This window comes from Podarcis vaucheri (genome assembly GCF_965113315.1).
Source record: "Podarcis vaucheri genome assembly, chromosome: 4".
In the NCBI taxonomy this organism is placed as follows: Eukaryota; Metazoa; Chordata; class Lepidosauria; order Squamata; family Lacertidae; genus Podarcis; species Podarcis vaucheri.
Genome location: NC_138762.1, coordinates 24,849,150 through 24,993,328, shown reverse-complemented (window position 1 = coordinate 24,993,328; position 144,179 = coordinate 24,849,150). Strand labels below are relative to the sequence as shown.

Here is a 144,179-nt window from a genome sequence, read left to right as displayed (position 1 = left end):
TCTTAATTTTACTTAAGATTTCTGACCTGACCTACTATCACCAAATAGGTCAGGTACAAAATTCTATTTTGTACTAAAAGGACAAAAGGTTATTTTAAATTAAGCATGGTGGTATCCCCTATAAAATTATTTAGCATTGTGTGACATGATTTATTATGATGCCACATTCAATATTATGATGCCATTTTCAATTCTTGTCAAATATCCCCATTCCCTCTCCCCACTTCAGAAGACAGTCACAAGCTGTTCTCAGGAACAAGGATGCATGGCATGAGACATAATCAAGAATGAAAGAGTGACCTTGTTTATCTGCAAAATTCAGTCAAGTATGTGCTAATTTTATGGTTAGTTAACGTCACAATTTTTACAAAGCTTAAAACAACAGTGTTTAAAGATGATGAATTTCTACACACAAACACACCAAGGTCTTTTTGCTTTGTATGTGGAATTCTATCTACAGCAAGATCAGAGCTGACTTGAAATTCATGCATTGTCCCCCTCCGTACTCCCTAAAAGAAGTAGACAACTGATATAGGAATATCCTATGTTTATCTGAACATTTATTCATTTTTTAAAAGTATACCCTGCTTTTCACCTCATCTGGGTCTCAAAGTAGCTTATCAAAAATAAAAAAATATGCAAAATTTAAAACATAAATTAAAACACTGAAGAATAAAACATCAGCACATAAATCAAAGTACAAAGCCCCCCCAAAATAAAATCATTTTCTCCTGATGTCTATACTTGGCAGGGACAGTGCCTGCCTGACTTCTAATGGGAGTGAGTCCATAGTGTTAAGTCCACTACACTGAAGGCACGAGTCCTCATTGACCTGAGTTGTGCTTTTGTGCTCCCATATATGATCTCAGTAATCAACCTGGGACACATAGGATTAGGTAGTCCTTAAGGTATCCTGGGTCTATGTTGCTCAGGGCTTTATACATTAGCACAAGAAATCGGAACCTGGCCCAGTAGCAGATGGGAAGCCAGTGCAGGTCTTTTAACACTAGTGTCATGTGCTGAGGATACTGTAGTTTGTTCCCACCGCCAGTCTAGTTGCAACATTTTGCACTAGCTGAAGCTACTGGATCAAATCCAGGGGCAGCCTCACATAGAATGCATTGCAGTAATCCAGTCTTGCAGTTACCAATGCATGGACCATAGTGGTGACTGTCTCTGTTTTGCAACAGCTAGCATACCAGTCAAAACTGACAAAAAGAACTCCTAGCCACTGAGGCTACTTGTGCCTCAGGTAACAAATATGGTTCCATGGGATGCTTCCATGAGATCAAGCAGGAACTTGGACAGCTCCATGAGATACTGTGACAGCATTTGGCTCTGGAAGCCCAGAGATGCTCAAACAGGGGTGGTTTCAAGGGTCTGAGTATATATATTTTTTGCGTATACACAGAACCTTTGGAATCAACCCCCCCCCCCCACACACATAATATGTGATTGTAAAGGTAAAGGGACCCCTGACCATTAGGTCCAGTCGTGGCCAACTCTGGGGTTGTGGTGCTCAACTCCCTTTATTGGCCGAGGGAGCCGGTGTACAGCTTCCAAGTCATGTGGCCAGCATGACTAAGCCGCTTCTGCAATTCAAAGATGTATAAAAGCAAAACTGTGGTGCCACAAGTCAAATCCATGTTATGGGGAAATACTACTGTAGTACACACTACAGCACATATTGTACTGTACATACACAACAGCATCTCTTGCACTTTTGTCTCTAACCTACAAGACCTGAGGAGCAATCAGTAGCATAACATGACAAGGGACATGTGATAGGGCACTGTCATAGCTCACAAGCCTATCATGTTGGAGAATCTCTTTCTAGCCTCACCTTTCACCATCTCTGGAGTCTCTCTTTCAAAAGCATCTTCTTCTGTAACCCTGCCAACTGTGCCAAAATTGTAATATGGTTTGGAAAGGAAGCAGGCAGCAAAGCAGGAGAGAAGACCACCCTTCAAAAGGACATGCAAAAATTTTAACATGCCTGGAGAAGCAGAACTATGACATACCATTTACCTTAAGCCCACACCATCCCAGGTACAGTGTGCAACTGTCCTTGTCCTGCATAGAATCTTAAGTTCAGACAAGTGTCTTGGTCAACTGTAAATATATTACACAAGGGGTTGATTATAGTCAGATTTCTTGTAGAAGATTATGCCAGCCTATCTTCCATCACCAAATGGTGGTTAAAGAAGGGATTTGCCTCTCCCAAATGTGTCCTCTAGACTGCACTGTATGTACCAGTCTAGGCTTGAAGGGCAGTGAGAGATAGCCTACATGTGAAGAGATGTAAAAACTGTAAAAGAGTGTGTGAAAGTAAGATACTTGCTTACGTATATCAAGAATGCGTCAAGGATGTTTGTGCAGGAAAAGCTCAGCCTTGAGCTGGTTTGATAGGAAGTAGGGACCCTGAACTTCTTGCTGAATCAGGCATCCAGTTCACAATGAAAGCATGCTATTCCTCTGAGAAATTGACTTAATTTCTATGCTTGTGTAAAGCTAAGGCAAGGGATTGACTCTATATAAGCCTATATAATTTGCTAAAGTTGCCTTAAACGTCACTACTGTGTGCTTATTGAAGAAATCCCATACACAGTGATTTGATCTCACTGACTATGTACCCTGTCCAAACAGTCATCCAGATTTGAGTGTTTGTACCTGTAATAGAAGGGACGCGGGTGGCACTGTGGGTTAAACCACAGAGCCTAGGACTTGCTAATCAGAAGGTTGGTGGTTTGAATCCCCGCGACGGGGTGAGCTCCCGTTACTCGGTCCCTGCTCCTGCCAACCTAGCAGTTCGAAAGCATGTCAAAGTACAAGTAGATAGGTACCGCTCCGGTGGGAAGGTAAATGGCGTTTTCATGCACTGCTCTGGCTCGCGAGAAGCGGCTTAGTCATGCTGGCCACATGACCTGGAAGCTGTACGCCGGCTCCCTCGGCCAATAAAGCGAGATGAGGGCCGCAACCCCAGAGTCGGTCATGACTGGGCCTAATGGTCAGGGGTCCCTTTACCTTTAAATATTCTGTTGGGAGCCCCCCAGAGTGGCTGGGGCAACCCAGACAAATGGTCAGAGTAAAAATAATAAAATTATTATTATTAAATTGACAGTGTGTGAGAGAAGCAGAGTGTGTGTGTTAAGAATGGGGGGGGGGAGGTGAGAGAGCATGAGAGACAGAGAGTGTGCAAGACTTTGCGCTTGGAAAAGCTCAGCTGATAATGCCAAGGTTTCAGGTTCAATGGGGACAGCTGCCTATTTCTGCATTGCGGGGTGTTGGCCTAGAATAAATGATCCTCAGGGTTCCTTCCAACTTTATACAGTAGTACCTCTGGTTGCAAACGGGATCCGTTCCGGAGGCCCGTTTGCAACCTGAACAGAACGCAACCAGCATCTGCGCGTGCGTGGGTCGCAATTCGCCACTGCTGCACATGCATGTGACATCATTTTATGTGTCTGCGGCAAAACCCGGAAGTAACCCGTTCCATTACTTTCGGGTCGCCGCCGGACACAACCTGAAGCAAACATAACATGAGGTATGACTGTATAGTGATATTATAGTCAACAGTCATATGGGATATGGATGTTTCATGGTGGCCTATACTCCCATCATCCCTGAGCTCTGGCCTTGCTAGCTAGGGGTGATGGGAGTTGTAGTCCAACAACATCTGGAGACCCACAGGTTCAGAAAGGCTGTCCTATAGAGACAGAGAGAGGGGGCTCTGTGTGTGTGTGTGAGAGAGAGTCCCCACTCCCAGGCCCCCCTCACGAGAGGCAGCCTCCCCTCCGCTCTTGAACCGAGAGGCTGAAGCCGAGCGACCCTCTCAGAAACTCCGTGAGGGGGGGAAAGAGCGGGAGAGGCAGCAGCAGAAGAGAGGCCGCGAGGAAACGCGCCGCGAAAGGCGGCCAAGCACAGGCTTCCCGCTTACCTGAGCGGCGCCCGGGCCGAGGCGTGGAACAGCCGCGACGGGCCCAGGCTGGCAGCGGCAGCCCAGCCGCCTCTGACCCCGCGGGAGGCCGAGAGAAGCCGGCAGCCGGAGGAGGCCGCAGCCCGGAGGAGAGCGGTGGTCCTGGTAGCGGCCATCACGCAGCGGCGGCAGCGGCGGTAATCGAGGAAGGGACTCTCCGTCAGTCTCTGCAGCAGCGGAAGAGGCTGGAGCTGCGGCTTCCTTTCACTTTCCCCTCAGGACGACTAAAGTCCGAAGGCCGGGCCCTCCCCCTTACGCAACCGGCACCAGCTGCGGCTATTCTCGTAAGCGTTTAGTATGCGCCGCTCGGCTGCTGGCTTAGAACGACGCCCCGCAAGGCGGGCGCTTTCCTTAGCGTAGGCGGAGCGCTCCCAAGTTGCGCAAAAGGCGCCTTCAGCTTCACAGAGTTTGGTTTTGAAGGGCGGCTCTTTCTTTCCCAATTCTCCGCCTCCGCCAAGGCCGTCCTGCTGCTCGTGTCAGGGGAGCGCGAAAAAAATACTAAGCCTTGCAAGTTTGCAACCCGACACTTGAAGGCCGTTCTGCATGTTTTATGCCTTCTGGCTGCCCCCATGACCATATGTAGTTGTGTTCTGTGTTATAACTTAAGCACCGCTATATGGTTTTGGTTTTTTGTTTCCCAATGTATTTCTTATCAATAAGAAATTGGGTGTAAATGTTAAGTCTCAATTTCGGGCACACCAAAATCTCACCCTGCCTGCCTTTTCCTTTTGCAAATTTTGTCACCCATTCCTTCAGGTCAAGTGCTGTTCAAATGATTTAGTTGCCAGGCCAACTAGTCTCATTTTGCAGCAACATTGTTGCAAGAGAGTGTTTTTAATACTGTATAAGTTTGAGCTTTGAGAATCTCTGTTCACTGCTGGCCACTGAGAGTGGAAGTGTGAGAAGAATCCTTGGAGCAACAGAAACACCAGGCACGTTATTCAGAAGTTTTTGTTGCATTATGAGGAGAAGTGCTCATTGTGGTGGCATGGCAAATTCAGTGCCAAAATGCTGAAGTCAGAGGCAGGCCTATGTTCTGGAGCCTGCTGTAATTTATTTGTGTTGTGTATATTGCGTCCATTACAGTGAAATATGCAATAAGCTGAAAGTTTATGTTCTGAAAGTTCCTCCTGTTTCTGTTGACCTAAAGATAACCTAACTTCAAAGCAAATGGTTGGAATTTAGCTATCTTGCAGCTTCCAGTACTTAACTGTTAAATACTGAAACCACAAGACAATGGTTCCTGGGTAAAGTAACTGGATAGTCCAGGCCTGCCAGAGCACACCCTGAATTTCATCATTGAGCCTCACAGTTCTTTATCCAATTACCCCAAGTAACTGAAAGAGAACAAACACCTCCTTGCCACTCTTCTTCCACCTGGACTGCTTCCCAAGTGGTAAACTGAATCAACTGGTGTCAAGCCCTGTGGCACGAAGGCAAGGATTTGGTGAAGAGCCAAGCAAAACATTATGCAACTTATTTCTGCCTCTTCTTAGCTGGTACACACACACACGCATTCACTGACTCCAAAATGTAGCCTGCCTGCAAACAGGCGTTCTCTTTGCTGGAACAGGTGTGTGGTGAATAGCGTGTGCTCCTCTGTAGAATTCCAGCCAACCTCCTGAGACCATTTTAAATTCTTTTGCTCTTAACTTGTTTTTAGTACTAATTTCTTCCAGCATGCCCTTGTTTGTATGCAATGTTGCATAACATACACATTTTTGCAAAGCAGTTTCCCCTAATATAACACATTTTTGTATGCTGTTTTGTATGACTTTACCCTAGGATTGCTGTGTCTCAGAGACTGCAAATAAGATGTGTTCTCCTGTAAATGTGAACTGAATTGAATTTCTCCCCCCATCCCTAGTGACAAAAAGGGGGAAATGGAAGCAATGGAATAGCAGAGTTGGGTTGTGGTGACCCCCACCCACCTATGGCTCCAGCCCTGCCCAATGAAGCAGTCTAGGTCCCACAGATTACCCCAAAGGCTATCTGTGGTCTCAGAAGAAGAAAAAAGGTTGCCTATCCTGGTCTGATGCCTCCTAATGGATTTTTATTCTTCTGTCTCAGCTCATATATTCAATTAATTACTCACCATAACTCCAAGCTCTCTTTGGCTCCATCTGCTCTGTACATTTGAAGCAATGCCACACCACTTTAAACCATCTTTGCTTCCATCTTTTGCTTCCCCCTCAAGAATCCTGGGAACTGTAGGTTTGCCTGTTTTTTTAAAAAAAACATGTTTATTAATATTCGGAATGTGCAAATCAATCAAATAAAAAAACAACAACCATAACTGTAGCCATGACCGTGACTGAGGGAAGTAGAGAGATAGTTTAGACTTTAGATCACCTTCTTCATATTCAACAGTAAAAAATAAATATGGCGCAATGGATTGTGCATTGTTAGGGGATCCCTCTATTCCCCTCACAGACTTACGATTCCCAGAGTTCCCTGGGAAGAGTGGTTGTTAAACCATTCTGAGAACTGTAGTTGTGTGTGGGGAATAGGGGTCTCCTAACAACTCTCAGTCCCCTTAGCAAACTACAGTTCCCAGGATTCTTGACTATTTAAAGTGGTGTAGCATTACTTTAAACATGTAGCGCAAATGAGGCCTGAGTTTAACATTCATTGCACAATTGCCTGGTAATATTAGCACAAGATGTAGTAAGATCCTGTGCCATGAGGGGGCAGAGCAAACCAAGAAAGGACAATATGTGGTGAGGGAGGCCGCACACTGTTTTGTGTACAGTACAATAGGAATCCTTCAACCGTTTGTTGTATTAGAAATTGGTACGCCTGGTGTACATTGAGAGAGGTGCCCCTTACAGCAGGCTAGCAAACAAGTGGCATAAGCAAAGGAGCCTTTCAATAATTTTTGAAATCATAACATGACCATAAAACAATTATAATAAAATTGACATGAACCTACACTTTAAGTACCATAGGAAGCATAGGCAGCCATTGCTGGTCTGTTGGTGAGGTGACGAAATCACAGCAGGGCAATGCCTTCACTGGGACCAACTTAAATGCTAACAGATAGTGAGCAGTCTTTTATGTCAGTGACTCTCAAAGGACACACTGGTGTGGCAGGAGAGGATGGCAAGTGTGGCGTGAAGATTCAAGGACAATCAATATATATATTGAAGAAGAAGAAGAGTTTGGATTTGATATCCCGCCTTTCACTCCCTTTAAGGAGTTTCAAAGCGGCTAACATTCTCCTTTCCCTTCCTCCCCCACAACAAACACTCTGTGAGGTGAGTGGGGCTGAGAGACTTCAAAGAAGTGTGACTGGCCCAAGGTCACCCAGCAGCTGCAGGTGGAGGAGCGGAGACGCGAACCTGGTTCCCCAGATTACGAGACTACCGCTCTTAACCACTACACCACACTGGCTCACTCCATTGGGAATGATTCATGTTCTTATATAGCTGCATTGTTTTATACTTTCTGGATGTCCCACAATCATATTATAAAGGGGTTGTGCTCTATGTTATAAATAAAGCGCTGCTAGGAGTTTCATTTTCTTTTCTTTTCCAATGTGTTTCTTAGCAATAAAAAAAATCAGTGTGGTGCAAGCACATTTTTATTCTGGAAATGTGGCCCAGATAAAAAAAGTTTGAAAACCTCTATTTTATGTTCCTACTTCTTATAATAATGGCCAGTGTTTTTTTCTATAAAAATATGTTAAGGGATACTCTCATTTCCCTACTGATATTGAAATACTGCTCCTCAATGAGGTCAAACATAGATTCACAAAATTTTTAGAGGTATGTGTACGCCTGCGTCCCCCCAGAAAACAAGCATTGATGATGATGATGATGATGATGATGATGATGATGATGATTTATTTGTACCCGGCCCATCTGGGTGGGTTTCCCCAGCCACTCTGGGCAGCTTCCAACAAAGATTAAAAATACATTAATGACCCATACCTAGGGGTCATCATGGCCCTTGCCAGGCTAATTCAACAATGTGACCCTTCATTAGATTTTAACACTTGCTGGATCCAGGAATTAGAAGGAATTCATGTTGAAGTAAGAGTAGCGAAATCGCAGCTAAGAAGCTTAAATCTTATATATGACTGACACCAGTGCTTTTTTTCTGTCAGTACTCAAGGATACGCAGTACCGGCACCATTTTTTCTAGAAGGAAAGCACTGACTGACACCCTTCTTTGGAAATTAAACCCATGTCCAGACTAGTGGTTGCTCTGCTCTCTGTCAAGCCCTAATTGGAACATACAGGTTCTGAGCAGGGATATGTGTGTAAGAACAAATGATAATTTTTACATTAGCACTTATTTCAGCCTAGGTAAGGCAATACATTTATTTGGACCAACAAAAATGTCTCAAATATTGTGCAAGCTTTTGAGTTGGAGTAGCTCAGTGACAGAGTGAGTGTTTCACATGGAAAAGGTTCCAGATTTAATCCCTGGCATCTGAGGTAGGCAGGACTCATCTGCATTATACATTTAAAATTATATCGCAAAACAGTGAATCCTGGGAGCTGTAATTAGTTAATGGTGGCGCTGAGAACTGTTAGCAGAACCCTATTCCCTACACAAGGCTACAATTCCCAGAGTTCCCTGAGAAGAGAAATTGATGGTTAAACCACTATGGAAACTAGCTCTGAGAGGAAAAGAGGGTTTGATTGAAACTTCCTGTATATTTGCTTTGGCTCTGTATGTAGATCGACCTGCTGACCTGAGTGTGTCCTTTGTCTTTGTGGCTTTCTTGTTGACTTTGGGCATTTACAATAAAAAATCCTTGATACAAATTCAAATAAAGAGCTTCATTTAATCTGTCATTGATAAACATGTTGTGTTTAGTTAGCCACATGTTAAGTTTGTTTGCACAAGGAAAGCCCATTCAGTAGCTAGCTTATATTTCTTATCAACTAGGTCTGGCATCATATACTCTAATATGTGCACTGCCAATTATAAACATTACAGGTTTCTCCTGCAAGAACCACACCTTCCTGCAATCTAGATATGGCCTCAGTTGGTTTGCCCACATCCAGTTAGCAGTGCCAAGACTGCAGGACTGAGGTAAGGTAAAAATAAAATCCTTTACTTTGATACAACACCATTCAGTAGTCCCATTTACACATCAAACAGGAGAGGATCTTCCTCACAGGCGGGCCTGATCCACCCATGAAGCAAGGTGAGGCAACGACCTCAGGCAGCAGGATCCACTGGGGCAGCAGATTTACATGTCAAACCTTATTCTCCCCTTATTCCCAATGTAGATCTCCCCTCATCCATTCTTCCCTGGCAGGGAGGGGAGCACCATTTTGAGGTCTGGCTTGGGTGCCAACATGGCTTGGACCGGCCCAAGAATAAGCATAAGGTGACCATATATATTACTTACAGCATTTTTACCACACTTTTTACCCACAAAAGCTGTCGGAGCGGCTTACAAGGATCCATAGTTAATCTTGTTTCTGGGGGTTTTTTTAGATTGTATAAGCTCCTTGGTGTAACCTGTTCTTTTAAAGGCATCATATACAGATGGCAGTATATAAGTAATGAAGCCCTAAATGGCCTGGGTCTAGAATGCCTTGAGGACCTACCTGGCTCCTGAGGCTAACTGGAGGCTGCACTCTTAGTTCAGTTATGTGGGGCTGGGCGTGCAAGCATGAAAGAGAAGGGGTAGGATCCACCCCCTTGAAAAAGGAACTAATTCTGTTCCAGTTCAATTCAGAATTCATTCATGCGGTCCATTCTGCTTATGCAGCAATAAGTTTGGGAAATAACCCTGGGTCTTTTCAGTGGTTGTGCTGTGGCTTTGGAATGACTGTCCAACCAGTGGATGCTGGACCATTAGGATGAATGAAGCCAAAGTCAATCTGCCCTCAGCCAGCCCCCACCTGCCTCCTTTATTCCTTGCATCCAGTCTTGGAGGTGACACTGGCTGCCAGTTTTCTCCTCCTTGCTCTCAGTATTGCCCTTGTACTTCCAGGAAGGTTAGGGGCAAAACTAGAATAGTTTGGCTCCAATTGTCATTGTCTCTGGCTTCAGTTACACTTGGGCTCCCGGCTTTTATTGTATTTCGTTATTGAGCTTGTGTATTTCTCTTTGTTATGTATGTGGCTCTGGGTGCAACTGCAGAAGAGGAGAATATAAATAAAATGTTAGGAATGGCTTTTATGACATTTGTGGGACATTCCGATACCATGCCAAATAATGGTTAGTGTGAAACACAACCGACCAATAAATTCTTCTGCGGCAGTGGCATGGAAATGAACAAAAGCTGAGCGAGACCACTATGAAGTTTTGTTTGGAGGGGAAAAAATCAGCCAAACAAGACAGAAAGGCAGCAGGTTGGAATTTACTTCCTTTCAAGTCTCCAGACCTCACCCTTGCCAACATTGGCATCCGTGACTATCAATGCTGCTCCAAGCATTAACATGGCTTTCGCTGAAGGATTTACAGCAGATATTTTCACACACCCAGTTGCCACATGGGTCAGATAAGCCTGAACCGTGACTGGGAACAGATTGCGAGTCTCAGCAAGTTAAGGACCTGAGTTGGCTGAAGCATCAGGGGCAGATATTTAGAGACAGCACCTTTTGCAAGCCAAACACTTGGGGCCAGGTTATAGAAGGAACTGGACTGCCTTACCTATATCCCTGCCCTGCCCAGTACAGAAACTGGGCATTTAGGTGTTGCTTCAGCTTCAGCTTTTTCAAATCAGTCATCAGTCAAAATTAAGCAGGCACCTCATATAACGATATGAAGATGCCTGCTGAATATTTTTGTTTGTTTAAGAGGGCTATCTAGAAGTGTGGTCCAGTCACTTATGGAACAATTATGTATCGGATGAAATTGCTTTAATGTTTTTAGAGTTTGCCGAACTCATTTCGTCGTTTTTAGAACTTGTGTTTTCATGGCTTATTCTGTTTTTAATCTTGTTTTTATCTTGTACACAGCTTTAATGGCTTTATGCTATGAAGCGGTCTGTACATTGGTTAACAACAATTAATAATGTAACAACAACAACAACATCTGGAACTGGGTAAGCAGCCCTGTTGGGGCAACAATTGTTACAGAGAACGAAAAACAAGCCGTACGATATGGTCTGTGACCCTGGTTTGTGGGCAAATAATAGTTTCCTGCATTCAGATAAAATTGCAGACTGTGATTTGCAGCAAACATAGACAAGATGTTCTTTGCACATAAGGGGGAGAGGGCAGATAGGAGGAAGCACATAAACCCAAGGCTTGCCCTTGCTCATTATCTAAACCATTTCCACACTATCATAATACTAGAAGCCAGGGTCATCCAGTGAAGTTGAATGGTGAAATAATGTAATTCATGGAAGATGTTGCATCGAACAAGTTGTGATGGTCACTAGCCTTGATCGCTTTAAAAGGGAATTATACATACTAAAGGGAGGATAAGACCTTGGGTCCCTATAATGTAGTTTGACTACAATTCCCACCATCTCCAGCCAGCTTTGACAATGGTCAGAGCTGATGAGTTTTGAAGTTCAGCAACATCCAGGGACCAAAGCTTGAAGGATACTGGTATAAATCAAGAGTTCCCAAACTGTGGTCTGCAGATCACCAGTGGTCCACAAGCTTAATTAATGTGACCGATAGCTGACTCAGTATGCTCCAAAATACTTTTCTGTCTGACCCCTGGGCAAAACTGTTTTGAGGAGCTTTCCCACCCTCCCACCCCCACCAATCAAGAGGTTATATGAATTGTTTGAAATAAATAAACGCTAACACCTTCTGCCAAATGTGCATTTAGACACCCCTCAACAGGGTGACATTATTTTAGTAGGGCTCTTGAAGTAGCAAATCCGTAAATCATAACTTAATTATGAAATTAAAAGCTAACATCAGTTCTGCAGAGAAATTCTCAGATGGCCAACGGATGGCTTAGTTGCATTTAAAGGTGAAACATTGATTTAGAGGGTGCTTAAAACTTTAAGAAACCCCACCTGTTTCTAACCAATATTAATTGGTTTCCAACCAAGCTTCTCATTATGCAGTAGATAACAGGAACAGAGCTTAGAAGCTATATTTAACAGGCTTATTGGCTTGTAATTTTTTGGGATTTCTTTTTTTAAAAGACCACACTACACAACCTGCCTAGGGTTAAAATAGCTGTCAAATAATTAAAATGGGTAAATAATTTAGCAAGGATGGGGGAAGCGTTATTTAGGAATGGTTATAAATAACTCAGGAATAGCATATCATCACTTTACACTTTCAGCAAGTATGTTGTTTTGAATGTTTATCAAATATATGTGTAACCAGCAAAAAGACACACAGTATCTGCACTCAATGACTCAGAACTCCACCCGCTGAAGCTTGCAAATCGGCATATTTCGGTCCTGCTATATGCCGATGAACCCCCATTGGACTCAAAAGAGCACTAAGAAAGCTTGCAACATACTGTGAACCTGAATGTCTCAAAATCAACTATCAAAAGACCAAGATACTTGCTTTTGGGGAAAAACCAAAGCTTAGAAGCTGGGAACTCCAAGGTCATAAATTAGAACAAGTCACAAACTACAAGTATCTAGGAATGGCCTCAGGAACCAACAAACTACACAGAAACTCCATCGGGAGTTCAGCGGAAAAACCCGCAAATTGTATCCTCAACTTCTTCAGAGCACAAGGGGGCATCTTCGTCCCCGCAGCTCTAAAATTATACAAGGCCAAAACTTTGGCACAACTCCTCTATGGTTCCTTTATGGGCCCGCCTTCCTCTGCTTTCTCCCCACTTGAGAGAGTTCAATCTAGATTTATTGGAGCTCTCCTCCAAGTCCCCAGATGTGTCTCAAACACATGGGAAGTGACTCATAAATGCAAATAAATAATGCCCTGTCCTTATCAGGAAGAATCTCCCTTGCTTCTCACCCCCAGGTTTTTTTCTGAAAACCTTGGGATTCTCCCAAATCTGTTGATATCTTCCTCTTTTGATGGGTGGTACTGGTTTGGCTATGTAAGTATTGGCATTTGGAGAATGAGTTTATAAGTACATATGACTCAGACTATAGTTTTGTACAAAACTTTCCCTTCCTTTGATCTGAGTTATAACAGATGGCTCTAGCTCAAAGCTCTGTTAAACTGCCTTGGTAGTTCCTTATGAATCTTAAGTACAGAGATGGACTGTTGGGGTGAGTCATATTTCCAAGGTCTTCAAGACAGATTCTTCAGCTAGCTCTGAAACATAAGACAGAATGGGCTCCTGCCCGGCATAGCATAGCTTTCCTAGGCAACAAAGCCAAAGGCCCAAAGACCTTGGGTCAAACAACTTATTTCCGTGTCTTCTCATTGGCCTGAACAGGATTGCTCCTATGTAAGCCAAAATGTTTTGTTCTCAGGATTTCTGACTTGAGTCTAGGAATGTTCTCACACTGGGGCATATCGGCAGTCTAGTCTGTGAACACACCATATATTTAAAACACATTCTCACCCTCTGAAAAAAGAATCCTAAGAGCTGTAGTTTGTTAAGGGTGATGGGAATTGTAGCTCTTGTGAGGGGTAAACTGCAGTTCCCAGGAGCATGAGTGCTTAAAAATGCTATGTCAGTGTGCTTAAAAATATCCTTTATTTCAGATTGACTATTATCAAAAGTGTTCAGATCCACAGTTTGAGAAAGTAGATTGCAGAGAACAAAGTTTATCTGTGCCTTGTTAGAACAGTTTCTATGGCATTGTCTTGCCCCTTTTTAGAAATGTACCTTTTCAGCACTGAGCATCAAAACCTACAGTACATAGGCAAAGGCAGTTCACAAAGAGAATAATGTGGCATGCCCACAGCAAGCAGCTACGTTCGTGTCATTAACTTTCTTACCTGGCACGATTCCAGAACATTTATTGACTCTAGATCGTTTTATTATGTTTATTATGTTTCACAGCCTTGTGAAAGGGAAGGAGGGGGGAATCAAAGGCAGATAAAGCAGCTCATTCTTTATTTACATTATCTACTTTTAACACAACTCTAAACATGTTTTATTGACTCAGGAGATTAGATCAGCCTGTGACTGCAAACATTAAAAAAAAGGCAGCACAGTATTAAAAATGATTGGCAGTGTTTGGTATCTTCTGCTGCTTCTTAAAACCAGTCGAAAAATGCTGACCTATTACAAACAGAAGGCTTACTTTCCATTCACATTAAAATTTCAGCTTTTAAAAGTCATACCTGCATTTCAAACCCGGAATTTATTTTATTTTTGGACTTGGTCCAGAACTGTTGCTTCTCAACATTTAAATGAAAAGTCAAATGTCTACTAATGAGGAAGCTACTTGGTATGTGGAAATATGGGAGTATTTTAATACTCCAGTGCCTTTCTAACAGTATAATTCTGATCCAATTATGTGAGCATGGAGTCTTTATTACAAGAGCATAATAAATCCTAAGTATTTGGTTCAGTAGAGATAAGGTGGATCCTGCTCCCTTCTTTTAGCTTTTCCTCCCAAACAGCTGATGGGTGGATTAACCTTTCTGAAAGGGCTCTGTAATACATACCCTGCCTGGTTGATTAGAGAGGTATGTGCATACAGGACCCATTTCTGCATGTAGTTCCCAGCTGGACTGTATGTGTTTTAAGGTACATTTGTAAGTAATTCACATACCATGATTTTTCGATCAGGCTTGCATATTGAGTCGCTACAGTTCCCAGTGTGATTTAACAACCCATCTCTTTTTCCAGTGGACTCTGGGAATTGTAGCCCTGTGTGCGGAAGGTGGTCTCCTAAGAACTCCCAGCACCTTTAACAAACTGCAGCCCCTAGAATTCTTTGGCATAAACCATGAGCATTTAAAGGGGTATCATAGTGTTTAAAATGTATGGTGTAAGGGGGTTGTGCAGGGCCAATTTAGAAAAATTGAGTTCCCAGAAGGATCATTCCTGTACTTGCTGCATTTACAGCCCAGTTAATTTGGTTTTGGAACTTGCACCACCCCTAGGAAAAAGCCTATCTAAAAATATCCAACAATATTAAAATATTAATCTATACAAACCCATGCAACCTCCAAGTTAGATTTGGTATGTGGCTTCCTGCATTGTCCTTGCTACTGCAGTCTTGCTTCAGTGACCCTACCTCCCTGTCCACATTCTTCTCCCCGACTTTTCATTTTCTGCATAAGGTCATTTGTGAATTGTGCCAATTAGGGTTGGACGGATCTGTCCCGTTTGATTTCCTTGTTTTTCCAATCTCTTGTTCTCCACATTTCTGCATCAGTTTATTTATTTATTTTGAAAAGGTCCTCTCAATTTCATGAATAAGGAAGCCCTAAATATATGGTTTAAAGTCCTTTACCACGGGAGTTTAGTTCCCTTTTATTAGAGAAATGAAAAAGACTCATTAAAATGTCTAATATATACTTGCTCTCTCCACCCCTTTTGAGCATGCAAGCATCTTCATAGCCATAGCCACATATCTGTCAGTGATTTGCCCTGACTAATTTTAAATGACTTTAATTATGGAGACTGTGCAGTTTCCCTAGGGACATTATTTCCATAACCGTATGCTTCCTCACAATGAGATGTTATCCCCCCCTCTGCCCCAATCACAGATCTTTTTCTTCTTGCTGCTTCTTTTAATTGGAAATTCTTCTCTGTTCTTCCCTCAGCCTTTAGAGGACTGCCAGGGGCAAGTTATATTAATAGCTCCTGCGTGTTTCAGAATGGGTAACTCAATTGGCTCACTCCTCCCTTCGTACTGAACTGTCTCTCTCCTGCTTGACTGTGACTTGAACTGTACTTTCATCCCAAACCAAAAGGAAACAAAAGGAAAAACTTGGCTTCCCCCTGTAGTACGCTGCATCTGTGTGGTTGCTACCCCTGGGAAGAAAAAACAATACACAAAGGACAACATTCAACACTGGTTGTGTACAGAGTTTTAATTTTTCTGGTTCACGGGAAGTTTAGGTGACAGGGGAAATGAAGGGTGAAGCCTGCAACAACTCTTGTTTTATCTCTGTCCTGAGCAACAAGGAAAGGAGGGGAGTAAGAAAATTTCAGTAGCTATGTTGCATGGTCTGTACGGCATGCCTAGCCATACCACAATAAGTGGTGGCTACAAACACTATCTTCAGTTCTTGCACTCACAGGGGGTTGTACTGCATGACCTTTAAAGTTTCTATTAACTCTACAATTTATTTTGATTATTATGTATTGGATTTCTTAGCATATATCCAATTTCTTCACCATAATGTCCCAGGCCAGGTTACAACAAGCTTGTTCCCTCTTCCACGTGACAGGCCTTGAGATATTCATATCATATCTCCTCTCAGTCTCCACTTTTCCAAGCCAAACATATCCAGCTCCTTCAACTGTTCCTCATCAGGCTTGGTTTCCAGACCCTTGATCACCTTGCCTCTGCACGCATTCCAGTTTGTCAACATCCTTCCTAAATTGTGGTGCCCAGAATTGGACACAGTATTCCAGGTGCGATCTGACCAAGGCAGAATAAAGAAGGACTATTGTTTCCTTGAACTGAACACTATACTTCTGTTGATGCAGCCTAGAAAAGCATTAGCTTTTTTTTTTTTTTTGCTGCTGCATCACACTGTTGACTCATGTTAAGCTTGGGGTCCATCAAGATCCCTAGATCTTTTTCACATGTACTGCTAGTAAGCCAGGTGTTCCCCATATTTTATTTGTGCATCTGGTTCGTCCTCCCTAAGTGCAGAACCTTACTTTTGTCCCTATTGAAGCACTTTCAATTATAAAAATGCTGTTCTGGCTGTTTGTGTGCCAGTATTGGCACTATCCTTAATGTGTCTGGGCTAATAGCTTTTTCTGATCCAGTTCTGTTAGCTCCACACGTTAAAGCTCTGCTAGTCAACACAATCCCATACTTTCAATCCTTTGTTATTGTATGTAGAGCTGTATTTATTGGTGGCTTTACCTAAGATAACCTTGTTCATGTAGAGAGTGATTGTTTTGATAATGGTTACTTGCCAGTGTTTCTTAATTTTGCTAGGACAAAATTATGTGCATCTAGCAGAATATTTCCTGACAGTTGGGGATCAAATGATTTGCAAATCAAACATTTACATACTTGGCCATCTTTAATCACACAGATGTAAGACTGCTCACAAGGCAGCAATGTTCATCATGTGGAAATGGCTACAGGATTTGTACCCTTCTGATTTTATTTGTGTATAAATTTAAAAGACCCCTTTCTACAGCATATTTGAGGCAGCATACAAATACAGTAGTACCTCTGGATGCGAACGGGATCCATTCCGGAGCCCCGTTCGCATCCTGAAACGAACGCAACCCACATCTGTGCGTTGCGATTCGCCGCTTCTACGCATGCGCATGACATCATTTTGAGCATCTGCGCATGAGCAAGCAGCAAAATCCAGAAGTAACGCATTCCATTACTTCCAGGTCGCCCCGGAGCGTAACCTGAAAACGCACAACCTGAAGTGACTTCAACCCGAGGTATGACTGTAAACATACCCAACAGGAATAAAAATAATAAAACAATTAAGATGACAATTAAAAATGGGGGAAATCCATTGTGTCCAATGGACAGCAGAGTTCAGACATGATGGTAACCCATGATTAATCAAAAACAAATGAATTTTGTGTGCACGCCATCATCTAGCCTTTCTGCAGCAGCTAAGTCAAACTTTTAAAAGCACATCCAACTCACATATGAAGCACATGGCTTTCCCACAAAGAATGCTGGGAACTGTAGTTATGGAACATGGGAATTGTTGCCTTGTGAGGAAGCTACACACCCCATAATTTTTTGATGGAAAGTCATGTGCTTTCAACCCATGTCAGATGTGCTTTAAATATTTCTTATTAAGATTTGATGGTGCTACACTCCTAGAAGGAAAGGGGTATGCATGTGTCTGCAGAGGGACACGGGTGGCGCTGTGGGTTAAACCAGAGCCTAGAACTTGCCGATCAGAAGGTCGGCGGTTCAAATCCCTGTGACGGGGTGAGCTCCCGTTGCTCGGTCCCTGCTCCTGCCAACCTAGCAGTTCGAAAGCATGTCAAAGTGCAAGTAGATAAATAGGTACCGCTCTGGCAGGAAGGTAAACGGCGTTTCCGTGCGCTGCTCTGGTTCGCCAGAAGCGGCTTAGTCATGCTGGCCACATGACCTGGAAGCTGTATGCCGGCTCCCTCGGCCAGTAAAGTGAGATGAGCGCCGCAACCCCAGAGTCGGCCACGACTGGACCTAATGGTCCCTTTACCTTTTATGCATGTGTCCCTTAATGAAACATACAAGCTTTGCTTCTTGACTCTCCACAATTTTAGCCAAATCTTAGCACCCTCTAGCTTCCTGGAGCAGCAGGTTAAGGAAGGCCAGGGCCCCCCTCCTCAGCTCCAGCAATTCAAGCACCGAGTTCTTTCCAACTTATCCACCGGTTACTTGGAAGCAATTCCCATTGAACCACGTGGGACTTAGCTCCTGAGTAAACATGCACAGGATCCGGGATGTATTGGTGTGTAGGTGGCTGCACACCCAAGACCCGCTCCCACGTGACCCTGAGCAACGGTCCTTCTCGCGCGCCGACCTTTACCGCCAGCCGTTACTCACACCATCCCTCCCCCCGTCGCGCGCGCGTCTCCTCTTCTCCCAAATTCAGCTCAGGGAAAAGCAGCGGCTTCACCCTCGCGGAAGGCGCATGCTCCCCCCGCTTCCGTCCGCGCATGCCCGGTAGGGAAGCGGAGGCGCCAAGAACTCTGATAGGGTGGGGAGGGGGGAGGGAAAAGGAAAATTCTAAACCGACGGCCGCCGCCATATTGCGGAGCTGTCAGCGGCCACTTTCTGGCGCGTCTCCGGCAGCGAAGCTGTAGCAGCACCAGCGAGGCCCTGACGGAGAGGAGGAGGAGGGACGGGTGCGGGAGCGCGCACGAGTGCGCGCACCTCATCCACGCTCGGAGCGGCCCTGCAGCGCCTCCTGGCCGGCTGCGGAGGGGGCTGCGCGGGCGCCGTCGTGGTGGTGCGTGTGTGGCTCCCCGTCTCCCACCTCCGGCCCCGCCGCCGCCGCTTGGGACCCAGTCCTCTTTCCTGCAAGCAGAGAGGGAGAGGAAAGCGAAGAGTTCGCCGCCCCCCGGGCTACCTCAGCCTCCGCAGCCGCCAGGTGAGGGAGAACAGCGGGCTACTTTTCGGCCGACCCCGGCGGTGCTGCTTTGCCAGGCCTCGCCCTTTCCCTCTCGCGCTCCCTCGCTTCATCTTCACGCCTCACACCTGGGGGGCAGAAGCTGAGGGAAGACCCCCCCCCGGCGCGCACTACCGGCTCCTGCGCAAGCTTAACGGGGATGTGGGCGGTGGGAATCGTAGTTCCGAAATACTGTTTATGTATGTATCTGAGGGAGAGAGAAACTCTTCGCTTCCCTTCGCCCCCCTCAGCAGCGATTATTCCTCGTCTCTCTCTCGCCCCCCCCCCACCCGACAGCGAACCAACTCACTCCCCGCCCCCCCCAAAAGGTATTTCCTTCCGCGGGGACTCCCGACTCCTTCTCCGCTTCTCCGCCTTTTTCTTCTCCACCCGCCCACTCCCCTCAGCCCCTGAGGAAGGAAGGAAGGGCTGGCGTGAGAGGGTCACTGGTCCGGGAAGGCGTAATTGTTCCATATAAGTGTGTGTATATGTGTATGCATGTATATGTCTTTATATGCATATATATGCGTGTGTGTGCGCGCGTATATATGTGTGTGTGTACATACACAAACGCAGGAGGTTAGTGTCATATGCTGCAGGCTGCCTCTAATGTTTACATTTCCAACTAACGGCATTTTACAAGACCACCTTCGCTGCTGCTGATTTATTTCCTTTGTTCGCAAAAAAAGGGAAAGGGCAGGCAGAGCAGCCCGGAGCGTGTTTACTCTGTAGTAACCTCCCGCTCCCACAAACGCACGCAATCTCAATAGGGTTTACGATCCCTGCCTGCTTAGCGCTGCTTGAGGGTTGCAGCTGAACAACCTGAACTTGAGCACGTTTGCGTGGAATTAATTTCTGTTGGATATGCTTGGTTTAAGGGCAGACTGTACAATCCGGAGCTGGGGAGAAAGTTGCATCTCGGAAGTCAGTTGTGGGATCGGGCTGCAAGTCTTTTAACACCCCAGGCTTAATGCACATCTGCTTGTAAAGGAAGCTCTGTTGGAATTATTTGCGGGGCTTATTTCCCAGTTAAGCTTGTTTAGCAAATTGCTGTACGAGAATAATCGAGTGTCGTCGTCGTCTCCGTCGCCCCCCCCCCCGACCGCATGTGTAGTAATAGTGGTCGGTATTATTGGGGAGAGAATAGAAGAGATGGGGCGGAAATGGGGATTGAACTTGAAGCTTCTTCTGTCATGCGGCTCAGCTACTTGTTGCGAACGGGGACGAGTACATTTTTAACACGTTCCTCATGTCGGCAGCTGCCAAACTTCTACCCAACCCCTTGCCTGTCACCGTTTCAGGAGGAGGGGTAAAGTCCATAGAAGCATGCAGCAGCTGAAGGAAATGCTCCAACTGCTGGAGCGCTGCAGAGTCAGAAATGATCACCAGTCTCCATATGCCCCCCCTTTGCCCCCCTTATTCTTCCCATTCTTCCCGGTACAGGTTGAAATTTGGATCCTAGAATCAGACCTCAGCTAGCTGCCAGTAGACCAAGAATCTGGAGAATTTGAAAGTATTCCAGATTGAAGTGGGGATGATGAAGCATTTTAAAAGTAATTAAATGCAAAAGTTCTGCAAAATCCAACACAAACAGAATTTTAGCCACAGTATAGCTCACCCATGCGCCAATCATGTGTTCATGATAAAAAGCACCCATAATAGACAAATAAAGAATGACATCATATGAAACTGATCCAAAGACTGATGCTGTCCATTGTTGAAAACAAATCTACTTTTTCGTGTTTTTTGGCTTTTTAATGTATTGATTTACATAACGAGCACAATAATTGTATTGTGAGTTATTTGGGTCAGTGTTTTATGCAAATCTCCTTTATGGTGGTAAGCTTATGAACAAAGTAATTAAAGTTAAAAGTTAAGGCTTGAGAACTTTGGCTGTAATTCTCCACATAGGCTGCCTAAGTCCCTTTGACTTCAGTGCTTGCAGTGCTGCAGAGCTTTAAGACTGCAATTCCCTTATTAAGAACAAGTGAGCATCAGTACTGGATCAGATCATGGGCCAAAGTAGATGATATGGTGGCGCTGTGGGTTCAACCAGAGCCTAGGACTTGCCGATCAGAAGGTCGGCGGTTCGAATCCCCGCGACGGGGTGAGCTCCCGTTGCTCGGTCCCTGTTCCTGCCAACCTAGCAGTCCGAAACCACATCAAAGTGCAAGTAGATAAATCATAGAATCATAGAGTTGGAATAGACCACAAGGGCCATCGAGTCCAACCCCCTGTCAAGCAGGAAACACCATCAGAGCACTGCAGTCCGTGATCTAAGAATCCAAACCGTTCCTGTTTACACCATTTGTGAAGCCAGCTGTTCACTTCCACTATTTTTCCCTCTCTCCCTGGGCCACGTCGTTCAACTGGGAGGACAGATGAGATGACAGTTTGTGCATTTAATTGCTTCAATTTCCTGCCCAGAGCCTCGTAGTCTCTTTTGATCTTCTGGAGGCTATTGCTTGCAGTGTCATTGGTTCCCACATGAACCAAGAGGAAGGGGTATTTGTCAGTGGGTTTTATGATTCCTTGCAGTCGTTCAGTTACATCTTGGATCTTAGCCCCAGGGAGACAGCACACTTCCCGAGACATCTTGTCAGGCCCACAGATCACTGCTTCTGTTCCCCTCAGTAGGGAATCCCCTATCACCACTACACGCCTCCTCTTAGGTTTGGTCGGGGTTCTTCCATGAGCTGTCCGTTCCAAGGTCGCCTGCACATTCCCTGAGGACTGACTTTGCTGCTCGTCTTCATATACTTTGCTGCTTGTCTTCATATACCTGATCGACTGTAATGAGGGAGAGATCCTCAAATGGAGTCTGTTCTTCGTCTTCCTTGCTAAGGGAGAGGACTTCAAAGCGATTGTGTATTTCTAAACAATCAGAGCGAACCCTGGGCCTCCTACTTCTTTGAGTCACGTTTCTCCATATATCTGGCATCTGTGTTGGTGAACTAGCCTCCTTCTCAGGGGTGTCCCCTGTCTCCTCCTTGGTGGAGACGGTGTGCTCTGTTGCTTCCAAGAAGAGCTCCAGCTCCTCCCACAGCTAATCACCTGACTCAACAGAAACCCTGCCCCCTCTGACCTTTGCACAGGGAGAGCAGCTAATCAGCCACAAAGAACCTAGGATACCGCTCTGGCGGGAAGGTAAACGGCATTTCCGTGCGCTGCTCTGGTTTGCCAGAAGCAGCTTAGTCATGCTGTCCCCATGACCCGGAAGCTGTACGCGGCAATAAAGCGAGATGAGCACTGCAACCCCAGAGTCAGCCACGACTGGACCTAATGGTCAGGGGTCCCTTTACCTTTACTATATAGTGTGCCTGCTTTTGTTATTTAAATAGCAGTTGGGAGGAGTGTAAGGATTGGTAAGTAAGCATGGAGTTTAAACCCTTTCCTCCTGTATCATGCCCCCCATCAGCCCCTTCAACTGCTGTTGATACTTACATTGATTTATTTGTGAAGACTCCAGTTTAGATCCCATTAGTATTTATGTGTTTAGTGTATTTTGCCTCAGTACACCTCACTTTACAAATTGATTTGCTATTTTGTTGCCCATTCACCCAGCTTGAAGAGATTGTTTTGGAGTTCCTCACTGACTGCTTGGTCTTCACTGTCCTGAGTTATTTGTTTTCACCTATAAATCTCTGTTTTCAAATAGCTTATGAATGTGTTAAATAGCACCAGTTCCAGTGCTTCTTGGGAGACCCCAGTGCTTGGGAGACTCCATTATCTGATTTTTCCTGCCTTTGCTCTGAAGTTTACAAAGGCATCTTTGGTGAGGAACTTCAAAGCTTTGTAGAAGTCTTATAGTCTTGTTTACAAGACTACTCCTGGTCCGATGTTATTTATTATACTTCTTGCCTGCCCTTCACTGTGAGGTCCCAGGGCAAGTTACAGCAATTTAACAACAGGATATTAAAAACAGCTAAAACAAATAACAGAAGAACAGTAAAAATAATAAGGGTGGATCTTAAAATAGATATATTGGATTTCAAAGGCCCAGGTAGACATACTAAAAGTATTCTAAAAGTCTGTCAGGCATGATTTTGTTTGCAGAAAGCTGATCCTTGTCAGTGTAATAAAGGTTTCTTCAGGGCACTTTGCATGTGGTGCCTCTGTAGAAGGTCTTAACAATTTTTGTTCTACATACCGTATTTACTCAAATCTAATGCTCACCTTTTTTTTGGTCAAATTATGTTGCAAAAATTAAGGTGTGCATTAGATTTGATGGCACATTTACTTTTGCCAACAAATACGGTACTTTTTGGGGTTTCAAAGTTCAGAAAATTTAGGTAAAATTGGGAATATAAAATATTTTTCTTATTCTGGTTAAGAAAACATAGTTTGTAGGAGTCAAGAGTAAGGAATTGAAGAAAATGAGCTACCAGCACTAATTTGCTGAGTAGCCAAGTGATGCAGTCTTAATATGCTTAACCTTCTTCATTCATAAACAGAACCTGGTTTATAATTTTATATTATGTAACAGATTTTAATGAGCCTTTTGTGAAGTACTTTATCAATCTGAAGTTGGTTTGGAGAACCTTTTTCAACCTGAGAGCTGCTTTGAGGAGGACATGGGAGGGGAGGGGGGAGCTGCATTCCTGTGGTAGGTTTAGCCAGAGAGGTGAAAGTGGATGCAGCAATGGATGTGAGTCTGACCTTTGTACAGAGACCATCCTACAGGCAGGCATTGGCCAGAGGTTTATACACACCCACCCTTATGACAAAAGGGGGGGGGAATTGCGGACAAGGGTTCCCTTCCTGTGTACCTGGCCATTCTGAAGTTTGATTTTGTGTATCTGATGGCATATTTGGTATGAAGGCAGGAGTGTAAGTAGAATAAATACTAAAATAGAGAAGAAAACCATTTTGGTCTAGTTCTTGGTTCTGATCCTGCCCATTTGTGACAGTGAGTGAGATTTACTGGATGTGTGTTGTCTGCTTTTTGAACCCAAGTCTGTAGCATGAGACAGAGCATCTTTCTTGTCCTTCCTGGAGGCAAGTTAGCAAAGTTTGCTGATGACACCAAGTTGTTTGGGGTAGTTGCAATCCTTCAAATACCACAAATTGCAAAAAGAACCAAATAAATTCTCTACATAAAGTTGTTCTCAAGTTTTTAAAATACAGGTTTTGGCAAACTACCCTCTCTGATTGAGTAAAAGAGGTTTGATTCCCCCCCCCTTTTGCTAGAATGAAACTGCAGTCACATCTCTTCTAGACTGTTTTTCCAGTTTATCTTCAGCTAGATCCCCCATCTTGTGTGTGTTTTTTAAAAAAACACCTATAATAGTAATAATAATGTTATTATTATTAATAATGTTCCCCAACCACATTGGGTGGCTCCTAACAGAATATTAAAAACACGATAAAACATAGACATATTGTGGTGACCATAACAAAAAGGCGCCATTTGGTTTCTAGCTTTTATATTTCAGTTTCTAACATTGATTGTCGTTTTTATGGCAGGCAGTGCAACATCCATTCTTTAATGTTGTGTTTATTGTAGGTATGTGTTTGTTTTTTGCTTAAGATATTGTATGTCGCTTTGAGTTGCCATGACAAAAAAGTGATTAATAACTTTAATAAATAATAATACTAAAACAATTTATTAGCCTTCCCATGCTCACGAATATTTAAGATAAAAAAAGATTCAACAGACATAAAATGGTTGTCTTTTATAAATAATAGGCTTTTGGCAAACATTATTTGGAAATGTCTATTAAAAATAGCATTTTCTGTAGTTTGTAAAATGACAGCTGATGAAGAGTCCAAGGGCAGAGGAATGGATTTTCTGCCTTGATTATAAGATGCTGCATCCTTACATCCACAATGTGTAGTGGATTGAATACATATAATGTAGGTCAATCTTCCCCCAACCTGCTGCCCTCCTGATGTGTTGGTCTACAGTGACCATCAGCACCCCCATCAGCATGGCCATTGGGTAGGAATAATGGGAGTTGTAGATCAAAGCATCTTGCAGACATTAGGTTGTGGAAGGCTATGGTAGAGCAAGGCACATTGTACAAGCTGGATATAGACACTTGAATATGATGATGCACTAACTCAACAGTTTATTCCCATCACTTGTAAGACAGCACTGGGGTTGGGATGGGTGTGGTGGGGGAAGAAATCTGCTTCTATAGCCTGTCTGGCGTAGTGGCTGTATTGGATTTGTTTAGTTTTTATTAACATTAATTTGGAAGCTCCCTGTGTGATTTTCAAAACTGAAAGATGGCATATAAATGTTCTAAATATCTGCTATTATACTTAAGTAATAAGTAGATAGTGTAGATTTCCGGAAATACCATAGAATTCTTCCAGCAGCCTTTGCGTTTAATCTTTACGTGGATCTGTCCAGCTTCAAACAAAGAAATAATAATTTGTTTTGGTGCTCACAAGCAAAATGTTAGAAGAAGAAGAAGAGTTTGGATTTGATATCCCGCCTTTCACTCCCTTTAAGGAGTCTCAAAGCGGCTAACATTCTCCTTTCCCTTCCTCCCCCACAACAAACACTCTGTGAGGTGAGTGGGGCTGAGAGACTTCACAGAAGTGTGACTGGCCCAAGGTCACCCAGCAGCTGCAGGTGGAGGAGCGGAGACGCGAACCCGGTTTCCCAGATTACGTGACTACCGCTCTTAACCACTACACCACACTAGGACCAAGTGCCAACTGTAAAGACTAGAATTTTCTCTTTGTACATGTCTAATTAAGCACAGTCTTCTGAAATTTTCATGCACCAATTAGTTCCTCTCCTTCCATGTAAAATCAATGTAGCTATGCAAAGCAGATGCATATTAACAGCATATTGAACATTTATAGTATCAATAGGCCAGTTATCTTATTAGTGAAATGTGAACTGCATGTAGTTATAAATAATTACTTTGTTTCAACAGAAAAGTACAAGGATTGTGGTACAGCAGATGATTTAACTGAACCAGAAACACAGAAAAGGGGGGAAAATGCCGAAACCAGTAAGTAATCTATTTCTTGTACTTGATTGGCTTTCAGCTCAGTGTGTTGTCTGCTACTCGTAGCAGATGTTTTTGTAAGGTAATAATCAGTGGTATTTTTCTAGAAAAAGAGGTGTCGGAACTCACAATGAACGCCTCCCTTATACAGTGGTACCTCTGGTTGCGAACGGGATCCATTCCGGAGGTCTGTTCACAATGTGAAAAGCCCGCAACCTGAAGTGCCGTATCTGCGCAGGTGCGCGGCGCAATTTGGCTCTTTCGCGATTTAGCGCTACTGCGCATGCCCGAGCGACGAAACCCAGAAGTAACCCTTTCCCTTACTTCCAGGTTGCCGCGGCATGCAACCTGAAAAAAACATAACGTGAAGCTAACATAACATGAGGTATGACTGTAATGGCCATGGCACCCACCTGATTAGTGCCAGAACTCAGCTCCAGTGAGTTCCGGGTGAAAAAAAGCCCTGCTAATAATTACTGCTGCTGCTATCTTTTCTCTCAGTTGATACATAGAAACATCATAGGAGACTTCCAAAGGGAGGCTGTAATCATAGAATTGTAAGGTACCCTGAAGGTCTCCAGTCCAACCCCCTGCAATGCAGGAATCTCAGCTAGATCATACATGACAGATGGCTGCCCAACCTCTACTTAAAAAGCTCCACGTAAGGAGAGTCCACTACCTCTTGTGGGAATCTGTTCCATGGTCAAACAGCTCTTACTGTCAGAAAGTTATTCTTGATGTTTAGTCGGAATCTCCTTTCTTGAAACTGGAATCCATTGGTTCAGGTCCTAGCTTCTGGAGCAGGAGAAAACAAGCTTGCTCCATCTTCCATGTGACAACCCTATAGATATAGGAGAAGAGCTATCATAGCTCCTCTCAGTCTCCTCTTTTCCATGCTAAACATGCAGTCACAAACCAGATGACTATGGGAAGCCTGCGAGAAGGCACTGAACTTAATGATGCATGGATCTGTGTATGTTTTGTTTGGTTTTCTAAATGATTAGCTCTTGGTCAAGATTTGTGTTTGTGTGAGGGGGAAAATTATTATTTATTGAGACATAATTTTCTGTAGCTATGGGGTGGTGGTCAATTAAATCTTACTTAGGTCCATTAATTTCAATAGGTATACAGTACTAACTTAGTCACACTTATTTACTTTAATATGTCTGCCCCGTGTAAAACTTATTTTAATACCACACTATGTAATCTGATGAAAAACTACCGTACTACTTGGTATTTTGCAACTACTTCCTATGAGCGCTGCTTCTTGGCATTATTTCTGATACCTATTTTTTGTTTCTACGTTTGCTTACGTGCAAGTCTGGTTTGATAATATTCTTCCATGCCTATGGCCTTGAATAACCCATTCTGACTGCAGCTTCATTTTCTATATATTTAAAAGGCAGTTGAACAATATTATTGTCTGGGTGCCATAAAGGCACTTTTGTTCTAATCTGTAGCTATAAAGGAGTCTTGCTGTTGTGTAGAGTACAGTCTTGTTTTGTTTTCCTTATTTAAGCGTATATCCAAATATAGTGAGCTAGTTTAGAAAGACTTGTATTCAACCTGATGAACTGTAGTGATGATGCATGGATCTCTGATGACGATTGCTGCAGAAAATGCGTAGCTTAGAGAGTAACACTAGTAGCACTGCCAGGGTGCAATGAAGTGTGCAGCTTTCATGAGTATGGTGGGTTGTAGCAGCTGCACATTTGATAATCTTTTACAGTTTGTGTGTGCCTGCATAAGATACAATCTTTTCCTGATCGGCTTTCCTACCTAGCATCATTTAGAGCTGGGGTGGGGGATATCTTTTGGTCTGAGCGCTGTATTCCCTTGTGGTCAACCATTCAGGGAGGGGACCCATTCCAGTGGTAGGTGGGACAAGAAGCAAGAGCAGGTTAACTTTGTACTGTAGGCAGTGGTGATTGGTAACATTCTGACTTGGTAGGGCTGCAGTTTTTAACCTTGCTGTTTTCATCACAATGATTTTCAGACAAGAGTAACTCCAGGCCTCTTGTTTAAAAATTAAGCCATACCACATAACATCAGTTTTTTGATTCATGTATTGATTACACCTACACATCCATTGTAAAAAACAGTAAGACCTAAACACACAAATATGTTAAAAATGCAAGGAGCGCTTGCTTTCAGTTGCATTCGGTTTCCTCCCAGTCAATTTAAGTTTTTATAATCTAAAACAATTTTTCTCTAGATTAAAATAACACCTCTTCTCTAAATTAAAAGATCAAAGTATTAAATCAATAGACAAAAATGATGTGTTTCATTTGAGCCAGTGTACATAAGAATGTACCCTGTAATGCATGGCTCAGTTTCGAAAATATGAAGTAATAATCTCTGTTCAAGTGCCGAGTACATCACACCAGAGTAATCATAATCAGCTTCTTATATCTGACATTAGGGAGAATATCTTCCAGGTTTAGGAAATGAAGTGAAATCAGTGTGATATCCAGAGAGGCATAGAGCCCAAACCTTTCATTTTAGAAATACAGTGGTACCTTGGGTTACATACGCTTCAGGTTACATATGCTTCAGGTTACAGACTCCGCTAACCCAGAAATATTACCTCGGGTTAAGAACTTTGCTTCAGGATGAGAACAGAAATTGTGCTCCGGCGGCGCGGCAGTAGTGGGAGGCCCCATTAGCTAAAGTGGTGCTTCAGGTTAAGAACAGTTTCAGGTTAAGAAAGAACCTCCGGAATGAATTAAGTACTTAACCCGAGGTACCACTGTACACTGACAAACCCACAAAAAGCAAGCAAGAAATAATAGCAGTAGCATTTTCTTTCATTCTACATTCAAGCACATTTGTAATTATTGACAAATAATGTTTCTATTGCTATTAAAGGAGTATTAGGATCGAGGCTTGAAGGGCTCAATCTTACCTGGCACTATAAGTTAAATAAGTACTTCTGCATTTTTCAAAGGCTTGTACTATTCAGTATATAACTTTTCTGTACTAATTCAAAGCAGAATGTTCAGAATCTAAATGTCCTACCACGTGTCTGCATTTTGTGTTTTGTCTGGTATGTTAATCATTTCCGTTTGAGTCTCAACCATACACAAAAAGAATATTTAAAGCGCACAGTGCCTTCTGGAATGCATGCATTTAAAATGAATTCGCATGCTCCTTAAATACATGCTAATTAAGTCAAACAACCCAGTTATTAAAATTAAAAATCCTTTTCAGCTTTAGCAGTGCATCTGTTTCCAAATACTATGTTACTTGTGCACATTAGATAAGTGTTTATATCAAAAAGCATTGCAATTAATGTAAGCCAACAATTAAATGCATCAGTTAATCTAGGATTTCTTATGAATCCTGAAGGCAAAATATCACTCTTTGATAAAATGAATTGTACTAGAAAGCAATAGTGCCAAATATGAAAGATTATTTCGTGTTATAAATATTAGCACACAAGTGTTCAAGGGAGAATCATTGGCCTGATTAACACATAACTATGGTTTATTAAGCAATGAGTAAGAGTTATGTCTCAGGCTAGCAGTTTAACTATGGTTTATTAACTATGATTAAAGGACATTCATTAATCAAGGTTTGTAATTGTGTTATAAACCTTAGTTAAATTTAACAGTAACTTATTGTTATGTTTGAATACATCCCACCTCTTAACTATGGTTAAGGAGTCATCAGCGTTCCAAAGCTACAGAGCTGCAAGTGAAGGGTGACAAAGAATTCAAACCACTCTCAAGGTTCAGCTGCTCTTGTTGTTGCTTTTAACTTTTCTGTGTCACAATGAACCAAGGTTTAAGTGATCATCTGTCAGAACCTGCAGTTGTCAATCTTTTTGTATCAGTGGGCACATTTTGAATTTTGAGAGCATGCTGTTGGCACTAGTCACAGAATGACTGGCCCAGAGGCATGTGATAACACAAAATAGCTGTCATGGTGGGCATGACATAAAACAAAATTAGAGAGTATAGTCATTGGGAAGTTTTCGGCTTAACTATTTCATGCTAGAAAGGGCTTTCCTTTTTGAATTTCTTACTTCACTTACAGAAGGGAGCAGCTAGCCTACCTCATTTAATATACAGATAGGTAGCCGTGTTGGTCTGCCATAGTCAAAATAAAATTTTTTTCCTTCCAGTAGCACCTTAAAGACCAACTAAGTTAGTTCTTGGTATGAGCTTTCCTGTGTATCTGAAGAAGTGTGCATGCACACGAAAGCTCATACCAAGAACTAACTTAGTTGGTCTTTAAGGTGCTACTAGAAGGAAATTTTTTTTCATTTAATATAGATTACTTATAAGGATATGTGCACATTCTGTTTCGTAACCTTCTTTTTAGGAGGTCTAGATACTTATTATTATTATTTTAAAATGAAAGCTCTGTGTCTGGGGGCCCCCTGCCCAGGGTTGCCAAGGGAGATCAACACAAGCCATGGTGCTTGTGGGTACTGCATTGGTGACCCTTGGTGTATATTAACTACAGGCAGTGACTATTTTAAGTGTGTCCAATTGACACATGATCTCTGACATGTGGGTCCTTTTAGACACGGAAGAGGGCAGAATGGGGGTGTAATGGGGCATAACAGAGGCGGGGCTCAGTGGGGTGAGTGAAGTGCTAAGAGAGATCCACAGCCACTCACTGTCTTAATTTGCACAGAGGCAGTTGCTCAATTTTAGTAGGTTGCAGGTGCAGTGTACTGGGCCCAGAAAATACTGTTGACACTTCATAGCTGTAAGCCCTGATTGACAGTTTTATTTCCACCCCCCTCTGAACATTTGCCTAAATTTGAATCTGTATATGTATATTAGCTTAGCACATGAAAAAGTTTTTGTCATAGGTCTATGCTCCAAATGTGTTAGAAACAGCAATGCTTTTGTAAAGAGTTCAGAATGGGAGAGCACAGTAGGGCTTTTCTGTGCCCTTCCACTGACTTTTGAATACAGCCTATGGCCTCTGATACATACAGCAAGAGGGTTGTAGTTAAAACCATGAAGGCTCTGAGGTATGCACAATAAAAGGTGTCTTTGGGTCCTGATAGCAATACTGCTGGGTATTATAAGGTCAGCAAAAAATTTCTATGCTCCTGTCAGAATAGAACAAAATATTTATATCCTCATGACTGTTGTGAGACATTCTGTCGGGAAATACAGTCAGCTTACAAAGCTTATGCTAGTCTGCCAAATTAAGTATGACATTTCTGTGGTTGTCACTGAAGGAAACCTATTCCGATAACAACAACTGAGAACCATATTGGAGGCTGGGCTTAAAAACTCCCAACATGTTGCCATAGTTCAAAGAGACAATGTACATACAGTGCATACATGCACCCTGCTAGATCATTAGAGACAAAGGCATCTAATTTACACTGGGGGCAGAACCTTGACGCTCTTTGTACAACACAAATGATCTGTTTAAGGCAAGCTTCTTTGACTTCTGCTCCTAGAAAGCAAGTCATCATTCTCAGCTAACTCTGAGGCAAGCTAATCCTGGAGTGCAGCGAACGTGGACTGTGCCACTTCTCTCTAGTCATTTACCACTCCATTATCCTTACTATTTTATCTCATTCACTGAATTGCCATTTTAACTAAAATGCATGGCTTGTGTATTTGCCTGTTTTTCAAGGCATAGAATGTCCTTTTTTAAAGTTATCTTTAAAATCTAAGCATCTTTTTCCAGATACTTTCTTGGGCTGCCATCTATCTCTTCAGAGATTAAAATTGGCTGTAAATCAGTCCCTCAGAACGCAAAACAGAGATATTATTCACAATTTTTAAACTCCTCCAAGCATAAGATTTTGTGTTCAGTGCTTGTTGGAGTACCAGGGTTAATATCCCAAATGATATTATGATACAGCAATCTAGTTTATTGTCTACAATTAAAGCTTCTTTCAAGCTTAATTTCAGTGGTGGGAGGGGTGAGCAACCTGCAGGTAGCAAGAGTTAGTGACTGAGTTAGTGACTCATGCCACAGAGGATGTCCATTACAAATCTGAAAGAGTTGGGGCTATCCTTTAGAATGAGTTTGGATAGATCAAACAGATACAGTAAGTTTCCTGGTGACAATGGAATTTAATTGTTGCATATCAGGTTGCAATTTTTAACTCCTGGCAAAGGTCACAAAACTCTGTGTTGTTTTTAAAAAACTTTTCATTCTTACCAGTTCTTAGTTTGGTTGTTTGACTTTTTGTTTAGTTACATGGAATGTGTAAGATGTTGTGTCAGTTTATAATTTGGCACAGTAATGCTGATCAAAGCATGAAATTCTATTTAGACTTAATACCTTCTTGTTCTATGCAGATTAATGTAAGAGTCACCACAATGGATGCAGAGCTGGAGTTTGCTATCCAGCCCAACACAACAGGAAAACAGCTTTTTGATCAGGTAATCGTCTTACTATGGGCTGATTCAAACATGACATAGCAAACTGTGACTTACACTTATTGTACAGCTAGTCATGGATCCTTGGCTGATAATGCTGCACCTGTAGGTACTAGTGTCCTGGTTTAGACATGGCAGGCTTTTACAATGGGAAGTTGGGAGTCACATTTTAACCAGCACTTGCTGTTGCTATCTGCAACAAAATGGCTTACTGCTGTGGTCATTCTTGCCCTTTAAGAACCATATTGCTGTGAAGTTGGCCAGCCATTTGCTTATTTAGCTGTGGCAGAGCTTACTACCACTCCCCCCCCCCTCGTTGAAGGGTTAATCATGCAGCTTTATGTGACTAGTATTGATGTCATTCTTCTTTTTTAAGGTTGTAAAAACAGTTGGCCTACGGGAAGTTTGGTTTTTTGGACTACAGTATGTAGACAGCAAAGGATACTCAACTTGGTTGAAGTTGAACAAAAAGGTAATGTATAATTTGTTTTATTTAAAATAATTCAATGTGCAATGAAGGAATGGTAGGTGGTGTTAAAAAAGTATTCTAGTTTAGATTTCACTTTCATTTAGAATAAAGATGCATGTACGTCCTGTGATGTTAGTTGACCAATTTGACATCTTCAGTTTAGATTTATTTTTTCTATTTTTTCTTCAGTAGAATAAGGATTTTTAGTGATTGAACTGATGTACTCTGTTAAGACCATCTTACAAGTCAAGATAATCATATCAAGATTAGAGTGGTGCCTCGCAAGACGAAATTAACCCGTTCCGCGAGTCTCTTCCGCGAGCACGGCTATTAGCGGCTTAGCGGCTATTAATGGCTTAGAGGCTATTAACGGCTTAGCGGCTTTAAGAAAAAGGAAACAAACTCGCAAGACGTTCCGTCTTGCAAAGCAAGCCCATAGAGAAATTCGTCTTGCGGAACGACTCAAAAAATGGAAAACTCTTTTGTCTTGCACGTTTTTCGTCTTGCGAGGCATTTGTCTTGCGAGGTACCACTGTAGCTTGACTTGTAAAATGGCCTTCACAGAGTACACCAGTTCAATCACTAAAAATCCTTATTCTACTGAAGAAAAAATTGAAAGTCAGATGCCCATTTTCTTTTCTTTCTTTTTATGGTGGCCAGCTATAAACTATAAAGAAGCCCTGCTCTGAACGATTACATTTCTAAACTGATTGATCCATTTTTTTCTGTTTATATGGAGAATTTAGTTCATACTTGAAATCTTAAGAGGTTTCTGGATTTGTTTCCCATAGGGTGGTATTAATATTTGTAATGATGCACAACAGGGAATCAGTGTTAGAAACTGAGATATGAAAGCTTAGAGCTAAATGGCACCTGAAACCTAGGTTATGGACACAACAACGGAATGTCTAGGCACACTTTTTATAACAAGAATACAAAGCTGAAAATGAATGAACTGCAGGTAAAATATTACATTCATTTTTCACATGGTCTAGTCCTTCCCCTGCTCACCCCGCTAATAATATTCTTAAGAGGGTCTCTTCACCAGTCTTCAGAGAGTAGCTGGAAGTGGGGAGGCAGAAAAAGATCCTCCTTTCCTTCTACTCTGCAGTTTTAATTTGAAATCTTAGGTGCAGTACTGTGCCCACAGCTCAGAAACAGCTTGTGCTAATGAAATTCCCTGTCACAAAATGTGCCTAGAACAATGGGAGTTTTGAACACTGCATGGAATACATTGGAAGTGGATAAGTTATAGAACCTACTTTCTCTGTCTCCTGTAGAAATGTTTTCATTCAGATCTTAGTCTTGCTGAGACTGACCCTGGGAATTTATCAGAGAGGGTACAGCTTCACATCTGCCTGATGTGTCTCTCTGCAATCTGGAAGGGCTATGTTCTAATAAGTGTGGGATCAGTTCAATCAAATATTTCTCCCTGCAGCAAGAGGAGCTGAGGGTGGAAACAGAGTTTGGACAGGGATCTCCTGTGGGTGTGTTTGAAGCCAGGTAGAATAACGTCTGTTCAGGTTCTCTGAGTTCTTTCTACTTTGCTCTAAGGCAGTAATTCTAGTTGTTTTTGTCTTTCAACTCATTAGTTCTTTTGAGGCACTTGAGATGGGGTGCAGCAAAAATGGTAAGAGAAGGGTTGGACATTCTTCTCTCATACGTTACAAATTATTCTAATGCAAACATCACTGGTTAGTGCTGACAGGATTGCGGCCCTGTGCAGGGGCTTCTGCAGGATTTTTTTTATAGAGGGAGGGGCAAACTGGCTGGTTTCTCACAGAAAATAAGAAGAATAGCTCCAGTACATTTTATCACATGCCAGGTTCAAGTTGCTCTTTTTAAATGAAAGCAGAGAAACGTGAGGTGATAGCTCATTAGGTGTGGGGGGGACATTCCCCCTTGCTCCCCTCTAAAGATGAGCACTCTACTGAGAAAAACAGGATGGGAGGCATCCACTAGTTTGGAAGAACCCCAAAGTTTGCCATGGTTTTTTTTAAAGGAAAAGTTTGAACCGAGAACCCATTGATTGTCTTTTTTTTGGGGGGGGGGTTAGTGGAATGGGAAATCCTGATGTGCTATTTATGAAAAAGCAGACCACTTGAATATATACTGCAACTATTATTCCTTTTCTTGCATTGTTATCAAACATTAGGATTTAAAAAATCTTTTTGTGCAGTTCTTGGTAAACCTCTCAGATACACACACACACACACCGAAGCTTGCCAGATATCAATTAGTGCACTTTACTTGAGAAATCTGGTGTACATGATGCTCATTAGCTCATCAATATCTGGCAATCCTGTGCAAGAGACTTTTTGCGGATAAACTTTTAAAACCACTGCTATGTTGTGTACATCTTTGAATGCAAGGTTGATTTTCCTAAATTAGCCTGCTGTGTAGGTCTTCAGAACTGAATTTGTATAATGAAAATTGGAGTAACACAGGGATACAATAAGGACTTTAAATGGCTTTATGTAGCCTCTGAAAGCTGTCATGTTTTCCTAATTCACAATTAATTATTTAGATGTCTGTGTGAATCACAAGTCCTTCAATGTTGTGCTTCCTAGAGTTGAATTACAGTATGTAACAACTGGTGACTAGATTGCTTTCCCAATACTCTCATATTCTCTTTACCCTTCTGCAAACTCCTTTTCAGGTAACACAGCAAGATGTAAGGAAAGAAAATCCTCTTCAGTTCAAATTCAGGGCAAAGTTTTTTCCTGAGGATGTGTCTGAAGAGTTGATTCAAGAAATAACCCAGAGACTGTTTTTTCTGCAAGTAAAAGAAGCCATCTTAAATGATGAAATCTATTGTCCTCCTGAAACTGCTGTTCTGCTAGCTTCTTATGCTGTTCAAGCCAAGTATGGAGATTACAATAAAGAGATACATAAGCTAGGATATTTGGCCAATGACAGACTTCTTCCCCAGCGGTAAGAAACTTATATGGTGCATCAAAAGTCTGGCAAATTCTATGGGTACAGCGTATAACTTTAATATGAAAGCTTGTCTGGTGGCCTACACCATTGGTCTTCAATTTGGAAATTTAAAAATATGCATCTCCATCCCAGAAACTGTGGGCAGTATCCAACTAAAGACTTCTGCTACTGCAAGGAATGTTGGCTGAGCCGTGGATGTTCCCCTTCTTCTCATCTCCCTGTGTGGCCTCTAAATATGTTCCTGGGGTTCTTATGACAATCCCGAGCAGATTTATGGGGTGTATAGGGAGAGGAGAGAGCAGGGAAATTCCATTGCACAGCTGAAACTCCTCACAATAGTGGAACTTGTTGCACTAGTTAGATACTACCTGATTTTCTTAACTAGCTTGACTAGTAGCATAAGTCAAAGTCCTGCCAAGCCAGTTGTCAGATGGGCAAGCCCCATTCTAGCATTCACACCTTAAGTACAGAGTTTATGATTTCTTTTGTTGTTGAAATTTGTTGGCATTTTTTAAGGAGTTGAATACAATTGGTGCTGCACACATTGTTCTTGTTTACTGTTGCTGTTTATAATTAGTTTTGTTTCATTGTGGTCTTCAGTTTAGTATTTTAATTTACTTAACTGTTTTTTAATAGTTGTAAGCTTCCCTGCAGGCTGTGAATACAGGGAAAGGGCAGAGTATTGCAACATATTCGAATTTACTTCTTGTAAACCGCGTAGAGGTTTTGCTACAATCAAGTGGTGTATAAATTTTGTTAAATAAAAATAAATTTAAATCTAGAAAGGTGCCGCTGATTGTAACTTTTGTGTAAAAATAAAATAAATAGTAGGGTACTCTTTTCATGATTATTCTTTATTTTGACAGCGTTTTGGAACAGCATAAATTGACAAAAGAGCAGTGGGAAGAAAGAATACAAAACTGGCATGAAGAGCACAGAGGGATGTTAAGGTAAGTTCCCCGGTATAGTTAGCCCATCTCTTTTGAATTTAGCTTGCTTTTAATTAATTAACATAGCCTACAGACAGAAGAAGTGCTGGTAACTGAAACATATTACTCCAAAGAGCTGTTTTAGCTTACTTCTGTACATAACTAGCTTAACTTTTTGCTACTTTTCCCTGCTTCTGTTTTAAATCTATCATAAAAATATAAATAAAAGCACAGTGGGTCCAATCTATTATGTAGTAATCGGCCTCTGTTAGGGCTACAGTTCTTTCTGCATATACTTAGGGGTATGTCCCATTGAAATTGGTGGGACATCCAAATTATAATGTATAGAATTGGGCTGTAAATCCGATTGGAATCAATGGATGAAAGTGCACAGTTAACCCACTTCAGACTTAGTTGAGGATACAATTGGTAAGATTGGGCGCAGGATCCTTACTACTTCTGCCTATACAGTGACTATAGAAGTTTGCATTTTTTCTGGTTATCAATTATGTTCTTTTCATTGATCAGGGAGGATTCTATGATGGAGTACCTCAAAATTGCACAAGATTTGGAAATGTATGGAGTCAACTATTTTGAAATAAAGAACAAAAAGGGAACTGAATTATGGCTTGGTGTCGATGCTTTGGGTTTAAATATTTATGAACATGATGATAAGTAAGTAATATTAAAACTGTTTCAGTATTCCTGAAGAACTGTTCATGGATCATCCTCCTTAATAGAGTTCGATGTACATTGTTTTTAATTGTGTGCTCTTCGGAAACTGAGCCTTAGATGTTATTGTGGGTAGAGAAAAACCTGTTAAATGAGTGGTCCTGCCTGTTGGACAGAGGTAGATAAAATTGCACACTGTCCTTTCACCCTATAACTTAAGTTTGTTTTACTGTGGCTGTTCACAAAGTGTGTGTGACTAAGGATTCTTTTGTGTTTGCTAAAGGTTGACTCCCAAGATCGGCTTTCCTTGGAGTGAAATCAGAAATATTTCATTTAATGACAAAAAGTTTGTGATAAAACCCATCGACAAAAAGGCCCCTGTGAGTAAATATTTTTAATTCCTTTTTTAGACCTGAACTATCAATATAGGACACATGTGTAACCCCTTCCTCTCTAGCTCTTAACTCTCCAAAGTTTGGAGAGTAGTTTCTTGCTTAACTAATGTAATTTTTGCTAATATTTGTGTTGAAATTTCTCACTTACATTGTTTAATTGTTCGCTGTAGGGTTGGAGCTAATCCATGCCTGGAATTTTCTTTTCCCTGCCTCCAAAGTACATAACTTTCAAAATCCTGTTTGAGTTTCCTCTGCCAGCCTGTTACAGTCACCAAGTTCAAAGAACCTTTTAGAGTTTTTCCCTCTTTCGTTGGGATTTAATCATTCTTAATGCTTTGGTGTCAGTTCTTTCACTGATCACACCTAATTCCAAGTCATTTATTGATCGGTTCTGGAACAGCTAATGACTAGTCCCAAAGATTGCTTCATTGGAAGTGAAAGCTATCTATTTAAGAAGTTAGAATCTCATTAAGAAGAAGCTAAGAGTGTCCATATTCCTAACAAGCATGTGTTCCTAGAACATAAATGGGATTTCAATAACTTAATTTTTTTATTAGGATTTTGTGTTTTATGCACCACGTCTGAGAATTAATAAGCGGATATTGGCACTGTGTATGGGAAATCATGAGCTGTACATGAGGAGGAGAAAGCCAGATACAATTGAAGTTCAACAGATGAAGGCCCAGGCTAGGGAAGAAAAACACCAAAAACAGATGGAGAGGTATGATCTTGACAACTGGGTATGAACAGTAGTTGGAATTCTTTTGTCATTCATAACTTCAGACAGACAAACAAAAACACTCTAGTACATGTGACCTAGAGGCAGACTTGAGGAGGAAAAAGTATTAAGTTCTATTTTTGCCCTCATGGACAGAATTCTCTAAAAACAGATATTACTCCTATTAAATCAGTGCCAGTGGTGGAAACTGTTGTTGTCTTGGTATCGTACTTTACACATGGATGCACACCAGTTCTAAGCAATGACAAATTGGTTTCATGAATTATATATAGAGAAAGAAAGGGTGTTTGTCAAAACCCCTGGTTTTCTTTAGCCCTGGGTAGTGTCTAGGAAAGCTCATGTCCTTATCCAGCTTTGTGTCACAATTGGATTTGTCCTCCAGCAAAGTTCACTGACAGCAGGCTGCCTGCTTAATTGGACTCTGCTAGAGTACTGATGCTTTGGGGAAAAACAAGCGGCATGTACCGGCATGTTTACCGCATGTTTCCACAGTGATTTCAGAAGATTTGCACTAAGTAAACTAAATAGTAACACTGCAGCTGCTGTTAGTGAATGCAGACAAATATGTAATTGCCACTTAGATGTTACCATGAGTTAGCTACTATATACTGCCAGTGTGCAAAGAGTCTAGGTAGAGGTGAGGAGCAGATACTTAAGCGTCACAGTTTTGGGTCAGTTTGTTTGTTGTCTTTTAAATTGTTTTGTGAAGTACCTAATATTGTGTTATCCTATGGGTTACTACCTGATAGATTGAAGTTTTGTAGGTACTTGATTGATGTGTAGGACATAAGCACCCTGGTGGATCAGACCAATGACTACTCTAGTCCAGCATTATGTACTCACAGTGGCCAACCAGAGGCTCATGAGAAGCCTGCAGTTTAGAAGCACCATCTTCCCCTACTTGATGCTGATCTTTAGTTAGATTGTTTGCCTATTTTGTTTCATTCCAGCTTTCACCTTGTTGTTTTTTAGACACTTAGGATACAACTTTGAGATCATCTGCCAGAACAAACCTTTTATTTTTATTATTGCTGCAGGGCTTCCACCTAGCATATCATGTTGTGACTTGTATTGTGAGAATAAATTTGGCATGTTTGGGTAAATGGATTTTGATGGAGGCACTGTAAACTCAGAATGAAAATCACTTGCTCCTCTGCTATGTTGATGTTGGCATTTATTTAATTTAGGGCACAACTAGAAAATGAGAAAAGGAAAAGGGAAATAGCAGAAAAAGAGAAGGAAAGAATAGAGCGTGAAAAGGAAGAGTTGATGGAACGGCTAAGACAAATTGAAGAACAGACGATGAAGGCCCAAAAAGGTGAGCATGTTCATCACATCTATTTCCTTCAATAAATATTAAGTTTGTGTGTCTGTTAGGTTTATTATGTTACATTGCTTATTACATCATGTAAGGAAGTTAGCAGCTAGCTTAACAATACACTAATTTAACTTGCATCATATTTTAAACTAGAGGCAACTCTCAAAATACGTGATTTTATGAAGCCAAAACCATGTATAGTCAAGACACATTGGGTTCAGTGGCGGGTGAGATTGCCAAAGTCTTTTTTTCCCTGAATGTCTGCCCCCCCCCAAAAAAAACCATTGGCAAGCACATAACTGAATGCATGCAACTTAAGTGAACGTAAGTTGTGAGTTACCTGTACATTGTTGTGTCCCTTTTTCCTCTGGTTCTTTTTTGCTTGAGTGCAGTTTATGGACAGTGGCACACAGACCTTATGTGACATTGTGAAGAGTACAAATTTGCAGTGTCTAAACCTTATTGCGGACCGTCACTTTATAAGAAATACCAGCTTAGATTAAAATCAAATTCAGTTATGTAGTGGTAAATCATTTATATTCTGCCACTAGGTGTGCAGTAAGCTTTAGTTTCAGAACTAGCTGTTGGCTCTGTCAGGAAAAAACAGATAAAGGAAATGAAGGGAAGAAGCATGCAAAAAATGTAATAGATATAAACCCACTTCCATAGTGAGGTGTTCTATTTTACAGTCTGCTAGAAAAGTACGGTTAAATTGGATTTACTTCAGACGTGTTTCTGCTCTTTAAGGTTAAAGTCTTTATATCATTAAACATAATAGCTTTTGCAGGATTTTGCATAGATTTCTCTAGCGCAGCCAATTACTCTTTTTGTGCTTCACTTTCTGAATCATAGCACAGCTATTGAATGGAGTGACTTCTTGCAGTTCCTAACATTTTAATGTTCTTTCATCTCTTTTAATAGTTTGCATTAAGACACTGAAGGCAGTAATTCCCACACTGGGTGCTCTGTGAGAACTGCAGTGTGCTGCAACAAATAAATGATGTAGTGAATGCACCTGGGAACCCAAAGAACTCACCCACAAAAGCCAAATGCATACTATGGATGTTCCCAAACGATGCCAGGGAGGGGATCTGAGTGCCTAAGGCTTATACTTTGCACAGTGCAAGTCAGAATACTTGGGAAGATTACAAAAACCTAAGTCTCCCCCAAAAATGTAAATGAGAAAAACGCCAAATATCTTAAAGCTTTTTTCCAGAAGCATGTGCAAATCTAGGGCCTTTAAAATTAGACACAGACGCCTGAGAATGGGAACTTTTTTCACGCCAGACTAACTGTTCATTTAGCCTAGTACTGCGTATTTTGACTGATAATGGCACGCCAACATCCCAGAAAGAGGGCTTATCATCGGCTTCATTTGCCTGGGATTGACCCAGGGGCCTTCTTGTGTGCAAAGCATGTTCTCTGAGCTTTCATCCTTACTGCTATGATTTGTGTGCCTACTGAGCTATCACGGCTGCCATGTATTTGGGAAACTGGCTTGCATTTGAGCTTTATTTGGCTTTTATACCTGATGCTTTTATAATTCCTCCTGAGAAAAATGTGAACAGTTTTGATGGTTAGTGGATTTGTATGAGAGCCAGTTCTTTTTGCAGTCTGGACAGTAAAGTATTGCTCTGTTCTCTTGAATATCTATAAAAGAAATTAAGTGAAATGCATCCTTTTGCATCCTTTCACAGGAGTAAGTTTCTGCCAACATGGTCAAGTGGAGAAAGCATTGGAATATTCCATTACAGTGGTACCTCCAGTTGCGGACAGGATCCGTTCTGGAGCTCCGGTCGGGTCCCGAGGTTTCTGCAACCGGAGATGCCGCTTCTGCACATACTCACAGTGTGTAGAGCACTTCTGCCCATGTGCGCGCAGTGAAACCTGGAAAAATACTTCCGGGTTTGCCGTGTACGTATCCTGAAGGATACGTAACCGGAAGTAGAGGTACCACTGTACAATGTAAAATTGACATTAGATTATAATCTCATGTGTTGGATGGCCATCTTACATGCATGTTTTAGTTGAGATTCCTGCATTGCAGGGGGTTGGGTACCTTCCAACTTTACAATTCGATGATTCTATAATTCTGTGTATGAGTTGCAGTGTAAAACAAGTTGGAAGACATGTAATCCTAGGTCTGTTGAACTTGGCATAAATCAGGATTGAACTCCCCTCTCCATTGGTTTATGGCTGGGAAATTCATTCCTGCTTGGTTACTACCACCACCAAACTCTGCTGCGAACTGCCTCAGAGCTGATCCATGGGGTTCAAGATGAAGATCTGCCCACTGGGTCAAAAAGGTTTCCCACCCTAGTCCTAGGCAATCTCCATTGAAAGCAATTGAGACCTTCTGTTCTTGTTCTTAGAAAAATAACAGAGAACTCTTTAATATTCAGTGTTGGAAATATTTAGTTTTATTGACTTGGTGTAACACAGTCTGGCTGCCTTTTATTTATCTGATCTTTTCTAAACTTCTGCATAGAATTGGAAGAACAGACGAGAAGAGCCCTAGAGCTGGATCAGGAGAGGAAGAAAGCAAAAGAGGAAGCAGAGCGCCTGGAAAAGGATCGGAGAGCTGCAGAAGAGGCAAAAGCTGCTCTGGCGAAACAGGCAGCTGACCAAATGAAAAATCAGGAGCAGCTGGTAAGACGTTGCATGTGCCTGATTATGTTAGGATGTATTGTTTTCAAGGAGTTTGTTAAAATTCTGGCATCCAAAGAGGAAACGGTATTAAGAAAACCATGCAGGTTCATAATTGCATGATGTCATCTAAGTACAAAAAAGGTAGATGCATGTACTTTCTCTCCCCGTATAGCTATGTACTGTGCTGTGGTGAGAGAAAGGTGTATGTTGCATTTTGAGTCAACAATCCACTAGGTTGCATCCAAACCAAAGCACACATAACAGGGCAGGTAGAAGCTGACTTCTCTCCACTCACCAAGGTTGCCTCTCTCATTTTGGGGATCCCCTCAACCCTTCTTGCTATAGCCCACCACTTTTGGCAAAGTACCCCGACCTTAGGGGAATCTCTCCAACCAGGTTGTGGGGGAGACTGAGGAAGTCTGTTTCCACCAACTCCATTACATGTCTCTGGATCCATTCTACCATCTTGTTAATATTAAGTTCAGATATTCCTTAAACCACCACCATTCAAATGGTGGCACTATCCTTATGAAATACTTTCTCCAAAGGTTGCCCTCATGACTATTTTTTTCCCAAGTTTTGGAGTCACATGATAACCAGGCTCATTTTTTAAAATTTATTTTTATTATATTGCTCTTGGTGAATTAACTGGTCAGTATTAAGGGAATATTAAGTGGCTTGGTTAATAAGAAAATAACCAAACCACCAAAGTGGTTTGGTTATTTTCTTATTTGTCTAGCTATTTTAGTTTTGAACGGTTGCCTGTTCATTATACAAAGCTTATGAAAAGGTGACTAAGATTTCTTTATAGCTTCATCTTTAATGCAGACCAATACATGATGTTGCCTTAGAGCTAATAACTTTTTCTTCTTACTTCCTAGGCGGCAGAACTTGCGGAATTCACTGCTAAGATTGCACTTTTGGAGGAGGCCAAGAAGAAGAAAGAAGAAGAAGCTTCAGAATGGCAGCACAAAGTAATTATTTTTAATGTACTAAAGCTGGGATTTGTGAATGGGCAAAGCATTCTGAACTGCATGCCAGAGCTGAGAACAAGGCATTTCCCAGCATCGGGTGCCAAATTCTCTGCTGCAAAATGCTTTTTAAAATCTTCTGCATGCTTACAATACTCCTTGCCCCAGTGTGAGATGAGAGCAATACTTGGACTCGCATATGTCCTGTGCTTTCTACTTATCTCTGGCTAGAAGGCAGATTGACTTGATGGAATATAGATTCATCCAACCCCAGGAGGTAAACAAATGTCTTCATGAGCTTATCTGTACCTACTTCTTATGCTTTTCTGAAATCTCATCCTAAATAGGTATCCTACTTTTCTCCTAGAGACAGGGAAAGCTGTTAAGAGTCTTCTGAAAATGCTGTTTGGGCTAATCATTTTAATGAGTACTTGGGGTCTAGGGATGTACCACAGTTCCTTTATATTAGTTGACTGCAGCTGACTTGGTATTCAGAAAGGTGTGCGGAGCTGCTTGAGTTGACTTCTGGTCTTCTCTTGAGACTTTCAAAGTAATTTTAAGCATATATTCTGTGGCCCGTAAACATGTTAAAGGAATGACAGGCTAAGTTGGTTCAATCTCATTGACACCAATCTCATTAAAGTATAAGGCTGGGAGATTTTGGTTGTTTGCGGAGCGTGTTGACTAATCCTCATGACTACCTTTTAGGCCTTTGCAGCCCAAGAAGATCTGGAGAAGACCAAAGAAGAGCTGAAGACTGTGATGTCTGCTCCTCCGCCACCTCCTCCGCCTCCCCCTGTAATTCCTCCCACGGAAAATGAACATGATGAACAGGATGAGAATAATGCAGAGGCCAGTGCTGAATTGGCTTCTGATGGCGTTGTGAATCACAGGAGTGAGGAAGAGCGTGTAACAGAAACGCAGAAGAACGAACGTGTAAAGAAACAGCTCCAGGTAATGAAGAATTACAGAGGCCACAAACCAAAAAGCTCTCTGCTGGTTTGAGCATGCTCAGTCTTGCTTTGCACTGTAGTCCCCTGCAAAGCTTTTGAAATGACTCCTATCAATCCCATCTTGGTGTGGGTGTGAGGGGACGTTCCTGCTCAACTTGCAGAGGAAGTCATTTGGTTCAGTGGGCCCTGGGCACAGTACATACTGCTTTGCAAAAATTCATAATATATCCCTCCACACATCTAGACATTTTCCTTCCGATTAAAAGAAACATATTTTTGTGATGTGGCCTGTATTTTGGAAAATGCAGTTGGGAGAACAGTGTCGTTCAGTTTGTCTCTTGTGCTGCTTTACAAATTTTGTTTTGGAACTAGGTACTGCAGCCTCATGTGAAAATAACAAAATGCTTATAATGCCCAACACAAGCAAGTTCCTTTATATGCAAATTCATACCACAGAGCGCAAATGTTGCTTTTATTCTCTTTGGATTTTGAGCATTAAGCTAGTTAACACAGCATTTTGAAAGCTAAGATCAGATTCCATCTTAATTGAAGCTCTTGGAGGGGGCCATTCTGCTGAGCTTTAGGCCCCTTTAATAATGCATGAAGAGACCATTTACTTTGGAAGGCAATCAGAACCAGTAAGTGAGTTTCCTGGCAATGCTGTTGTACAGATCATCATTCTGAAGGATAAATCCATACAATACAGAAGCAGATGATTCCTTCATCTGATAGGTAAATAAGTTAGTTTAGTAGAGCATGATGGGTAGTCAACTAAGGTGTCCCATCAGAGCAAGAATTTCTACTTCTGTAACAAGACTCCCCCCCCCCCTTTGCAGTCTCCCTTCCCAAATTTGTGCCAGAGGATATGGGGAACTTCTAGAACAGATTTTGGGACACACAGGAGGATGGGGGGGGGGGTGCTTTGTTGTGCAAATAGAAATCTTTGCACTAACAGAATGTTCACTAAACCCAATGTAATTTAAAAAAATAAAAAAAGCTTAACCTGCCTATGTTTTGCTGTATCATAGGTTGGCCTGAGCAGTGAATCTGGCAAACAGTGAACACAAAAGTTAATACAATATGTCTGCTTCTCTGTACCACGTTATGTCCCCTTCTGTTGCAATTCTTTCTAAGAATATGTGATTGAGGAGAGGAGCTATACACGAGAGACTGATAACTGTTCTCCAGAAAAAAATATTCCAAACCTTGTTTTAAGTTGAATTTACTGAAAATAGTCCACTAAAGGAATAAGAATATATCATCTCCCATTTTGCACATGTATACCCCTTTGTTTTATGTATGTATACATTCTGGCTGTTTGGTTGGAAGATTAATCCTGTACCGCAAATGAAATGTTGAACTTGACAGAACTGGCAGCGTCTAAACTGGCAATCCTTTTGTTCCACAGGCCCTGAGTTCCGAGCTGGCCCAAGCCAGAGACGACACCAAGAAGACCCAGAACGATGTCCTTCATGCGGAGAACGTTAAAGCCGGCCGCGATAAATACAAGACTCTTCGACAGATCCGGCAAGGCAATACGAAGCAGCGCATTGATGAATTTGAAGCAATGTGAGAGCTGTTACTTTGCATATATGTTCTTCATTAAGCTTGAACCACCAGCAGAGAAATGCAGGCCTTTCTGAAAGGAACACACCCCACCTTGCCAAAGCATTTATACCAGTTTGTGGTTAAAACTCATTTCATGAAAGCCGTTCAACAATAAGGCAGCCTGTCCGCTCTGGCTCTCTGGGAGAGGTGGTGGTCACATCTCCATGATCTCTTATCACGTGGTGTTTTTTTTTAATTCTTTGTCCTCTGGAGGAGTAGCACCATCTTATTCTGACAAAGCTGTTAACCTAAACAGGAATGATTTGAAAGAACACTAGCTTTTACCTTATAACTGGCCACAGTTTTTGGCATGGGTGCACTTTGGATTTTTCTTTTCTTTTTTCATTTTAGTGAATTTGCAAGAACTTGCTTAATTTATCAGGGGTTACGGGGTGTTGTTTTTCTTCTGTTAGGTGGAGTTCTTTGGTGTTTCACGTCCTGTCATCATTGATGGTTTTCTTTGCCTGCCTGTTCAGAAAGGTCTAGATGGCAGGTAGCTGTTCCAGCATACCTTTTTTCCCCCTTTAAAAAAAAAAAGTGGAACATTAAGTCTTTTGCTTATAGGTCTGTTTTGCTGAAGTCTTCAGTTTTTCAGATAAAAGTAGGAAAATTGAGACACTCTTTAAGACAGGGATAGGTAACCTTTGGCCCTCCAGATGAACTGCAACTCTCATCAGCCCCAGCAAGCATGGCTAGGAAAGATGGGAGCTGCTTAGTTCAATAGCATCTGGAGGGCTCAGGTCCCCCACCCCTGCTCTGGGTTCTCCTTGCATTTTGTAAGCTGTCATATGAATTGCAATGTGGGAAACCTGGACCTTTCTGGCAAGGGAGCATATGAAAACATCAGTCCCATGGAGGGGACACTAGCCTACCTCACTCCGATATGCATGATGACTGGTCTTTCAAACACCATATAGAAACGCAAACTGCATTATGCTAGGTTTCTGCATAGCTAAACACTACACAAATCTAGGAGCCTTCACTCTTTAAATCTTTTGTTCTATTGCAGCATAGATTTGTAGTATTCAAACAGTGTTCAGCTGCCTTTTTGTTGAGTAAAATTCTGCACCATGTATCTTCCATTTTTTTTTTTAAAGTAACCTGGAACTGGTATATGATCCACTGAGAGGGTGTGAAACATTTGAGCATGTTTTCTGGGTCTTGGGTTCCTTTGTACTAAATTAACGTTGCTCTGAGGCTCATTTCTTAATGAAGTCTGCATAAAACAATGCTGCCTTGTACTTGCTTTGAGGGCCCACTTACACATCAAGGTTGTTCCTTCCATGATAACTGAAGATGCAAGGGAATTGCGCATATATATATATATATATATGCAGGTTTTGGTGTCTTCGGGTGTCTTCCCGTGTAAGAGTCGGGGTGTCTGTGCGACGTTTCGACGAGGTCTCACTCGTCATCTTCAGGCTGGTGCTTTCGGCTTCTTGTTACTGGAACAGAGCAGAGTCTGGTGTTTGAGTTCCTATAAATACTGTTGAGGGGTGTGGTGTATAGCCTCCAACGTTCTGGGCAGAGAGGAAGTTCCTAGATTAGTGTGCCTTTTCTTCTTTTGTTCCTTAATTACTTGAGGGATATCTTGGGTGATTTCATGAGTGATATTCTGAATATCACTGGGTGGGTCATTAAGTGTAGATTAGTTGCTAAAGCTTTCGTGTCTTGACCTCTTGAGCTTGTGAAGAGTTTTTCTGAGAAGATGGCTGTGCTGCATTTAGTTGTGCTCTGGCTTGGCTTCGTGTATAGGGGCGAGCTATGGTTTTGTGCCTTGTGCCAGCCAGATCTGTGTAGGGATTGCAGGGGGGTGCAGCATCCGGAGGTGCCACTATAGTTTGGCTACTGGATGGAGTCTGTAATATGTCTGTGGAGAGGGTCTGGGTTTGGGTCTGGTGTGGTTGATTGGTGACGGCGTTCTGTGTGCCTCTGGTTCTGGTGTCGGTTTTTGTGGGGAGGGCTAATTTCCAGATGTCTGGCAGGCGGGACGTGTCGTCACGCTTGTTCATGTTGTGAGGGTGTTTCTCTATCTCGATGGCTTCCATGATTATTCTCTTGTGGTGATGTTCCATGTTAAAGAGCAATTTGGAATCTGCAAAATTAATTTCGTGTCCTGTTTCTTTCATGTGTTGGAAAAGAGAGGAAGTTTTTTCTTCTTTTTTGACGGCATTCTTGTGTTCTGCGATACGTGCATTTATTCGTCTGTTTGTTTGTCCAATGTACGTGGCTGGGCAGACTTTGCAGGGTATTTCATAGACCCCTTGGTTTTCCAGCTGGATTTTGTCTTTTGGGTTTCTGAGGATATTGGCTATTTTTTGGTTGGTGCAGAAGGCTGTTTTGATATTGTGTTTATGGAGGATTTTGCTGATTTTGTCTGTAGTGCCCTTGATATAAGGAAGGAGGGCCATGCCATTGTTTTCTTCTGTGTCTTGGTTTTTGGGGGGTGTTTCTTTTTGGATTAGCTTCGTAACCCTGTTTTTCTGGTATCCATTGGCGATTAACACATTTGAGAGATTCTGTAACTCAGTTGTCAAGTGGTCTTTGTCAGCCAGGCGTTTGGTTCTGGAGATGAGAGTCTTGGCTACGGAGTTTATTTGTGCAGGGTGGTGGTGTGATTGTGCATGTAAGTAGCGGTTGGTGTGTGTTTTTTTCCGGTAGAAAAAAACCACAAGAGAATAATCATGGAAGCCATCGAGATAGAGAAACACCCTCACAACATGAACAAGCGTGACGACACGTCCCGCCTGCCAGACATCTGGAAATTAGCCCTCCCCACAAAAACCGACACCAGAACCAGAGGCACACAGAACGCCGTCACCAATCAACCACACCAGACCCAAACCCAGACCCTCTCCACAGACATATTACAGACTCCATCCAGTAGCCAAACTATAGTGGCACCTCCGGATGCTGCACCCCCCTGCAATCCCTACACAGATCTGGCTGGCACAAGGCACAAAACCATAGCTCGCCCCTATACACGAAGCCAAGCCAGAGCACAACTAAATGCAGCACAGCCATCTTCTCAGAAAAACTCTTCACAAGCTCAAGAGGTCAAGACACGAAAGCTTTAGCAACTAATCTACACTTAATGACCCACCCATTGATATTCAGAATATCACTCATGAAATCACCCAAGATATCCCTCAAGTAATTAAGGAACAAAAGAAGAAAAGGCACACTAATCTAGGAACTTCCTCTCTGCCCAGAACGTTGGAGGCTATACACCACACCCCTCAACAGTATTTATAGGAACTCAAACACCAGACTCTGCTCTGTTCCAGTAACAAGAAGCCGAAAGCACCAGCCTGAAGATGACGAGTGAGACCTCGTCGAAACGTCGCACAGACACCCCGACTCTTACACGGGAAGACACCCGAAGACACCAAAACCTGCATTCCTGTACCCGTGAAAATCTACGAAAGCATATATATATATATATATATATATATGCGCTTTTCAGGGAGTCCAGTCATAGGAATTGTGGCAGAACAGGGGCAAATGAGTTGTATGAACAAACATTTAGGCTGAAGTTCAGCATACAGTCAGGGAATATTGAATGTATGTTTAGAACCATTGCTGAATCACCCTTATCTAATGCTCTTTGGGATGATTAGTTGGCATGTTGACTTTTGAGGACCATGTTTATGAATGAAATTACGCACCATTTTTATAACTCTTTAATTAGTAGTTGGGAGAAAGCCCTGCTTTCCCTGAGGATGGTTCAGCTAACCTTTTGGTATTATGCACTCAAAATTTACACTTCCCTATTAAAATTGCCATTTTATTAAATATCCTTTAATAAGGATTCCTTATTGAACCTTCTTGAGGGTTGTCCCCTACCCTACCCTTAAATTTAAGGGAGATCTTGGAGAGAGGACATCATGAAAGGAACACAGAGACACTGGTAGCTGATTTTCCTTGCACGGGTGTGCAAAAGCTGTGCACATGCTCAAATGTTTGCCCTGGGCACTTTTGCTTGCAGTCAGAGAAATTGGGCAGATGCCTTGCACATTTTCATGCAGCAAATCATGAGACCTATATGTCCAAAGTGTTCAAAATATTTTGCCATAGCAAATGGAATGCAGTGTATGGCTCTTCCCTGAAATGTGTGTTCGTGCATTGACAATGCCAGACTATCAGTGTAAGGGGGGGAAATACGAGTTAGATTTGCTGTTCATAATATACAATGTATAGATTAGAGTTTAAAATGGATCTAATCCATATATAAAACTGTGTGACTTTTTTCTAAGCAACCAGGAATTAACATCTGTAATGAGGTTTTTCACTGTGAACAAAGTGATGGTGATGGTTGTCACCAACTGTTGAGGAAACACATATTGATGCAGAGGCATTAAGAAAATAACTTGGTGAAGGAATTTTCAACATGCTTCCCCTCTTCTTCCCCTCCCCTTCTTAGCATCTTTTGTGTTGTAAAATTAAGCTACAGTTAATAACACCTATTATTTTGGATAACATTCATTGGCTAACAATAAAGAGACTACAGTTCATTCTTCTGAGATCCATTGTTGTTATTTAATCTCATCTTTCCAGAGCAAAATTGTTTGGTTTTGCTGAAAAAAAACAAATCACAATTTGCTTAAGACTAGTGAATGGATGTCTGGAACACAGATGACAAATCTTATAATGGAAATTATTTAAAATGTAAGCAGAAATGACACTCCTATGGAGAGAGGGGGCACTAACTGCTCACTACAGATTGAAGGAAAAGGGGTGATTGCAGGTTCAAAAAAGAGGAATCACTGGCACAGAATTGCTGTTGAGGACAAAGAGCTTATTTAGGCAACAGGTGCTCATATGACATATGTTTTTTTCCTAGATGTATGCTCCAGCTTTGTGACATGGAGTTGCATGAGTAGCGTAAGATCTCACAGCTAGCATCACACACAGATTTGAGAGGGAGCTCATTTGAATATCATTGACTTAATGTTGCATATAAAATGGGACTTCACTTGTTCGTTGTTTTTTTCAGCCGTGTAATTTGAGAAATCAAGAATGCCCAAAATATTTTTTCCTTTTCATATATGCAAGCCGGTCTGGAACATAGGAAGTTGCCTTGTACTTACTCTGACCATTGGTCCATCCTGCTCAGTATTTTCTACACTGGCTTTGCAGAGCACTGTCCTAGTTGGAGATTGAACTTGGAACCTTCTGCATGCAAAGCAGATGCTCTATCACTGATCTGTGTCCCGTCTCATGCTCGTCTGTTTTGTAATACATCAACAATTCTCAAGTCCTTGCAATCAGAGTGCACAAATTAAAGCTGTTCACCATAGTTGTGACTTAATTCTGTTCCCCAGGTAGTGTGCAGGAGGACTCCAAAATAGGATTTTCCCACTGCCTAGGAGATGCAGGGGGAGCACAGGATGTAAAGCTGAATACTAGGAAGTTCCCTAAGGCTGCTCCAGTCCTGTCCTCCCCCCTGCTTGTCTGCAGAACAAGCAGTCCATTTGGCTGTCCTGCACTGATCACTGAGCTAGCCAAGGCATTGGCTTTTATAGCTGAGACTCATCTTGGATTCTTTGTAGTTCACTGCCAGGGCCCCGGCTGGTGGCCAGCAGTAGCAAGGCAACTATTTGGCTCAGTCATTGGACAAGAGAGAAGAAATAAATGAGGCTGAAGATAATGATGATGATGGAGGTTGTAGCACTAGACTAGGTTTTCCACAGGCCGTCTTCAAACAGAAAATCACGACACATACAAAACAGGCATGCATACATTTCTATGGCCCTTTGTGCAATGTTGTATTTGTTGTTTATCATTGTGGACTGTTGTGTGTAGGTTTTCGTTGTTCAGATCCTGGCTCGTCAATCATACACTGCATTTCACACACGTTTTCCACCTAATGGGATAAGATGCATGTTCTCTGCCCCCCTTTCCTCGCCGAAATAGAATCAAGGTAAGGCTGAAGAAATGTCCAATGTATATTTTATGTTCTGAGTTTCAGAAGCCCTTTATTTGGGCGGAATAAATATTCTGAATCCACTAGGCTCTTTCCTACTGTTTATATTTTGAGGTGGAAAAGTCACATTAAGATGACTTCTCCCACTATTCGCAGGGGGAAGCAAAAAAAGAGGGCGGGCGATGTCAATTCATTACCAGGAAAAGACAAGAGGTGAAAAAAAATGATTTATTCATAAAACAATGCTGATTTTCTGTTTTGCCTGGTGTGTGCAGTTGGTTACTCGTAGTTGCTTTGCTGGACAGGGATATGCAAAATAACCTGTGGGCAAAGCATACACCCCACTCCATTTTCAGTCCCGCTGGCTCTGTGTTGGACCTCTGCTCTGTTTTCCCTTAGGGGCCATTTCTTGCAGTGTGGCTGTGCTTTCACAAAGCCCCTTGCCTTATTGAAAGCAGCAGGGCTTGGCTTTGTCTGCAGTGCACCCCTTCTATTTCCATAATGATGCCCACCCCATGCATCATTTGTCTTCTTTTCTTTTCTTTTTTGGCCATCGTACAGAGACGCACCTGCTTTTCAGTCCACAGGATGCCTTGTTGTAACACTCGGCATCCATTACATCAGTTTTAAGCCCTCAACATATAGTAGGTCTTTTGGGAGAGAGACATTAAAGTGAAGCAGCAATATGCAGCTCTCTATGCGTAATATAAATATAACCATGCTTTCCACCTATTAAAGTATGCACAGTCTACCTTTTGTGCTAGCAGTGTTTCCATACAGCTGCTACAGTGTTTAAGAGGAAACGCAGCAAACGATAACCAGCAGATATTCAGCCCCACCACTAAGGAGGAAAAATCCTTTTCACATTCAGGTGGTCTCCAATGTGTTGCTTCCATGTGCCAGGATACTAGTGTTAAGAGACTGTGGCTCTTCAAAATGCCGTTTTAAAATCACTTTTCATGGGGCCTTTAGGAAAGCAGACGTGTTCTTATAGAGCTGTGTCCAAGAGATGTTGTGCAGGCAAAATGGAGCTCTGGACAGGGCATAGCGATCAGTACATTGGTATGACTGATAGGGTGCTGATGTCATGAACTAGCACCAGAAGCTGCTATATCTTGGTGCCCCTTTACCAGCCAATTGCTGCCATCAACAGAAACAGCAGAGCTTTTGAGAAACGGGGCAGAGTCAACAGTGATCTGATTGTCAAACTGAACTTTTTTTACCCTGAATAACCACTGTCAGCATACCAAACTGCTAGCTAACCTTCAAGGCACTTTAAATATTTGGCAAGGACAGTCAACTGTTGGTTTGTGTGCTAGTATAGCACCCTATTCAGGTTTTCCAAAAACTTTTGGAGGGGGTCCAGGGCTGTAAGTGCCCACCCCACCCCCAAATCCCCACTGGCTCTGCTGCCAACTGTTGCACATTGAGGTCAAAGTGGGTTGGTCTTTGAGCGTGTTTAGACTCCTCTGCAACAGAGTTTTCTGCACCACTGGGGCCCTGATCTCCGGGAAGCTTCTAAGGGCATTTTCCTGAATGCTTGAAGAATCCCCTTTGAGACCTTTGGATTCAACTCACAAAGGTTAGAGGTGAAGCTGGTGCATCCTTTGAACATGTGAGTAGGGCTTATGGTAGCTCCTTGCGCTCACTAGGCTAGTCAAAGCATAGGAGAGCCTTCCAAAAGTCACACTTTTATTGTTAGTAGTATTGCTGATGTTTGGCTGCATGCCAAGTCAATGCACATTTTAGCTGGAATGCAGTGTCAATTTGTGAGCTCTGACACCCTCTTGATTTCAACGGGACGCCCAAGTGCATGCAGAGTTGCCACTGCTGCCAGATAGGCCTCACAGTCTAAACTTCTTCACTCTTCTTCTGAAAAGCAAAATTTGAATTTCTTTTGGAAACAACCCCTCTCTTTTCATTCTAGGCGCTTCTGCAGCTATAAATGTGGTGGGTGTGGCTCTTTTCTGTTTCCTTATTAAATCGGCTTGGTTTTTCTTCTGTGTCTTTGTGCAGGTTACAAAAGTACGATCTCTTGCAACCCTTAGGATAGAAACTTATTCAGGAACAGCTGAAGAACCGGAGGTCTATCCAGGCCTGCCTCTGTTATTTGGGAAAGTTTACAATCCTTTAAACACACAAGAGGTGCAAAGTATATGTCAACTTTCTTGACTGAGAGCAACTCATGCTTTGGAGATCTCTTGGTTCAGTTCTCGTAACTGGTTTTTTTCCTAAGCGTTGGATCGGGGGCTTGTTTCCCCCGCCCCCTAAAATATGGCTGTGACTATTTCCTCAAAGGCCGAAGAATCAGAACCTTTGTTTACTATGCAGCTATAATGGAAATCAATATAGCAGACGGCAAACTGTTCTTTAAAAGTGGGATCTTTTAAATATTCTCTGCATGAACCCTGGCAGAATCAGAAATGTAAAAGTAACTGCTGTTTCTCTTGCCTTTACATTATTCATTTTTACACATTTTATATTAAGCCTTGATGGCATATAAAAACCTAAATCAACATAATTTGTCACAGGCAAAGGAATTTTTTCAGAGTTTTCCTCTTAAGGTGCTACAGCCGATTGATTCCCTTCCTCACTATCGCTCAAATGGGCATTATATGCATATATTGCAAATTGTCTCTACCTATGTACTTGAATAAATGCATCTTTGATGCTTGTGTGCCTGCTTGGTGACTTTAATTCTTCCTTATCTGTAGCTATTGTGCCAGGAGTGGGAAACCTACAGCCCTTCAGATGTTGTACCCCAACTCCCACCAGTCCTAGCCAGGGATGTGGGGTTCGTTCATCAACATTGAGAGGGCCCCACGTGACCCATTCCTGTTACGCAGTTGCTGGAAACCTTGCTGTGTATAATTGTCCAAACCTCAGCAAGCGACAAGAGGCAAGGAGATGACTCAGCCTGTAACATTCACTTTCGGCCTCTGCTTGTGAATGGTCTGCCCCTACGCGAAGGAGTACAATTACATGAGAGCCAGAGCGGTGCAGCAGCGTACAGATTGAAATGGCTTTTTGAGCAGAAATCTCTGGCCTGCCAATCTCTCCAGGGAGTGAATCATTTGTCTTCAGCTTTGTTTCCTCCAATATGAATACCTCGGCATCCTTCAGGCAAGCCAGAGGCACAACCACAGTGCTAGAATATATTCCAGCCACACAAAAACATTGGTATGTGTGTGTGTGTTAAGGAGCAAGGCTGCAGAGGATGTAGGGACAATCCTGAGGCCACTGGGCCTTAGATTCCTCACCCCTGCTGAAGAAAAAGCATAGCTTGCTCCAAGGTCACACAATGAGTCCATGATATAGTGCACTTCATATATGTCAGCAGCACACAAGAATGAAAAAGTGATCTCTCTAGCCTAAGGTGCTCATATAGGATCTCCTACTGCATAGTTCACCTCACATTTGAAATGCCAGGATATACTTTTTGCTACTAAAGAAGGGGTGGGGAGAGGCTGAGTGAAAGTGTCAAAGAATTTGACCTTAAAATGATCCAACTTTCTACTAATATCATGTAAAGTGTTCAAAATCCTTTTAACTCTGTGGAATTTCTCTGAGACAACTCAAGCAAATAGTTCTTACGATTTCATGCTGTTCTGGAGAGAGCATCAGTATGAAATAAGGAGAGTCTAACCATGAAGGGAGGGGGAAGCTAATTTTTAAAATATTTTTGTAGAATCCATATACATGCTTTGCAATTTTTTTAATTTTTGTCCAAGAATAGAATCCATGTACATGCTTTGTTTATTTTTGTAATGCCCATGTACTGCTTTATTTGATGTGAATAGCCACAGTTTAAGAACAGCCAGTGAAGAGTACACAATTGCTGCACCAAACTTTTCATAGACATGTTGATCCTCTTTTTTACAGATATGACTTTCCAAATAGACAAGATCCCACCAGTTCAAATTGAAGGGAATATGCAGGGACGACAATGACGATGAACCCCCCCAACCCCCCCTTAAGAACACTTGTAACTAAGACATCTCATCATCACCAGAAGCAATTCCTTACATTTAGCTCCAGGATAATTGCAAAATGCCCATCCAACTAGGAATACAAGTAGATGGAAAGAAAATTCAAACTACTGCTATACCACATAGTTAAGTATTTTAAAGCTGTACAAATACAAAACTTCAGTAAGTGCGAAGGCTATTATTTTGTAATCTTGGGGAACTTTGTTGGGCTTTCTTCTAAACATTATCTCCCCCCCCCCCCGGCACACAACATGTACATTCCTAAGGTCACAAAATGTTCTCCCATAAGCGTATGCTATAGCCAATGCCCCAAATGTGAATACTGTTGATAATCGTGAAGGAATTCTGATAAATATCACATGCCTCTGAAAGTCCAGTAAATGTTGGTAAACATCCAAAGGTCTCGAGTTATCAACACCTCAGTAGTGCAATTCCATAATTCTGAACGACGATGTTTCAAGTCTAATTAAAGCTCTATTATCAAGCAAAGTTTCATTTAGAACTGATGAATGCAGATCAATCTGCACTCAGAATACCTAGGGGTGTGCGTGCGTGCGATATCGTGAACATTTCTGTCATTTACAAAGCATGAAAAATGCAAATCACTTTTTGGATTTTAACCCTTTTAAGATGTATGGCCAAAAAGGTTTGTTTTAAAACCGTCTATTAAAATATGTACTTCCTTTCTGCTCTTCCCCCAGTTTTAAAACAGAAGACCAAGTTCTACCATTATTCTCCCTCAAAATGTTAGGATCAATAAATTTCCCAGATACACAATATATCAAAATAAATATTCCCAAAAGCTATTTTTAAAATACAGATGAACAATCCGATTAACATACTGGATAGTTACCATTCCAATACTACTAAGAAATATCCACTCAGATTTATCCAGATAGTTTCAAAAACTTAAACTGTATCTTCTCTAGGAAGGTGTGGGGTTCAGAGGCCACAGCAGTGGTTGGCAGCAAATACTCTATTTGAGACGCAAAGGGGCCAGAAAGATCTCCCAAGAGAGGATGGATATGGGCAAAAAGAAAGTCAAATCCTTATGGGAAGCAGGCACGAAGAGGCAGGAAAAAAGAATGTGGAAAGACTGAAAAGGAAAACAGAGGAATGAAAAGTCTGAGAGTAATAAAAACAGCAAAAGCCATAAAGACAGAGAAACAGCAGGAGGTGAAAGAAATGGTAGGAAGGGGGGAATTTAAATAAAAGGCAGAATAAAGGCACACAAGGAATGAGTCCTTAATCACGTTCCATTTTAATTTACACTTAAAATGCAATATAACACATACAACCTTTGTGTTGTCTCTCAGAAGAGACTTGGGAAGGATTTAAACTTGCTAACCCACCAGAAGGTGTAATCATGGATGCTGCAGAAATTGCCACAGTCTCCAAAGATACCACAAACCCCCTTATTTTGAAAATTCACATAGTGTATATTCTCATTTCTTCTGAAAAGAAAAGAAAAACTACTGTCTTTTAGATTGGGAGAAGACAGCAGGACTGGAAAACGAAGAGCTCCACTTTCAGAAATGAAGCCCATGGACCTATTCATAGTGTCAGAATTTGCTAAACACGCACACGCAAAACCAAAAGGAGTTAAACTCTCGTAACTTTGGAGTCATATTAGAAGGTAAAAATAAAATAAAATAGCCAGACGTTCCAAACATGTTAATGAGATGCATGCACAAAATGGCAAGGAGTTTAACCTTGCCATCATAGGTAGATCTAAAAGGGGTTTCTATGTGGTTGAGCATGATATAAGTACACTGTATAATTGCATTCATGCACACATATGATTTTGCCCATAAATCCAAAACCCTGAAATGTTTCCAGGTAAATTTTCCATCCCTTCTGTTAAGTACTTCCAAACAATAGTGATGATAACAATGGCATAAAACTCAGCTCAAATTTCAAAGTTGGACTGAGCGAACCAATGTCTGTATGTTGCAATAAATTAAAACAAAGCAGGTATTTGACCTCCTAAGATCATATATCACATATTTTAACTTCACAGTTATAACACCCTCTGCACATGGGTGCTCTGCTTGCTTTCCAGTTCCATCACCATCCCCTGAAGACGCCTTCCCCAAAGAGCAAAATGCCTCTGCCAGTGTTGTCCCTTCCCCCATATACGAGTAGACATGCTTTTTCACTTACACTTGGTGTGCAAATTTGGATCCAACCCAAAAGTTACATCAATAAATCGGCATAAAACAGACCTGACATCTTCCTAGCATTTCCCTTTTCCATGTTGTCCTACAGTTGCTGCAAACTATTACCATATATATTCTACAGAAAGCCATCCCAGGAGGGGGAGGGTGGCTGCGGGTCCCGAGTTTTGGAACGTCAAAGGAGAAAGAGAGCAACTTAGAAGAGCCAAGGTTCACAGGAGGTGGTGTGCATAAAGCAACGTGGTTAAAATGCGAAGCAGCCGTGCTGCTGCCTGCATGTAAGAGCTGCCCAATGACTCCAGTTCTTTTGGTGTGTGCAAAACAACATGCTGCTCCCTGGAGAAGCAGATAAGCAGTTTCTGAATCCAGAAAGGCTTGCTACCGGTCATAGTCAAATCGATGGAGACAAGTTAAGTATCCGCTTCAGAGATGGCACAGCTGTGGATATACCTGGCCAACTATTTGCTTTCAGGGAAAGGACATACGGAGGACAGGAGCTTTGAGTCCTTCAAAGCCTGGGAGCTCCTTGTAAGGTAAAAAAGCACACATGCAAAGTTCTTGCAGCAGAAAACAGTGCGTTTTTGTTTTTTACATCAGCTTTTAATGGAGCCCAAGGAAGGCCACAATAACAAAAGACCAGATATCAACACTGAAGGAAGATGCTGAAACAGAGCTTCCAGGAGTTCTGGGATCTTCAGCCCAGCAAAAGTCACAAGCTGCACCACACATTCACGGAGGACGCTCACTTCACATTGTAGTATACAGTGCAGGATCAGGCTCCACGCCGCAGTCAGACATAAACATGTAAAATACGGTAAGCCGGCCAACAATAAATACGAAATGGTGCCATTCCAGAAGACAGGAGTTCTGCATTCTGCAGACACTGGGTCAGGAAGCCACCGATACTTCAGAAGGAATATAGAAAGTCAATACAAGTTCAAGGTTACAGTATAAGCTATAAACAACACACAAATTGCATGTGGAAACTGTCCACCGGAAGCCCACCGCGATGAACGAGACCTGCTTTGATGCAAACCACATTCGTTTAATGGAGGGCTTACGCAGGAAGAAGTATGCAGCGTACAACCCTCTCCATTTAAAACACATTCCGTATAGACAAGAAACAGTGAAAGAAAACAGACAGGGCAAGAAGTTCTCCCCAAGGGGAGACGGAGGGAGTGTTAAGACAGTACCCAGAGGAGGGCAGCTGAATTGACAGAACTGAGATCCTGTCTCACTAGTCAACAGTGAAAGCTGTGTAGAAGAACAGTTCCTGAATTAAAGTAGCTGAACATGGTTCAGATTATTGGATACATCTATAAGCACAATGCTTTGCAGGAGCATTTACTGTATACCAAAATCCTACTTCTCGCAACACACGGTGTTGCACGAGTAGTGAAAAATGTTTTCCTATTCAAAAGGTGCTTGGATATTCTTTTCAGGCAGCATTTTATCATTATTTTTTTATATATGATCTCATTCAATGTGGTTTAAGAGGAGGAGGAGGAGGAGAAGAAGACGAAGAAGAAGAAGAAGACGAAGAAGAAGAAGAAGAAGAAGAAGAAGAAGAAGAAGAAGAAGACGAAGAAGAAGAAGAAGAAGAGGTATATTTAAATAGGTGGGTGGGGAAGAGAGAATATTGTTTACAATAAGAACCCAACTAATTGCCTATATGACTGTTTAGGATTTGAAATCTACAGGGGTTTTTCCCCCTCTCATTTAAATAAGGAATAAAATGTTGCCCAAAGTCTAAAATTATCTTTACACATTTGTGCGTGGTTTTTCCTTTTCCTTTTTTTTTAAAGTTAGATCTATAAATCAAAATAATTATCATAGTTAAAGATACAATTTGTATCAACAGTAAAAGGTAACTTTCTGGTTCTACAGGGTCTTCAAGTTGCAGCTGTGCGCCTGGTTTATCAGCAATAAGATGATAAACTAGAGCAGCCTTTGCAAAGATGGTGCCTTGCAGATGTTTTGGACGTGCTGGCTGGGGCTGGAAGTACAAAACATCTGGAAGGGGCCAGGTTGCTGAAGGCTAAAGTAGGGAAACATCACATTAGGTCACTCTGCAGGGAATCCTAGTGTGTAAGATTACGCTCACTATGTATAAGTTACTGCCTGCAAGATCTAGTACTATTCTATCTATGCAAGATTACATTTTAGAAGAGCTAGCAGAACCCACGACTTAAAAACCAGAAATCTCCCTTACTAATACTAGAAGAGACGGTTCTGTCTGCTTCTAAATCTATGTTATTTGCAGAAAGAGCCATGCCTGCACAATACAGCAGGCCAGACAAACTAACTTTGAGAACATCTACAGTATTTTACAAAAAGGATGGACTGTTCTCAGTTACAATGCTATATTATACTATAGTGCAGTTTATAAAAAAAATGTTGCATATCGTCAACACAACATAAAACCTTCTCAGGCCAGCCTTGATAAATAGCATGAAAAATACACAGTATCTTATATACAAAAAAATTTGCATTGAGAACAATTAGTTTCATTTAAAAACAGGTATGAAAAAAACCAACACATTTTGTCCAGTATACCTGCGCATTAATCAGAAGAGCAAGAGACACGACAAAAACAAATCTCAGTTTCTGACTCATGAAAGTGTGGATAAGTTGCCTAAACTGATATATTGGTAGGCTAATTCTAGACAGTGTGAGTTGGATGAGCGCAACATCTTCAAAATCTGCATCTAAGGCTTTTGCCTTCTACATAATAAATTAATCATGGCAGATTTCTCCATCAGTGATTGCTTTTGCGTGCACCAAAAATTAACAGTGATAAACAAATAATGTCACTTAAAACCAAAAACCAACAAAAAAGTGCCATACTATAAAGTACTAATAATAATACACTGTTACCCTTTTCAACATTAAAACTGGTAACTCAAAACATTGTTTAAAAAAATAGTCAGTGCTGTAAAAGACCTTTGTTTTCTATAAATAAAATGATTATAGCAAAAAGATCACACAATAAAATAACTTAATTGCAATTTTTAAAAAGTTCATAATAAGCTTAGCTTGGGGAAAAAACCATTTGCTGGGTGCATAAAATCCTCTTTAGTTTTCTGCAGCTTTTTTTTTTTAAGAAAACTTTTTTTGCACTCTGAAGGACAAAAACACCCATTAATTTAATAAACACGTAACGACGTTATAAAAAGTGCTGCATATAAAACCCCCCGATGCACCAAAGAAACCTATTAAGAGACCACAGATATAATAATATATTAAACTGGAAGGATTCTTATCCAGTCATGAAATATTCTTCAAAAATAAAAAATAAAATCCAAGTGAGAATTTAAATTAAAACCTGTCCTTTCCAACACACGGGGTTGCACATACAGATTCCATGGCACAGTTATTTCACATAAATGGATTACTATATAACCTCCTTGCTGAGAAGGAGATCACACGTGCTATTGTAGCAAACCTCCCTCAGCGTTACAGCTGAAACGGAACTATTAAGACACCGCAAAGATGCATCTTCCTCATGTCCTCAATAACCGAGCTGAGATTTCTCCACCAAAATGGCGGCAGCGAGTTGCTGAGCGTCCGTCATGTGAGGGTTCCTCTTCATGACGATCCTCACAAGGTCGGGAGGGAAAATGTTGCACAGGTTGATGTAGACCTTCTCTCGGTTGTCCTGGTACCGCGGCGGGTCCGGGGGGATCCCGCAGTAAGGGATCCGCCAAGGCTGATCCTGCTGCTCAGGCAAGCTTTGGAAGGCAAACTGCTCATAACACGGCTGGCTGGGGTTGGTGGGCAAGGAGTAAGTTTGGCGGTAGCCGTACGCGTCAACCCCGTAGCCTTGCCTGTCCCAGCTGCCGAGTCCCTCTTGGCTGGAGTACGTTTTCCGTTGCCTCAGCGGGGAATTATCGTACAGACGCGAGTCCGAGATGCTGTCTACTCGGGTGGACACGAGGGCTCTCCCCAGGTGCCTGCCCTTGGAGCGGGGCGAGCTCTGGGGAGCCGGGTAATCGCCGGGGCAGCTGGACCGAGCGCCGACGGCGGGATGCTGGAGGTGGACCGCCATGTAGGGAAGCGGAGATTTGTGGTGGTGCTTTGGTTCTTCGTGACTGTAGCTCTGCACCCTGGTCAGCGTCTCGTGGTAGCCCTGCAGGAAGGGCTGCGAGCTCAGGTGGCCGTGGGGGTGCATGTGCTGGCACTTCAAGTTCTCTTCCAGCTGGGGGTCGGGAGAGCTCATGTAGGACCGGTCGCTGTAGCCCATGTAGGAATCACTACTGCCGCAGCTGGTGCTCCCTTCGCTGCTGCAGTCGGAAGCTACCGAGCTAATCCTGTAATCGGTGTCCAAAGAGAAACGCCTTTCGGGACTTCGCGGGCCAGAGATGCTTAGATTGGAGTATGCGTTCAGCATGGAGTAGTAGCCGGCGTCCACAGGGGAGTCACATTTGGGATACTGCTCATAAGGCATTGGCGTTCCATGGTTTTTGGTTGCCATCAACACTGGAGGATACGGCCCCTGCGCTCTTTGATCCTGAGGTGAGAAATGAACTCCGGAGGGAAGGCCGTTGCTCAAAGGTGCAAGACTTTGGGGTTTTGCAGCAGCAGAGTTCGGTATACTAACTAGGGAAGGTACAGACCTGGTTTCCAACTTGTTTTTGGTGGGAAGCTTTTCCTCCAAGTCTTGGTAGACCTGAGTCCTTATGCTAGGATCCGATTGCCTCTTTGGAGTGGCTCGCTTGAGATCCGAAGTGCTATCTATCTTAGTGCTGCAAGGGACGCTGTTGCTCTTCACCAGACCTCCTTCGCTAGCAGCTTTGGCAGCTGTGCTCCTGGACATGGCGCGAAGCTCGTCCGCTACTGACCTCTGAGGCTGATTTCCTCTTTCCGGGTGGTAGTATTTGCATTTGTGTCCATAAGTGCATTTCTTCCCTGCAAATTTGACGTTTGGAGATTTAAGTGAGCGAGTGGGGGGGGGGGGAGAAAGAGATAATGTGATTCTACACCAGCATGAAGACAGAAGGGACTGAAAATAACACTGAATCACAGGTCAAGGATGCTTTCAGAATAGTTAAACGTTCTGCAGTTAGATAAGATGTGTCATCAATAATACCAGCTGAACACAGAGTGTGTGTGTGTTTATACACACATGTACACAATTTCGCAGCAGCACCATAAAGCATATGCTAGTCTGTTTGCGGTTTATTATTCTGATTTCTAACTATGTAGCCACTATATTGCAGGCTACTATTATTCTCCCATTTTCAAAATGAGGAACTCATGTTGTCTTGATCAGGCAGGGATTTAAATTTAGGTCTGGGGAATATTATACGCTCATGATCACAATGGTTTTGTGAACCACAGTTCCAGAAATATGCATTCCAACTCTGGGAATGTCTTTCAGCAAAGCCAACAGGACAAGAACCTATTATTGAAAGGAAGTTGTAACAAAATTCTGCAGCAACGTTTTACAAAGACACGTTTTACACAGACCCAAACAAGCAATCGGGCCTTGTTTCTTAGAATATAATTAATGTTTAGTAAGGGGAAAAAAGTTACCATATGGACATGGTTGCTTCTTATGTTCTGGTACAATAGGTTTCTTCCTCAGAAAATTATCCAGGCTTGGGCCATGGCGGCCAAGGGGGTCATCAGGAGGCATAAATCTATCAAGATATATACATATTTAATAATTAAATGAACAAGGCATTCAGTAACCCACATTCTCGGTCTTAACATCTGAAAAGAATACCACTTTCTATTTCTAAATAGGATATTAAGTATTCCCAGATTATTTCAGATGCATTCCATATATTGTTCTGGAAAACAAAACAGCCTTGTAAACTAAAGCTGCAATCCTAACTCAATTTACCCGGGAGTAAGCCACACTGAACTCAATAGGACTTATTTCTGGGTAGACATGATTAAGACTATGTTTTAAGACTGAAACTCTAGCCTCACTCAATTAATTCACAAAGCCAGGCTACTCTAGCTGCTAGCGTCATAGCATTACATATTTCCCCCTTAAACTCAGCTCCAGCTTGTGGATCTCTACGCAGAAGACTTTTCAAACCAAATGTCAAGGTTAGCAGTTTACTTAAAAAACCTAACCAGTCAGCACTATTTAGAAATCTTTAAAACAGAAGAAGCAGTACTTGAGTCGAATGTCATAGCAACCTACATTCATGAAGCCTCAGAAGGAGAAAAGGTCTCATCAGTTCGAGAAATTGTTTTCCAGGACAGCCTTTGCTAACTTGGGGCAGTCCACATTTTTTGGTCTGGAGGGCGAGGCTGGCAAAGGGTGTTCTAAGACATTGATCCTATCTTTGTTTTTAGAAGCAGCCATGAACATAGAGTCATAAAACTAACATTTACACTGTAGACCCATTGAAATCAATGGACCTAGTGTAGTTACGTTCATTAATTTCAACGGGTCTGTTCTGAGCAGGTAATCGTTGAATAAAAGTAAAGGGTAAAGGGACATCTGACCATTAGGTCCAGTCGTGGCTGACTCTGGGGTTGCGGCGCTCATCTCGCTTTACTGGCCAAGGGAGCCGGTGTACAGCTTCCGGGTCATGTGGCCAGCATGACTAAGCCGCTTCTGGCGAACCAGAGCAGCGCACGGAAACGCTGTTTGCCTTCCCACCGGAGCAGTACCTATTTATCTACTTGCACTTTGACGTGCTTTCAAACTGCTAGGTTGGCAGGAGCAGGGACCGAGCAATGGGAACTTACCCCATCGTGTTGATTCGAATCGCCGACCTTCTGATTGGCAAGTCCTAGGCTCTGTGGTTGAACCCACAGTGCCACCTGTGTCCCTTGTTGAATACATGAATGCAACTATTTGCCAGGGGAAAAAGGGCTGCTTTGGTTCATGTACCAAAAGACCACTTGCTCATACCACAGTAAAGAAGTGATTTGGCTTGGAATAGGTGAAGAAAGATTAGAGCTGCAACTCTATATGTAGCTACAGGAATTTTCAGTGGGGCAGGGGTCTCATCAATGCTCTGCATGAAAGGAGAGCAGGCTGCATTTTTATTATTGCAAAAAGCTGACCACCACCAAAGTACAAGATCCATTAAGCTTATTGCATGTGCAGAAATGTTACCAGGTGTGCATGTATGCCTATAAAATCCAGTATATGCTCCAAGTCCTGAGGCCAATTATTTTCCAGCAAGATTTTTTTTAATAAAAAAAACTACAACTTACTTGTCATTGACAAATGAATACATCAGCAGCCGTTCATCAATGAACTTCTTCCATTCTGGCTTTTCATTTGCAAGATCCCTGTAGTTATCGTTTGACACAATTATGCCATCCGACTCAAAGGCCAACTTCACTATGAACCGGTCATCATAGCACACCACCCTTCTCCCCTGAACACGGCGGGATGGGGTGAACACCAAAATTTTCTCTTTCTCTAATTTACGCAGGATTTCTTGGTCTAGTTATAGTAAAGGGGGGAAAGCAGAGCACTGAGGTCAATGCTTTATTTGGCCTACAACTGAGCTCTGTTACAAGAGAGCAGATGTTCAGAGAAGAATGACTTAACAAAAGCACTTCTGAGTCTGCTGGAAGAAGATGACTAATATTCAGCAACACATTAAAAATATATAAACATAAATTACATTTGCCAGGATCTACAGTCATGCTTACACTTAGGAGCAAGGAATACTGAAGTTAATTCTAGTAACACATATTAAACAGGGGTTCTTGATTTCAAAGATACTTAACAGAAGAACAGAAAAAAGTTTCCCATTTAAAATATAATTAAGCACAAGCTATGTTTTTAAAACATATAATTAAGCACAAGCTATGTTTTTAAACCAAATGTTTATCAAAATCAGGATTTCAGGATCTTCCCTCTCCCAATGATACAATCTTCCCAGAAAAATGCATGCTAAAGAAGCTTTGCTCACCTTGTGTATACTGAGTGTTAAAGAGAGGAGTCTAAAATTTATTGGCATTATGTGCATACCCTTTTCCAAGGATTTATGATTCATAATCATGATTTAATGAAACTCAAATACAAGAAACAGAATAGAATCCTGGGACTAGAATATAAGGCTTTTCATTAAAACTTTGGAAGCAAACTGAAAATAAGATGGCCCAACTCTGAAAAATGTTCAAAAGGACTTGGACACGGTTTCAGTGCAAGGGCCTTACATAATTAACAAGCAGCTTTTGAGAGGCTCTACAACCCTGCACAGACTCATTCATATGAATTTTTCTCTGTACAAGCAATATGTTACAACCATAAGGAGAATGAATTATTGGCCACTTTACATGTTTATTTATTAGTCTCGCAGTACTTTAGCGGGGAGGCAAATCGCAGGATCAGAAGCAAGGTAGTGATATTATTTCATATGGTGTCTGGATTATAACTCACAGCTCTATGGCAAAATGTATGAGGCCAGCCTGATGTGTATTCCATGCAAAATACTGTGCACTCTGGAGTCCCACAGCGTTGCACTCAACTTTTACTCAGAGCAGACTCACTGAAATTAATGGATAGTCTACTCTGAGTAAAAGTTGGTTGACCAGCAACCCTTTTCAAATCAAGCTGTTGAAGGCAGAGCAAAGTATACCTGTGATGAGAGCATCCGGTCGGGACTGTTCCTTCCTCCATGCTGGCACAAACACCGTGACATCTTTGTGGCCTCTTTCCAAAAACCAGTCCACCGCCAGTTTGATCCCCCGACAAGAGAATACTTCTTTGTTTCCATGGCTGAAATAAACATCCCCAAAATCACCGTCCTCCTGTATTACAACCTTCACTTTTTCCATATGAATATGAATGGAATATACCAAATACATTGGATTATTATGTTTGTTTTATTAATTTACGAATTGCCTTTTGCTTAAGTCCCAAGGGGATTTGCAATCATACAATAACACCAGCTAAAAATAGGTTTAAGAACTGTATAAATAATCAGCCAAGACATAGAACGTCCAGATGGAAAAGCCTGATGAAACAAAAATGTTTCCAGTTGCTTCTGGAAACTATAAACAGTGGCTGCATTTTGTATCTGTTGGAAGAAAGCAGGGGCAGCCACAATGCAGTTCCTGCTCCAAGATGCTGTGGAGGACTCTCCTGCCAAAAGCAGTGACCTCTTGGATACTTAAAGGATAAGGTGGGTCTCTCAAGTAACCCAGCCACAAGCTGTATCGAACCTGTACAAGACAGCTGAATGGCTTGTAAACAATAAGCAGTGTACATACTGCACAGCCAATAATATTAACCCGTAACAACTGGCCTTTTCATTTCAAAGTACCTGGAAAATGTGTCTCCCCCAAAAGCAGCTCAATTATCTAATAAAGACTATGCTGCTTACACAACAGATACTAAAGCTCTGAATGTCAGCGTATGCAGAGCCCAAGTCACCTTGACTAGCCACAGATATCTGAAAATGGGACACATTTACCTCTCATGTTAAACCAGAAACATGAAGCCTATTTCACACCAGCTGGTAACAACTCAGAAAGAGAGCAAACCAAGCCACAAACGTGCGAGTTCCTCTCACACACAGCTGCACCAACTTGGAATTAAAACAGAAAGCAGGGAGTCCGGCGGTGGTCAGGAACATGCATATGCTTGCAGAACAAACTATATTTATTAGAATCCAATAAATTTTATTTTGATCTTATGTCCTCAATATTCAAATCTGAAAAGATGACATCTAAGTGTTGCACAAAGTTACATTTACCTCACGGTACAGCCATAGCTTTTGTGAACTGCAGCCACGACCTGCAATTACCAAGGTGACGTGGTCGGTGGCAACTCTCACAGAAAGGGCAGAAATGCTGTGTAGCTGCAAACCCCTGCAACAGTTTTATCAGGACATTCCTCTATGATCACATATTTCAATATGGCTAAAATCTGGTTTGGATACTTCCAAGCGACTATGCAAGTTTGTCCTAATAAAACCTGGGGTACAGCTATATTGGAGCCATTTATAAGTGGGTTATGGGTTGCCCGGTTGAAAACTTGGGAGAATACTGTGCCCTTGGGGGGGGGAAATGTCTTGCTAGTACGAAAGAGAGCCAGGGCGGTGTAGTGGTTAGAGTGTTGGACTAGGACTTGCCAAACCAGGGTTTGAATCCTCACTTGGCCACCAAGTTCACAGAGTGACCTTGGGCCAGTCACTGCCTCTCAGCTTAACCTAACTCATAGGGCTGGTGCAAGGATAAAAACAGGGAGGAGAACAAGGTGTATCGCCTTGAGCTCCTTGGAGGAAAGATGGGGTAGAAATGTGATTAATAGTAAATAAATGAATACTAACATCTTGGTGGTCTTTTTTCCAGAGCCAGCTCATTGGCAGTTCATATCCCAACAGGATAATTCCTCATTTCCAGGGACGAAATATTTACAAGTCTTTCCGTGACCCTTCACCTCCCTCAAGGAAGAGTGTGGCTTTCCCCTCAGCACCAGAAGTCAAGGAGCAGGCAGTTAAGAGAAAGGGCTGCAGCTCACTGGTACAGAAAACACATTGAATGAGGAAAGGCCCAGGTCCAGTGGCTTCAGACAGGGCTTGGAGACTGAAATATACTTGGAGTCGAGAGTTGAATCCTATTGTTCTAGGACCAATCAGACTGCTGCATTTCGGATCCTATTCAACTCAGTACATAACAGAGTCTCTTGTCTGAAATCCTGCAGAACCATTGCCAGCCAATATTGAGCTAGATGCAGAAATAGTCCCTGTGTTACCACAAAAATAGTAAAGGTGGCATTTTCAAGAGTTGCTTATATGTCTTTGGAGAGCTCAAAGAGCAAATAATGGAATATATACTATCTGTGCATGTTTCTGAGAGAAGACTCGCATACCTCAGAACAGCTCCTCTTTGAAGCAGGTGTGCACTTCACAACTCCAATATTTCATATACTTCTTCAGAAACAGCCATGCTTACCAGAAGCACACTTCTATCCTTGGAAAGTGAATGTGAGGAGCATCCTTGCAAACAGCGGTTCTTACGGATTTGGGCGTTTTGGAAAAAATAGCAGGATGTAATACACAGAATTCCTTGTTAAGACAACATTCAGCCAGAATATGCTAATAACTGCTAGCAGGATATCTCGAATGTTATTCATGCTACCCTGGCTCTTCAAAAGGAAACTTCCCATTAAAATTATGGGATCAGAAAAAAGCTGGGATGTGCTAACTTTAAAGCACCCATCCAAAGTAGTTAGAAAGGTACAGCTGAAAATCCTAAAAGATCTGTTCTGAAATGCAGTCTATGATCATCCCAATATGTACTAATATATGTCTACTTTATATTGACCATAAAGTTCTTATTTGGGAGGAGTTCAAGCAATATCAACTATGCAAGACTTCAGCAAACGCCAAAGAATAAGGGACCAAGGTTGCTTTTTTATCATTTGAAGGGGAAGTTTTATTTTCAAGGAATCATCAGATAGTTCTGTGCTAGAATACATGAAGCAACTATATCATCTGCACACCAGAGAAGCCTACCAATTACTCCATTCCCATTGGCAAACACCAATACAGTGGTACCCCGCAAGATGAATGCCTCGCAAGACGGAAAACCCGCAAGGCGAAAGGGTTTTCTGTTTTGGAGGCGCTTCGCAAGACGAATTTCCCTATGGGCTTGCTTCGCCATAGGGAAATCTCCGGGGACCTGTTTTAAATTGCTGGTGGTCGGGAGCAAAGACTTTCGCCCACAGCCGGCCTTCAGAAGAGGTCCTGGACCTCTTCTGAAGGCCGGCGGGGGGCAAAAGTCTTTGCTCCCCCCCGCCTGACTTCCCGGGACAGCGGAGACTTCTCCGCTGCCCCGGGCGATCTTAAAATGCTGGCGGGCGGGAGCGAAGCGTTCGCTGCCGACCCCCAGCATTTTAAAATCTCCCCGGGACAGCGGAGGCTTCGCTCCCGCCCGCCAGCATTTTAAAATCGCCCCGGGACAGCAGGGGCTTTTAAAATGCTGGCGGTCGGCAGCAAAGCCCTCCTGTCCCCGGAGCTTGCAGGGCGGGAGGTGGGAAGAAGGGCTTTTCTTCTCACCGCCAGCCGTCAGAACAGCCTTCTGAAGGCTGGCATTGGGAAGAAAAGCCCTTGTTCCCCCCCCCCAGCCTTCAGAAGAGGTCGGGGGACAGACTGTCCCCGGACCTGGTCTGAAGGCGGTTTCCCTAGGAACGCATTAATTGATTTTCAATGCATTCCTATGGGAAACCGTGCTTCGCAAGACGAAAAACTCGCAAGAAGAAAAAACTTGCGGAATGAATTAATTTCGTCTTGCGAGGCACCACTGTAATTTATTACAAAAAAACTTTATTCAGATCCACTATTTTTTGGATTTTCACTTTGCTGTGCATTTTCTTTTGGGTTTTATAGTTGCTTCAGGTTTAAAGGTGCTGATTTGATTTATATGGTAATTATAAAGGGTGTTATTCCACTTTACTCAGGGTACACCCACTGAATTTAATGGACCTAACTTAGTTACGTTCATTAATTTCAATGGGTTTACTCTTGAGTAAAATTTAGTTGACTACCACCTGAATTAATTCTAAACCCTTCTTAAAAATGCTTCATTGTAACACCTATGGAACCAAAACCATTCCTTCAGAAAACATAGGGCATAACCCAAAACAAAGTCCACATACTTTGAAAGGAATGCACTATTCCTGTAAAGGCTGCATAGTGAGTTTTGGTCCTACGTTTCCTTTTTAAAACCCACTACTTAGTTCTAGCTTTCATAAAGTACAAAACCTAATCTGATCGATACATTATTATGACTGTAAAACAGTGGTTGTCTAAGGACATGGGGAGCCACACCGGTGTGGCAGGAAGATTCATGGACAACCAAAGAAACGTTTGAACATTTCAGTGTAGTAAAGGTAAAGGGACCCCTGACCATTAGGTCCAGTCGTGGCCGACTCTGGGGTTGCGGCACTCATCTCACTTTATTGGCCGAGGGAGCCGGCGTACAGCTTCCGGGTCATGTGGCCAGCATGGCTAAGCCGCTTCTGGCAAACCAGAGCAGTGCACGGAAACTCCATTTACCTTCCCGCCAGAGCAGTACAGTGGTGCCTCGCAAGACGAAATTAATTCGTTCCGCGAGTTTTTTCGTCTAGCGAATTTTTCGTCTTGCTAAGCACGGTGTCGGGAAAGTTTTGGAAAAGCTTCAAAAATCACCAAAGTCTTCAAAAACCTCAAAAAGGCTACCACACCGCGTTCTATGAGTTGCTCCTCGAAGTCAAGTCGCAACTGTATTAAGGGTGTTAAGAAAAAGGAAACAAACTTGCAAAAAACACAAGACGTTTTCATCTTGAGAAGCAAGCCCATAGGGAAATTCGTTTTGCAAAGCAGCTCAAAAACCGCAAAACCCTTTCGTCTAGTGAGTTTTTCGTCTTGCGAGGCATTCGTCTTGCGGGGCACCACTGTACCTATTTATCTACTTGCACTTTGATGTGCTTTCGAACTGCTAGGTTGGCAGGAGCAGGGACCAAGCAATGGGAGCTCACCCCGTCACGGGGAGTCGAACCACCGACCTTCTGATTGGCAAGTCCTAGGCTCCGTGGTTTAACCCACAGCGCCACCCGCGTCCCTATTTCAGTGTAGTACTGTATTACCATGTATTACCAACATGTTTTTTTTTATTATTATTTGCAGACTTTTCAAAATGAGAGCAAAAGCATCAAGCGATATTGAGGACAATCCTAGCTGTGATCCAGAATAGTCTTTCAACAGAGTGCTGGAGAATATCTTGACTATTCTTCTACAGTTCTCCATGCCATGTTGTTGTGAACAAGGATTTTCAACTCTTGACAAATATGAAAGATCAGAAAAGAGAAAGGCTCCTTTGTGTTGATGAGGTGAATTTGTTTGTTTCAAATTAGGCCTAATATAAATGAGATTACCTGGCAAAAGCAAGCTCACGCCTCTCATTTGAGTTTGTGTGCATACTTAAGGGACACAAGAGGCTTGTTTATAATTTTATTTTTGGAATGAATATTGTAGCTGCATTGTTTTATACTTTCTAGATCACATTATAAAGCAGTTGTGTTCTATCTTACCAATCAAGCACTGCAAGGAATTGTTTCTTTTTTGTTTTCCAGTGTATTTCTTATCAATAAGAAATTTGGTGTGGGGCGAGCATATTGTTATTCTGAAAGCGCGGCTCGGAGGGAGAAGTTTGAGAATCACTGCTGAAAAGCCTTGCTGGCTTAGAGCTGGAACTAAAGTCAAGGCTCTTGCAAAAATCACATCAGTGATGAGTCACCCTCGTTCTTTGTATCCAGCAAAATGCACAATTACTTTGAATTCATGCAATTAAGTGTCAGTCATCTGCAGCTGTAAAGAGAAAGTATACCTGAACGGCGAGCAGCTTAGCTCTGAAATATATTGCCACTGATTTTATAACTGTGTTTCCCCCATGACTTGTACCTATGAGATGTTATGGCAAAGTCACGATTATTTGGGCGGGGGGCGGGGAGCTATTCTTTTGGCAGCAATGGGAACAAAAGGCCCTTCTTTGTACCCTGAGCTAGGAAAACAAATGTCATGGGGATGTAAAAGTCGATTACTTTAGCCACCAGCAGCTTCTTGGAAATGGGAACATGTCACTTGACATAATTGGATGTACTTTTAAAAACAAGCTTAGCGTGGTTCAGTACTCCGAAGGCAGCTATAAGGTCAGCTCAACGAAAGCCTGATTCCATTAAAGGCAGTGGGGAGTCTGCAATTACCTTCACTAGGATCTTAAGATCAGTTCTTTATCCTTACTACAGGGCTTACTAAAAAAATAATTTGGTTGTATCAGCTTCAGCATTCCGGCTAAATGTCAACTATATAATTACATTCAATTCACATAAAATTGTCCTTTTAGCAGATAAAAGATATTGGGTTATATTCAGGAGTGGTTCTGCATGTTGGAGTACCCAATTTATGCCAATTCTCCTCAACTAGTTAAGCCCCCCTTCCCAAGGCTGTTTCGGGGGTGGGGGTAGAATGCCAAACAGCTTTTCCCAACATGCTGCCCTCAGATGTTTTAGCTTACAGCTTCCATCAGTCTTGGCTCCAGTATGGCTGATCATCAGATACGGGAGATTGTAATCCAGGCATCTGAAAAGGACCAAGTTGGAAAAGGATACTCCAGAACATAGCAGGAGGGTCACAGTGGAGAGTTACAGCAGGTAGGTGAGAGCGGTGAAAACTGGGTGCCCCAACTTGCCAAAGCACTTTCCATCTGGGCAAATCCACCAGTGGATGCCATCCAATATTTCATTAGTGGTTCTTTGAGTCGTTCCAATAAAATAAGAGGCAGGCTAGATCAATTTGGTGGTGGTGGTGGGGAGTGAAGTTTTCTAGTTATATATAGTACGTAGCTTTTCAGAAAGAGTGTCAATTAACATTCTGCTTCATCTACCAGATCCTGGAAATTCCTTAGGGAACTGTGCATAGTCAAGGTTGCCATGCTACAGGGTGAAGAAACCTGAATTAAGCACCGCAGGTGCTGGGGGGGGGGGAACGACATATATGAAACCAGGAGTTGGTGTCTGAACATTTGGATTCTAAAACACAATACACTTCTGCATAATGTCTATATCTACCAGTGTATTATGGGACAAAATTACTATGAGAAGAGCTGTAGGCCAATATACCTGCTTGGGAAGGGTAGATGGAGATAAATCTCCAAGTTTCCTAAGCTGTCCTCCTTTCCTAACCTCTTGATGTTCCTTCAGTGTGAGACTTGCAGCTGCTGACCTGACCTCACTGCCTCTTTTCCTTCGTGCCTCCCTCAAGACAGAAGACACTCTCAAATCTCTCTTCATCTGAGCTGCAAGAGCAAGCATAGCTCAAGCCATCTCCACCTTAGTTACAAGGAACTGGGGATGTTTCCTATCAACCACATATTTGCCAGTAATAAATGTAGCTTTCCCATTTTACCAAGTCAGAATCTCAATTTGATTGTCAAGCATGCTCTTCCTGCAGGAGGTCTGCACCAAACTCATCTCTGCTGAGCTTTTAAACGCCAAATAAAATCCAAGAAGAATATGGAAACAGTCACAAGTGATTAGTTCAGTACAGTCTAATATAATACTTTGAATACATTATATGTCATAAAAACAGACTGGGGACACTTTTGTGATGTATAAATTGGATCTGCTATATTCATCTATCATCCTATCATCGTATTTCCTGACATTTCACATTCTGTTTTGCACATCCCAATAGTGGTATAAGGAGCTTTGTTAAGCCAACATGGTTAGCTCAATATTTATACGTGCGCACGTACATTTCCCCTTCTGTATTCGCCCTTGCAGTACTGTTAAAAAGGTAAACGGACCCCTGACCATTAGGTCCAGTCGTGGCCGACTCGGGGATTGTGGTGCTCATCTCACTTTATTGGCCGAGGGAGCCGGCGTACAGCTTCCGGGTCACGTGGCCAGCATGACTAAGCCACTTCTGGCGAACCAGAGCAGCGCACGGAAACGCCATTTACCTTCCCACTGGAGTGGTACCTATTTATCTACTTGCACTTTGACGTGCTGCCGAACTGCTAGGTTGGCAGGAGCAGGGACCGAGCAACAGGAGCTCACCCCATCGTGGGGATTCGAACCGCCGACCTTCTGATCGGCAAGTCCAAGGCTCTGTGGTTTAACCCACAGTGCCACCCGCGTCCCTACTGAATATCTGCCTTTACTTTGGATAATCTTGTGCATGCAAAGAATCTTAGTTCGGTTTTCATTCTATTAAATTTCTGCTCTCCCTGTTAAAATACAGAAAACCCCACAGGGAACGTGAGACAAGTCTGCTGAATCAAGCAAATGGCCCATTTTGCTCAGCCTCCTGTTCTCAGAGGGGCCAACCAGCTGCCTGTGGGAAGTCTGCAAAGCTGGACATGAGTGAAAGGGCCCTACACCCAACTGCAATTTCCAAACTTGTATTAAGAGACATATTGCCTCAGACGGTGGAGGCAGAACATAGCCATTGTGGCTAGTAAATGTTGATAGCGGGTAGCACTGCCCTCTTTGAATTTGCCTACTCCTCTTTTAAAGCATTTGAGTTGAGAGCAAGTTCAATTTTATCTGCCTTAAGTTGTCCAACAGTCAGCTTCATTGAATGCCCAAGAGTTCTAAGGTTGAAACCAAGGGAATCTCTTCCTCAGTTCTGAGTACACTTTTGCATGGAAAGGCAAAGAAAGCTCTCATGTACGGCTTTCCAACACAAGGGGGATTCAAAATAACCATCTCCGAGAGAATGCCTACTCTCTATAGTGAAATATAGCTTTCCTTATGCTTCCTCAAGCGATATATATCTCCAGCCATTAACCATTCAGGCATTTTTCACAGTGCAACTCTATACATGTCCACCCAGAAGTAAGTTGCACTGAATTAAATGGGGCCTGCTCCCAGGTAAGTGAGAAAAGGATTGCAGTCTAAGTCTCGTGAATGTTTTAGAAGCCCTTGGTAGTTTAGGAGGTAGGTTCCCCCCCTAAATGTGTATAGGATTGAGTTTTATTGCTACTTTTGTGTTTTTGGACTAATCTTGTGTGATAACAGTAATAAAATTTTTATTTTTCCCTTCTACAGAACGTGTGTATGGTCTAAATGAGGATGCCTCCTGTGCACTGCTAATAGTATGCTTTACACCAAGCTTTTGTTTGCTATTGTGACACTGAAGTTGATGAAGGACTCAATAACCTCTCATATTTTTCAGCAAGTTTTATCGTTGGAATTTTAAACTCTTTTTAACAGGTTGTAGCTCAAGTTCATGAAGTAATGGTGCATATTGCGATTTAGCAATGTAAATGTTTGCTTACTATTCTGTTTGTTTCTTACTTGATGGGGGAACTATTTTGAGTAGATTATACTCTACCTATAGATAAAAGTAAAAAAGGCAAAGGACCCCTGGACGGTTAAGTTCAATCAAAGGCGACTATGGGGTGTGGTGCTCATCTCGCTTTCAGGCTGAGGGAGCCGGTATTTGTCCACAGACAGCTTTCTGGGTCATGTGGCGAGCATGACTCAACCGCTTCTGGAAGCCAGAGCGCATGGAAACATCATTTACCTTCCCACCACAGTGGTACCTATTTATCTACTTGCACTAGTGTGCTTTCAAACTGCTAGGCTGGCAGTCTACCTATATGCAGGGGTAGCCAAAGCAGTGCAGATGTTGGAATCAGAGCTGGAAGAAGGGATCCGCGTTTGTCAGAGCACCAACTCCCATCAATCCCGGTTAGCATGGCTGATCGTCTGGGATGAGGGGAACTGTAATCCAACACCATTTGGAAAGCACCACATTGATTATCCCTGATCATGTAACGTCACGAGTAACAGAAGGGCAGTAATATGCTCACCTGTTACAACTCAAACCCCAAAAGACAACGGCTATCATTCCACTGTAACATACCTCATTGCCACATTGCTGCCATCAATAACTATAGGTCTGAGGTTATCACCATCCACTGGCACATCTTCCGGAAGCGGGGAGTCAGATCTCTGAGACTCAACAGAAGATGCTTCTCGCATTATGCTAGCGTTAATGTTACTTACACTCTGATCTGTCTCAGTTTTATTTCCAAGTTTGACAAGTTCTCCCAATATATCATTGATTAAAGCATCAGTACCAAGCTTATTCAGGACAAGTTGAACCTGTTCCTCAGAATAACCTAACTTAAGTGCAAACTCCAGTTTGGTTTGATACTCTTTCACCACGTCAGGAGGTTTCTTCAGTTCTTTAGACCCTATCTGAGCTTCCTCCAGCTTAAGGTCTTGCAAGATTTCATTGCGCTTTAATATATGCGGTTCTAAACAAGGAGACCTGCACAGTGGTCTGTGAGTCTTAGGTAAGAAGCATGATTCTGGTCCAATTATAGCTGGTCGTTCCAATTCATTATCGGAATTTGTGCTCTCCTCAGAATCACAACTGGAGCTTCCAGTTTCTTCAGAAGTCTCCTTGTTAGTATCCTCCTTCCTAGAGTTAACTTTATCCATGGTTGGTTTCTCTACCATTGACCAAGGTGCAATGGCACTTATTTGAGTCTCAGTGCTGTCCTCATAGAGGTGGCCTAGGTCATGCCTCAAGTGATCCTTCAAGCCCATGAAGCTGCTGCATGTACTTGACTCCACTTTGTTGGTTTTCCTGTATTCCGGGATATAAAGTATCCTGTATTCCTAAAGAAGAAATAATAACGTTAGAACTAGGGATTTTCTTTCCATTTGGAACTTGTCTTAAGATTTAGATTTTTGCCTTCCTAAAGGGAGATTCAAATCACTCTCTTTTAATCACCTCCTGGTGAGATCTATTTGGAACTCAGCTCTGTGAAAGGTCCAATACATACTTGTATCACAGGCAAATATTAAATTGTCAAGGTTCCAAAATGAGTTTGGCCAAACTAGTGCTGGCCTTTGACCCTTGTAAAGGTTTTCAAGCAGATGTCAAGGCCCCAAGTCAATAAAGCTCTTTTGTTTCAACAATGAGACAGCTCAATCATACTGTACTTTAAATCAAGAGGACTCAAAATCCTTACGACATATTACCAGTGAGACAGAATTTACTAAACATTTAGATTATTATAGTGCAGCATAAATGTCCAAATACATATTTATCGGCAAATATGAATTTTCAGTGCTTGTCTGAGTTATTATCAAGTCATATCCATTCCCGTCACACAGTTTTAACTGCCATTACAGGACTGCAAATATGTGACATTCAATGTTTACCACCATTCAGGTTAGGAACTCTGGCACACTATATCACTCTCATCTATAAATAAGCTGGGAGTCTACCTCACCCATTTTTTCCTATTTAGCATTTTCTATAAACCTTCTGATATGGATGTGAATTATACCAATTTCCAGTGTCCGGCCAAGATTCTTAGGAGCAAAACCCAGGATGTTCATCAATTGTCTGCTCTTAGTTTTTATGGAGAGTTGAAGTTATTTCGAGCATTCATGCTATATTAACTGACAAGATCTAGACTATGGTGCAGGAGAAAACAAGAGGCACAAGAGTAGAGCAGGCAAAAACTACAGGTGGAATATCAAGGATGCCAAGTGTTCACAAAATTCCAGAAGTCTGACGCCACAAAGCAAGGAAACAAGACATTTTACCTGTATTTTTTTTTTAAAAAAATTGGTTTGTTTGTTTTTAAGTAAGAATTCTAATACAAAAGCAGGACAATTACCACTGTCAGAAAAATACTGCCTCCCGCAGTAAGTCAACATTTGATGATTTAAACACACCAGGAAGTCTAAACCTACAGCACTTCAAGCAGGGAATATTTGGGAATAAAGCTAAACCAGTGGTTAAGAAGGCTGCAATTCCAAGAGCTGCTGTGAAATCTTCATTTATTTTAGCAAGTAGTCAACAAAGGGCTTCAACTCTGTACACAAGATGGAACAGGACTGCAGACATCAAGACACCGTGTGCCCATCCCACCTGATACAACGGGTGGGATGTTTGAATACACAATCACCTATAGCCTCAACTATAGGCTAAGGTATAGCCTCAACTAGAGCCAGGGCTTTTTCGGCTGTGGCTCCGATCTGGTGGAACGCTCTGTCACAAAAGACTAGGGCCCTGTGGGACTTGACATCTTTCTGCAGGGCCTGCAAGACAGAGCTGTTCCACCAGGCCTTTGGCCAGGGCACAGCCTGACTCCCTCCCTCGGCAATCTTCGCAGAGCTCTGGCCCAATGGTTGCCATTAATCTGACTGGAATTAATTTTATAATGAATGATTTTAGAGTGTTGTTTATGCTATACTTTTATACTGTTTTATTGTTGTTAGCCGCCCTGAGCCCGGCTTCGGCTGGGGAGGGCGGGATATAAATAAAAATTTATTATTATTTATTATTATGCACACTGATTGCTTTAAAATGGACCCTGTTTAAACGTATAATGCCATTTATGTGGCTGAACATTTAGATAAAAGAAATGCTTTAAAGACATCTGTCTCAATCCAGAAATGGCAATAAGTGCAAAGAAGTTTGGAATTGGTGAATACTCTTCCAGATGAAGTCCCATGTTTTGTGCTGTGTGGAGAAAATCCTTGTAACCAGAGCTATTGGATATGTGCAATATATATTAGTGTGTGTGTGTGTGTGTGTGTGTGTGTGTGTGTGTGTGTGTATATATATATATATATATATATATATATATATATATATATGCTTTCGTAGATTTTCACGGGTACAGGAATGCAGGTTTTGGTGTCTTCGGGTGTCTTCCCGTGTAAGAGTCGGGGTGTCTGTGCGACGTTTCGACGAGGTCTCACTCGTCATCTTCAGGCTGGTGCTTTCGGCTTCTTGTTACTGGAACAGAGCAGAATCTGGTGTTTGAGTTCCTATAAATACTGTTGAGGGGTGTGGTGTATAGCCTCCAACGTTCTGGGCAGAGAGGAAGTTCCTAGATTAGTGTGCCTTTTCTTCTTTTGTTCCTTAATTACTTGAGGGATATCTTGAGTGATTTCATGAGTGATATTCTGAATACCACTGGGTGGGTCATTAAGTGTAGATTAGTTGCTAAAGCTTTCGTGTCTTGACCTCTTGAGCTTGTGAAGAGTTTTTCTGAGAAGATGGCTGTGCTGCATTTAGTTGTGTTCTGGCTTGGCTTCGTGTATAGGGGCGAGCTGTGGTTTTGTGCTTTGTGCCAGCCAGATCTGTGTAGGGATTGCAGGGGGGTGCAGCATCCGGAGGTGCCACTATAGTTTGGCTACTGGATGGAGTCTGTAATATGTCTGTGGAGAGGGTCTGGGTTTGGGTCTGGTGTGGTTGATTGGTGACGGCGTTCTGTGTGCCTCTGGTTCTGGTGTCGGTTTTTGTGGGGAGGGCTAATTTCCAGATGTCTGGCAGGCGGGACGTGTCGTCACGCTTGTTCATGTTGTGAGGGTGTTTCTCTATCTCGATGGCTTCCATGATTATTCTCTTGTGGTGATGTTCCATGTTAAAGAGCAATTTGGAATCTGCAAAATTAATTTCGTGTCCTGTTTCTTTCATGTGTTGGAAAAGAGAGGAAGTTTTTTCTTCTTTTTTGACGGCATTCTTGTGTTCTGCGATACGTGCATTTATTCGTCTGTTTGTTTGTCCAATGTACGTGGCTGGGCAGACTTTGCAGGGTATTTCATAGACCCCTTGGTTTTCCAGCTGGATTTTGTCTTTTGGGTTTCTGAGGATATTGGCTATTTTTTGGTTGGTGCAGAAGGCTGTTTTGATATTGTGTTTATGGAGGATTTTGCTGATTTTGTCTGTAGTGCCCTTGATATAAGGAAGGAGGGCCATGCCATTGTTTTCTTCTGTGTCTTGGTTTTTGGGGGGTGTTTCTTTTTGGATTAGCTTCGTAACCCTGTTTTTCTGGTATCCATTGGCGATTAACACATTTGAGAGATTCTGTAACTCAGTTGTCAAGTGGTCTTTGTCAGCCAGGCGTTTGGTTCTGGAGATGAGAGTCTTGGCTACGGAGTTTATTTGTGCAGGGTGGTGGTGTGATTGTGCATGTAAGTAGCGGTTGGTGTGTGTTTTTTTCCGGTAGATAGTGTGTCCTAGGGAGCCATCAGGTTTTTTGTAGATTAGGACGTCAAGAAAGGGGAGTTGGTTGTTGTCTTCTATTTCCATAGTGAATTGTATTTTGGGGTGTAGGCTGTTGAGATGTGTGAGGAAGCTATCTAGTTTTTCTTTCCCGTGTGGCCAAATTACAAAGGTGTCGTCAACATATCTGAGCCAAAGTTTGGGTTTGTGTTCTGACTTGTCTAAAGCATTCCTCTCTTTTCCAACACATGAAAGAAACAGGACACGAAATTAATTTTGCAGATTCCAAATTGCTCTTTAACATGGAACATCACCACAAGAGAATAATCATGGAAGCCATCGAGATAGAGAAACACCCTCACAACATGAACAAGCGTGACGACACGTCCCGCCTGCCAGACATCTGGAAATTAGCCCTCCCCACAAAAACCGACACCAGAACCAGAGGCACACAGAACGCCGTCACCAATCAACCACACCAGACCCAAACCCAGACCCTCTCCACAGACATATTACAGACTCCATCCAGTAGCCAAACTATAGTGGCACCTCCGGATGCTGCACCCCCCTGCAATCCCTACACAGATCTGGCTGGCACAAAGCACAAAACCACAGCTCGCCCCTATACACGAAGCCAAGCCAGAACACAACTAAATGCAGCACAGCCATCTTCTCAGAAAAACTCTTCACAAGCTCAAGAGGTCAAGACACGAAAGCTTTAGCAACTAATCTACACTTAATGACCCACCCAGTGGTATTCAGAATATCACTCATGAAATCACTCAAGATATCCCTCAAGTAATTAAGGAACAAAAGAAGAAAAGGCACACTAATCTAGGAACTTCCTCTCTGCCCAGAACGTTGGAGGCTATACACCACACCCCTCAACAGTATTTATAGGAACTCAAACACCAGATTCTGCTCTGTTCCAGTAACAAGAAGCCGAAAGCACCAGCCTGAAGATGACGAGTGAGACCTCGTCGAAACGTCGCACAGACACCCCGACTCTTACACGGGAAGACACCCGAAGACACCAAAAACTGCATATATATATATATATATATATATATAGTGTGACTGAGTGAGAGAGCAAGGGCAACAGTACTTATTCCAGGAACTCCCTCTCTCCTCAACAGGTGACTAACACTTCCTTGCTTGATAGTACCTACCATCTGTTTGGCACAGGAAATCTTCACATACAACAGCCTGTGGATTGAGGCCAATAATAGAGAAGAAATATATTTTTATTATCATAACACAAAGTTAGGAAATTGCTGTCTAAAAATGAGTTCCAAAGGATGACATATTTTTAAAGGTATAGCCCATCTTCTGAAAACTCAGGATGGGTAACAGTAATTTTTAAACCACCATACATTTCTGTCCCCAAAGGACTCACAATCTATGTAATTTAGAGGATTTTTTAAAGGGGGGATCCAAACAGTTATAATTAAAATATTGATTTGGTTAAAGTTAACAAGATGCACAATTTGTTCTCATTTCAGAATTCATTTTTACCCCCAATATTTCTTTGTCCCCTCTCCTCTCAAAATCATAGGTGCTTCTCACTAGCTTTTAAAAATTAGTTCTAAAAGCTGCATCATGGTGGTTAATAAAGCAAAGTTTTCCATCCTAAATATACAGTTTCTCATTTAAAAAGACAAAAGCATTTTTACTGTCCAATCTGTTTTAATCTTACAAAAATAACTTTTTTCCATTTTCTTGGAATTCTTAATTTTGTTTAATGGATGCACAACTGCAGTAATACCTGTTAAGAAGATACAGTATCAATGTTAGTAAGCCCTAACAGGCTTGATTTTATAAAAATAACGATCTCCATGTTCATTCAGACAGTGCTGCAGTACAAATACATGGTGAATTCAGGAAGCCGAGCTGAACAACGTTGTGATTTACTAACTGCTGCAATTCACTCGTAGCCCCATCGCCACTAACAAATCACAACAGTATCCTAATGAAAGAATACAGTTCAAAACCCACACTTTGGCGGCCTTCATAAAACTACCACCAAAAAGTATCTTAAACAAGAAAAACCTATGGAAAGCTATGTTGCTAAGCAACCAGCCTTTCGTTGCTAGGATGCACTCCTTTAACAAGCCATCATGAATGCTAGCAGAGTGCAAGAATAATTTGGTATGAACAAAGCCTACAAAAAAAAGACGGGGACTTAAGTGCGTCTGGTATACCCTCGGAGAACAATGCAGCTGCCAAACCAATCTGGAAGCTCCGACATCATTGTTCCATAAACCCTGCAATCTGCTCTGACTGGAGGAAGTATATTTAATGGGCAACACTTTTAAGATTGGCTGGAAAAAAGTTTAGGTTGGCTCATGTATCGCAATAGTAATACACTGAGATAATGGCTCACTCGCCAAACCCATGCGCTGCAAAATGCTTCCTGGGCACTGAAAAAAACATTACCTGGAAGCAACTACCATTGGTTTCCATTGCAACCCATTTAAGGTGTAAGCATTTTTCATCTGATCCAGAGTAAAGTCAGTTAAGAGATGCGGACCAGAAAAGGAAGCCTATTTTAGAAATAAACTTTCACTGGAATTTTCAGCATTCGGAAACTTTCTAAGACAATGTGAAATGGCTACTAAATGAGGAAAGAGCATGGCATTTTCAAATTCAGCCATTGCATACAAGTCATATATCTCCACCCAGGCATTACAAAGAGGGCTTTTTATAATTAATGTGCAACTGTACGCTTAATATACCTCAAAGTCATACTAGTAACACATTTGACAACAGAACTTAAGGAAATATAATGGACAACATGCTTGTACTCAGACACTTCGGAACATTTTTTTGAGGAGATAAGTTCTGATTAACAGCTAACAAACCAACACAAATAGAAAAGCATAGCACTTTATTCAGACATTAATAACCCCTTTTTGTGCAGCAGAAGCCTGCACATGTTTACTCAGAAGTATGCTCCACTGATTTCAATGGGATTTACTAGCAAGTGCTAAGTATTATAGCCTTAAGGTAGTTATCTATTGAGAGTCCACTGCAAATAAAACTTAATGATGCCATGGCTTCTATTTCCCAAACAGCAATCCCACTGGTACATCTCTATTCCACAGCTGTGTATTTTATCTCTTCCAAGAAATCTGCAGCTGTAACTTTACACCAGAAATTTGCAGCTGCACATCCATAAGATGTTAGTCTTTGGAAACAATTTCTGATGCATTCTGTGATATATATGTATGTACATTGCCTTAAGTCACAAATGAATGCAGTGGGGTCAATTGCCCATATACTGAAAAGAGGGGGAGCACTTGTCCAGTCATGTCTTGAAAGTGGCCTTATTGGGATAAACTGAAATCCTGACTTGAATTCACAGGGATGTGCACTAAAATGATTACTTAAAATTTAAGCCCAGTTACCAGGTTTTATTTACATTTTTGCCTCTTGAGTCAAGAAAGGCAAGTGCTAATCAGTATGTTGGAAAGTAACAACATCAAGTAAGTTCATGGATATATGTGCCATAACAGCCTGGCTTGTCTATTGCTTTTCAGTAGTAAATGTTCCCACTAATCAACAACGCTAAGAATATTAGTATACTTTAAATGACATGTTTTGCTGGGGAAAGGAGGGATCGCTCAGGTTATGCATTATTAAAATAGCCAAGACATTGTAACAATGCAAATCAAAATAATAAATATGTAATAAATATCTGCTGCAGGACTTTATGTATTTAATTACCATTGTATTTCAGAGAGTGATGCAGACAACAGCCCTCACTCTAACAAAGGAAGGATGTCCCGTTGAACAGATTGGTTAATGCTCTAGGGCAACAGATGTCTACTGGAACTGCAGGAGACCAGCAACTGGTGGCCTGCCCATCTTCTGAAAACTTTCAATAGACTTATGCATATGTTCACACAATAGGGCATTTGGTAGAAATGCAAACTCTTTTTAACCCTTTCAGGTGTCCCCTCCCAGAAAGATATCTCTCCCCCCCCCCCCCGAGGAACTCTGGCATTGGCTCAAAGATTAAAGTGTTAAAAGTGTTCTTCAGCCTAGTATCTGAGCCCAAAATATAAAACAGGCTGAACAGCAAATCAAAACCACCAGAAAAAAATCAACACACACACACACACTATATATATATATGACACTTACACATACTCTACATCCTCCCTGCACCTTCATGAAGCTGGACTAAATTCTTTGACCATAAAATAATTTACGTTGTCACATGAAGGTTAATTTATCACAAAACCATCCTTTCAACACAGTTAACTGGTGTTCTTCCAGCTGCTCATTTTTACTAAGGATAACGTTTATCAAGTCAGCAAAATGCTACCAAAAAAATAATCAAATTCACTTCTAATGAATTTTTTTTATTGTCCATTAGCTATGTACAAGCTTCTGGTAGTGTCACTCTTATTTCTCTTACATTTCTTCACTTGAATGAATGAGATTTAAAATAACACATTTTTAAATGCCAATTTTTTTGAAGGGGGGGATTGCAGCTTTTACAGCTCCCCCCCCCCAAAAAAAATCCCTTACACATATTATGCTTCTTTTATTTAGGAACATACTGATGGGTCAAAAGGAGTAAAAGCGTTTAATCCCTGGCAAAGACAAGTCCAAATACTTACGTTAACTGGAAAGTACAGAGATATTGAGGCGGGCAATTATTATTATTTTGCAGCAGGTCCAGAAGCAACTCCTTAACACGATTTCAGCTGCAAACTTCCAGGCAGGCAAGCAGAACAATGAATGGTTGACCAGATGGAATAGCAATGTCGTTGCTTAACCTATTACCGAGCAGAACAGGAACCAATCGGAGGCCAGGAAAGGCTGACAATTAGTTGGCCAGGCAGATGCAAGGAAAAGCCTCCCCACCCTGCGTCAGGTTTGTAGGTTTCTAAGAGAAGCAAGTTGATGTCATTCTCAGGGTCTGCCCCGGGCAGCATGTGTATTAACGAGGGGTGTGCAGCAACAATAGGCCATACAAAAGAGACTAGCAGGCAGCTGCTGAATGAGAGGCAGAGTCATTAGGGAGCAGGCTGCCAACAAGAAACACCTGGCCTGGGCAGACTTCAGCTTTTCCTCATTGTTTCTAATTCACGAAACAAAGAAAGGGAATTATTTTTTATATAGTAAAAGTTGCAAGGTTCGACTAGAAGAGCTCAAAACAAAAAACACAGCCCACGCCGATCATAAAGGACATTTCGCTTCTATTATTGGGGGCAGGGGAAGGGGGAGCGCAACAGTACCCAGAACAGCGGCACAATTATACCTGCATTCTTCTCCGGCTTAAAAAAGAAAAAGTAAAAAAGTAAAAGTAAACTCAAACAGGCAGTGGGAAAAGCACTCAGAGTATTTATGTGCGGAATTAGTGTTCGATTTCCTGAAGCATTTGTTTCTGTGGTTTCTTGAAAAACCTACATAACTGCAACGCACAAGGGGCTAGGTGCATCTGAGTAGCAATGGAACCAGGAGCTGACAAACATGAAAAGCAAGCGCCACTTTTTGCAGTCTCTATGTTGGGAAATTTCTAACAGCATGTGGAAATAAAGAAATATTCGAGGAGGGGGAGATAATACTACAGTGAGTTTGCTTAGTGGGCTTCATAACATTTAATGGGTTTTATCCAACAGTGTCTCCTCCAATTTGATCCAGTGGAGGTTTCAGACAGTGGAAGGAGGAAAGAGGCAATTTTTTGCTTATTCCCTCTTCCCCTCACCACCTCCCATGGGTCCCCAAACCTTATGGAAAAGATGGAGGGCTTGCACAGGGGGCTGCGAGGAGAAGTGGGAATTTGCAAAAATTACCCCCGCCTTTGATGACAGAAGTACCGTTCGTAAATGGAAGGGCACAGTTGGTTAAAATCCTCTCTGCCTGTAAGAGAAATAACAGTCAAAATTCAACATGCTGTTTTGATGTGACCGTCTACTCATTTTTGACATTCAGAACGTGTGAATGACAAGGGCAATGACAAGTACAGCAACTCCTTCAAGGGGAGTTTTGTTCTAAAGAACCTTGTAGTTTACCCTCCTGCATAGGATTTAAGAAGACACTATGCTACAGAGATATGAATTCTGAAAATTGTAAATAACCTTTTGCTTATTCCTGCAGGCATAGGAGATCAACAGAAAAATAATGATTGGTGCTTAACTGAAAGATAAAATGATATTTTTTTTACTGTGAGGTCCGGTTCATTAAAATCAGTTAAATGTTAAATCATAAAAAATTCAAAATAAAAATATGAATTATTGCATATACAATGCAATGTAATATATGCAACTCTTCCATTTCTTCACAGTTATAGATCTTAAACTTCAGAATCCATTCTATAGGCACTGCTGTATGTACTCTCTCTGGTAGCAGTGGTGGCAGTGAACAAATTCACAACTAACTAACTAACCAACCAATATATTTTAAATGATCCAGGAAAAGAAAATTGCCCAGATCCTGAGACTGTCATTCACTATTTTGAGGTTTTCAATCAGGAGCAGGAGTCCCCCTCTCTAATTTCTGCCACTATGGATACAAAGAATAAGAGAATACTACCTCAAACCACAGCAGGAAGCCTGGTCGCCAGCACTGGATTAAGCTTCTTTGCAAACAGCAAATAAAGGCAGTGATCTGAAAAAGCTAATCAGTCCCTGCTGTGGTATTTAGACTACCTCAGTTACTGGTATTGGATAATGTTAAGCGTATTAAAAACATCTGTAGGTGAAATGAGGGATCCCAGTCTGTTTTACCTAGCTGCAAAAACTTTGTCCTAGCAGAATCACTGTTCTGGTGTAGCTGTTTCTAGTTGCTTTTCATAGGGCTGCGCACCTCTCCATGTGTGCAGCATGTGAACAACAGAACAGTTCAACAGTGCTCTTAGAAACTAAAGGAAATGTGTTTTGCACCTGAGAAAATGCAGCATATCCAGTTATTGGGAGGAATTCAATATCATGGTCTTTTGCTGGTTCCATTACTGCAAGCAATTCTGCTTCTTAGGGTATCACAGGGTTCTTTCCCGGGCTCATTGTTGTTCAACATCTTTACAAAAGACTTGGATGCAGGAATTGAGGGGATGCTCATCAAATTTGCAGATGACACCAAACAGGGAGGGGTAGCCAATGCCACAGAAGACTGAATCAGGATCCAATATATCCTTAAGAGATTGGGCCAAAACTAACAAAATTTATTTCAGTGGGTACAAATGTAAGGTTCTACACTAAGGAAGGAAGAACCAGATGCACAAATATAAGATGGGGGCCACCTGGATTGCCAATGGTACATGTGAAAAGGATCTAGGGGCCTTAGTAGACAACAAGCTTAACATGATTCAACAGTGTGGTGCAGCAGTAAAAGAAGCTAATGCTATTCTAGGCTGCATTCTATCTGCATTGTGTCCAGATAAAGGGAAGTAATAGTACCACTCTATTCTGCCTTGGTCAGACCACACCTTGAATACTGTGTCCAGTTCTGGGCACCACAATTTAAGAAGGATATTGACAAGCTGGAATGAGTGCAGAGGAGGGCAACCAAGATGATCAAGGGTCTGGAAACCAAGCCTCAAGAGGAACAGATGAAGGAGCTGGGTATGTTTAGCCTGGAAAAGAGAAGAATCATAGAATCATAGAGTTGGAAGAGACCACAAGGGCCATCGAGTCCAACCCCCTGAAGACTGAGGAAAGAGATGATAGTCATCTCCCTAAACTGAAGGGCTGTCACACTGAGGATGAAGCAAACTTGTTTTCTCTTGGACTTGAACCAACGGATTCAAGTTACAAGAAATCAGATCCCGACTAAACATCAGGAAGAACTTTCTGACAGTAAGAGCTGTTCAACTGTGGAACAGTCTCTTTTGGGAGGTTGTGGACTCTGCTTTCTTGGGAGTTTTTAAGCAGAGGTTGGGTGGCCATCTGTCATGCATGATCTAGCTGAGATCCCTGTATTGCAGAGGGTTGGACTAGATGACTTCCAGGGTCCCTTCCAATTCTATGAATTTGAGGGAGCTGTGGGTGCTTGGCGGGGGCTGCGTGGGGGAAGCCCTACTGTGCTAGCAGAAGCTCTTACACTGCCCTCTGCTAGTGCGCTGGGTCAGTTGAATCTGGGCCATTGTTATTCTGGTGCCTATATTTTGTGGTGTTTAAATTTTTGAAAACCACCCTGGGAATTATATTCAAGGGGAGCGAGGGAAGAAGTACCGTACTTAAAACAACATAAAATTGATGAACTGCTTACTTTGGAGTGGTGGAAAGGCTGACAGACAAGCATAGTGGTTAGAATGTCAAACTAGGACCTGCGAGAGCGGGTTCGAATCCTTGCTCAGCTCTGAATCACACTGGTGACCTTGGGCCCCTCACCATCTTCCAGGGTTGAAGATAAAATGGGGAGGGGGGAGAACCATCTTGAGCTCCTCGAAGAAAAGGCTTGACAGAAATATAATGAATAAATCTTGTCAACTGCAAAGACATCTGGGAGCATACTTTTAAAAATAAAATAAAATTAGATTGCATTTATATATATATATATACACACTACCTCTGGGAGTATACTTAAAGACTCAATGAAATATATTTACACACATTCATCCCTGTTCCGGAGACTAGGCTAACAGTATTGTATAGATTGAATACAAAGTTAATCATGCACAGAAATCATTCCTTTTACTATTATTCCACACGTGTGCATATCTGATTCACTGCATCTTACAGATTGGGCTCTAGACCACTGCATCTTAATGTGACAATAAATATATGCATCTTTAAGATGCCACAGGACTTTTGTAAACAGCATTTTGCAGAGATTATGTACCTTTTACAAAAATAAAATAAAATATAGCTTTATTTATTTATGCTTGATTTAAGTTACTGGAAATGTTTGTCATGCAACTCTAATAACTACTGGAGTGGTGGTGGCTCTAAAAGCACTTCAGTTACAGGATTCCAAATGCTTCATTCTAAAAAAATCTATCCCTGAATATCCATAGTTCACAAGATTATTCTAGTGATGAGCTCCCCTTGATTTACCTTCTAATTAGCATTACTTTCCAAACAAACAAACAGCAACTCAGGGTCTGTTTAGGGCTCTTTAAAAGCCCAGAGAGACAAAGGCCCAGGAGATTTCACCCTCTGCCTTCCTGCCCATCCTACCCCAAGCAAATTTACTTTATGAGAGGCAGAAATGACTGGATAGTAACAGTAGCTTTGCAGACCAATTTTCTGCCTGGAACAGTAAACTTCTAACTTTTCAGACCCAGAACCCACTCTTAACCCAAACATGACTTTGGAGACCCACCTTGGATCAAGGCTGAAGACCAGTGACCTAACCCACTGTTGCCATACAGTGACTCTCATTAGTGTCTTTTGTGCCACAGGCTAATCAATGACCTTTTTAACTAAAGATGGTGGGGACTGAATCTGGGACCGTATGCCTGCGAAGTATGCACCCTACCACTAAGCTATGGTCCCTCTCCAATTCCCTGAACACAAGGCTGCACTGGAAACTGTATTTCCCATTCAGCAATGGACATGCTTGATCCTGCTCTGGTGACTGCTGGCCTTGATTGGTGAGGCTTATAAGATCTCAGTCATGCCTCCAATTGCTTGTTCCACTCCCTTTGTCAATTAACTAAATGGTTGGATGGTATAAGCCCATTACAAGATGAGCCCAAACTTCCAAACGGGATTTCAGTCCCAGCTCTTCAAGATCCCAGGAATTGCAAATTGAGGAAATCAGAAGGAAAGAAGCAGTTCATAGTTCAAAATGTTTATTGCCTTTGGGTATGTAATGCCATGCTGGATCAAATTCGGAACGTTTCAGCCAGTGGCTCATTTTGTGCAAAGCAATATAAAATCTTGCAACTATAGGCTGGAGATTACAGATATTGTCAGGGGTTCAGGAGCAGAGGCGAGGGCAAGGGAGGAAACAGAGAGCGAGGGGGAGGAGGCAGAAGAAAGGATGAGTGACGACGACGACCCGAGATCTCCGAGTCTGTCCAGTGAATCAGAAGATTCACAAAGAGGAGCACCAGTGGCAAGGGCAAGGGGGGAGACTAGGGGGACACCCCAGGAAGAAAGAGCCAGAGGGGACTCAGAGGGGAGCAGTTGGAGATCGGGACCTACGTCACCGCCAGAGAGTAGGGAAGAGGAAGAGCGCCTGGGAACTAGCGCTGGCAGCTCACAACAGGAGGGAGGGTACGAGTCAGGAGTGGCCACACCTTCATCGGGGAGCGAAGTGACGGTTAGACGGAAAGTGGAAGGTTGGGCGCGCGCGCCAAGTTCAAATGCACAGGAAGGTGGCGCAGTAGGCAGCCCGGAAAGAGAGCCAGGTCCTAAAGCCCGGCGCAAGGAGACAGGGGAGTCAGGGGGGTCAGCGTCAGAAGAATCCCGGAAGGGAGAGACCCAGGGGGGCAGAGGGACCCAGAGGAGAACTGTCAGGCGGAAAAGGTGGAGCAGGGCTAGGATATTAAGTTGGTGCGCAAGGGGCGGAGACTCAGAAGGAGCTTCGCCGACCTAAGCATAAGGCGTAGGGTTGCACGCAGCAGCTCAAGAATGGAGACTGTAACTCAATAAAGACTTTTAATCAACAACCGCTGGCTAGCGTGATCCTCTGTGAGCTAGGATCTGGAAGTAACCCTGACAGTAAGCTCCTTCTCTTCAAATTGTGGACATCCACGACCTCGCGGAGAGGAGGGAAAGCGGGTGCCTACAAGAAAGCTCACGAACGGTAGACAATATGACGGCCGAACAGCAAATAACGGAACTCAGAGACGCGGTTTCACGACTGACTGCCGAGGCGGTGGCGTCCAGGAAGAGAGAGGAGGACGCAGCGGCCGCCTACAGGGATCTCCAGGTCAGGTTGGACGTGCTTACGAAGCAGGGGCAACAGACACCCAAATCAGAGGGGATTGGGTTGGGGAGACGCACAGGCAGTCTGGTCTCGCACTTCGATGGGAATTTGCAACAGTACCCCAATTTTAGAGCAGACGTAATGTGTGCACTACAACTACTGCACAAAGACTTTAGAGATGAACAAGAGAAAGTGGGGTTCATCATGTCCCATTTGCATGGAGACGCTAAAGCATGGCTGCGCAATTTGTGGAGAGATAAGGATCCTGCGCTCCAAAATGCGGACGCCTTTATTAAAGCGATGGATGGCTGTTTTTTATCAAGCATTGACGTGGATCTTGCCCGAAGGGAGGTGCACGGACTAAGACAAGGGAGGGCCAGCGTACGGCAATATCATGCCCGCTTTTTCGCTTTGGTCAGTGCCCTGGAATGGGACAGAGATTCGGCTCCCGTCAGAGACCTTTTTTGGGAGGGCTTGAACAGCTCGGTGAAAGATGAGATTGCGAGGGGGGAGAGACCCCGGACCACGCAGGAGATCGTTCAGAGGGCGCTGGCGGTGGGAGTGCGGCTGGAAGAACGTCCGTGGAGCAGGGACGAAGGGCGCAGCGGGCGCGAACCAGCCAGGGGCTCCTCCTTCCTTCCCAGAGAAGCAGCGCGTGCGCAATCCACGCCCCCAACAGGGGGAGGGGTGGAACCGATGGAGGTTGGGAGTGCAAGGGCTCAGTCAGCAGCCAGAGCCCTAGCACCGGCAGCAGTGAAAGCGAAGCCTCCTAGAGGGAACAGGAAGTGTTACATCTGCGAGGATCCAGGCCATTTGGCGAAAGAGTGTCCCCGGAGGCTCCACAAGCACACTGCAGCCTCAGCAATGGTGACTGCAGCAACGCAGCAAGGAGAACCACAGCAGGGAAACGACGATGTCTGGCTGGAAGAGGAGGCACTGGGGCCCAGCCAGACGTGTCAGTGAAGCAGTCCCCAGAGATTTTACCGCCCATGGACCCCCTCCCGCCCAAGCCAGTAGTGAGGCTCACCGCATCGCTCCAGCTACCCAATGGAATCACCATGGACGTGCCAATCACCGTCGACTCGGGAAGCAATGCAGACTTCATAGGGCAGGACTTTGTCGACCGGCACGCTATACAGTTGCTGCCTGCCGCGCTGCCACTGCAGGTTGTCACGGTGGATGGCAGGGAGCTGTTAGGGGGGCAAGTGGTGAAGCAGACGCCACCTATGGTGCTGCGGCTTGGAAATCACAAGGAGATTATCAGCTTCAACGTCACTCAACTCTCAGACACGCCTATTGTATTGGGCATGAGTTGGCTGGACAGGCACAGCCCGACGCTGGCTTGGTACCAGAGGCAGCTGACCTTCGGTTCTTCCTTTTGTGCTGAACACTGCATCATGCCCCAGCAAGAAGGGGAGCAAGAGGAGTCACAGCTGCTGCTCGGCACGCTGCAAGCGATTCCCCACAAGTACGCAGAATTTTTGGAGGTTTTCTGCGAGAAGGAGGCAGACAAGCTACCCCCCCACAGACCATATGACTGCAAGATTGACCTGCTGCCGGGGGCGGTGCTGCCCAAAGGGAAGCTGAAGACGAACTGCAGGAACTCAAGGAGTTCATTGATCATAATTTGAAACGCGGTTTCATCCGAGAGTCCCAGGCAGCGGGGGGCAGTCCTGTATTCTTTGTGAAGAAGCGAGACACGCCCCAGAAAAGGCTCGTGGTGGACTACCGCATTTTGAACAGTGTCACCAAGCCGTCGGACTTCCCCATGCCCCGAATCGACGACCTCCTCGCGAAAGTACGCAAGGGCAGCGTGTTCACCAAGTTGGACCTGCGAGGGGCGTACAACCTGATTCGCATGCGGGAAGGAGATGAGTGGAAGACAGCCATGTTCACACCCCTGGGCACCTACGAATATAGAGTTATGCCTTTTGGATTGCAAAATGGCTCCCACGTTTTTCAAGCTTTCATGCATCACGTGTTGGCGGGGCTCCTCTACAAGACGTGCGTCTGTTTCTTGGATGACATCCTGATCTTTTCGGAATCGCAGCAGGAGCATGACAGACACGTCAGGGAAGTGCTGAGCAGGCTCCAGCAACATAGGCTTTACGCCAAGCTGGAGAAGTGCCAATTCGACGTGACGGAGGTGGATTTCCTGGGATACAGGTTGTCTGACAAGGGGCTCGCCATGGACAGCGCCAAGGTTCGAGCGGTGTTGGATTGGAAAAGCCCACGCAACCGGAAGGAGGTCCAACGATTTGTCGGCTTCGCGAACTTCTATCGCAAGTTCATCAAAGGCTTCGCTATGCAGACTGCAGCCATTACAGACACGCTCAGTTCCAAGAAAAAGAAGTTCATCTGGACAGCGCAGGCGGAGCAGTCCTTTCAGGCACTCAAGCGTCTTTTCGCCTCGGAGGAACAGCTGCTTCATGTCGATCCTAGCAGGCCGATGAGAGTTGAAACAGACGCCTCGGACAGGGCCGTCGGAGCAGTCCTGCTGCAGAAGGACCCGCAGGGGGTTTGGAGGCCCGGAGCGTTTTACTCCAGGAAGCTCAGCAAGTCCGAACAGAATTACACCATCTGGGACAGGGAGTTGCTGGCTATTCATGCAGCGTTCAAAGCATGGAGGCACTTCCTGATTGGAGCCAAGCACACGGTGCAGGTCTGCACGGACCACAAGAATCTGGAGCACTGGCGCACGGCACAGTTCCTGAACCAGAGGCAGATACGTTGGGCTGAGTTCTTTGCGAATTTCGACTTCCGAATAGAGTATGTCCCGGGGAACACCAACATCATGGCGGACGCGCTATCCCGTAAGCCACAGTATCTGGAGGACGCCACGCCAGCGGCCACCATGCACATCTTCGCGCCAACAGTGTGGGCGTGCGCTGCGGCGACAGTGGACCTGGAGGCGGTGCGACAAGCGTTGCAGAATGACTCTTTCGCGCAAGCAAAGATGGCTGAGATGCGAAGGGGCACGGCAGCGACCAACGGGTTCCAGCTGAGAGATGGATTGCTCATCCGCAAAGGGGCCATCTACGTGCCGGGAGACGAACTTCGCGCCAAGGTACTGCATCAGCTGCACGACGCGCCCACTGCCGGGCACTTTGGCAAGGAGAAGACGGTGGAATTAGTCGCCAGGGATTTCTGGTGGCCCGGAATGAGAGGGGAGGTCGCGGACTACGTGGCGAGGTGCGACACCTGCCAGAGGGCCAAACCAGTGCACAGACCGCCGGCCGGACTGTTGGAACCGCTGCAAACTCCGGTCGAGCCATGGGAGAGAGTCGCCCTGGACTTCGTCACGGATCTGCCCAGCTCGAGGGGCAAGACGGCCGTGCTGGTGGTGGTGGACTTGTTCTCCAAGATGGCGCATTTCATCCCGTGTGCGAAGGTGGCCACGGCGGAACAAACCGCCAAACTGTTCATAGACCACGTGTTCAAGGTTCACGGTCTGCCACGGTCTATTCTGTCCGACCGCGGGCGGCAGTTCATCTCGAACTTCTGGCAGAAGCTGATGGGCTTCCTAAACGTCAAGATCAACCTGGCGTCGGCGAGACACCCGCAGACCAACGGGCAAGCGGAGCGGGTCAATGCCATCATGCAGCAGTACCTGAGATGCTATGCGAATCAACAGCCTGCGACGTGGGTGGATTACCTGCCGCTCGCCGAGTTCGCCTACAACAACACGAAGCACGTGTCCACGGGGGTCACGCCGTTCTTCGCCAACAACGGGAGGCACCCCAGAACCTTCCCGGGACTGGAAAGACTGGTGGAGGGGGAGCCGCAGACAGCAGATGCGTTCGCGTCGGAGTTGCAAGAGGTTCACGATCAGCTGCGGCGGCACCTGGAGCTGGCCAAACACGCATACAAGGTGCAGGCAGACAAACACAGAAGGGTTGGCGAAGAGATCCAGGTGGGAGACTGGGTCTGGTTAGCAGCCCACGCAGTGCCGGCCAGGTCGTTGGCCAAGAAGAAACTAGGGCATAAGCAACTGGGGCCCTACCAAGTCGAAGAGCAGGTCAACCCGGTGGCTTTTAGGCTGGCGCTTCCGGAGGGTTCCAGAATGCATCCGGTGTTCCACGGATCGGTGCTCACTCCCTACAAGGCACCGCACAGGTTTCAGGAACCCGGCACGGCGCCGAGTCCGCTCCGAGAGGGAACCAGGCAACGGGGAGTGGCACAGGAGGTGCGCCTCAACGAAGTCACGGAGATTTTGGACTCCAGATGGGGGGAAGAGGGGGTAGAATACCTTCTCGCTAAGGAGGGCACCCCGGCCAATGCCAACAGCTGGGTGCCGGGCTACGCTCTAGATGAACCTCTGCTCAAGGAAGAGTTTCATGCCCTCTTTCCCCATAGGCCAATGCCGGCGGACTTTTTCGACGACTGGCTTTTCACGCCCACGCTTTCAGCCAGCACGTTCCGGGGGTTCGACTCGGATGAGGAACCGACACGAGACGCCCGTTCCCCGGAGGGGTCACCCTCGGGATCTGCCTCAGAACCCTCGTATTGGTGGGATGATCGACCAGAGGAGCAGTGGCGCAGGAAGTGGCTGGAGGGTCCAGGACGAGCTACGCCTACAGAAGGAAGCGAGGGAGAGACCGACATGGACTTTTTCGGGGACAACCAGGGTCTCGAGCACGGCGGCACGGAGATGGAAGCAGAGGTGACCGTCGTTGACGAGAGCAGGGAGGAAGAACCGGGAGTCTGCGGATGGAGGCCGGCCACGGGAAGCGAACTGTACCCGACATTCGTCCCTTTGACACTGCAGCACCCAGTTCCCGCACCGGAGGGAGGGGAGGGGGGAAGGGGGGGCTTTGAGGGGGGGATGGATGTCAGGGGTTCAGGAGCAGAGGCGAGGGCAAGGGAGGAAACAGAGAGCGAGGGGGAGGAGGCAGAAGAAAGGATGAGTGACGACGACGACCCGAGATCTCCGAGTCTGTCCAGTGAATCAGAAGATTCACAAAGAGGAGCACCAGTGGCAAGGGCAAGGGGGGAGACTAGGGGGACACCCCAGGAAGAAAGAGCCAGAGGGGACTCAGAGGGGAGCAGTTGGAGATCGGGACCTACGTCACCGCCAGAGAGTAGGGAAGAGGAAGAGCGCCTGGGAACTAGCGCTGGCAGCTCACAACAGGAGGGAGGGCACGAGTCAGGAGTGGCCACACCTTCATCGGGGAGCGAAGTGACGGTTAGACGGAAAGTGGAAGGTTGGGCGCGCGCGCCAAGTTCAAATGCACAGGAAGGTGGCGCAGTAGGCAGCCCGGAAAGAGAGCCAGGTCCTAAAGCCCGGCGCAAGGAGACAGGGGAGTCAGGGGGGTCAGTGTCAGAAGAATCCCGGAAGGGAGAGACCCAGGGGGGCAGAGGGACCCAGAGGAGAACTGTCAGGCGGAAAAGGTGGAGCAGGGCTAGGATATTAAGTTGGTGCGCAAGGGGCGGAGACTCAGAAGGAGCTTCGTCGACCTAAGCATAAGGCGTAGGGTTGCACGCAGCAGCTCAAGAATGGAGACTGTAACTCAATAAAGACTTTTAATCAACAACCGCTGGCTAGCGTGATCCTCTGTGAGCTAGGATCTGGAAGTAACCCTGACAGATATGCATGCAGGCTCATGCACCCTGCCTTTCCCCTTCCTCCATGGTTCGTGAAAACTATACTTTGCCGTGACATCTAAACTGTGCAAACTACACTGAAGGGCTAAATGAGGCTGCATCAAAAGTATGGTTTCAAGCCCAATTCAAACCATGATTGGGAGGAAATTCTAAAGCTAACACATACCGCTGTTTCATTTTGAGTCAGGTGTTGCAGGAAACGAAGATTAACACAAGCCATGGAAACAACAATGAACTTTCACACGAAAGGGGAGGAATGAGAGAAAGCACATGCTTCATGATCTCCACAACATGATTCTCCAATTGGGTACTGTAACATCTTAACTGAGCAGTATGTGGGTGGGTGATTTACAATCAGCACACTCGCGCATATGACAAAGTTAACAAACCATATTGCTACTATATTATTTAGATGTGTCTTGATAGCTTTCTCTGAGTCATTTCTAAATTCTTCCTAGAGAGATCCTGGACTTTGGCCAACACACACACACACACACACACACACACACGTTAGTGCAATTTTATTAAATCATGCTGTAAAAGCGTTCATGTTAAGAGTTTTAACTAGTATACTAGATTTCCTACTGGAAACATCAAGGACAACAAAGAAACCTAAGCAGGAAACAATGTGGGTCTCTTGTCACATTGGTGGCAGGGTATAATGGCATTACCAGAAAGTACACAGAGCAGATGGAACAAAGAAAACTCCAGTTCTGCACCAAAGCCTTCCGATCCAGCAAACTGAGCAGTCTAGCCATTATCCCACTGCTATATTTAAAACACAATGCTGAAATGCAAGAGGTTACTCCAGGTCATAGGGAAAAGTGGCCTGCAGAGTGGATATGCAGAGATTCTCCTCTGTTTGTTTTTCCTGGGACAATCAGACAAAACAAAGAAACTGAAAAATATATACATCAGCTTGCATCTTCTGTCCTGAATTACATTGGGATGTAAGTATAAGAATAATAAAGATTTTAATACACCACCTAAGAATTTGATAACTCAGTCTAAGGTCCACTCAATCTAGCATTCATCTCTGAGAATGGCTACCAGTCAGATAACATAGGAGGCTATTAAGTCAGTGATCACCACTGGTTGTTTTTTGTCCCTAGAGATTCCATGCCTATGATTGTGGGCCTCCATTTTTAGCTATCATAGTTACTAGCTATTTCATTCTCTAATCATGATACAGATTGTGTGTGTATGTTGGGGGATCCGACATGTATAAATACTGGCACTTGTCAGTCATATCTGAGAAATGCATTTCCACCAAAGGAGCCATCAGGAACTATTTTTTCACATAGGCACACACATGGTAAAACATCTAAATGCCTGACACTGACAATACAGTTATAGGCAGCAAACTGTTTTGTAGGTATAGAAAATAGCTTACAATCCAGGTGGAAACTTTAGTCGCACATGACCCACATTCTACAAAGCTATCTGCCCCTTGATATCCCCCGCTCCCAAATCAAAGAATAGTTAGAAGACTGCTAAAAGGATGTGTATCTACAAGTCGTTTGAGTGACCACCATTCACACATGCACCCTGGGCCAGTGCCCCTTCCCTGCACACTTAGAGAATGAGGGAGTTGAGATATTTGCGCTATTTACTGCAGAGAACTTGGGTAAGAGGTGGACAGTTTCTCTGCACTTGAACTCGGAAAGGAAAGGAGTGGTTTCTCTGTCTGTGGGCTGGGCTTTTGCAAAAGGTACAAGCAGTGCTTTGCTGCCTCCCTCCTGCAACAGCCTAGCATAAAGGCAGAGATCCCTCCCATCTCCTGAATTGCAGAGAACTCAGAGGGGCACAGTTCTTTTTATTATTACTGCAAGGGGAGGGGTAAGTGGATGCCAAAAATAATGGCAGGTTATGACGAGAAAATAAACAACTTGGGTTCCTACTTATAGGCTGCACCAGTTGATTGGCAATGTAGGAAGAACATTTATATTATGACGTCAGCTTGTGACACTGCTGGTGCAGCAGCTGACGGACCCCCGTTTAAGTGATTCTTTGTTGCTGCAACAATTTTAGGATTGGATCAGGAAGTCTCAGCAAGTTCAGCAGGGCTAATCTGATTTATACACAAATATGGCAGCGTTAAATGGTTTCTAGATAATACCCTTATGTTTAACAGTGTGCTTTTAATTTATAGCGTGAGGAATTCAAATTGTATTCTCTGTTGAGAACATTGGGCAGCCAGTCGCCAAATGGACTTCCAGCAAATTCAAATTTCCATGCAAAACAGTCAAAAGCCTCGCCAGGTATTTAAACAAGCAAGTTTTGGCCTAGATTAAGTTATTAGGCGCGCATGTTGTTGTTTTTTTTTGACAAAGACTGAATCTTAAAGTTAACACAAGAGGGACACGCCAAATCAATTTACAATTTAAAAACCACAGAGAAAGACACAAACCTGCTCTCTAGAAGCAAAGCACCAAGTGTCACTTGGTAGATTTCAATTATTTCAGTAAGTGGCACTGCAAACGCAGCACAAGCGACATTCACATCTAATCCAATATTATGCTTCTCACAATAGCCAGAGCAGATTGCCTTAGGAGAAACCTTAATACTCTCCCCTCCCCTCCCCTCCCCTCCCTGGCCCCACTGCCTTTTTAGTATTATGCAGGGAGCTAGATTTTCTATGACCTCAGCTTTTATCAACAGGCCCCGAGGCAAAACTACTGTTCACCTCTGCGACCATCCTCTAGTTGGAGGAAGTCAAAAGCACACTTCTTATTCAAGCCCATCTAACGGAAGCTTGCAAAACCCAAAGAGCTGAACAGTAATTAAGGCTGAGAGTTTTACCTATGTAACAAAATCACTAGTGGCAAAAATATTTTAAAATTCTTAAGTTGCTTTTGGTTGCAGAAAGAATAGTTGGCTGTATCCAATGGGATTCTGCTTCCATGACTCCCATTCTCTCTTTTCCTAATGTCCTCCTGCCACATTTGCTGCAGAAGGTATCTCCCTGAAGGCAAATTTGAGGTGAACAGGGTAAGAGGCTGCAAACATAACTATGCATAATTTCTAGTCAGTGCATGAAGTGGCTAAGAACCACATGGTTGTAATTGCTAGATAGACACAGTTAGATCATGCCCCCTCTCCTCTGGAGAGAAAGTGAAGCTTCTTTCTTCTTCCTCTCTCTCTCTCTCTCTCTCTCTCTCTGCATCATGTAAGCCATGAGAAGGACATGTCTGTGCTTATTCCCAAGCACAGACCGCATGTTTGAAGTGACTTTTCTATCCAATGCTATTCTGCCTGTATTATCCTTGCTGTTGCACAGAACAATGCATGATACAGATCTTGAATCTGTAAGTAAAGAATTTTTTTTTTATTTATTTATAAAAAATTTTATTGCGTTTCTTTTCATAGGTTCACAGGTTCAGTCACAAAACAACAGGCAAGAAACAGTTTTCAATAATGAAGAAAAATAGAAAAAAAGAGAAAATTAAATATGCTTCAAATCATCTTTCAAGAAGTTATTTTCCATTGGACCTCCTCACATCCTCCCAGCATTGCATTCTTTAATCTAACAATATCAGCAATTTATTACCTTATTTCACCACTTATTATACCTTTGGATTTATTATGTTACCAATTTCAAAAATTTGTAATTTAATTTTAATACTTTTATAATAAACATAATATATTTGTTTCGAATTTGTCTCCTTTTTTTGTCATCACTTACTTTATCATTTACCTAATCAAGTTGCGGAAGCATAACGTTTCCTAATCGTGCACAATCTTAACATTCAAACAACTTATAGTATTTTTGCAAATAGTCCTTGAATTTTTTCCAGTCCTCCTCAATTGTTTCTTCGCTCAGATCTCGAATTCTGCCAGTCATTTCTGCCAACTCCACATAGTCCATCAACTGCGCCTGCCAGTCCTCCAGTGTGGGTAAATCTTGTGTCTTCCAGTGCTTTGCAATAAGTATTCTTGCTGCTGTGGTTGCATACATAAACAATGTTCTGTCTTTCTTTGAAACCTTCCGGTCCACCATGCCCAGAAGGAAAGCCTCCGGTTTCTTGGGGAAGGTATATTTAAATACCTTTTTCAATTCGTTATATATCATTTCCCAGAAGGCCTTTACTTTCGGGCAGGTCCACCAGAGGTGAAAGAATGTCCCTTCTGCCTCCTTACATTTCCAGCATTTGTTATCAGACAGGTGGTATATTTTAGCCAACTTGACTGGGGTCATGTACCACCGGTATACCATTTTCATAATGTTTTCTTTCAAGGCACTACATGCCGTAAATTTCATACCGGTGTTCCATAACCTTTCCCAGTCCTCAGACATAATGTTATGTCCTACATCCTGTGCCCATTTTATCATAGCAGATTTAACTGTCTCATCCTGTGTATTCCATTTAAGCAGCAAGTTATACATTCTCGAAAGTACCTTAGTTTTTGGTTCTAGCAACTCCGTCTCCAGTTTCGATTTCTCCACCTGGAAACCAACTTTTTTATCCATTTTAAAGACCTCTTGAATTTGAGCATAATGTAGCCAATCTCGCACCTTATTTTTTAGTTTGTCCTGGCTCTGTAGTTTCCAGTTATCTCCAGATCTTTCAATTAATTCCCAATATTTTGGCCAGTAGGCCTCCATATTGGGCCTTTTTTTGAGAACCTTGGCCTCCACCGGTGATAGCCACCTCGGGGTCTTATTTTCTAATAAATCCTTATACTTCATCCAGACGGCAAAAATTGATTTTCTGACAATGTGGTTTTTAAACAATTTATGCACTTTCGCCTTGTCATACCACAAATATGCATGCCAACCAAAAGCGTTATCAAACCCTTCCAGATCTAGGACATCAGTGTTCTCCAACAAGAACCAATCTTTTAACCAGCAGAAGGCTGCAGCTTCGTAATATAGCCTTAAGTCCGGCAGGGCAAACCCCCCTCTTTCCTTTGAGTCAGTTAGTATTTTAAATTTTATTCGGGGCTTTTTGCCCTGCCAGACAAACCTAGATATATCCTTCTGCCATCTTCCAAAACATTCCACTCTGTCCACGACCTGTAGGGTTTGAAACAGAAATAACATCTTCGGCAAAACACACATCTTTATAGCTGCAATTCGACCTGACAAGGTAAGTTTCAATCTTGACCAAATTTCCAAGTCCTTTTTAATTTCCAACCAGCATTTTTCATAATTATCTTTAAATAAATTCAGGTTTTTGGTGGACAAAAATACCCCCAGGTACTTCACTTTTTTAACCACACTTAATTCTGTTTCTTTCTGGTACCCATCCGTCTCTATAAGTGTTAAATTTTTAGTCAAAACCTTGGTTTTTTGTTTGTTTAGCTTAAATCCCGCCACCCGACCAAACTCCGAGATCAGTTCAAGAACTCTTTTTGTGCTAGATTCTGGCTCCTGTAATGTTAAGACTAGGTCATCTGCAAATGCTTTCAGTTTGTACTGTTTCGCTCCGACCACTATACCCTGCACCAACCGGTCCTCCCTAATCATATTCAGCAACACCTCCAGGACGGAAATGAATAAAAGAGGAGATAGAGGGCACCCCTGTCGTGTCCCTTTTTCAATTTTGAGTTCCTCCGACACCACATTGTTCACTATCAGTTTAGCTTTTTGTTCTGAATAGATTGCCTCTATTCCATTTTCAAACCCACGCCCCACACCCATCCCTTCCAGGTTTTTCTTCATAAACATCCAAGAAATGTTGTCAAATGCTTTCTCCGCATCAATAAAGATTAGCACCGCCCTTGTGTTCCTAATTCGCAAAAGTTCCAATATATCGATAATGTTCCTAGTGTTATCAGACATGTGTCTACCAGGAAGAAAGCCTGCTTGGTCCCTATGAATTACTTCATTTAATACTTTTTTGAGTCTACTTGCTAAAATGTCTGCAAATATTTTGTAATCCACATTCAGGAGTGAGATGGGACGGTAATTCTTAAGCTGAGTCTTTTCCGATTCTGACTTGGGTATCAATGTGATGAATGCTTCCTTCCACGTTTCCGGTGCTCTCCTCCCCTCCATAATCTGATTGCAAACCTCCAACAATGGTTGTATCAGATAATCCTTCAAAGTCCTATAATATTTGGAGGTGAGTCCGTCTGGGCCTGGAGATTTGCCAAGTTGCATGTTCTGAATGGCACCTTCAATTTCCTGTTGAGTTATTTTACAGTTTAGAGTTGATCTTTTATCTTGACTTATTTTAGATAATCCATTTGTCTTTAAAAATTGGTCTATTTCCAGCTCTTTCTGAGGCCCCTGTGCATAAAGATCTTTAAAATATCTGTGGAAGCACTTCCTTATTTCTTCTGGTTTCTGAACTGTTCTGCCTTGAATCTCTAAATTTGTAACCGTATTTAGCTTTTGCCTTTTTTTCAGCTACCAGGCTAGCAGCTTTCCACATTTATTTGCTGATTCAAACGATCTCTGCTTCATTTGTTTAATTTTCCATTCTATCTCTTGATTGATCAATTTCGAATATTGTGCCTGATGGAATTTAATTTCTCTCAGCACCTCCTTTGACTTTGGTTTAGTTCTCAGCTTTTTCTCTCCTTCGCTTATTTTCTCTAGAATCTTCTCCTTTTTTCCATTCCAAAGTTTTCTCTTTATTGTGTTCTGTTGTATCAGAAACCCTCTCATAACTGCTTTGCTTGCGTCCCAGATTATTCTTTTTTCGACCGTAGTGTTCAAATTTATTTCAAAATAGTCCTTTAGTGTTTTTTGGGCCTTCTCTGTAAGTAAAGAATTTTAAACTTACTTAACAGTGTGTGGTTTGCTCGTTACAAGAGGTAGAAAGAGATTGGCTGTTGTGTGCAGCTGAACAGGTTAAAAAGGCTTAACAACCTATATTCCCAACACTGTCCTGTGCTGCTTATTTTTATGAGGTTAATACTCCGATACTGGGGCTCTCTGTGTGCTTGCCCTGCATTTTGAATCCAGGCATCCAGCCGGTTCTTCTGTTGTTCACCCACACATGTGGGTCCATAGGGGTTCATATACAGATTCTCCATCATATCCCAAGCCCTGTTGGCTTGGACAAGCCAGGACAGAATGAGGATAACGACTTACCTCCTCCCCATCATGCAGAGATTCCCCCCCCCTTTATTCTCCTCTTGCCACTGGTTGCAATGGAGCGGGGGATTATTTGCACCTGCACCAGGCTTGAGAGGATCCAAAACCTGACTGTTCCACCCCTGTTCAGTTCTCAGAACTCTCCGTTTCAGGCTCTAGTGCTTGCTACTGGCAGGGCCTGATAGTAGCGGCAGAGCTGTCTGTGCCAAACTTTATTGACTGAAAGTTCTGGACGTTTACATCCCCCAATCCTAGCCTTGTTTACTTGAAAATACTTCAAAGTGAGCGCATAAGTTTGCAGCCTTAGCCTTATCTTACTTTGATTGCTTACATGTGCACAAGGATAGGCAAACAAATGCCTCTCTGGGTTTCTATGCCAGTATTATTCTGCAAAGCATGTCTAAGGTTTCAGGTATGATCTGAGGTTGTAGAAGTCGTATTTAGCGCAAACTAATCACTTTAAGGGTTACAATATCCATCAGTATAGATGCTCGTTCAGGAAACAGAGATTTCAACATGGGGAAAAAATAACACTTTGTAATAATGTTACAATAATATTTGTAAGTGTTCAAGCCCACAGCAAGAGCTGAGTTTTGAAGGAAGGTCTGGCAAACCAAAATTCAACACACCGTCTGCTACGCTGGACCTGTTCTGAGCATACACTGGTGAAAGTATATATTGTTTATTTTTTCTTTTTATTTATAATTTTCATTTATATACAGTCATACCTCGGGTTGAAGTAGCTTCGGGATAAATATTTTCGGGTTGCACTCCGTGGCGACCCGGAAGTAACGGAGCACGTTACTTCCGGGTTTCGCCGCTTGCGCATGCACAGACGCTCAAAATGACATCGCGCGCATGCGCAGAAGCAGCGAAACGTGACCCGCGCTGTCGCGTCTTATGTTTACTTCAGGATGCGAACGGGGCTCCGGAACAGATCCTGTTCGAATCCAGAGGTACCACTGTACGTTACAACCATTATTTAACCATAATTTTAACATTTTCAATTTCAACTCCCTTCCCCTTTCTGCATTTCCTTACATTTCTTTTCAACCTATCCTGCATACTCCAAATTGCCTTAACTTATTCTTTTAATCATCTATTCTCTTATATACATTTTTGAAACTGCATGTTTTTTACAATAATCCTGCCAATGTCTTGATCTGTTTACAGTTTGCTTGTAACATACTGTTTCTACATTCTATAAATGTAGCAGCGACCATTTCTCAACCAAGAGTTGTCTCAGAGGTCCAATGAGATACGAAGTCAGTCCTTTAGATCAGGGCAAAACTGTCAGACAACTGTCAAGGCATTCCTCCAAGTAAGCTCGCCTCAGCAAACAAATGTGAAAAATATATTCGGTGACCCTTTATAATCAACATGTACTTTTACTTTTGAGTAGAAAATATCCTTTGAAATAAATTCAGATTTAAGCTTTCTGATGTCTAGAAATACCTTCACCAAGCCCAGACTTAAAGTGGTGGGGAAGACGCACATTTTTCTGAATTATAATATAAGCCATTCTATAAGCCATTCTAATACTTCAAATGACTATAAATGGGAGATTATACAAAAAGCCTCTTTGTTAAAGTTTACTTTATGCATAATGATCAGTTTCTATTAAAGAAAATAATAGATCATCTGCAAAATCTCTGCTGATTTATTCAGATTCCCAAACTTTATCCTGCTATTTTCCATCACAAAATAGAATATGAAGACTGTATATTAATTAGGGTGAGAGCCCTTCAATAAAGTATTTCTTGTACGCCACTTAAACATGCTCAGACATTGCCCTGCCAACTTGTGTTCAAACCTCACCACTTCTGTCAGGGCTTCTCTCCCCTCAATCCCAGCTGTCCTTTTCTCTTCCTCTCTTATGAATAGGAATGCAAAATCATATATTTATGACTGTAGGCAACAACACAAAAACATTCAGCTCGGTGGGACTGGCTCGTGAATTAACATGCATTGGACTGTGCTGTTAAAATCTAAATAATGTAGTGTATGCTACTGAGATGCTATATTTTAATTATTTTTTTTACAGGCATTCCAAAATGAGTAATTTCCATGTACAAGTCTGAATACAACACTCGAACCATACAAGGTTCACTTTCAGAGCAATCCTAAGTGGAATTTGGAGAAGCACCTTTTCTTGTCATTTTCACTATACCAGATCCAGCTTCGTGTAGCTGCGGAGTCTTCAGAGGTTTGAACCCCGTGTATCCAAGGCAACTGGCACCACAACCCCAATGGGCAACCCTTGTCTCAACGACAGCAGTAAATCACCAACACACCTTCATAACCCCTTCAGTCATTAACATGGGGAGGTCATGACTGCACTCCTAACTGAACTGATTGGATACAGAAAATATTTCAGTTTCACTATTTTAGCTATGAGAAGATATTTCAGAAACTTATACAGCACATAAAATTAATATGCTTTTTTGTTCTTGTTATTAAATATGGTCAAACATGCTAAAATGTTCTCAATTAATGTAGGAAATTACATTTTTTTCTGATTCAAATTTTGCCTGAAGACCTAGATAATTGATTTTTGCTGCTTTAGCACTGTATTTATGCTGCTTCTAATAGTCGGAAATTTCTCTCAACCAAAATTGATTTGAAGATCAATTTACCCAACATATTTAAGATTACATGGAATCTTTCTTGTCTTGTTGAATAATCTGTTTACTGTCAGCACATCACAAAGTTTCTCTGCAGAAAACTGAGCATGCAAAATCACATTCAGAATATTTATTAGATATTTGCATTTATGTACACCTTCTATTCCTCTCTCTTCTGTTCTCGACTCAACTGTACTTCTTAAAAAGTTCACACTTGCCAGCTTCCTGACAATGATAAATGCATTTGGAAACCATTCCCTCAAAGCTAGAAATGGCAATTCAATTAACATCAATATATATTAATTTTTACAACATCTTGCATTGCAGAGAGATGACATTCAAGCGTTTCTTTACACTACCAATCCCGACTATCAACAGATGGTTGGTGGGCCAGTGTTAATAAAAGCTGTTTCTTATAAAAGAAGGGGGAGTTCAGTGGGTTTTTTAAAAAAAACTTACCCATTTTTCTGTACCCATGGGAGAAACCTACACATTTCTGAGTGCTCTTCAGCTGCACTGAGATAAACACTGTAAGTGCTAAATGAACAGCATGGCGTGTAGATCTTATCAAGATTTTAAGAGTACTTATCACCAGAAGCTGATGGGCTGTCTTTTTTCACAGGCAAATGAAATATAACTGTATATGAGCTATAGCTAATGGTATATGCAATATGTTGCAGGTAGTTCCTTCGATTCTGATCTAAAACGTCTAACTATTGCATTCCTTTTCTGTCATATTTCTGAAAGCTAAGATAATAGCACTGCCACCTCATTGCAAGACACTTCACTAAAGAACCCTCTCTTTTAGTATCCCAAGTTAAGAGTTCAGTATCAAATATGAAGTCAGTCTGTAGTGGGCTGTGCCACCCTCTCTAATGTTTAACAATGGCTTGTATCTAATCTAGTGCTCAGGATGTCCATTTCCCCTAAATCTGTTCTGGGGTTTCCCCCAAGCCCTTCAGAGCAGGTTTGGGGAGGATGCCTGGTGCACCCAGGGAGAGAAGGGGGGAAGTCCCATTGCACAAGTGGAACTCCTTGCACTGATGGGGCGATTATGTAGCGTGGCACTGGATTCAAGCCAATGCTTCCCGTTATCAAGTAACAGTCTGTTTTAGGCTTTATTCAGGTTCGCAGCTAATCTAAAACTGGTTTTTGTCAAGGTGTGGTTCTGCAAAATGAGGACCTGCCTTTTGCACACACTCCCTCCTGCCCTCTCAAAAGCAATTTCCCCTTTCACCCCCTTCCCAATATTAATGTGTCTTTTTTTAACCAGATGAAATTCACCGTTTACAAACAAAACAAAAAAAGGAGGGGGGGAGGTTCTGCATAACCATGGCTTGCAAACCCAATTCAAACTTTGGTTTCAACCCCTGGTTTACATAGCATAGCTGGTTTTACTTATGATTTGTGTTAGTGGTCATTTAGTGAGTGGGTAGCTGAATATGGCCATCTTCTTTCTTTTGTATCATGTCTTGTGGATTGTGTAAAGGTAAAGGGACCCCTGACCATTTGGTCTAGTCGTAGCCAACTCTGGGGTTGCGGTGCTCATCTTGCTTTATTGGCCGAGGGAGCCGGCGTACAGCTTCTGGGTCATGACTAAACCGCTTCTGGCGAACCAGAGCAGTGCACGGAAATGCCGTTTACCTTCCCGCCGGAGTGGTACCTATGACGTGCTTTTGAACTGCTAGGTTGGCAGGAGCAGGGACCGAGCAACGGGAGCCCCCCCCCCCGTCGTGGGGCTTTGAACCGCTGTCCTGATCGGCAAGTCCTAGGATCTGTGGTTTAACCCACAGCACCACCCGCGTCCCTGTGGATTGCATACCCCTATGTAAATCGTGTTTTGGCAGAATGCACCTGCGAGTAGAGCATGTGCAATGTTTTCTATGGGGCTCTCTGTGTTTGCAAGCGTCTGAAATAACACATGTTCCTTGTCTCCATAAATGCTTGTCTTAACTGACTTCTGCACACATTTGGCTCTCTGCAAGGTGGTATTCTGCTTTCCTGCTTTGTTTTTAAAAAAGGACAGACAGAAGGCAGGCTAGTAATTTTGTGTTGTTTTTTTTGCAAGGTTGTCCTAAGATAGAACTCAGGGGGGCTTAACTGAATCTGTTTGGCAGGCTGGATTCTCATGTGTCCAGCTGCCTCAGGCCATGCTGACAGGATGTGGGGCAGTCCATCTGGCAGTCACCTGATACTACAATGCCTGTCGGTTGAAGCACTTCCTTTGCAACAGTGTTTGCTCCACCTGAGGTTTCCTAAGCGGCGTTGATCCCAGCCAGGGCTTGCACTTGGCATCAAACTTTTAGAGGAACAACCAGGAGCACAGCTTAAGGCTCTCAATTGTTGCTTTGCAGCTGAGGCTTTACCTGCCCCACACCTAACATAATTATAATAGCTTTGCAGGCCAAATAGGACCCTTGTCGTGGGTAATTTGGTCCATGGACAGGTTCCCCATGCCTGATACAATGGGTATAAGCATTATCATCAGCAGAAGCAAAAGCAGCAACTTCAAATATGCCCAGAAGCATAAAATGCTACAATCCTGTATTTGTTTACTTGGAAGTAAGTTAACTGAGCTCAATATGCCTTCCTTATGGTGAGAGATGCATTGCATTGCACTGAAAGAGCTTTATGGACTAGATGACTCTGCAACTTAGGATAGTGACAACATGATGGGAAATGTTCTCCATTAAGGTGTTAACACCCAAGATAGCAGACTGCCCTAAGTTATCATTCAATGATTTCAGGTAAAACATAATAAGTAGACATGCCTAAGATTGTGATGTTAATGTACTTTCTGTTGTACTGGCTGCTAGCTGGCTTCTGGACATATTTCAAGGAGGAAATTTGACTCTTTAATTGGGGCCTTAACAAGAGATTAAGGCTTCTTTGTAGACTATAAACGAAGATTTTATATGACCTATGTTATTACTGTCCCTTTAAAAACTTTGGAATGTTTTCTCGTGGTCAGATTTATTCCCCCAATTCTTTACAATAGAAAGCTTCTAAAAGGTTAGTCTCAAGGAACCATCAATCATATTCATTTCTCATTACTGAAAATTTAGATTTAGGCAAGTGCCAAAAGGAGAAATTTGGAGCATTAATTTTACTTGCAAAGAAACAGAAAACAATTCTTTCGATTCCCCATATTCTACTGAAATCCTTTAAAGCACAAAATCCTCCATAGTTTGAGTTTCCAACATCACCTGCTTATACGGATATCCCTTTCGAACAACATAAACAATCAAATTTGGTTTCTCTGTGAAATAAATAGAAATGATAATAGTTTCCATCAACTCAGCTGAACCATTAATTTTAACTTAAATAGTCTAAGCATTACAATTAACAAGTAACCCAGTGGAATTCTAGAATTTATAAAGCAACTGAGTCGCAGCCCCTTGATCACAGTAGAAATACACACATTCGTTAGGAAACGGTTCTCAGTTGTGCGTTCTAGCCAAGAGCTGTGGATGAAAGAAAGAAAACTCAACATGCTTGTGGTGAATTTATTTATGGAGCTGTTTTCTGCATGCTCTTAGTTGTTGGGTTCATATAGAAATCTTTTCTAATAACATCTGAAGGACTAGCTATTCAGCTGACATTAGGGACTGCCAAAATGAATTAGAAAATACAGTCAGAACAACTAATTGCATTTTTTAAGCATCTTGGTAAACAGCAGGCCCACTGCTGTAAATACTTGTCAACTCAGGGCTTAAACCACTTAGATCACCACTGTATAAACCGCAAAGATACTGGGTTTTTCCCATCACCAGCACAGCTATATTTACATATTAATTTTGCACATACAGTACTTTTCAAGACCAGCATGGGTCCCTTCCTGCCACATCTCAGATGTTCTTACCTAGCTGAATGGATTTCAGGACAAACGGACCATCATACTGGATGCTAGGATCTCGTTCTCTGGAGTTCCATCCCATTGAACTTGCAAGAATCGTCTTGTGAGAAAATGTGGGCTACTGATTACCATATGGAAAACACAGCGTAGGTTGTGCATATGAATATTCCTGTAAAAGAATAAACCACGAGGAAATAAGGTAGTTGATATGCTTTCGCTGAAGCTTATGCAAAATACCTTGGTTTCGTCTTCAGTTATGCAGGGGAGGAAATTGAAATTCTACCGCAAATAAAAATAACCTTGATGACACAAAGTACGAATCCACTTAACTTTCACAATGGTTTTTTGCCTTGATCAAAAAGTTTAAAATAGAAAACAAGTATCCTGGACAATAAGTTCTTACACCTCAAACACTAACTCTGATGTAGCCATTCCATCGAGCTATAACAGAGGGAGAGGAGCTAGTGCAGGGCCTCTTCATTGGCTCAGCTGAGGGTCCATCAACTTTGGATCCTCCTCTCTTTGATTTTTTCCATTTATACAGGAACCCCCTAAGAGCTAGTACTTGGATTTGCTTTGTTTTCCTCCTCCCTTCCAATCACTTTTCCTTTTGTGCCATGTCTTTTAGATTGGAAGCCCAAGGGCAGGTTTTTATTACTGATATTTGTAAGCCTGGGAGCCTTTTGTCTTTAGGGTGAAAGTGTGTGGTGTGTGTATACTTCAATAAATAAAAGAAAAACCTTGCCCCATGCCCTTTCCTCTCTATCTGGGGAAATACCATATTTTTTGCTCTATAAGACTCACTTTTTCCCTCCTAAAAATTAAGGGGAAATATGTGTGTGCGTTATGGAGCGAATGCAGGCTGCGCAGCTATCCCAGAAGCCCAGAACAGCAAGAGGGATTGCTGCTTTCATTGTGCAGCGATCCCTCTTGCTGTTCTGGCTTCTGAGATTCAGAATATTTTTTTCCCTTGTTTTCCTCCTCCAAAAACTAGGTGCGTCTTGTGGTCTGGTGCGTCTTATAGAGCGAAAAATATGGTATATGTTTCACATATTATAGTTTCACCATGTTATACAAAGTGAAGATGTCAGGGAATAAGGAGGATTTTTTCCAAACAACAACAACAATAATTTAATAAGATTTATTGTACCTTGCCCATCTGACTGGGTCGGGGCAACCAAAGAGGCAGTGTTTAAAGAACTGATCATCACTTGCCAATTCCCAATTACATAAGCAGTGGCCAAACATGTTTAGGATTGCAGAATCACAACCTGGTCATCAGGTTATAACAGAGAGACAGATGAGACTTCTGAGCCAACACAATCGGGATAGGGTTGCAAGTTTTAAGTTGCCAGACCCTCAAAATGTATACGTAGGATCAGGCCATATTACAGATGAACATATGAAGCTGCCTATATGGCTCAGAATATATGGCTCCTCCTCTCTGGCAGGACTTCAAAAAGTCTTGGAGACAGAAGGGCTCAGGAAGATCTAGTCAATGATGCTCAAGGTCTTATGCTTGCATGCACGCATAATATGCATACTCTTATCGAGCCATGGGCTTTCCCTTTAGCTATCACATTTCTAACCACTGAGGATACTTGCATGTTGCAGATTCAGATAAACATTTGAGGCAGTTACTGAAACAGTACAGTTGCACCTTGGTTCCCAAACGCTGAAAACCCGGAAGTAGGTGTTCCAGTTTTCAAACGTTTTTCGGAAGCTGAATGTCCGATGCAGCTGTCAGCTATTGTTTCCAGGGCACCTGCACCAATCAGAAGCTGTGCCTCAGTTTTTTGAACATTTTGGAAGTCAAATGGACTTCCAGAACGGATTAAGTTTGGCGCTTTTGTTTTTGCTGTTTATTTTGCATTTTTGTTTTTGAGGCTTTTTTGGTTAATTTGTTTTTGTGACTGTGTGGAACCCTGTTCAGCTACCGATTGATTGACTGACTGATTGATTGATTGATTGATTGGTTGATTGACTGTGGAAAGGGATAAAAGCTCCCCATCCAAACAGTGACTATCATTAGTGCAGGTAAGATTTTTTTTATCATCTACAATACTGTCTTGTTTATTTTATGAATCAGTGGTCTCGTTAGATAGTAAAATTCATGTTAAATTGCTGTTTTAGGGGTTGCTTTTAAAAGTCTGGAACAGATTTGCATTACTTTCTATGGGTAAGGATGACTTGGTTTTGGAACGCTTTGGTTTTGGAACGGACTTCCAGAACAGATTAAGTTTGAGAACCAAGGTAACACTATAATTTGAGGCAGGAGGGATGATCACAAGTTTGAACACAGTGACCCAAAACAGACACGTGGAGAAACTGACACCCTTCAATTCCTGGCTCAAATGAAATGTCATTTGTTTCCCTACAGGTGGAGACCCATGTTGATCCCATCCCGGAGCAAAATGCAAAAATGCTTTTTATGATAATAATAATAATAATAATAATAATAATAATAATAATAATAATAATAATTTATACCCCGACCATCTGGCTGGGTTTCCCCAGCCACTCTGGGTGGCCTCCAGCAAAAAGAAAAATTAAAAATACAATAAAACATCAAGCATTAAAAACATCTCTAAACAGGTCTGCTGCCTTTAGATGTCTTCTAAAAGTCAGATATTGACTTTTGATGGGAGGGCATTCCACAGGGCGGGTGCCATTACTGAGAAGGCCCTCTGCCTAGTTCCCTGTAACTTGGCTTCTCGCAGTGAGTGAACCGGCAAAAGGCCCTTGGCGCTGGACCTCAGTGTCCGGGCAGAACAATGTGGGTGGAGATGCTCCTTCAAGTATACTGGGTCGAAGCCATTTAGGGCTTTAAAGGTCAGCACCAACACTTTGAATTGTGCTTGGAAATGTACTGGGAGCCAATGTAGGTCTTTCAGGACTGGTGTTATATGGTCTCGGCGGCCACTCCCAGTCACCAGTCTAGCTGCCGCATTCTGGATTAGTTGTAGTTTCCGGGTCACCTTCAAAGGTAGCCCCATGTAGAGCGCATTGCAATAGTGCAAGTGGGAGATAGAGCGTGCACCACTCTAGTGAGACAGTCCGTGGGCAGGTAGGGTCTCAGCCAGTGTACCAGATGGAGCTTGGACACTGAATTGACCTGCGCCTCCATGGACAGCTGTGAGTCCAAAACAACTCCCAGGCTGCACATCTGGGGCACAGCTACCCCATTCAGGACCAGGGAGTCCTCCACACCTGCCCTCCCCCTATCCCCCCAAAACAGTACTTCTATCTTCAACCTTAATCTGTTAGCTGTCATCCATCCTCCAACTGCCTCCAGACACTCACACAGGACTTTCACCGCCTTCACTGATTCTGATTTAAAAGAGAGGTAGAGCTGGGTATCATTCGCATACTGATGAACACCCAGCCCAAACCCCCTGATGATCTCTCCCAACAGCTTCATATAGATGTTAAAAAGCATGCGGGAGAGGACAGAACCCTGAGGCACCCTACAAGTGAGAGCCCAGGGGTCTGAACACTCATTCCCCACCACCACTTTCTGCACATGACCTAGGAGGAAGGAGCGGAACCACTGTATAACAGTGCCCCCAGCTCCTCGAAACGGTCCAGAAGGGTGTTATAGTCGATGGTATCAAAGGCCACTGAGAGATCCAGCAGAACTAGGAAACAGCTTTCACCTTCATCCCTAGCCCACCGGAGATTATCAACCAGCGCGACCAAGGCAGTTTCAGTCTCATGATGAAGCCTGAATCCCGATTGGAAGGGATCCAAATGGTCTGCATCCTCCAGGCGTGCCTGGAGTTGTTCAGCAACCACCAGCTCAATCCTCTTACCCAAAAATGGAATATTTGAGACTGGGCAATAGTTGGCCATATAAGTAGATTTGGGGTAGGGCAGTAAATATGAAGAAAGATAGTGATTGTATTGTATTTGGGTAGTTATATTTGGTGCAGAAAAACTGACCGACCTTACAAAACCACCATTCGCCACACTGACTTTCATCCATCAAACCAGCTCTGATGTTGAATCAGTGGAAACAGAGTTTATTTCATAAGGTATGTGAAAGAATAAGCTCATCTAGCTCAGCCTTACACTTTCTAAGAGCATTTGCCTCTACCTAAACATGCAACAGCTGGGCAGTCAATCCTGAAAAGGGGAAAAAATACATGTGCCACAGGGCTAATTAAGTAAGTAATGCATGTCTACTTGTGGACAAGTATGCTCAGATAGCACAAAAAACCCAGATCGATCTCCTGTTTAGATTTCTGCCATCTGCTCATGATTGCAATGAATCACCCAGCTACTTCACCGCCTATTTAAAGCAGTTTGATTCTGGTAGGCATATACAATAAATCTGGATGCCTTGTTTCTGGATTCCACATGAGGTATCAAGATCTGTAAAACTAAAATTACGGTAATAGCTAATATAATTATGAAAATGCTTGCAAGATCCCAAGACCCAATGCAGATTGTGAACAAACAAAACCACAGTAACCCTGGGCTGATTTTTAAAAAGTTCTCTTAGATATATACTTTCCCAACAACAACAGAACTGGGAGAAATAAAATTCTGTCCCTTGAGCTCCAAATGAAACTATCTGAAGGGTTTTTACTGCACAGAAGAAAGTAAAAAAAGACAAATAAAGAAACTATCCAATTATGTTGAATAATTATTGACAATTAAACAACAACATGAACTTTGGGGATTCATCACAGTTGTCGTTTTTTAAACCTAAGGAACATACCTTTTTAAAGACAAAAGACTAGAGGCACTACAGCTGAAAGAAATATTTATGAGAAAACCTTTCAGCTCAAATCATGAAATATTTACAATAATTGCAGATGCAGTTCTCACCAACTTAACTGAAATTCATTATACAGTATTGAACTTTTATCCATACAAAAAGTATCAGCAAATGGCATCTCAAATATTTGAGAGTCCTGTATATAATTTCACAAGATGAGACTTCCAATTATCATTCAGAACAGCAAGCAACTCTCAAAAACTGCATAAATACAATGTTTAATAGTGCTATTAATCAGATGGATACATATTTTTACTATTGATTTTTACTCCTAAAATACACTTTAAAATAGTATATACATTAGCCTCAAAAGAACACTTGTTAAAAATATTGGGTAGTGTTATACTTTTTATTCAGAGTAGACCTACTGAAATTAATGGAACAAACTTTGTCATGTTTATTAATATCAATGTGTAGCACAGCTAGCCATTGAGTTAGAATCATATTTTCCACATTCCAACTCTCTCAGAACTAGATACCAATTAAGACTGTGGTTCTATACACAAACCTACCGAAGAGTAAGTCCCACTGAAGTCAATGGAGTTTACTTCTGAGTAAATATGTATGGACTGCATTGATCACCTGTGTGTTCTGTGTATGAAGAAACACTAATCATTCTGTTTTAGTTCTTGAAAGGGTATGGAATGTTGAAATATAATCAATTTATTCAATAATTCTGTCATTTAGATACTGGGTCAGGTGGAGCACCCCTTGATTTTCACACAGCCACAGAGGAAATACGGTTGTGGGCAGAATGTTGTGCTGGCTAAGGAAATTCAAGACTTCAGTTATGAGTTTGCTAGGTGGCTTTGAACAAGTTATACTCTCTCGGGTCTGATTCACAATTTGCATTCTGGCACAATATCAACACATGTGCACCAAATCAGTGCATGCACATTTACAAATACTGTTTTATCACATTGTGAATGGAAACACTAGCTTTTTATCCTACCCTTCCTCCAAGAAGCTCAGGTTGATTTATCTGTTCCCTCACCTCTATTATCCTCACAACAAACCTATGAAATAATTCAGAATGAGATGGGCTGCAAAATCCCACATTGAATTTCAGGGCTGAGTGAGGTTTTAAAAATGGATTCCCCAAACCAACTACTGTCACCTGCACCTCACTGATTGCCAGTAGGAAAATATACCCAAGGTATCCAAGAGGAAAAAGTTGAGTGTGACCTACTTTGCAGGATAGCTGTGTGACCCTAACAGCCCAATTTAATAATGAATTCAATAGGGCTTACTTCCAAGTATGTAAACATTCAGGATTTCTGCCCACCAATACAATCCTATAACCAGACTCACTAAGAAGAAAATAATAATAATAATAATAATAATAAAGTAAATGATGATGATAATTGTGGGAAAATGATTGCTTGTACATGAAAGCATGAGCAAAGTTCTTATTGTTGCAGGGTGATTTCATAGCTAGAAGCATCCTTGGAGCATGAACAGCGCGTGAACAGCTCGTGCTGTCCTATATGATTGGCTAACGTAGCATGGCCTGATGCTAGTGCGAAGGTCCTTATCTGCTGGCTAGAAACAAATTGCTTGGCTTGTATTTTGTATCTTTCTGATTTCACACAATAAAAGCTGTGCTGCATTAGCCCTAAGAGCAGCCATATTTCGGAACCTATCATGGTGTGAGACTGATTTTTCTTTGGATGCCGAGCTGCAACTCGACAATTGGTGCCCCGTGTGACTGCCTTCGGACTTCACGTTGTTTTTCATTATTCAGCACTCACCAACACGTCGTTCATCCACGTAGTGGATCCCTGGTGAGTGCTCCCGTGTGATTTCTTTCGGATTTCATGCTGTTAAACAACGTTCAGCCTCACCTCGCCTGGCAAGGGCTGCAGACGCGTCGTTCATCCACGTAGTGGATCCCTGGTGAGAGCTCCCGTGTGAATGTGATTCTGGACTACGTTACGGACTTATCAGCACTTACTTCCGCCCGGACAGGGCAAAAAGGCGCCTCCCTCATCCTCCTAAGGATCCCTCCGGTAAGTGCTCCCTGCTCTTTTTGCAACTCTTGCAATCATGGGAAAGTCTCTCTCTGCACCACAGAAAAAATTTTATAAAGACCTTAAATTCCTTTTGGCCAGTAACAACCTTGCTGTTCGGAAAGCTGACCTTAAGTCCCTTATAAAAGCCCTGGACACTCACTGCCCCTGGTTCCCCCAGGACGGAAATTGGGAGTTAGACGATTGGAAAAAAATTGGACACTTCTTTCAAAATCATCCTCAGATTGATGTCAAGGTTTTGCATGCCTGGAGTAACGTCTACAAAGCTATGTCGTGCTTAACTCCTTCAAACATTCTTCTGGCTGCTGCCACAACTTCTTCGCCCGCCCTCCCCGCTCCTGCTTTGCCTGCCTCAAACCTACCTCCTAAACCGCCGGACATTTTCCCTTCGGCTCCTCCTGTCACTCCCCTGCATTCTTCAAATTCTGCAGCACCCCCAGCTCTTCTACCTCCTCCGCCCAAGGCATTTGGCACCGCTCCTCTTCAAAGATCTCTCTGTGCCACCGCTCCGTTGCTGCCTTTTGATGCTGATACTCCAAATCTCTTTCCTGTGATTGCTCCTGCACCCCCAGCCCCCGTCATGCTGACCCAAACCGATGTTCTCGATGGGCTGACGGGAGGAGGAAATTTTCTTCCTATTGCCCAACAGTTGGCCCTTGATCCTATGTATTGGGCAGCCACCACAGTCTCATTTCAGGAGGCTTTGGCCTCTGTCCCTGATGACAAGAATGAGCGCAATGGCCAATTGGGGAGCGTCAGACAGGGCCCTGCAAAGCTCTATGGACAATTTGTTGATCGCTTGTACAATACCTTCAAGTGGCAAGTTCAGGACCTGGCAGCACAAGAACCGATTGTACGCCAGCTTGTGTTTGATACTGCAAATGAGCACTGTACGCAAGAGCTGCGCCTTCTAATGGCAACATCAAATATAGCCATTGCTGATATGCTTAAAGCCTGCCAGTCAGTGGGCACTGCTAGCCACAGCCTGCTAGCCACGGCCTTGTCCTCCGCCGTGTCCCAAATTCCTGCAAAGGCTACAACCTGTTGGATTGACAGTGGCTAAGGAAAGAATCCAGCGGACTTTACGCATTACGTACCTGGGACACAAGCTGACACCATCTGCAGCCATTCCAGTTACACCTCAACTACAGTTTCCTGGTTATCTTAGACTGGTGGATTTACAACAAATCCTTGGACAGCTGAATTGGATAAAGAGTTATTTGGACCTGCCCACCTCTACTTTGTCTCCACTATTTTCTGCCCTTAAAGGACATAAGGATCCAGCGGACAAGATCACAATCACCTCTGCAATGGAAGAGGCTCTTCCACAGCTGTTCCAGTGTTTCCTGGCACGCTGAAAGGCCATCTTCACCCCTACTGCATTGGCCCCCCTTTTTCTTGGGAAGCCACTTCAGCCACCAAACATCATTACAGTTTTGCTGCCTCCTAATAGCAACCATCCCATCTGTGTCATCACGTTTCGTTGGGCTTGGACTTTTGACTCAGAAGTACAAGGAGCAATACATCAGACTTATTTACAGCAAATGGGCTCCTGTATCTGCAGAAATGGTTGTGTGACTTCTCCTGGATTGTGGTTTTTACATGCCAATAATCGAGCTACGAAATATCACGCAGGTTGCTCAGAAACAGCCATTGGACTAATTTACCATTCTCATCCTTATTGACATCACTTGGATTTTACCCCCCAGAGATTTTTTTTCCTCCTCCCTCAGGAGTCCTGCCCTATGATGTGTTCCCCTGAACATGTACAGAGGGCTGTCTTGGCACTATTGTGGACTCTTGGCAAGGGAGGGGGTGAGGGAATTTCAGTGTGTTCCAGTTTGTTTCATTTTTGTGCTTTGGCATGGTTCCCGGACAGAAAGTTGCAATATGGTTCTTTAGCAAGGCCTGCGACAATGGGCTCTGTTCTCGACCTTGTTGCAATCTTTTTGGTTACAGCAAGTGGAATATGCTTGAAGCGAAAAAAATATGCTTGGCTAGTGCCTTTTAGCTGCTGAGAAAAATGATTTTAAAAAAGCTATTAACAAAGAAATATCAGAAATAAGAAATGTAGTTCTTCAACATCATTATGCTTTAGATGTGATCCTTGCTTCTAAAGGTGGAATTTGTGCCTTAATTCATTCTCATTGCTGTATGTATATAACTGATCAATCGACCAATATCTCTGCTACTATTGATTATATGGAACAAATGATAGCCCATAATCCTTTGAATCCACCTGAAGGTTTTGATCCATGGGATTGCTTATTTTCTTGGTTGCTGTCAGGGGTTCAGGAGCAGAGACGCAGAGAAGGGAGGAAACAGAGAGCGAGGGGGAGGAATACGAAGGAGGGATGAGTGGGGATGATGACCCGAGATCCCCGAGCCTGTCCAGTGAGTCCAGGGATTCCCAGAAGGGAGCGCCAGCGGTCAGAGCAAGGGGGGAGAGCAGGGGGAAACCCCAGGCAGAAGGACCCAGAGACGTTAAGGAGAGGCGCAGGAGGTGGAGCAAGGCTAGGGTAATAAGCTGGTGTGCTAGAGGCGGAAACTCAGAGACGTAGGGCTGCACATTGCAGTTTGAAAATGGAACCTGTATAACGTGAACGCTGGTAGCGTGGTCCTATGTGAGCTGGGACTGGGTAGCAGCCCTGACAGTTGCCTAATGGATTATGGTTAAGAAATATATTATTGATTGTAATTGCATGTATTGCTGGCTTCATTATGGTGTGTTGTTGCATTCAATGCATACCCTCTTTGATTTCCCAATGCACTGCATGGTGGTACCGACCACGGCCCACCACAGGGGTTACAAGAGGAATTTATGTTGCAAAGTGTAGACGCTTAGGCAATGAAGTGTACGATTTGGAATAATGGTCCCTCTTTTCCTCTAATAATATAAACAAGAAAAGGGGACATGTGGGAAAATGATTGCTTGTACATGAAAGCATGAGCAAAGTTCTTATTGTTGCAGGGTGATTTCATAGCTAGAAGCATCCTTGGAGCATGAACAGCGCGTGAACAGCTCGTGCTGTCCTATATGATTGGCTAACGTAGCATGGCCTGATGCTAGTGCGAAGGTCCTTATCTGCTGGCTAGAAACAAATTGCTTGGCTTGTATTTTGTATCTTTCTGATTTCACACAATAAAAGCTGTGCTGCATTAGCCCTAAGAGCAGCCATATTTCGGAACCTATCATGGTGTGAGACTGATTTTTCTTTGGATGCCGAGCTGCAACTCGACAGATAATAACAATAACAACTTCACTGTGACATACTCCTATCCAAATACTGTTTAGGCTTATACTATAAAACACAGCTCCTGGGTGGAGAGGCGAGCAAGTCCTGAAATAAAGGAATCAAAGGACTTAAGAAGAGGGAGCGGGGGAAAGCAAATAAATTCATTTTGAAGCGAAATAGCCTGACTGGGAGGAGGGGGCTTGGGAAAATCCTAGGAAAGAAAAAAACACACCCTAAAAACTTTCCGGGGGGATATGGGCAAAAAGCGTTGCAGCTGAAGGGGTGGGAAATGCCGGTTAGCGGGTGGCGGAGAAAAAAAGAGGGAAGGCTTCATTGTCTAGTCCCTGAGCTAAATATGAGAGGCTCGGGAAACGGTCTCTCACCTTCCTCAAATTCAAGGCGAAGCGGCCCTTTTCCCCCTCCTCTTCCTCCCCGCCCCCCGGAGGGGCTGCAACCCGGCCTCTGTCCGCGCCACGACCTTTTCGCGGCCGGGGGTCCGGGGAAAGCTCCCCTACGCGACCCCGAGGAGTCGCCGGCGCCCGCCTCGGCCTTGCGAAACCACCGGCGCTCTCCCGGCTGGGCCTCCGCAGGACCGCCTCCCGCCTGCCCAGTCGCAACGGGAAGAGTCTCCCGGCGGCCTCGGCTTTCACTCGCCACCCGGACAGGGTCACCCGGGGGAGGGGAAGCCCGCGGCCTCCTCGGCTCCAGACGCCGCCCCCGTCGCCAGGGCCTCGTTCGCCCCACAGGAGCGGCGGCGGCGGCGGCCTTCCTCGGCCAGACACCTCCCCGCGGAGCCACCTGCTAGGAAGGGGGCAGCTATAATAAACCAGGGGGAAGGGCCCCCCCTCTCCTCTATGGCTCTCGCCATGGGGGCTTTCAGAGGAGCGCTCCCCATGTAAAGTGCCCCAGACCCCCACAAAAAGTGAGCCACGGTCCTAGGCGCGGTGGGAGGGGGGTACACACACAACAACATTTGTGGTGGTGACCCAAGCGTTGGTGTGGTTGAGGCACTCTCTGCACATGCTCCAAGGCCAGGGGGCTGAGCTCTGGCACATGCAGCCCATCCCTTGTTTGCCACACGTACAGACTCCAGTGACACACCAAGAATGAATGAATCAACCCTCTGAGACTGCACTCTGAAATTACTGGCGGAGATCATATATTCTTATTCTTATTCTGCTTAGGGCATGGTTTGAAAGCCCACTCGCCCTGCCTGTCCCTACACCATTACACTCATTCGCCCAATGTTGGGTGCGCGCCCTTACCCTCCGACGGCCACACACTCCCTGCCACCCAGCCCATGCCTTGCCCTTCTCTGCTGCCCGCCTTCAGGATCCCAAATGTTGCTTTTACCCTATAACCCGTCACGCGCCAGAAGATTCCTTTGCATTCCCACGAACTGGATCCCTGGAAGCTTTTAGATTTCCCTCTGCCGAACCTCCCCCCCCACGCCTGATCTCCGTCCACGTCCAGGGGACTTCCCCCACATTTTCTGTACGCCCCAGCCTGCCAGAAAAACTTCAATCTCCCCACTGATCTCTCAAAGCACACAGACCCACCCCATAAGCAGGTTTCTAAATCACCTCACCAGCCCCCTCGCCCCAAACTTATCCAGCCCCAGCAATTCTGCCCCCCTCTCCTACCTTGCTGTACGCCCCCACCTCCAAACAGCTCCCCTTACCTATGGGTCTCTGCTTCCATCATCCTCTTCCCTTGGATTCTCATGGGAATCGTCCAGCCCTTCGATCCTTTCTGCCAGTGCTCGAATTACATACGGCGGACCTCTTGTGAGGATGCTTTTTATTAAAAAAAAGCTATGGGAGGGTCGTGATTTGGTTACAATTTGGAAGAATAAAGAGGTGGGGCTTGCAGACGGAGCACCCCGCACCCCTCACGGCACCTGCCCCCATCCCAATAATTCCTCATCCCGCTCTTATCCGAAAAAAAGCCCAAAGCGAGTCCTTACTGAACGTGGGAACCCAAACTGGCTCGTGTCAGCAGCAGATTCCGGGGGACCTTTTTAAATGCTCTCTCCTGTAGCGCCCAGAGCTCTGGGACAAGCCTCTCTCCTTCTTCCCTGCGAGGCATCATGCTGGCTTCTTTGCTTCCTCTCATGCCGCCGTTTAGTAAAAGGAGGCTTCCTCTTTGCCAAGGGAAGGCAGTGCTCAAAAGCTGCTCTCTCAGCTCAGTGCTAAACCTCCTCCTGCTGGAGGGAGGTTGGTAAGAATTGCATCCGAACACAAATGCTGACAAAGTGACAACATAGCGGGGTGCCTGGCATAGGGTGGGGTGTGGGGTGGGGAGAGACTGGCACCCTAAGACGTCTGTGGCGGCTTGTTAGAGCTAAAGCCCATCATTTGTTTTTAGTATCAGTGCTCACTTACGGATTGCAAGAGAAAAGAAACTGCTTTTCTTTCTGCATTAACAAATCCTCTTCTTTCCCTAGGGCTGGATGACCCTCAGGAGCATCGCTGTCAACTTTCCCCTTTTTTAAAGGGAAATTCCCTTCTTCCCAATAGGATTCCTCACGAGAAAAGGGAAAAGTTGACAGCTATGCTCGGGGGTACCTTCCAATTCTACAATCTATGAAACCAGTCCCTCAAAGCTGGAAGTAAGAAGAGCACAGCTCTAGATGAGAGGGCGTGTCGTCCAAGTAGCATTGAGCCAGGTCGAGCTCAGCCCACGCATATAGCAAAGTGATCAGGCAGCTGGACCCACCAGAGCAGCAGATCCCAATGTTGACTTTTCTTTACCGCCTCCCCCCCCCCTGCGATCTTCCCTCACCCTTTTTTCTCTGGCAGGCAAGGGGTCACCATTTTGGGGTCCACCTCAGATGCCGAAATGCCTTGGGCCAGCCCGGCCTTGAGCTCTGGAGGGTTTTCATTGCAGAAATTTATTTATTATATTTGTAGGCCGCCCTTCATCCATAGATCTCAAGATGGTTCAGCAACAACGTCAGGCCAGCTGCCTTAGTTAGTTCAAAGTGTTAATGTCTCATTTATGGGACTGTTTATGCCCATCAATACACTTTAAATTACCAAAATGCTTAACATCTGTTGAAAAGTAGAATATGATTTGGATGGGTGTATTCATCCAAGTCATTCAGCTGGTTCACACGGCTACAACATTCATGTTTGGAGTCACTGAATTATGGAGGAAAAAGTAGGATGGGTGGGTTACTTTATTATTATTAGTGTACAGGTGGCAACCATTTTGTGTGGTGGTTCCCCTGCATGCGTTTGCCCCCATTCTGCCCTCTTTCGGGTCCCAAAGGACCCACGTGTCGGCAGTCGTGCATCAATTAGACGTGAGCAAAATGGTTGCCTCCTGTATTTAATATTCAAGGTGGTTCTTAACACTTTTAAAAAAGGGTGTCTACAGGAACAATTTCAAAACTGGCTTGAATTTAGTGGCATCCAGGTGTGAATGGAACAGAATTCTCTTTGCAGCTGCCCCCCCATCAAGTAAATAAATAAAAATACTTACCTGACGGATTGCATCACAGATAACTTGGTTATGCGCCCCGCAACATAAAGCTTGCCACCCACTAAAATAAATCCTGGCTACACCATGCCTGCACACCTCCCAGAAATTTTCCTGAGGGTTGGGGGCGTCCTCTGGAGCAGATTTGAGGACTGCGACGGGAAGAAGGGGAAGGAGAAGACCTGTTGTGCAAGTAGAAGTCTGCTCACATGAAGTTGGATATCACCCTGAAAGAAGAATAAGCAGCAACAACATAAAAGACACACAAATAATTAAAGACATATATTTGAATTGTTGTATGCTTGACATTTTGCCAACCACCACATGTACCCAAAGAGTGCAATTTCAGAGGTGTCAAGTGCAACAGCCACATACAGACAATCAGACGTACACACTATTCCTTTAAAGCACTCTTTAAAGTCTGGTCATTGTGGTTTACCCATCCCAGAGTTACAATCCTAGCAACTCTTAATGAGTTACATTGCACAAAATTCTTTGAGAGGGGAAATGTGCTTTAAAGGTATAGTGGGTATGTACCATAGCTTCAGTTTGAAATGTCGAGATATGAGCAATCTTTTTGGCTTTGTGTGCCTTGTTCTTCTCTTTGCGTGAGTCAGCAAATAAGGAAATCTTTCATTTACAATGTAAGCAACAAACCATAGTTTCTCATTTTGTCTGAACTGGGAAGCTATAGTCAGCAGCTTTGGAACAAGCCATCATACTAGCCCAACTCAAACCATGGCATAATATCTTGGCTTGTTCAGAAGCCGTTAACCATACTTTCTCCATTTAGATGACATGGGAAGCTGTATTAATTGAAGACCTGGTGGTTATAGTTAACTGAAGACTCCCCTCACCAGGGCTTGTCTGGGACGTTTTGCCACTTGAGACAACCTCCTGTCTCTGGGTTATTTTCAGAATGTGGGAATAATTATACTATAATCTTAAAGCAGGCTGCTACTGCATTTCTGTGTTCCTTGTCAAGGTAGATAGCTCATCTATCAAAACACCCTACAATTACTGTCCCTTGTGTATCAATGAAACCAGCATCAAATAATAAAATGTTCTTTGTTAGAAAAAAGCAAACATCTGCTGACAGCATTAGAAAAGCACAAATTAGAGCGCTTAAACTCATGCCAGGAATGGGAAAGAAATCTTAAATTAATGAAAGTATTTGTTTCTCTGGTTTTGGTTGTCATGGATGAAAGGTGACAGTGATCTGAGTGTGTTGGAAAGCAACCCATTCTATATAATTTCCAGTGGCAATCTCTTACACGAATACTTGCACAGAGCTGTATTTTGAGGACTATGAAATACACTTAATAGCCTCTGTACTCTAAGCCCTTGCAATTCTGTCCCTTTATACTGAGTGACAGCATGTGACACTTCTGCTAAAACATCTGTATTAGCTGCCCATATCCTACCAGGACTGGTTCAATGTTCTTGTATTCATACACAAAGCTCTGGACAACTCAAGCCCAGTTCAATCACTGAGAGGAGCACTCTGTCACTCATGTTACAGAGGCCCAAATGGCCTCAATGAGAAGTCTGGCTTTTAGTGTCACCAGCCCCATGTTGTGAAACACTCTCTTCCAGCACAGATTTGTTGGTGACATCTGCTCTAATGTATATTCTTGGGATGCATGACTGCATTTGCTTCCGTGTACACCACTGAATTAGTGTGATTAGAGAGTGCCATTGTTTTATTATCACATTGTACTTCCATGAAGTTCAGGGTCCCATAGTATAGATGCAATCCAACCAAATTTCAACACTATCCATTTCATGGCAGGCCTAAGAAGATCCAGGTAACTACTGACTGGGGAGCTTGACATTGACACCAGGAAAGGTCCTAGAACAGATAATTAAGCAGTCAGTCTGTGAGCACTTAGAAAAGGATGTTGTGAATACTAGGACCCAGAATAGGTTTCTCAAAAACAAGTCATGCAAGACAAATCTTCCTTCCTTCCTTCCTTCCTTCCTTCCTTCCTTCCTTCCTTCCTTCCTTTTGGAGCTACAAGCTTGGTGGATCAGGGGAATGCTGTGGATGTGGTGTATCTTGATTTCACAAAGGCCCCCCATGATATTCTTGCGGAGAAGCTGGTCAAATGTGGGCTGGATAAGGTAATGGTTAGGTGGATTTGTAGCTGGCTGGCTGAACAAACACAAAGAGTGCTGACTAATGGTTGCTTGTCCTCCTGGAAAAAAGTGACAAGTGGTGGGTGGCACAGGGGTCTATCCTAGGCTCGTTGTTGTTCAACATCTTTACAAATTGAAATACTTTATTGTCACTTGTACAACTTGTATACAGTGAGATTACACAAGCACCCCCCACTCAGCTCTCTTAGTCTTAATTTCCCTTGTTTACAGACGCACACCCACCAAACTCGAAAGTCAGTTGCCCTGTTGTCATCTTTTCATTCAGCAGCCTAACAGCCCACGGATAGAAGCTGTTCTTTACCCTGTTGGTGCGACTAATCATGCTTCTGTATCTTCTGCCTGAGGGCAGGAGATCAAGAAAGTGCCGGCCAGGGTGTGAATCATCCCTGAGAATTTTCCTCACTCTCCTGAGGCAACTTTCTTCCGCTATTTCATCCAGCAGATTCACAGGACAGCCCATAATATCCTATGCTGTATTCATCACCCTCTATAGGCACTTCCTATCAGATGATGTAAATGATGTAGATGAAGGAATTGAAGGGATTCTCATCAGGAGACTGTGAGGAGATATGATAGGCATCTTCAACGATCTCAAGGACTGTCACATGGAAGAGAGAACAAGCTTGTTTTCTCCTGCTCTGGAAGGTAGGACTCAAACCAATGGTTTCAAGTTACAAGAAAGGAGATTCCGACTAAACATCAGGAAGAACTTTCTGACAGTAAGAGCTGTTCAAACAGTGGAATGGACTCCCTTGGGACTCTCCTTCCTGGGAGATTTTAAAGCTGCGCTTGGTTGGTCATCTGTCATGTATGATCTAGTTGAGATTCCTGCATTGCGAGAGTTGGACTAGATGACTCTTGAGGTCCCTTCCAACTCTACAACTCTATGGTTCTATATGCTCCAGCTGAAATCAAAGGGATTTGAAAGTGCTGAACTTTGGTTGATTTGTTGCAGTTGGGCATCAAATGTAAAGCTGTGTAACGACAGATATGTAAGAGCGTCCAGTCAGCTGGCTATTTGGAAAGGATATTATATGCTGCGCTTGACCCTGACACAGAGTATATTCATTTTTCACAACTGCAGCCTTCCCGTGAGCAGAATATCTCTCATCCCTGTTTACGTATTCTGCACATTAATAATTCTAACACTTTCCCCTCATGAGTTCCTGGAAGGCTCCATAAGCCATGAATAATTTGGTTCCTGGATGCAATGGTTTCCTCTTTTATGCAGGACCAGAGGCCTGCCTCGTTTTTCTTTTTCTAAAGAGTTTCTGTTGCAATCATATTGCAAAATATGATTAGAAAGATTTCAAACTGGAACCTTTGTTTTAAACAGTAACACTTTCCCCACAGCCTCTAGCTGCAGCACACTGTGTGGTCTGTGCGTGTGGTTTGGGAGCTGCACGGCCAGGGGAAAAACAATGCTGTCCAGGGTTGTAAAGACTGCAGAGAGAATAATTGGGTGGATCCCACCTTGGATCAAATCTATGCTTCCAGGTGCCATAAGAAAGCTGCAGAGATAGCGCAGGATAGTACACACCCCAGAAATTATCTCTTTCAGCTTCTGCCTTCTGGAAGAAGGTACAGGGTTATAAAGACTAGGACTAGCCGCCTCAGAAACAGTTTCTATCCAAATGCAATTTTGGTTTTAAACACAGTGTAAGGTAGTCTCTGTGGGAGTATATTGTATTTAATTATGGGATATCAGAGTTTTTAGGGGGTTAACCAGGCTGGGATAGCTGGGATAGCAGGCTTGTTGGTTTTTGAATGTCTGATGTAGTTTTTTTTCAATTTCGTTGTTCTGTGTGGGACAATGACAATAAAGATTATTGTATTGTATTGTATCATATCATGCATGCATTTAGAAGGTGGAAAGATTTAGGGAGCGGCATAAGATGGATGGGAAGAGCAGGTGTTTAGCATCTCTGCCTCTCTACTCACAAGTGCCCCTACCAATACTGTTTCTGTTCCCATTTCTTCTCTCTCTCTCTCTCTCTCTCTCTCTCTCTCTCTCTCTCTCTTTTTTAAAGAGCTGTGGTGGAGTCCCATGCTAAAGGTTCATCTCCAAGACACCGTGAAACCGATTGGCTCCCTGCCCATTCCACAGACCTTCCCTTCCGATGTGGATGCTCCTTGGAGTGAAATAAGACTTGCATTAATAATTGGAATTTTGTTCATTTTCTTTTCCCTGTTTATGTCTAGATTATCCCTTCATTGCAGGGGGTTGGGCGAGATACGAAACGGTACGATATCTTTATTGTCATTGTCCCATGCAGAACACTGAAATTGAAAAATCTACAAAAGACATTCAAAAACCCCTGAAAACTCTGAAACCCCATTTTAAAATACAATATACTATAGAGACTCATTATACTGCGTTTAGAACCAGAATTGCATTGGGGTAGAAACTGTTTCTCAGGCGGCTAGTCCTGGTCTTTATAACCCTATATCTTCTTCCAGAAGGCAGAAGCTGAAAGAGAATGTTTCCGGGGCCCTTCCAACTCTACAATTCTATGATTCTATGATTCCCTTTGCAACACCGAGTTTATACTCTGTTTGCCGAATTGTTGACCTTCGTCCTGTTTGAGTTTATTGGTTTTATGTCTTGCAAACTTACTTCTCTCCCCCCCCCGCCCTGCCCCTGATTCCAACACTTTGAACTTTGATAAGTGGATCTTGGTTGTAAATGTTTTGGGTTGATAGGCGGCATATAATTAAACGCAGTCAATCACTCAGTATATTGGGAATGAAAAAATGTGAGGACAAGTGTATATTCTGTTCCTGCTTCAATTCTCTTGGATCTCAGTGAAAAAATGGCTTGACAAAAACCCATAAAATAGAACCCTTTTCAAAATAAGTACCCTAATAGCTTTTTTTAAAGAGTACATGGAAAGATTGCATGAAACTGATTACTTATTTTAAAAAACAGCTTGTTCCAGTTCTTTTTTTTTTTTAAGGTAGCTATTCTACTTGGTAATCTATAAATGTGGTAAGATAGCTAGCGTTCTATTCAAGCAAAGCAAGCGTGTGAGCCCTATGTTTTTGTGCTTGTGTTTTATAGATGAGTCAGGTTTAATCGCCCTGCCTGAGTTTAAAAAGGGGAAATCAGCAGGAGGGGAAAATCACCAAAAGAAAGCCTTATAGACACTCAGATCTAATCAATGTCATTACTTCTGGGAAGAAACATTGTTATCAGTGAATAATCATGTCAGAGGAGATTGTAACATCTGCAGGGGATAGCAACCCTTTAAAAACCGTGTTCTACAAATTTGATCTCTTTCAGACATAATCTGAACTATATAAAGAACAGATACCAATTGATCTTTATATCCTTTTATGATTACAGCCTCCCCAGGATGCACATTAGGCTGAAAGCAAGAAAACCTAAGGTTTGTCCAAGCCAGAGTTTCCTGTGTGTTTGCTGCTGTTTGTGTTTCCATTTAATTTGTGTAGTCCACATGACGTTAGCTCTCAGATGGCACCAATCTTAATGCTTTCCCTCTGTAAACTCGGGTTTATCTGATATGGGGATAATCCCAAAAGCTGGGGAAAATTGGGATCCAAACTGTTCCATTTAGGGTGACAGATTATTTGTTTTGATGGTTTTTGATGAGTGGATCAATTGTCACTTTCTGCTACTTTCTTTTCCACACTCACTCCTTTCTTAGTGTATTTCTGAGAAAGTCCATGTACAGTGGTATCTCGGTTAACATACACTTCAGGTTACATACGCTTCAGGTTACAGACTCCGCTAACGCAGAAATAGTACCTTGGGTTAAGAAGTTTGCTTCAGGATGAGAACAGAAATTGTGCTCCAGCAGCGTGGCAGCAGCAGGAGGCCCGATTAGCTAAAGTGGTGCTTCAGGTTAAGAACAGTTTCAGGTTAAGAACGGACCTCTGGAATGAGTTAAGTACTTAACCTGAGGTACCACTGTATTTCTGAGATTCCAAAGTACATATGGCCCAGAGCCAAGACCACCTCTCTTCTCTCTTTTCTTGGTGGATCTATAGAACTTCATTATTTTCAAATAATGAAATATTTATTTGCTGGAACACCTGGTGAGGTGAAATGCTGGAGGAGGACTAGTTGTTCAGAGCCAACATCGCCTCCTTTCCCTCAAGTAGCTCCACTTCTCTTTAAGAGAGCCTCATATGTATGGGATTTGTCACTCATCACACACACACACACACACACACACACACACACACACAACATAAATGCTGGCTTTGTTAATGGACTTCATGAGACGTCCATATTTTCCCACGGAAGAAGTGCCAGGATGTTTCTTTCAGGGAAAAGAATAACAACTTATACCATGGTGGGGCGGGGGCATAGGCATAACTACATAGTAGTCATAACTTCTTTCACTTGTTCAGTTAAAAGCCCCTATCGTTCATGAGTTCATAGAAGATCTGATGAACAAGATCCATGAAACAAAGGGGAATGATGAGCTAAATTTCCATATCTTCTGCCCCCACACTGAGTGGGAGAGTGTACCTGCCATTCACAAGTAATTGTCATCAATTTTCTGCTTGCTTTTATGGGAGCTTTTAAGCCCCATGCACAATTATTTTGGGGCTTGTCATTTCAATAGATGGTTGGTTTTAAGATCCCGGAGTCTTAGTTGTGAAGGCCAAAGGCAATGCATTGTATTTTTCTGCCACACACTCCCCACCCGCCAACAAACTGTTGCTTTCTTAGACATACATCCCAGAGTCTTCATTATGAGTAGAAAACTACCTGGTTTTCCTATTTTAAAAGGAGTTTTTAACATTCCTATTTGGGTTCTGGAACTTGGCTACATTTTTGTTCAAATTCTTTTTAGCAATAAAAGATGCGTATTCTTCTAAATCTTCTAAAGCCAGTGTGGTGTAGTGGTTAAGAGCAGTAGACTCGTAATCTGGTGAACTGGGTTCACATCTCCGCTCCTCCGCCTGCAGCTGCTGGGTGACCTTAGGCTAGTCACACTTCTCTGAAGTCTCTCAGCCCCACTCACCTCACAGAGTGTTTGTTGTGGGGGAGGAAGGGAAAGGAGAATGTTAGCTGCTTTGAGACTCCTTCCGGTAGTGATAAAGCGGAATATCAAATCCAAACTCTTCTCTTCTTCTTCGTGCTAACTCCCCCTCTTTTTTAAAGGGCATTTGCTCTTCCTTTCCTTATTCTTTCTACCCTCTTTGGCATGCATTCTGATGGCTGTTGAAACTTGAGCCCTGTTGAAACTTGATCCCCCACATGTGGCTCCACAAGGGGTGGGAAATGTACAGGACAATCATAACCACATCTACTCAGAAGTCCCAGCTAGATTGCAGCCCTAGATATTGAGATCTAAAACAACTTCTTGCCAGAACTTGTCAACTCAACACAGAGTCTACAAACAGCACAATCAGTTACCATACCTTTCCCTGGAATATGCAAGTATAATGGTGTGTTTATTAGTTCATATTTTAATGTTCTCCTGTGAAAGACAACCCTACACCTAGAAAATCAGCATGTTAAGGAGAAGGATTCAGAATGCTTTTCTCCTTGATGGGCTTGTTTGCTGGGTGCAGAGGATTTTTGGGGTGGGTTTTTTTTTTTTGTTTTTTTTTGGTGATTGGGAGCATTCAGGCATGCAACCCAAAAGAAAGGTTGCAGTTTTTGAGACTTTCTAGTTTAGGGGAAAGGTGAGTGAGAGGTGACATGACAGAAGTGTATAAAATTATGCCTGGCATGGAGAAATTAGATAGAGCAAAGCTTTCTTCTCCCTCTCTCATAACACTAGCATTCATATGTTGAAAGATTCAGGACAGATAAAAGAAAATACTTCTTTTTCTTTTGAGTTTTATTTATTTATTAATGCTCTTATGTTACATCGGTAAACCTTATCATATTACATTACAAGGCTTATTATAATATAATTTTCAGCATGTATACAAAGTTTATATACAAAGTTTATGTACCTAAAGAAAAAAAAACAAGATCAAAAAACTATTCCAAAATCATATATGTACCAACACTTTGGACTTCCTGTTTATCCCGTTGTATATCTCCTTTTTTACAAATGAATGTACTCTTATTATTGTATATTTCTTTACATTTTATCTAATACATTCCTATATCAATATGTACCCTTGGTCTTATTTCTCAACTCAGTCTCTCTCCAACGCTAATCAAATGCTAGCATAGATAGCGAACCTTTACTGTATTTTTGAACGTATATCTTATATCTATCCCACTTTTCCATAATTTTTTGTTTTGAATTGACAAATAGTTGACAAATAGCCTGAGAGGCAATTCAAAAGAAAGTACTTCTTCACACAGCACATGGTGGAACTGTCGAACTCTCTCCTACAAGAGGCAGTGAGAGCTACCAACTTGTATGACTTAAAACAGGATTGGACAAATTCATGGAAGATAAGGCTATCAACATCTACTAGCCATGATGACTATGCCCCGCCTCCACAGTTGGAACCAGCAATGTTTCTGAATACCAGTTGCTGGAAACCACAGAAGGGTAGAGTGCTCTTGTTCTCAGGTCCTGCTTAAGGTTTCCCATAGGCTTCTGGGTGGCCACTGTGAAAATAGGCCACTGGACTACATGGGCTACTGGTCTGATCTAGCAGACTCTTCCTATGTTCTTAACAACCTAGACCTTAATATCAGCAAGGCAAAGGAGATGGTGTTGGACTTTCAGAGGAAGAGAGGAGAACTAGTCCCGCTGTCCATCGGGGAGGGGAGTTCCTAGGAGTTTATCTCAGTGAAGACCTTACTTGGAAAATCAATACAAATCAGGTGGTTAAGAAAGCCCAACAGAGACTCCATCTCCTCAGAGTATTGAGAAAGAACGATGTCAATCAACATTTGATGATCTCCTTCTACCGGTCCACTATAGAAAGTGTCCTTTCATACTGCATCACAGTGTGGTATGCTGGTTTGACATCAACTGATAGGAAGTGCCTACAGAGGGTGGTGAATACAGCACAATATATTGAGATCTAGCGCTGAGGGCCTTCTGGCGGATCCCTCATTGCGAGAAGTGAGGTTACAGGGAACCAGACAGGGGGCCTTCTCGGTAGTGGCGCCCACCCTGTGGAACACCCTCCCTTCAGATGTGAAGGAAATAAGCAGCTATCCTATCTTTAGAAGACATCTGAAGGCAGCCCTGTTCAGGGAAGCTTTTAATATTTAACGCTGTACTGTTTTTAACACCTGATTGGGAGCTGCCCAGAGTGGCTGGGGAAACCCAGCCAGATGGGTGGGGTGTAAATTATTTATTATTATTATTATTATTATTATTATTATTATTATTATTATTGGCTGTCCCATGAATACGCTGGATGACATCGTGGAAGAACGTTGCCTCAGGAGAGTGAGGAAAATTCTCAGGGATGATTCATACCCTGGCCGGCACTTTCTTGATCTCCTGCCCTTGGGCAGAAGATATAGAAGGTATAGAAGCATCATTAGTTGCACCAACAGGGTAAAGAACAGCTTCTATCCGTGGGCTGTTAGGCTGCTGAATGAAAAGATATCTTCAGGGCAACTGACTTTCGGGTTTGGTGGGTGTGCGTCAGTAAACGAGGGAAATTAAGACTAAGAGAGCTGAGTGGGGCGTGCTCGTGTAATCTCACTGTATACAAGTTGTACAAGTGACAATAAAGTATTTTTTAAAAAAACAACAACATCCACCCCCACTTTTCTGCTGCTTGCCTGCATAGGCTTCCAGTGTTTGAATGGACAACATTAAAAGCATTATTTTCTTTTCTTCTCGCTTTCAGCAAACAAGTCATTCAGCAAACAACGTCATTGCTATGCTGGGAAAACAGGAATGGTGCGTTACAAGAGCATATCAGTCAGTGGCCTTGCAAAGTGTTTTCGTTCATGAAACAATAACAAGGAAGGGGTAACATTGCTTTGCAGATCTGTGGGCTTCTAGGCTTTGCCTGCTTACTGGATTTCCCTGGCAGGCAGGCAGAGATGGGTTATATCAAGATGACAGCGCCACCTGCTCCCTCTTCAGCTTGCTGTCGGCAGTTTGATTCCGCGTGACAGGATGAGCTCCCGTTGCTCTGTCCCACCTTCTGCCAACCTAACACCAGTGCAAGGAGAAAAATAGGTACTGCTGTGACGGGAAGGTAAACAGAGTTTCCATGCGTTCTGGCTTCCGTCAAGGTATTCCATTACACCAGAAGCGGTTTAGTCATGCTGGCCACATGACCCAGAAAGCTGTCTGTGGACAAACGCTGGCTCCCTTGGCCTGAAGCAAGATGAGTGCCACACCCCATAGTCGCCTTTGACTAGACTTAACCGTCCAGAAGTCCTTTACCTTTTACCTTTACCAATATGACATCTTAATAAAATCCTAGCAGAGCCTGAAATGATGAGTAACCACGTCCTTTTGAGAACATAAATAAAATGTTCTCATTAGAAAGACACTTGGAGAAGTGTATGAATTGATTCCAAGTTCCTCTGAGTGGGCTCTGAACATTAAGCATTAACTTAAAAACAGGCTGTCAGCATATTCAATAATCACATGAATATACTGAGAAGAAGTCAAATTCTCTAGAGAGAGCTTGTTGTTTTCAACGGAAAGGTTTTTCAAACCCAACAGGATGGATTCAGCTACATACCTGTAGTTGCACCACTCTTTGAAGCGTTGGTCTCATCTGTGACACTGACAAGGGAGCAGATTTCACCAGTTGCTTCTTGGTTGCTGCCATTTAATTTTCCCAGCATGCACTGGACTTTGCACATTGCCCCATTCTGGGACATTTGGAGTGGGACATGAAGTGGCCGCCACACACACAAAATGTTAGTACACTGAACATATGCCACCAGTCCCATTGTTTCAATTAATCATCATAGCTGTACCAGTTTGATTTCTGAAATATGGATGCCAAATGCAGAGTCAAAGTGTTTGAAGATTGAGACAAGGAAAAAGAAAATTCCTGCCTTCTTCGAGAAGTCTCCGAAAAACAGAAGCGTTTGTAATGTGTAGTGTTTTTTTCTTTTAACAATCATTATTTATTGATTCCCCCCAATGTTTTATTGATGTTGTAATTCGTATGCTGCATACTGCCTTGCTGCATTTTTATGAAAGCTTAAATATTTCAAAAAATAAAGAAGATATGGCGGGTTTGGCTTAAAAGGGTGAATGGGACTCATGGCAGCCTCACTTTGGGGATTCCTCAGCTGCATTGAGACCAAGCTATCCACCATCCAATTCACACAGAATGGGCTAGATCAGGCCTATCCAACTGGTCGATCGCTACCCACCGGTCGATCGCAGGCTGTCCCTGGTCGATCACGTGATCTCCATTGATTCCCCCCCCATCTTTTTTTTGAAAAAATAAAAATAAAAGAGCTCAACAACTTTGGCTCATCCTCCCCCCAAAAGCTCAACAACTCTGGTCTCTCCCCCTAAAAATAGCTCAACAAGTTTGGTGAAGCCTCCCCGCAAAAAGCTCAACAACTATGGTCAATCCAATGGGTAGAGCACTGACACTTCTTTTATAGTGATAGTAGATCACATCAATAGAAGAATTGATGCTTTTGAATTATGGTGCTGGAGGAGACTCTTGAGAGTCCCATTGACTGCAAGAAGATCAAACCGATCCATTCTGAAGGAAATCAGCCCTGAGTGCTCACTGGAAGGACAGATTGTGAAGCTGAGGCTCCAATACTTTGGCCACCTCATGAGAAGAGAAGACTCCCTGGAAAAGACCCTGATGTTGGGAAACATGGAGGGCACAAGGAGAAGGGGACGACAGAGGACGAGATGGTTGGACAGTGTTCTCGAAGCTACCAGCATGAGTTTGACCAAACTGCGGGAGGCAGTGGAAGACAGAAGTGCCTGGTGTCCTCTGGTCCATGGGGTCACGAAGAGCCGGACATGACTAAACAACTGAACAACAACAACAAGAAGTAGATCACAGTCTCTTGGACACCCCTGGGCTAGATTGCTGCTTCTATGATAAAACTGAAAACAGACCCTACTAAAAAAAAAAGAATTTTTGAAAATGAAGGGAGCCTTCTCACTTTTGCTCAATGGATAACAAATTAAGGCATAAGCAAGATCAGATGAAACGGTTGTTAAGTACGCTTGATCTCAATAGGAGAATATAGCATCTGCTCAAAATCTCTCCTGTTGAAATCAGTTTTGTTCCCAAGAGCTTCATTTGCCTGGACTCTGTCCATTTTCAACAGCAAACTTGTAGGGTTTTAAGGGAGGTGGAGGAGTAAATGCAACTCGAGCTGCCATTTCACTTGTTTTTGCTTCTCTAAGCTTATGGGATGGTGTCCTCTAGTGGGTAGTCATGAGTATTTCTGATAACTACTAACAACAGAAATGTTAACAGTATTGGTTCTGTAAGCATCTTTGAGACTATCCAAGCTGGGGGTTGTGCATGTTTACTCTGAAGTAGGTCCCAATATATTCAACAGGGCTTGCTTCCAGAAAAGAATGTATAAGATTGCAGTCTTAAATAGCACTACTGAGATTAATTTTCTTTGTTTTCTTTAAGGGATTATTTCTCTGCACAAAACTGCTCACAACATGTTTTAATAGCAGAGATTGTGCTCAATTTGATTTGTTGTAAGCACGAGCCGCAGAATAGATACCTGTATCCCACCCTGAAACCCCAGTGTTTGCATATCTCTGCATATAAGACCTCTGCTTAGAGGCTTCCACTGGTTGTCTTTTTGCTGCCAGGTCAAGTTCAAGGTGTTACTGTTAGTATACAGTATAAATCCCTTAAAGGCTTGGTACCAGTTTACTTTCAGGATCACCTTTACCCCATGCCAACTCAACCCTTTGATCTGCAGAACTGGCACAATTAGAGGTATCCCATAATATCAGTGTGGTGTAGTGGTTAAGAGCAGTAGACTCGTAATCTGGTGAACTGGGTTTGCTTCCCCGCTCCTCCGCCTGCAGCTGCTGGGTGACCTTGGGCTAGTCACACTTCTTTGAAGTCTCTCAGCCCCACTCACCTCACAGAGTGTTTGTTGTGGGGGAGGAAGGGAAAGGAGAAAGTTAGCTGCTTTGAGACTCCTTCCGGTAGTGATAAAGCGGGATATCAAATCCAAACTGCTCCTCCTCTTCTTCTTCCTCCTCCTCCTCCTCGTCCCCCTCTTGTGAGAAATCAGTCTGTTATTGTGGCAGCGCAGGGACGTCGGAACTCCCTGCCTAGTAACACCATAGCAGATTCCTTGACTGTATTTTTATGACCATCAAGCTGAGTATGTATTTACTTCTAGTTATAGTCCAATACATTTCTTAGGACAGAAAGCAGACCCTCCAAGGGTCCCTATTTACCAGGGACAATCCTGGATTTACAGTAGCCATCTCGGTTTCTGATTTGAAACTGAAATATCCCGTTTTTCCTTAGGATGGCCCTATTTCCATCAGAGAAATGTTGGAGGCTATGGAGTTATGTGACCCTCGAGCAAAAGAGATAAGACATATGAAGGTAGCCCTGTACAGGGAAGCTTTTTAATGTTTAATGTTTTGTTATGTTTTTATATCAGTTGGAAGCTGCCCAGAATGTCTGGGGCAATCCAATCAGATGGGTGGGTGATAATAATAATAATAATAATAATAATAATAATAATAATAATAATAATTGAATAGGACATCCCTATTTTCATTGGAGCAATGTTGGAGAGTATGCTGAGAAAGCTGCTCTCAGATTTCCATTGCCAGGCAATTGTTGCTTCCCACAAAGAAAGTTGTAAGGAGACTCTTATTCATTCTCTCTCTCTCTCTCTCTCTCTCTCTCTCTCTCTCTCTCTCATGTTTTGATTTTCTTCTTCACATCACAAATATACTTATATCCATAATATACAATTTGCATAACCTCCTCCTCCCTCCCTTTGGACTTCCCTCAACTTCCATTTCTGATTTATTATCCTCATTATTATATTCTGATTTTTTTTTAAGGAGACTCCTATTCTTCTCCCCATTTCTGCAATTCCCAGAGTTCCCTGGGACAAGGGTTGACTGTTAAACTGCTCTGAGAGCAGTTCCATGTGGGGACTAGGGGTTCTTATTTGGATGCAGCTTGGCCAAGGTTGGGACTGTATTGACATACTGACAGGGTCACAGGATTGGCTCCAGCTCTTGGTCACACCAAGTATGCTGCAGTTAGTGCTGGTGTTCAAACCACCCGCAAGCTGCTATTGGTTGCTTATTAGACTGCTTCCTTCAAAAATGGAGGAACATTACAATGAGGGAAATATTTTTTAAAAGACATCCATGTCGCTCAAAGCAAATAGATTTTTATTTACGGTTTGGTGGCCTTTTATTAAATATACTAATGACAATCATGGGGCAGACCAATTATCACCCATTCAAAGACAGGTATGGCTATCATAGCATCAATGTATAAGCATCAAATAGCATCACGAGAACAGGTTGTTGGTCTTCTTCTGTATCTGTTAGAATTCCTGCTCCATGATTGCAGTCATGGGATTGTTGTCTATCACATGACAGTATATGTTTTGACTCCACAAAGTGGGAAGTGACGGAGACAGGATGTTTGTGTTACTGTGTTCTGTGATGTGGGACTATTGTCCTTTGTCCTTTTGCTGTCTGATGCTAGAGAGAGAGAGAGCCATGTTGCAGTGCTCCATGTGTGTTTATATGTAAATAAAGTAGATTAGCCAAAATGCTGAGTTGCTGAGGTCTGTCACGCAAGCTGTGAAGACTCTGCGGATGTCTGTTGGCATCGGTCGCTGTGATGTTCAGGCTGAAGAAAGCTAATGAAGCTCCCGAACAATTGATCAAGAGGGAAAGAACATGCCAGTCGGGCATGTGTCTCAGCCAAGGTCCTACTCAAGTGTAGGACAATCTCCTGACAATCTCCACTGCAACGGAGAAACGAAACTCCACCCAGACTCCTTCCGATGACTCCAAGTAACAAAACAAAACCAAGAGCCTAATAATTATTAAGTAACTTGTAATCTAACCGTATGACTGAGGGCTAGGGAGGTGAGGGGTGGGGATTATGGGATGCTTCTTTTTCTGTTACGTCTTATTTTCATTTTTAGCTTCATAAAATTATAAAACGCAATAAAAAGAAAGAGACCTGTCTCATGCTTAAGCCCCACCCAACCCCCCGAGGCAGCGGCAGCAAAAATACCTTTTCTTCCTTTAGCTGAGATTCCTGCATTGCAGGGGGTTAGACTTTATGACCATCGGGGCTCTCTTCCAACTCTATGATTCCTTGTCAGGTGCTTCAAAGATCACCCAATCCATTCCCTGCTCCATGGCCTGCGAAGGAATCTTCTACTACTATGTCCCTGAGGGCAGGCAGCCTTCTGCTTTAAAAACCTCTACGAAGGAGACTTCACCACCTTCCAAGGCAGAGAAATCCCTTTTGCCTCAAAAGGTTGTGATACACAGTAAGGCAGAGGCAATACTGTATAGAAAGAAAACATTTTGCTCTTAGGAAGGCACTAGAGGGCACTGTGGCAACTTTCTAGGACAGCAGCCTATGTATCCTTGGATGAAGGGTACGAGAGTAGAAAAATTAAAAATCACATTTCTGCCTTCAGTAATGATGGAGAGCTCAGAAAACAAGTCAGAGAAAGGGAGGAGGAGGAGGAGGAGGAGGAGGAGGAGGAGAAGAAGAAGAAGAAGAAGAAGAAGAAGAAGAAGAAGAAGAAGAAGAAAATATATTTGGCAGAGGACAGCAAAAAACCTACAGGTTCTGCTCCTATCCTCATTCATCTTATCGCCAAATAATCCTACAGTGGAAAAGCCTTGTGAGTAAGGGTGAGCAAAGCTGTCAATGTCTGTTTCTCTTCCTTTCTCATTTTTTTAATCTTCCAAGTTCACATTTTGACAACACTATACAACTTTTTGAAAGGCCTCTCATCAGTATTTCAGTGTGAATTCCTCATACTATTTTTGCACGCCAACCACAGTGCGAGACTCCAGGGGTTTCCAAACACTTTGCCCAAGGTTTGTGTTTCCTTTTGGAAATGAGGCATAGCGGAGACTGTGGTCTTTGGTTTATTTACACATATATACAACCTGAGCCTACAGAGGAGGGGTTATAGAAACATAGCACTGTAGAGTTGGAAGGGACCCTGAGGGTCATCTAGTCCAACCCCCTGCAATGCAGGAATATGCAGCTGGTCCATACAGGGTTCACAGCATTAACACCCCAAGAGTGTCTTGTTTCTTCCATAGGTGCCGTGATGGATTCAAACAGACCCCAGTCACTGTGCACTTGCAGACCCTCCAAGTGTCCCTATTTTCCGGGGATGTCCCTGAAAAGGGAGTGCCTGATCACCTCATCTGTCTCCTGAGAAATCTCTATGTGGGACACGAAGCTACAGTTAGAACTGGATATAGAACAACTGATTGGTTCAAAATTGGGAAAGGAGTACGACAAGGCTGTATATTGTCTCCCTGATTATTTAACTTACATGCAGAATTCATCATGTGAAAGGCTGGGCTGGATGAATCCCAAGCCGGAATTAAGATTGCTGGAATAAATATCAACAACCTCAGATATGCAGATGATACAACATTGATGGCAGAAAGTGAGGAGGAATTAAAGAACCTTTTAATGAGGGTGAAAGAGGAGAGCGCAAAATATGGTCTAAAGCTCAACATCAAAAAAACGAAGATCATGGCCACTGATCCCATCACCTCCTGGCAAATAGAAGGGGAAGAAATGGAGGCAGTGAGAGATTTTACTTTCTTGGGCTAAATGATCACTGCAGATGGTGACAGCAGTCACGAAATTAAAAGACGCCTGCTCCTTGGGAGAAAGGCGATGGCAAACCTAGACAGCATCTTTAAAAGCAGAGACATCACCTTGCCAACAAAGGTCTGTATGGTTAAAGCTATGGTTTTCCCAGTAGTGATGTATGGAAGTGAGAGCTGGACCATAAAGAAGGCTGATCACTGAAGAATTGATGCTTTTGAATTATGGCGCTGGAGGAGACTCTTGAGAGTCCCATGGACTGCAAGAAGATCAAACCTCTCCATTCTGAAGGAAATCAGCCCTGAGTGCTCACTGGAAGGACAGATCCTGAAGCTGAAGCTCCAATACTTTGGCCACCTCATGAGACTAGAAGAGTCCCTGGAAAAGACCCTGATGTTGGGAAAGATTGAGGGCACAAGGAGAAGGGGACAACAGAGGATGAGATGGTTGGACAGTGTTCTCGAAGCTACCAGCATGAGTTTGACCAAACTGTGGGAGGCAGTGGAAGACAGGAGTGCCTGGCATGCTCTGGTCCATGGGGTCACGAAGAGTCGGACACGACTAAACAACAAATTTTCATTGGAGAAATGTTGGAGGGTATGGAGTTATCTGACACCCCCCCCAAGCAGTCTGAAGGCAATTCTGCATAGGGAAGTTTTTTAAAATGTTTATTTTATTTTATTTATTTATTATTTTCATTTCTATACCACTTTATATTTTTAAGAAAAATCTCAAAGTGGTTTACAGCATATTAAACATCAATAAAACAATCCAGGATCAAACACTTCTGAAGAAAGTCAAATATAAAGTATACAGTCAAGGCAACATAATTCACAGGAAACTAAAATATTATCTTAAAGATTTCAAAATAAAACATTACAAAGGACAAGAGAATAAAATATTATCATAAACATGACACGGCTGTTTAACATTTTATTATGTTTTTATATATGTTGGAAGCTCTCCAGAGTGGCTGGGGCAACCCAGTAAGATGTGTGGGGCATAAATAGTAAAATTATCATTATGGAATGGGACGTCCCTATTTTCGTTGGAGAAATGTTGGAGGATATGCAGCTGTGTTTTTCCCACTGTCCCAGTAAATGGTGATCTGTGGGTACAAAAATGGCTCAGACATTAACTGTTGCCGGAGGCAGAGACAACTACAGGTGGGACTAATTAAAAGCACTCTTTCTCTTTCTCTCTCTCCCTGCAAATAGGAGATCAGTCCTGTCAAAGCTGATAGAATAGTCCATCTGCTAAGCTGGAAGCTCTTTGCCCTCTGAAGCAACCACAAAACTCACTGCCACACATAAGAATGTTTGGACGAGGGCCAATGAGAATACAAAAACTAACCAGTTAGGTTGGCAGTTCAAGTTTCTTCATTTTCCAGTGATGTGGTAGGGAAATAGGAAGTTTGTTTAATACCAGTTTAGAGGGCCTGGTCTGCAGGATAAGCTGCAGGCCAGAACTGTGTGCTCTTGGATTAAAGAGGAAGGAAGAGACTCCTATTGTTGTTGCTGTTGGATTTCTATCGCACTCTTCAGGCAAAAAGGGCTCCCAGAGCAGCTTACAATGTAAAAAGACATGACACCAAAGGAAAATGGATCAGGAGGGAGGAGGAAATAAGCAGAGTCAAGTAGTTGTTAATTACATGTTCATTTTTTGACCAGCTGGGGTGGAAAAAGCTGAAGGCCTTTCAGGTGACTGGGCTGGAAAGCTCTGGAAGGTTGGAGGGGAGCCCCCAGAACAGATTTAGGGGGCAAGAGGCAGGAGGAGATGGGAGAAAGTTCCAGGAAAATCCTTGCACTGCTGGAATATTCTCTTTAGTGCTACTTTGAATACAAACCATTATGCCTCCCTCCCCTTTAAAAGAAAGTCTGTTGATTTTATCTGCATTTTCTTTTGAATGTTTTGTATTATTTTATGTTAAGCACACACGTCTCATTAACGGGTTTATAACTTTGGTTAAATAAAAATCATAATGCTACATGCTTTTTATTCTTGAAGGTGCATGAAGGCAGAGCTTGCAAAGGGGTGCAGAATGCTTCTCAACAGCATACTAAAGCGTGCATTGTTGTGTGCTGGTGAAGAAATGGAAAAAGTTGCACACGGTGATAGTGATTATCATTGCTGCCACATGCAAATGAAGTTAGGATCTCCCACAATCCTTTGGCCCCCTTCTCCCCAAGCGGGCTGTGGTATCCAGCCAGATGGGTGCCATTTGTACTGGGGAGGGCAGTTTCTCTTGATAAGAAAGAACTTCACGTCCAGCTGCCCATCTGCTAGTTATCCACACTCCTCTGAAATGAAGTGGCCTTTGCATATTTATACTTTTGCTCTGCCTGCTGCTCTGCGAGAAACAATTAAACGATCACTCAGGCGTTTCTCTCCCCTCAGGCCATTAGAATGAAATTAGAAGGCATGAGAGGGGATTGTATTTTCTGACACACATAGATTGCTGTGAGTTCTGCAAAGGAGTAAGGGTAGAGACAGATGCAGCAGAACAGCAGTCACAGTTTGCACAACAGACAGACGCACCGATGACTAAAGCTGAGCAAATATGTCAGTTTTGGTTTCTCATTTCCCCACCCTTCACTTCTCCACATTTCAGCATCCGTTTGTGAACATACATTATTTTGCAAAGCAGTTTTCCCCAGTATAATGCTTTTTGGCACACGTATTCCCAAAATAATATTGCTGTTCACGTTGCAAAATTAGGAGACGTGTGAATTTCAGAGGGTGGCTGCATTTCAAATTGCAAATTGATTTGGTTCTCTGCATTACAAACCTTGGTGCCCATTCAAAAGAGAGAGAGAGAAGAAGAAACTCTTACTTGGAGCAGAATAAACACACCTGTTTACAAAAAGCAGGAAAGCATATTTGATGCTACCTAAGTCTTTGCTGGAGGAGACTCTTGAGAGTCCCATGGACTGCAAGAAGATCAAACCTCTCCATTCTGAAGGAAATCAGCCCTGAGTGCTCACTGGAAGGACAGATCGTGAAGCTGAGGCTCCAATACTTTGGCCACCTCATGAGAAGAGAGGACTCCCTGGAAAAGACCCTGATGTTGGGAAAGATGGAGGGCACAAGGAGAAGGGGACGACAGAGAATGAGATGGTTGGATGGTGTTCTTGAATCTACTAGCATGAGTTTGATCAAACTGCGGGAGGCAGTGGAGGACAGAAGTGCCTGGCGTGCTCTGGTCCATGGGGTCACGAAGAGTCGGACACGACTA

The 144,179-nt window shown here is 43.0% G+C and overlaps 3 protein-coding genes and 1 long non-coding RNA gene across 14 annotated transcripts in view; 2 read left to right on the top strand and 2 right to left on the bottom strand.

Moving 5' to 3' along the window:
- FDX1 (ferredoxin 1) overlaps nucleotides 1-4,233 on the bottom strand; it is a 12,893-nt gene extending 8,660 nt beyond the window's left edge. The window contains exon 1 of the mRNA XM_082220430.1: nucleotides 3,938-4,233. Within this exon, the coding sequence (XP_082076556.1) occupies nucleotides 3,938-4,092 (155 nt within the window). The 5' untranslated portion in view covers nucleotides 4,093-4,233. The remainder of the gene's footprint in view (nucleotides 1-3,937) is intronic.
- A 14,485-nt stretch (nucleotides 4,234-18,718) lies between these two features.
- RDX (radixin) lies at nucleotides 18,719-47,133 on the top strand. 3 transcript variants are annotated; one of them, XM_082220418.1, is made up of 15 exons: nucleotides 18,719-19,050; nucleotides 22,727-22,843; nucleotides 25,962-26,039; nucleotides 32,321-32,404; nucleotides 32,778-32,873; nucleotides 35,530-35,804; nucleotides 36,677-36,760; nucleotides 37,268-37,414; nucleotides 37,695-37,791; nucleotides 38,364-38,527; nucleotides 39,733-39,863; nucleotides 42,352-42,512; nucleotides 43,394-43,486; nucleotides 44,192-44,437; nucleotides 45,845-47,133. In XM_082220418.1, exons 3-15 carry the CDS (start codon nucleotides 26,028-26,030, stop codon nucleotides 46,007-46,009), a joined length of 1,755 nt encoding a protein of 584 aa, XP_082076544.1. In that variant the 5' UTR covers nucleotides 18,719-19,050; nucleotides 22,727-22,843; nucleotides 25,962-26,027; the 3' UTR covers nucleotides 46,010-47,133. The 3 variants fall into 3 exon arrangements, with proteins under 3 accessions (XP_082076544.1, XP_082076543.1, XP_082076545.1); XM_082220417.1 differs by lacking the exon at nucleotides 22,727-22,843; XM_082220419.1 differs by lacking the exons at nucleotides 18,719-19,050; nucleotides 22,727-22,843; nucleotides 25,962-26,039; nucleotides 32,321-32,404 and adding an exon at nucleotides 34,463-34,500 and having other exon boundaries at nucleotides 32,782-32,873.
- Nucleotides 47,134-49,461: 2,328 nt separating this feature from the next.
- LOC309531108 lies at nucleotides 49,462-54,644 on the top strand. Its single transcript, XR_014219084.1, has 2 exons — nucleotides 49,462-51,967; nucleotides 53,987-54,644. It is a non-coding gene; the product is annotated as an uncharacterized lncRNA (long non-coding RNA).
- Nucleotides 54,645-57,204: 2,560 nt separating this feature from the next.
- ZC3H12C (zinc finger CCCH-type containing 12C) lies at nucleotides 57,205-122,911 on the bottom strand. Of its 9 annotated transcripts, none has more exons than XM_082220405.1 (7): nucleotides 122,286-122,911; nucleotides 110,562-110,724; nucleotides 76,478-77,241; nucleotides 66,701-66,840; nucleotides 65,322-65,556; nucleotides 63,672-63,778; nucleotides 57,205-63,044 (listed from the first exon to the last, which is right to left on the bottom strand). In XM_082220405.1, the coding sequence occupies exons 3-7, from the start codon at nucleotides 77,167-77,169 to the stop codon at nucleotides 61,648-61,650; spliced, it is 2,571 nt and encodes an 856-aa protein (XP_082076531.1). In that variant the 5' UTR covers nucleotides 77,170-77,241; nucleotides 110,562-110,724; nucleotides 122,286-122,911; the 3' UTR covers nucleotides 57,205-61,647. The 9 variants fall into 9 exon arrangements, with proteins under 9 accessions (XP_082076531.1, XP_082076533.1, XP_082076532.1 ...); XM_082220407.1 differs by lacking the exon at nucleotides 122,286-122,911 and adding an exon at nucleotides 121,958-122,039; XM_082220406.1 differs by lacking the exon at nucleotides 122,286-122,911 and adding an exon at nucleotides 121,870-121,943.
- Nucleotides 122,912-144,179: the final 21,268 nt, after the last annotated feature.

What these genes read in the sequence shown, in the direction of transcription:
- RDX (XM_082220417.1), top strand. An exon ending in ATTTATGAACATGATGATAA is followed by an intron (nt 37,415 to 37,694) that starts GTAAGTAATATT and finishes TGTTTGCTAAAG; the next exon opens with GTTGACTCCCAAGATCGGCT. An exon ending in CACCAAAAACAGATGGAGAG is followed by an intron (nt 38,528 to 39,732) that starts GTATGATCTTGA and finishes TATTTAATTTAG; the next exon opens with GGCACAACTAGAAAATGAGA.
- ZC3H12C (XM_082220405.1), bottom strand. Translation starts at nt 77,169, where the DNA reads ATGGGCTTGAAGGATCACTTGAGGCATGACCTAGGCCACCTCTATGAG. An exon ending in ACCGGATGCTCTCATCACAG is followed by an intron (nt 65,557 to 66,700) that starts GTATACTTTGCT and finishes TACTATAACTAG; the next exon opens with ACCAAGAAATCCTGCGTAAA. An exon ending in GAAGCAACCATGTCCATATG is followed by an intron (nt 63,045 to 63,671) that starts GTAACTTTTTTC and finishes TCAAATTTGCAG; the next exon opens with GGAAGAAATGCACTTATGGA.